This window comes from Dasypus novemcinctus, chromosome 22, assembly GCF_030445035.2.
Source record: "Dasypus novemcinctus isolate mDasNov1 chromosome 22, mDasNov1.1.hap2, whole genome shotgun sequence".
Taxonomy (NCBI): Eukaryota; Metazoa; Chordata; class Mammalia; order Cingulata; family Dasypodidae; genus Dasypus; species Dasypus novemcinctus.
This window is the reverse complement of record NC_080694.1, coordinates 21,498,266-21,642,444: the sequence shown is the minus strand read 5'-3', so window position 1 is coordinate 21,642,444 and position 144,179 is coordinate 21,498,266.

Below are 144,179 nucleotides of genomic sequence, written 5' to 3'. Positions count from 1 at the left end.
TCCTTCTTTGTCTCTCAACATTGTTTTGCATTTAAAGTCTATTTTGTCTAATATTAATATAGCTACTCCTGCAATTTTTTGATTATTGTTTGCTTGTAAGATTATTTTCCAACCATTCACTTTCAACCTCCATGAGTCTCTGGGTCTAAGATGTGTCTCTAGTAGACAGCATATAGATGGGTCATATTTCCTTATCCAATGTCCCAGTCTGAATCTTTTGATAGGTGAGTTAAGTTCGTTGACATTCAGTGTTATCACTTTCAAGGAATTATTTGTGTTAGCCATATTTTGATTGGAGTTGTGTTTGTCATATTTTGTGTGCTTTTTTTCCCTTGTCTTTTTGTCTTTTTTGTTGCTCTTACACTCTCCTCGAACTCTGCCTGTCCTGTTTTTTCCTTTCTTCCTGCAGAATTCTCTTTAGAATTTCTTAAAGGGGAGGTTTCTTGTTGTTCTAGATATGTGCATGTACACATCTTAGTATATACACATATATTTCCTTACACTCTCTGCAGAGAGGCCCTCAAGGCTGCAGTAACAATGAGCAGAGATAATGCCCAGACTTTAGGTTTTAAAACCATTCTCCAATAAATGCCTTCTTAGAGAAATTGCTCTTTCTAGGAAAGAAATATGCAAGAAGGATCTGGAATATTTTGTAGTACCAAAAAGTAAATAGATGTAAAATAAACCCGTCAATGATAGGGTTATAGTAAAGAGCAATAGGATGCACTGCAAAGAGCTACCATGGCTAAAAAGTAGAACAAATTGAAAATCAACAACAAAAGTAGTATCGTATCACACCCCAAAGTTTGAAATAAATGTCAGGAGTCAATCCTGTCAGAATTGAGCCAACTTCCCTCGAGAGTCTGTAGGACTTGGGTGGTCTTTGCCATGTTTACTACCTTTTGTCTCCCAGCTCTGAAACCTTCAACTAAGGCCCTATGGAAAGTTTCTAAACAGTTGGGCCTGCTCATGTCATTGGGATCCCATTGGGGGTCCTTGTCTGGGAACTGAGTGTGGGCATATTGATCCCTGTCCAGGCTTCCACCAGATGGGTGCTCTTTAAGCCAGGTGAAAGCTCCTTTTGTGACTCACATTCTCTCCTTGAAGTTGAGTAAGGTCATAAGGAGCTGCTTACAGTCAGTCAGCCCAGGTGGGTTTGCAGGTTTGAATGATAGACTGGAAGAGGTCCATCATGACCTGAGGCTTCTCCAGGTATGTGGGGTGTGACTTTTCCAGATAAAGAGATCAGTAGTAGTGAAGTGTCCTCCTTGTATATGGTCATCAGCATCATAATAAATTGGAGCCCAGGCTTCAGAGAGAGGTAGCAGCAGGGTGGCCCTTCTCCCTGCTCCACCTGTCCCTGGGGCTCCTCGTGGTCTGAGTTGCTATCTTTCAGGGACTCCTCCTGAGTGATGGCCAGCACTATGCTGCCAGTGGTCAAGATTGGTGGAGACAGGCATTGCAGAGGTGCAGAGGCTGCACTGTTTGGAGAAAGCGGCTGTGGGAGTGGCTGCGGGAGTGGCTGGGCCATGTTGCTTGGAGAAATTGCCAGCAGAACCTGCTGTGGGAGCGGCTGCTGCAGCAGCTGCGCTGTGTTGCTTGGAGAAAGCAGCCGCGAAACCGGCTGTGGAAACAGCTGCAGGAGCAGCTGGCTCCTGTTTCTTGGAGAAAGTGGCCATGGAACTGAACCGGCTGTGGAAAGGACTGTGGGAGTGGCTGTAGGAACAGCTGGGCTGTGTTGCTTGGAGAAAGCAGCTGCAGAATCGGCTGTGGGAATGGCTGTGGAAGCGGCTGCAGGAACGGCTGCGAGGTAGCGCTGCTCAGGGAGGACGGTGGGTGTGGGGGCAGTGAGGTCACGCTGTTCAGGAAGGATGGCAGTGGAGACAGCTGTCAGGGTAGCGAGGTCATACTGCTCAGGGAGGACGGCAGTGGAGATGGCAGTCGGGGCAGCGAGGATGCATTGCTTGGGAAAATTGGCTCATCCCCACTCCTCCGCACTGGCACTGTAGGAACAATCTCATAAGTTGGTGGCCCCTCTAGAATGGGTGGGTTGTCACTAGATTTGGGGCTTACTTTCTCTGGACCCTTTGCAAGGCACCTGTTTGGCCCGGTTCCTGAGACAGCACCTGTGGGCTTTTGTATCAGGCAAATCCTGGCTTCCTTACTCACCCTTAACTAGGGCAGACTTTGACTTGCAGTGTCCTGCCAGGCATCAATGTAGGGGAACTGGCCAGGGCACTCTGGTTTTCTCGTTAACATCTCATGGACTTTACAAATGATCCGGGGTCAAAGGTGCCCTCCTGGGGCCAGCCCATGACAAAAGCCAGCCATTGTAGTTCACAAAGCATTCTAACATTTCCTGGTTAGAACTTTATGCCACATCTTCGTGGAAAACTCAGGGAAAGTTTTTCTGCATATAACTTAATGGGGTCCTACTTTCTGTGCTTCCCATGTTTCCTCTGTGTGTTGACACTGCACAATACTCACTCAGCCTTTTGTTTCAACCATCCCCAGCTGTGTCCATTGTGGGAACACAAGGCGCCTCTTAGCCTAAGCAAGTCAGTATAAGCTCGGGACTCGGAAGAGGGTTTTTTTTCAGGGAGGTGCCCCAGACTGCCCTTGACCAGAGCGGTTACCACAGAACTGTGGATATTTTCATGTGCTTTTTGGCCATTTGTATTTCTTCCTTAGAGATATATACAAAGAATACTCAAAACTCAACCATATATATTCTCCTGTTTCTATCATTGATGGAGAATTAAAAATGAAACATAACACATGAATCTATTTTCCTGGTTAATCATAAGCATGTCTAACCTAGTACAGCTCATGATTAAATGTCTCATTGTGTGTTTGCAGCAGGCTATGTTCTGAATGTCACAGTTACTTTCAATGGGGAGAAAAATGAAGGAAGGAAGCTTCTTCTCTGGTCATTAGATAAAACCTCAACCATAAGAATACAAACATTCTAATTTTAGAAATAGCTAAGTGATCCTAATAGTACCTTTTAAAAAAATACATAGGTAGGAAAAAATATATGAAAAAAAGTTCTACATACTAGCCATGAGGGAAATGCAAATTAGAACCTCATAGGACAACACTACCACTAGTTTGAAAAAAATGAGAATAATATCAAATAGTGGCATGAATGCAGAACAGGAACTCATATGTTTTACTCATATGAATACCAAACAAAACAAAACTGCCACTTTGGAATATAATATCAGTTTCTTCTAAAGTAAATCATACACTTAACAAATATTCCTTTAGTCCCACTTGTAAATATTTACTCAAGAGAATGGAAAATATTTCCACATACAATCTTGTACACAAATCTTTTAGCAGCTGTTTTCTTGGTCACAAGAACTCAAAAAAATAACAATAAAAATGATCATGAACAGGGTGAAAAATAGAGGAATGAGGAGAAAGGGCAGCCTGGTAAGTGTAACTCGGGGTGTGAGTGGCCCCTCTCATCCCAGAAAAAAAAGAGACAGAGGTAATTGACTCCTAACACTAAAGACTCTGAGGCCCTCTTCTATTTACATACAAAAGGAGAGAGACAGTTCTCTGCAGAGCTGGCTGATAGACAAGGCAGATTCCCACCAACAATTCATAAGGCCACGTTTTTACATAAAAAGATGGAGATGATGCTATGGACAGAACTTTTCTTTGAGCCTTGTGATAGAAGATACCCTGAGTATATCTCCAGCCTTGGGGAGGCCCCTTTGACACAGTCATGGAACATTTTTTGTGAGGAAATCCCTCTGCCCATGTTACCAGGCAGCCTGGATCAACCAAGGCTCCTACTGCCAGCAAGCCTTGGGCCAGGTGAGCTATCAGCAGGAGGGAGGGTCACACATCAGTCACAGATCAAACCCAGGCACCCACTCTACATGGGCCCACACACCCCTTTGGGGGGGGTCCCTGGCTCCTCCTCCTGTATAAAAAGCCCAGTAACCTGCCCCTTGAGGAACTGTGAATATTGAAACAATTCTTATCCAAGAGCAGTGACTAGTAGTCACTTCTATTGGTATTACTTCCTGTAGTATTGTTATTGATGTCTTAACACCTTGCCTGGAATAAACAGAATCCCTGACAATTGCATACATAAGATCACAGATAGTTCCCATTTGCCCTTCCCCAAGATCTGGGGATCAGCGGTCTCTGTGTTTTCAGGTCAAGGGTGGCATCAGCTCCATATAGTGGCCACTGGCTGGCCATCCTATGGTCTTCCCCTACCAACCTCCTTCCACAGGCCTCCCCAGGATTTTCACAGCCAAAACCAGATCCCAAAGCAGAGATATATGAAGGGCAATCCCAGGATAAAGGTCTCATCCCCAAATGGGTCACCACTATGGGGACTTTGCCTAAAACACTTGTTGAATTTCAGCTTAAGAATTAACTTACCTTTAGAGACCAGTCCTCACACTGTTATTCCACAGGAAGCTTCTGAGCTTAGATGGAAGGATGTCACCTGTCACAGGAATTTAGTGCAGGTTGCCAAATGTGGCATTAATGAAGTTCTTTTAGTTATCTGAGAATAATTTCCTATAGATGGCTTCAGGCTTGGTTGATCGTTTAAGATGCAACTCTAAGGAAGCAGCTGTGGCTCAAGCAATTGAGCTCCCATTTACCATATGTAGGACTCAGGTTCAATTCCTGGAACCTCCTGTTAAAAAATAAAGGCATCCCAGACCTGTGCAGTGAGGTGCAGCCCCTGAACCCACATGCAAAATGAAGCACCAAAAAGAGGATGGTGCAACCATATAGAAAAAAAAGATACAATCCCTTACCTTTGCTCCCAAAACCCATAGCAGATTTCAATCACTTCTTTCAAATGCAGACATTCTGAAAGCTAGAAGCATCAGTGTAAATGGAGTATGGGATACAGCCACAGGCTTCTTTCAACTACTCCCCCCCCCACCCAGGTCACAGGTTGAAAATTAGAGGGCCTCTGGGAAACCCCCAGTCTGGGGCAAATCCCATTCCTCACTTTTCCTAGCCCTCTTAGAGAATCACTGGCATGGAGGCAGACATTTAGCTTCTACCCAGATGAACTTTCTAGATCTCTGTGGACATTTCCTAAGAGGACACACCAGAGAGTTGATGGGCATAAGAGAGGGAGGGCTCTGAGAGGGTGGGGACTCCATGGAGGGAGCCAAGCACCTGGGGGGAGGAGGGTGATGTGAAGTGGTGCCCCAGTGTAACATCACATATGTGTGATCAAGATGTCCCCGGTGCTACAATCGGAGCCTGGGTGTGACAGCTGGAGCTGGGATAAAATATGGAGAGAAGAGTCTGGGTGAAGGGAGGATGCTCTCTGGCACCTGTTCCTCCTTCTTGACTCCCCATGACATGTTTCCCACTTGGGACATACTCCTGTCCAAATCTGGGGCCAGGATCCAGGTATCTGCTCCCCTTCCACAGCTTCCCTCTCTACCCTTGGGGCAGCTAAAGAAAAAGCAGTGGAACACCAGGTGAAGCCCCTTTTTGGGTCGGAAAGGAAATTCCACAATTCACATGCTCAGGGAACACAGGAAGCACATTAACAGGATGTGCAACTGTGGGGAATTTAAAAGGAGGATTTTGTCGTTGACCCAGAAGACATACCCACCAGATGGCAGTGACAATCTATTCATAGGACATGGTGTTGACTGTTTTGTAGGATGGACCCCTACAGAAAAGCTTCCAAAGGCCACAGGTGGGAAGGAGTCCGCTGAAGGGGAAGCAGGGCAAGGAGTGCCAAGGCAGCATGGGACCATATAAACATCCCTGCTTACCTACAAATTGAGAGCCTATGTTGAGCTAGTTTCCTGGGGTATGCAAAGCCAGTTAATGCTAAATGGCTAAAAAATGTTTATTGGGCTAATTTTAAGACAATTGCAAGTGTAATTATTTGAGTTTAGCTGTGCCTCAAAGATCTCAAAATAAATTTATTTCTTCACAGTTATTTTCTCAAGAGGATTTTCTGCAAAAGTGACAGCTAGGCAAGCCAGTCATGAGAGTTTTAAAGCTACTATATCTGAAATGACTCATCAGCATTCCCAACACTGCTAAGCCCCTCCCACAAATGATTTGTCCCTGACCCTGTGCTGAGGGCTTTCAATGTGGAGGGATTCCTAGGGAACCTTCCTCCTAGGGATGCATCCCCAAGGGCTGCTGCACAGGATGACAATCATCATAAAGTTAAACACACCATTTGGAAGGTCTTTCATTTCTTGGTAGTGTAAGGGTAAGGCCACATTGGGAAAATAGGAATAGAACTACATTAGGAAATGGGAATTGCATGTGCCTTCAGATAAATAAATAACTTAGGCTGTCTCCAAGGAGAGTGTCAGTAAATAACTTAGGGCTGTCCCCAAGAAAAGGGCCAAAAAATAACATGGGACTGATCACAAGAAAGGGCTTTTAAAAAAGAAAAAAATAGATACACTATCTTCAGCTAACCACAGTGTTCTGCTTCTGTGCCTGCTTGCTTGCTAGTAACTCTCCCCCCCCATCCTCAAAGGCTATAAAAACACCTCTTCCCTTAACTCAGGGCTGCTGTCTCCTCCGCATAGGATGAGACAGTCACTGCACAGCTAATGAAGCTCTCAATTGGAACTTTATTCAAAGTCTGAGTCTGGTTAATATCACTAATCCATAACAGTAGATAGATGTTTGTTTATTAAGAGACAATTCTAGGCCAAGTAATGCCATTTATAATGGCTTCCTGATCCTTTTTTTAATGTCAACTGACTTTCTTAAAGTAAACTCCCATGGGGACTCCTAAATCAAGGCAAAGTCCCACCTGGGTCTCTTATGACCACTTTCTGTCCTGGTCTACAACCACAACCCTGTTTCCTACTTCACGCAGTTGCCTAAATAAGACTGACTATAGGCCCTGGGGCCAGTAAGTCCAAACTAACTGTGGCTATATTTACCTACAGACACATTCACACCAATATTAATTTTTACCTATTTATATTTGTCTATGCATATTAACTTAAAAGTACACAATATACCCTCTCTATCACTCTGTTTACAGATGCTTTAACACAATTGTACATGATTTTTTTTTGCATGGAAACATGACAATTTAAGACAACTCCTTTCCCCCTCCTTGTCCTTTTTATATAGTCCCTAACCCTCCCATTCCTCCATAAGCTCAGGACAAATGCTGTTTTTGGTCAGCAGAACCCTGCTCATTCTCTGTCTTTCCCCACCAGCCATCCCCTGAGTGGTCACCTTCTCTGAGTCCTGTTCCTCCTGGGCCCGAGACCCACAGATACACAGCCCCCCTTTCACAGCTCTGATCCTGTGGGCAGAAGATGCAGATTAATGCCACGTGGTGGTCCAGGGTCATGGCGGGCCTAGGCATCCCTGTTAGTCCTGATGATGATTTCAAAGTAGAAATCTTAACTACTTACAGATGCTTTTAGTTCTTGGAATGTATTTTATTTAAAGGATTTCTATGAACAGGAGAGCCAGTTAGGAGAGTTTGGTATATAAATGAAATAACAAACTGGTGTTATATTATTTATGGAAAAATAAAACAATAGAGGAATTTCTGTGACTGGATCTGCCAGGTAAGGGGCTTTGAATTTTTGTGATGTGGTGGGTTTTTTTGAGGTCCCAGGGCCAGAGATTGAACCTGGGACATTTTAAGTGAGAAATCATCACTTATCCCCTGAGGTTTTTTTTTCATTTGTTTCCTTGGTGTTTCTTTTTTGTTGTGTTTTTCAGAAGGCACCAGGAACCAAACCCAGGATCTCCCATGTCAGAGACAGGCACTCAATACATGAGCCACAGTCACTCTCCTGAATTGTTTTTACTTAACAATAACTCCCTGATTCTTTTAATTGTTCATAGAAATTGGGAGAATAATAAAAGAACAATAAATCCCTTATTCTTTATTTATGCCCAATCATTTTAGGATTTCAGTTAGGGGTCAAGAGTCAAAACAGCTTTGAAATAATTTTTAAACAAAAAAATATCTGTGATTAAAATATTAGTTTCCTTTTCATAATAACCATTCCCAAAGATGATCATGAATTTAATTCTAGACATAGTTTGCTTATGCTGGCTTACTCAAGGATAAATAAGGTAAAAGATAGTGAATCAACAAAAGCTCCCTCAGGCTCTATTCCAATTCTACAACTGACATATGAGTCCTAGGCCCTCATTTAGGGATGGGGACCCTGAGGCCTTGTGAAGGAAAGGGACAGACCAAGACCCATAAACGTGAAGAGGCAAGGGAGAACCAGGGTCAGCACTGTGCTCTTTTTCACATTCAGGACCCCTACTCCGGCTGACCTTTGGTGTTTTGTCTGTGGGGAATGGGGTGGGTTCCCTCTCTCTGAAGCTATGTGTGATAGTCTGAAGATGTTGCCTGCAGACCAAGGTGGGGTGCAGAGAGGAATGGGGTGACCCTGAATTTCTGAGGTCCAGACCTCAACATGTGTTCTTTACCCTTAAACATGGCTACTGCTTACTGTGGTCTCATCAGCCCTGGCCCCACTGCTCAATGTCTGGTGGCCTTGGTCAGACCCAAGGGAGGAGAAGCAGATTTCCTGTTTGCTATGCAACCAGAAAATGACTCAAATTCAGAGGGCAAGTGCTGGGGGTCTTGAATGAGAAGATCCAATTCTCTTCTGGGCTGAGGGTTCTGGCTCCAGACAAAAATGAGGGAATCCCAGTAGAAAGCTGTGCCCTACAGAGTTAGTTGGTATGTGGGGGGAAAGGGTAGATATCATTCCCAGGTTTCTGCTTTTAAAATAGTTGAATAAACTGAGAAAATTGATTCACTTGTGAAAAGTACTTGAAATCATTATGTAAACTGTGATATGATAAAATTCTTTAAGCAACTGCAATTCATTCACCAACAAGATAACAAATCCTATCAAATAGCAGTGACATGTCCTTCACCCTGTCTAACTGCTGGGTTTGGCATTCCTGCACAAAGGTCCTTTCACACAGACCCATCCCTTCCTTCACCAGCACTCTTCCCAACTTCTCTTCCTTCCTATACTAACTTCTTTTCTTCTGAAATTAACAAAGACTTTGTATAAAAAATTCAATCAAGAAAAAAAAATGGAGAGAGGCAAGATGGTGACAGATTAAGTACACCTACATCACATCTCTGCTAAGTAAAACAACTGAGTTCAGCAAAATCCTTCCTGACTGAGCTGTTTTGGGAACCCAAAAAGCAGGAGGCTTAAGGGCATCCATCTGCAGAGAGCATAACAAAAAGCGTGATTGTGCAAGGTCAAACCATGAGTTTCTGATGCTTCAGGCAGGAGCTATTGGACAGCTGAGCCCCTCCCTCAGGACAGGAGCCACAGCATTCCCTGACCCTTGCCAGTCAGTCATCTAAAAGAGACAAATTCTGAGAGTGGGAGGGTTCTGGTGAAAGGTGGAGAGGGATCCCCTGAGTGTGGGTTCTATGGTCTGGACCCCCCTTTTTTTAGCTTTCAGAAGCATACCAGCTGGCCTCTGGAGAAACCAGGAAGATGGGAGAGGTAAATCTGCTGAGGCCGTCTGATTTACCTAGCCTCCCTGGGATAGGGAAAATTGGTCTGGGAGAAGGTGGAGCCAGGCAATTAACTAGTCCTGTGCAACTCCTCTAAGGGAGGGGGACAGTAGGAAGTGCTTAATAAGCTTCCAAGAGCGTATTTAGGGTTCCCAGCAAGGTGTGGGTGCTCTCTTTCAAAGAGACTGAGAGTCATTTCGATGCTGCCAGCTTGTTTCTTGATTGGTGTGATTCCACTTTCTTGATTTTCTCATTTCTGTGTGTACTTATTTTGGCAATCAATGCTGTCTCATTTCCCTCCTGCATCTTTCTAACTTCCACCTTCTGTTGTTGTCCTTACATTCCAATTACCTTTGTTTAGTCCCCAATTTTCCTGACTTTTTAATTCTAACCGTTCTGTTTTCTATCCTTTATTACCTTTCTATTTTTATCCTTTCTTTTCTGTTTCCCTCTCTCTTCATCACACTGACCTGTTAATTCACACTATATTCTTTTTGATATTCAGTTTCCCATTTCCTTGTAGGTGCACCACTTTTTTATTCCTGTATTTCTACACAGTTACATTAGTTTAATATTCAATCTCTTAGGTCTTATATGATTCTTCTGCTAACATTTACTATCAATATTACTATTAAATCTTTTTTTTAACTTCTTTTGCTTCCCCTGGATGTAAACTTTTTCATTCAAGGGAACTTAGACAACAACAAGGAAATAGAATAAGAAGAACAAAGTGTAAAATAGAAAACTTAATACACCCACAAAAACAGCAACTAAATAAAACCTGAGACTACATGGAGGACATAACCAACTGAAGAAACCCATCAAGATAAAATGATGAGCAGAGAGCCACAAAAAATTACAAAACATACCAATAATCAGGAAGACATGGCTCACACCAATGAAAAAAACTTAAAACCAGAAAGAGAAGCAGAACTTTGAACAACTAAACAAAGATGTCCAAAATAATATCATGGCTCATTATAATGAAGTGAAAGAAGAGATTAAGGATATTAAGAAAACACTTGCAGAGCCTACTAAAGAAATTGTAAACATATGGAAAAAGATAACAGAATTGTTGGTAATGAATGGCACAATCCAAGAAATAAAAAATAAATAAAAAAAAAAAGACTCTAAGCAAATAACACCAGAATTGAATAGGCAGAGGAAAGAATCATTGAGGTGGAAAACATTAAATCTGAAATCAAAGAAAGAGTAGAATTATTAGATAAGAATTTAGAAGAAATCCAATAGAGACTTAGGGATCTGAATGACAACACAAAATGCACAAATATCCCAGAAGGAGAAGATAAGGGAAAGGGGACAGAAGGTTTTTTGGAGGAAATAATGGCTGAAAAATTCCCAAACTTACTGAGGGAGATGGATGGTACATGCCCAGGAATCACAGCACAACCCAAACAGTATAAATCCCAAAGACCTAATACAAAACATATCTGCGAAATTATCTGATGCTCAAGACAAAGAGAAAATATTGAAAGCAGCAAGAGAAAAGAGAACCATCGAACACAAGGAAGGCTCAATAAGATTAAGTGCTGATTTCTCATCTGAAACCATGGATGCCAGAAGACAGTAGTATGACATAGTCAAGATACTAAAAGAAAAAATTTTCCAGCCAAGAATACTCTATTGAGTAGAACTGGCATTCAAAATTGATGGAGAGCTCAAAATATTCACAGATAAACAGAAACTAACAGAGTATGCTAATAATGAATGTGCTCTTCAAGAAATACGAAGGGAAATTCTGTAGCTTGAAAGAAAAAAACTGAAGTCGGAGTTGGAGGACAGTTTAAGACAAACATAAAAGACAAAAAAGAAATAAAAACAACATATGACACACACAACTTCAAAGAAAATATGGCTAATGTATGTAATTTCTTGTGAGTAATAACACTGAATGTTAATGGATTAAACTCACCTGTCAAGAGACACAGATTGGCAGAATGGATAAGGAAATGTGACCCATCTATATGCTGTCTATATGAAATTCACCATAGACACAGTGATTCAAGAAGGTTGAAAGTGAATAGCTGAAAAATATTATTACAAGCAACTAATAACCAAAAAAGGCAAAAGTAACTATACTAATATCAGACAAAACAGACTTTAAAAACAAAACTATTGTGAGAGACAAAAATGGGCACTACATATTAGTAAAAGTGGTAATCTATCAAGAAAGAACAATCATAAATATTTATGCACCTAATCAGAGTGCCTCAAAATACATGAGGCAAACACTGGATAAACTAAATGGAGGAATAGATGACACCACAATCATTGTGGGAGACTTTAATATACCATTATCATCACTAGACAGAACATCTTGACAGAGAATCAATAAAGAAACAAAGATTTGAATAATTTATTAGAGGATCTAAACCTAATAGACATATGCAGAACACTACAACAAAATACAGCATAAATACATTCTTCTCAAGTGCATATGGATCATTCTCCCAGATAGACCACAGGCTAGGCCACAGAGAAAGTCTCAATGAATTCAGAAAGATTGGAATCATACAAAATAATTTCTCTGACAACAGTGGGATGAAACTGAAAGTCTGCAAGGGCTGGAGAACCAGATTAGGCACAAGAATATGGAAGTCAAGCAACACACTCTTAGACAAACAGTGGGCCCAGGAGGAAATCTCAAAAGAAATCAGCAACTACTTTGAAATAAGTGAAAATGATAACACAACATATTAAAACTTATGGGATGCAGCAAAAGCTGTACTGAGAGGGAAATTCTTAGCCATAAATTCATATATCATAAGAGAAAAAATAACTAAAATCAAAGAAATACTGCACATTTAGAGGAATTGTTGAAAGAATAAATAACCCCAAAGGAAGAAAAAAGAAAGAAATAACAAAGATCAGAGCAGAACTAAATGAAAAAGAAAATAAGAAAGCACTAAAAAAATAAACAAAACAAAGAGTTAGTTCTTTGAAAAAAACAATAAAATTGCCAAACCCTTAGCTTTTTCCTGTGTTTTTTATTAACACAGAAAAAAGACCAAAGATGTGAATAGACAAAATAAGAAATGAGAAAGGGGATATTACCACTGAACCTACAGAAATAAAAAGAATCATAGGAGAATATTTTGAAAAACTATATACCAACAAGAACACATAAGCAGTTGACAAAGGAAGAAACTGATGATCTCAACAAACCAATCACAAGTAAAGAGAAAAAACCTGTCATTAAATCCACCCAAATATGGAGAGCCCTGGGTCAGACAGCCTCGCAGGTGACTTCCACCAAACATCTGGAAGGAACTACCTCCAATTCTGCTTAAACTCTTACAAAAAATTGAAATAAAAGAAACATTGTGTAACTCATTCTAGGATGGCAACATTACCATAATACCAAAGGCAAACAAAGACACCACAAGAAAGGAAATTAACAGACCAAACTCTCAAATGAACCTATATACTAAAATCCTTAACAAAATACTTGCTAATTGTATTCAGCAACACATCAAATGAATTATCCACCATGACAAAGTGGATTTCATCCCTAGTATGCAATGAAATCTAAACATAAGAAAATTAATCAGAGTAATACACCATATAATCAGGTCAAATAAAAATCACATGATCATGTCTATAGATGTAGAAAAAAGCATTTGACAAAATACCCACCCTTTCCCAATAAAAATACTGCAAAAGATAAGAATAGAAGGAAACTTTCTGAACAGGATAAAGGATATATATGAAAAACACACATCTAACATCATATACATGCTGAAATTGTAAAAACTTTCCCTCTAAGATTAGGAACAAGACAAGAATACCAATTATCACCTCTCCCATTTAAAATTATGTTAGAAGTACCTTGTCGGGCATGAGGCAAGAAACAGATATAAAATGTATCCAAATTGGAAAGGAAGAGGTAAAATTTCACTCTTTGCAGATGACATGATTCTCTACATAGAAAGCCATGAGAAATCTAAAACAAAGCTTCTAGAACTTATAAATGTGTTCAGTAAAGTCACAGGGTATAATATCAAATGTGTAAAAATCAGTAGGATTTCTCCACACCAATATTAAACAATCTGAGGAGGAAATCAAGAAAAAAATACCATTTGCAATACCAATTAAAAAATCAAATACCTAGGAATAAATTTAAACATGTAAAGTTCTTATATTAGAGAAAACTACACAACATTGTTAAAGGAAATCAAAGAACACTTAAATAAATGGAAGAATACTCCCTGTTCATGAATAGGAAGAATAAACATCATTAAGATGACTATCCTATCCAAACTCATCTACACAGTTAATGCAAACCCAATAAAAATCAACACAGCACTTTTTAATGAACTGGAATGTCTAACTATGAAATTTATTTAGAGGGGAAAGTGGCCCCAAACAGTCAAAGACATTTGAAAACGAAAAATTAAATGTGAGGAACAATATTACCTGATGTTAAATCATACAATAAAGCTACAGTGGTCAAAACAACATCGTATTGGCAGAAGGATAGACACACTGACCAATGAAACTGAATTGAGAGTTCAGACACACATCCTCATATATACAGTCATCTGATATTCAAGAAAGTACAAAGCCCACTAAACTGGGAAGAATGGCCTCTTAAACAAATGGTCCTTGGAGAACTGGATATCCATATGCAAAGGAACGAGAGGATTACCAACTCATGCCTTATACAAAAATCAACTCAAATAAATGAGAGATCTAAATATAAGAGCCAAGACCATAAAGACCTTGGAAGACAATGTAGGGAAGCATCTACAGGAACTTGTAATAGGAAATTGCTACATGAACTTCACACCCAAAACACAAAAGCAAAAGAAAAAATAGATAAATGGGACCTCCTCAAAATTAAAGCATTTTGCACCTCAAAGGAGATTATCAAGAAAGTAAAAAGACAGCTTACCCAATGGAAGAAAATATTTAGTAACCATATATCTGATAGGATCCTAATATCCAACATGTATAAAAAATCCTATTTCTCAAAAATAAAAAGACAAAAAACCCATTCAAAATGTGGGCAAGAGATTTGAGCAGATGTTTCTCCAAAGAAGAAATACAAATGGATAAAAGACACATGAAAAGATGCTCAACATCACTACCTATTAGGGAAATACATAGCAAAGGTACAATGAGATACCATCTTACCAATTAGACTTGAGGCTATTAAAGAAATAGAGAAGTGCAAGTGTTGGGGAGGATGCAGATGAATGGGAACCCTTATCCACCATTGGTGGAAATGTAGAAGAATCCAGCCTTTCTGAATGACAGTTTGGCAGTTCCTCAAAAACTAGCTATAGATTTGCCATATGACCAGCAATTTTACTGCTGGGTATATCCCCAGAAGAACTGAAAACCAGGGCATAAACTGATACATGCACACCAATGTTCATAGCAGCATTATTCACTTTTGCCAAAAGTTGGAATCAACCCAAATGCCCATCAAAAGACGAATGGATAAACAAAATGTAGTATATACATACAACAGAATACTACTCATCTGTAAGAAAGAATACAGTACTAACACATGGGATAACATGGATGAACCTTGAGGACCTTACGTTGAGTAAGTAATCCAAACATTGAAGGACAAATACTACATATCTTCTCTGACATGAATTAAGCAAATCAAACTGTTTCAGAGAGCTAGAGACTGGACGATATGCTTATAGGAAATGTGTGTGTGTGTGTGAGCTGATGTCTACATGAGAGAAATCTATGATAAAATGTGGGTAAGTTTTTGTGGAGTGAAGGGATAAGATGAGGGCAGAGGTATACTATTGGGTGGGGTTTTGAAGGCTTGGGGGTTAGGATGGGGAGGGTGGGTCAGCTGGCCCATGTAGTTGAGGACAAGGGTTGGGGGAAGGGGAGAACATGGGAGATTGTCAGGTATGTGATTAAAACTACATGTTGAGAAAACTCTTTAGAAAATATATTAAGGAAAGGATACTTGTTTAAGGTGTTTGATGGGGAACATTTGGCACAGGATGTACCTGGGACAGACTTCTAGGGAGTGTGTGAGGGTTCATCTTGTCATATTGTGTTTTATTAGTGGGTGGAGATACTTACAATGAGTGCGAAGGTATTGTACGCCCATCCTGGGGAGGCCTGATGTTCTCAAACAGAGGAGAAGGTGTCTCTCAAGAGCATGGGTGGTTCCCAAAGGGGGAGGATAGATTAGAGTGTCAAGCCCTCAGCATTGTTGTAAGTATCTATGAATCTTGTTGTCCAAGCAGTGAAGCTTGGTTGTCGCTGTGGGCCCTGAGGGGAGTGGGAGAGAGGAATAGAATAGATGGAAGTGGGGTTTACTGGAGGGCAATGGAAGTGTTCCACAAGATCTTACAAAAATGGATGTAAGCCCTGTTAAATTTCACCAAAAATATATAAAAGTGAATAGTCAAAAATATAAAACATAATGTAAACTATACAGTAACCAAAAAGTATACAGTCTAAAATATAAGCCATAATGTTAGCCATAACGGAATCATGGTTAATAGTTATATTTTAAAATCTGTACATCAGCTGTAGCGAATGCAACATGCACATGTAAAAAGATCATTGCTGAGGAAGGGGGAAAAGGTTTTGATATTGGGTATATGGGGGTCCCCTAATTGTATATGTGATTTTATTGTGATCTAAAACTTTAGAAGTTAAAATTAAAATTTTTTAAAATGATGTCGATACTGCAGAAGGAATGGAAGAGATTGCCTTGCCACTGTACTTGCAGGGCAACACCTATTACAATGATGAAACACAGAACATCAGGAACAAAGTTTTATGATATTTTTCATTTTTTAATACCCCAATTTATTTCTTTATTTTAGTTTTTCTAAATTATTATAAATTCCATGTCTAATCTATAAGCATGTCAATACTGTTTCATTATCCTTCTAATTGGATTTGGCAATATATTAGACTTAATTTTTGAAGAAGTTTTGGATTACAGAGAGGATCCACTATGACAGGGGAAGAGTACTGGTGAGGGGTGTCATTGAAAGGGAATATATGGGTGGGAGGGAGTTCTCCAGGGTATGCATATAGGATATATAGATATGTTCAGATGTTCATTGGATATTGTCATAGTGAATAGAGTTACACATGACAACTGAGGGAGTGCCTGAGTTCCCATCCTGGGGAGCTCTGTTGCATCCCCCAGTGGAAGAGCATAATCCCCCAGGTGCAAGGGAAAAGACCCATGAAGAAGAATGGCCCAATGAGGCCCAATGATGGGCCCTTTGTACTGATGACTATGCTTATGAGCTTCTGTGCTTGATATTTAAACTAGGCCATGAGCTGCAGGGTGCCTAAGAGTTACCTCCTCAGAGCCTCCATGTTGCTCAAATGTGGCCACTCTCTAAGCCAAACTCAGCATGTAAATGCACTGCCTTCTCCCCAGCGTGGGACATGACACCCGGGGATGAGCCTACCTAGTGCTGATGGATTGCTACCAATCACCTGCTGGTAATGCAACTAGAAAAAGACCTTAAATCAAAGGGGGAAGTGGTAAAGACAAATTAATTTATATGGCTAAGAGATTTCAAAATGAGTTGGAAGGTCATCAGAGGGGTCGCACTAATGCACATCTCAGTAGGATCTGAAAGACAGCCGAAGTAGATACAACCCCAGATACTGGTGCTCCTGAGGGCTACAGAGACACACAGGTCCTATTGTCATGACAAATGACTGTGGAATTCATTGCCTTGCAGTGGGCCTTACTTTGGAATTTGTGCTCCTAACTGTGATGGAGTTGGACTCAGATGTGACCTCTCTACACATGCCTCTTCTGTCATTTTTACTGAACCTGTGACTGATGCTGCAGTTTGTGTATGCTCAGAAGACTGGAATCTCTGGATGGTCCATGTGTCATCTGGGCCCTGAACCTCGACAGAGTTGGAACACCTACTCTGTGTTTCCTTGGACTTACCCAGATCAGCTGATGGGGAAGTATAATGGTCAACCACCACACCAGGCAACCAAGAATGTCTACAACTGCAGGCAGGAGAATTGCATCCATCAGTCATGTGGAATCTAAGTCCCCACTTGTTTCTAGAGGTGGAGTGTACATCTCCATCCCAAGTTACACAGGATGGAGGAATATATTACAGATTTTATTGGGCTTGCTGGTATTCTACTATAGAACTACTGTGACTCTAGCAATGGAAGAAAATTATGTCACTGATGTGGAGATTGTGGGCATGGAAGCTACTGAGGGCAGGGGGAGGGAGTAAGAGGTGTGATATGGGGCTTTTTGGGGACATGGAGTTATCCTGAATGATATTGCAGGGACATAACCCACTAGGTGGACTGGGGTAGTGTAATCCACACCATAAACTATAATTCATGCTGTGTAGCAGTGTTCCAAAATGTATTCAGCAAATACAATGAATGCACCTCACTAATTAAAGAAGTTGTTGATGAAGGAAAAGTGGGGGATGTGGGGGTGGGCCATATGGGAACCTCCCATATTTTAAAATGTAACATTTTGTGTAATCTATGTATCTTTAAAATATTTATATATATATAAAATATATATTAGAGGAACCAGCAAGATGGCGGCAGGGTAAGGAGCTCCTAGAATCAGCTCCTGCTACGGGGCAGTTAGTAAACACAAAGAGCTCTCTGGAGCTAGCTGAAGCACCTGTTTGGGTGCTCCAGGGAGCCAGAAGAGCATCCTGCAATGTCCTTGAAGGAGTAGACGATTCATCTGAAGATGAATCTTCAGAGAAGACTCATAAGTAGAGTACTCCATGCCACGGAGGTCGGTGCTTATCATCCACTGAAGGCACAAGCCACCTTGGGAGCTGTTCCATGGCTGGAACTGAAAGCTCCACTTCCCCAAAATGGGGGAGGAAGAGTCAGTTGGGCACGAATTTCAGCTGCTGATGAGTAAATTCAGTATGCTATGATATAATCCTGAGAACAGCTAAAGTTTGAGACTGTCCAAGTCAGAAAGAGGTGGGGAGCCACCAACTTAACTCTGCACCTGGCATGAGGGGAAGCAGGGTAGACTGAGGATCCCAGTGCTGGTGGGGACCGGCTTCTTCCCACCCAGATCATATTACAGCTCAAGCCTAGGCCCCAGTGCCTTATTCAGCAGGGAGGAAGCTGCAGAGACCTGCATCAGCCTCTCTGGGAAATTACCAGCCAAGCCATGGAGGCTGGTGACTATCCTACTCTGGCTGCAGGAGCCACCCCAGAGGCTATTCTGTGGCTGGAATTGGAAGCTCCATTTCCCAGAAATGGGGAAGGAGGAGACAGTTGGCTGCCAATTTGGGCTGCTGATTGGTAGACTCAGCTGGCTAAGATATAACCCTGGGAACAGCTGGGGTGTGAACCAGCCCAAGTCAAAAAGAGGCCAGTAGCCATCATTCTGACTTCACCTCCAGCCTGAGGGGAAGACAGGCTGACTGAAATTCTCAGTGTTGGCAGGAACCAGTTTCTTTCATGCAGATCAGCCTGCAGCCCACCTAGGCTTTCCGCCCTGCCTCTGGCAGGGAGAAGCCTGAGGAGCCCTGCACCAGCCTATACAGGTAACTGCAGGTAACTTTGGCTGTAAAAGACTGAAAAATCAGAAGTCTACCAGGGCAACTGTAGTCATCTTGGACCTGCACTGCATAGATTGCTGCCCACACCTGCAGCTCCATCCCTGTCCCAGGCAGGGGAGAAAAAGTTATGAAGCTTCATCAGTCTCTCTGGGCAACTACAGTCTAGGCCTGCACTTGGGTTATTCTACATAGCTGTGACTCTGTCCCTACCCCTGGCAAAGGAGAAAGTTGGAAGAAGCTTCACTGGCCTCTGGCACAATGAGGGCAGCTTGAGCCTCCATAGCTTACAGCACCAACTACATGCTTGGCTCCTACTGCTCAACCAGCAAGGGAGAATTGATAGGAAGCCCTAAACTAAAGAGAAAAACTGCACCCAGAATAAATTCTCTAGTAAGCCAGATGCCAAGACACCAACAAAAATAGTACAATCCACACCAAGAAATAGGAAGCTATGACCCAGTTAAAGGAACAAGATAAGCCTACAGATGACATAAAGGAGTTGAGACAACTAATTATAGATGTTCAAAGAGATCTTCTTAATAAATTCAATGAGATGGCCAAAGAGATTAAGGATATTAAGAAGACACTGGAGGTGTTTTTGGGACTTGGAGTTGTCCTGGGTGATGATGCAGGGACAGTTACTGGACATTGTATGTCTTCCCATGGCCCACTGGATTGAACGTGTGAGAGTGTGGGCTATAATGTGGACCATTGACCATGAGGTGCAGTGGTGCTCAGAGATGTGTTCAACAAATGCAATGAATGTCTCATGATGATGGAGGAGGTTGTTGCTATGGGGGAGGGGGAGGGAGGGAGTGGGGGTATATGGGGACCTCATATTTTTTAATGTAATATTAAAATATAAAAATAAAGACAAAAAATAAAAAATAAAAAAAGAAGACACTGGATGAGCACGAAGAAGAATTTGAAAACATACATAGAAAAATAGCAGATCTTACGGGAATGAAAGGTGCAATCAATGAAATTTTAAAAACATTGGAATCATATAAGAGCAGATTTGAGGAGGCAGAAGAAAGGATTGGTGAACTTGAAGAAATGGCCTCTGAAAGTGAACATATAAAAGAACAGATGAAGAAAAGAATGGAAAAAAAATTGAACAAGGTCTTGGGGAAAGAAATGACAGCAAAAGCATGCAAACATAAAAGTCATGGGTGTCTCAGAAGGAAAAATGAAGGGTAAAGGGGCAGAAGAAATATTTGAAGAAAAAATGGTAGATAATTTCCCAACCTTATTGAAGGACAGATCCCTGTCCAAGAAGCACAATGTACTTCCATCCAAAATATATCCAAATAGACCAACTCCGAGACACATATTCATCAAAATGTCAAGGGCCTAAGACAGAGAATTCTGAGAGCAACAAGAGAAAAGAAATACATAACATATAAGGGATATCCAATAAGAGTATATGCTGATTTCTCACCAGAAATCATGGAGGGAAGAAGACAGTGGTCTGATATATTTAAGATACTACAAGAGAAAAACTTCCTGCCAAGAATCTTATATCCAGCAAGTCTGTCATTCAAAAATGAGGGTGAGATTAGAATATTCACAGATGAACAGAAACTGAGAGAATTTCTAAGCAAGAGACCAGATTTTTCGGAAATACTAAAGGGTGTGCTAGAGCCTGAAAAGAAAAGACAGGAGAGAGGGGCCTGGAAGAAAGTATAGAAATGAAGATTATATCAATAAAAGTAACTAATAGTGTCAAAAGAGTGGTGAAAATACAATATAACAGATAAAACTCAATAGTCAGGAATAAACCTAACCAATGTTGCAAAGCACTTGTATTCAGAAAACTGCAACTCAGTGTTAAAACAATTCAAAAATGGCCTAAATAACTGGGAGAACATTCCATGCTCATGGATTGGAAGACTAAATATCATCAAGATGTCAATTCTACTCAAGTTGATATATAGACTTAATGCAATCCTAATAAAAATTCCACCAGCATTAAAGAAAAAATTGGAAACACAATCATTGAATTTATTTGGGATGGTAAGGAGTCCTGAATAGCCAGAAACATCATAAAAAGGAAAAGCAAGCCCTCATCTCCAGACTTTAAATCATAATACCTACATATAGTGGTAAAAATAGCATGGTTCTAGCCTAAAGACAGATACAATAGACCAATGGAATCAAATTTATGGTTCAGAAACAGACTCACATATATGTTCAAGTGATTTTTTACTAGCCTGTCAAAGTCACACAGCTTGGACAGAACAATCCACTCAACAAATGGCACTGAAAATATTGGACATCCATAGCTGACAATAGGAAAGAGGACTCCTATCTCACACCTTATCCAAAAATTAACTCAAAATATATCACAAACTGAAAATAAAAGCAAGCACCATAAAACTTATAGAAGACATTTTAGGAAAATATCTTCAATACCTGGTGGTGGGTGGTGGATTCTTAGAAGAGATAAGAGAAGGACTGAGTGGACTACTGATGTTTAATGTATGTAGAATTTTTAATTAGCTTTACTGTAAAGGTATGGAAATATATAGAGTGGATGGTAACACACAGTGAGTAACAGCTAGTTTATAAATGGAGATGTGGCTGAAAATGGTAGTCTAGTTCTGAAAATGCCAATTGACAGAATGCTAGGAAATAATCTAGGAACTGAGTAGCATAGTAAACTAAGAGGTGGGTGAGAATTGTGATTGATGATACAGATGCAAGAGTGTCCTTTGTTAGGTAAAACAAATGTAGATCACTACTGCTGGGTGTTGGGAATATGGAGAAGGATGGGAAAAACACAGCTGGAGTGACCTATGGACTGTGGTTAGTAGTAATAATATAATATTCTTGCATCTGTGTGAAAGATGTACTGTGTTGGTACTGAAGCAGTACAGAAAAAGTGAGCCAAATGTACACTATGGACATGGTAACAATCAGTTGATATTATTTCATCTGTAGCAAATGACACACACCACATTGTGGTGTGTTGATGGAGGGTGTTGTTTGGGAATTCTGCACATATGCATGTTTTTTTATAAGGTTACAACTTCTGTCATAGAAAATATTTAAAAATTAACGAGGTGGGTTGGGGGAAAACACAACAAATGTAACATAAGGACTATGATTAATAGTAAGATTTTGACAATATTCTTTCATAATTTGTAACAAATGTCTCATGACAGTGCAAGGTGTTGGTGGAGGGTTGATGTATGTGACCCCTGTATGATGTTATGCAGGTTTGCTTTGTAAGTTCACAACTTATACTATACCCTTAATTGTTTATGTATGCTCATATAAGAATGATGTAAAGATAATAATTGGATTGGTTAGGGGAAAATTGTTTAGTAGTAATATTTTGACAATACTTTTTATTAATTAAAAAGTTTTAAAAATAATATAAGTTATTGGTGGTAGGGTGAGATATTATATATGGTTGTTTGATGTTATATATGTTTTGTAAGTTTACAACTATTATACACTTACTGTTTATGTATGTTTATGTATGAGTGATATAGTTCAATGAATTTAAAAATACATTAGAGGCAATAAATGCCGATTTTCAATGTTCAATGACAGAATTAGTGATTTCAAAAACAGAACACCTGAACTGGAAAAGACAGGAGAGTAAAAGAGAAGACAGTGGAAAAAGTGAAACAAGTGTTCAAGAAATCAAAACAGAATGCAAAGTACACAAATTTACACTATTGGTTTCCCAGAAGAAGAGAATGGAAAAGGGGTAGAAAGAATATTTGAGGGAATAGCAAATGGAAACTTCCCAACCCTTATGAAAGATATAAATATCAAAATCCAAGAAGGACAATGCCCCAGAAGTAGAGTAAATCCAAATAGACCTACTCTGAGACACCTGCTATTCAGAATGACAAACATAAGAGATAAAAAGAATTCTGAAAGCAGCAAAAGAAAAGCATCACATGCAATAGAACCTCAGTAAGATTAAGTGCTGACCTCACATCTGAAACCATGAAGAAGAGAAGAAAGTGGTATGAAGTACTTAATGTACTTAAAAAGAAAAATCCATCAGCCAAGAATTTTGTATCTGGTAAAACTGAACTTCAAAAATGAGGGTGAGTCCAAAGTTTTCACAGGAAAAAAAAATGAACAGTAATAGAATGTTACCAAAAGACTTACAAGAGATACAAAAGGGACTACTGCATCCTGAAAGGGAAAAAAAGAGAGAGACTTGGAGAAGAGTGTTGAAATGAAGATTATTACAAAGGGTGAAATAAATGGTTAAAAGACAGAAAATAGTATGATATTGTTGTAGAATTTGAGAGAGGTTCAATTATTTGTGTATAGAGAGGCCAGGACTCAGGAATGATTTTGAGAAGGAAAAATGGTTTATTGATGGTGGTCGGACTCAGAAGCTTTCTGTTTCAATCCTGAGCCCTGAACAAGATTTTTGAATCCCTTTTATATGGAGGAAACATTAAATGGTCCCTTTCTTTCAGTTCTCAATAGGCTTGAATTAGCATATATATCTTCCACATCTTAGGTTAGGTTTTAGCATGGACTTCATACATTCTAGATAAGCTTTTAGCATATTTGGTTTACATTTCCCCTTAATACTTAAAGTTTATAGACCTTGCATTGTTAAACTGTTTCCTGGGACTGGAGATGTTGCCATTGTCACCAAGGGCAGGACTGCAGCCTCTTACCATTTCACACCCACAAGTCAGACAGTTTAAATTATCTCTGAAGAGACAAAGAGCCTCCCACCCATAGCCCATGTCATAGAGACCTTCCTGAGGTAGCATAGCCGTCCCCTTTGCTAGCCCATGGAAATGTCCACAGCTAGTGATTGCTAAATCCTCTCAAATATGGTCCCTCCCCTCTACCCCCATGAGATTATCTCAATTTGGGGTTTATGGCAAAAAGAACACAAAGGGAAGATTTTTCTTTCCTGAGGCTTTATCAGCAGTCTTTCTAACCAATAGGCTTTAAAAGCAATCAGCATTATGATCAGAGTCTACCTGATGAAACTCTATGCATACAAGGGCCTGGCTGAGTGGGGGTCCCCCAACCCACCTACCAGCAGCCACAGCATCACCTGGGAATTTGTTAGAAAGGCAAGTTCTCAGACCCAGATCCAGACCTGCTGAATCAGAAACTCCAGGGATAGGGCAGGCTGTTTTAGTTAACAGTTGTCCAGGAGACTCTGATTCAAGGTCAATCTTGAGACCCTGTGGCTGAGAGTCCAGGCACTAGACCAGCCCCTGTATTTTACAAAAACAAAACTGAATTGCAGAGAGGATAAGGGACATCTCCAAATTTTCACAGTTGTCCAATGGCTGAGGCAAGAATGGAATGGAAAATTGCCTCTTCCCTGAATTCCAAGACAGAGTAAAACCTATGCAAAGCTTCAGGCAACTGAACAACTCTATGAACTAAAAATGCAAATCAGAAGCCTTGGAGTTCACTTCTGTCAAGCCAATGAACAGTGACATCCATAGGTGAGTAAAAATGCCCATACTCAAAGTTCTTCTAAACGCTTAAGCTTTGTAGGAAGTATTCTTTCATTAAAAGCACTTTAGGGGAAGCAGAATTGGCTCAAGCAGTTGGGCACCACTTGGGAAGTCCTGGCTTCAGTTCCCAGTGTCTCTTAAAGAAAACTAACAAGACAGAGAGCTGATGCAAAGTGTTGGTGCAGCAAGTTGACACAACAAAATGACACAATGAGACAACACAATGAGGAAACACTACAAAAGATGCTACAAGCAGGGTGCAGATGTATCTCAAGTGGCTGAACACCTCCCACCCATATGAGAGATCCTGGGTTCTGTTCCAGATGCCTCCTAAAAAAAACAAAAACAAAAAAAACACTAGACATAGAGAGCAGGCAGTGAGTACAAACAATGAGAGGGTGAGAAATATAGAGATAAATTAAATAAATAAATGAATAAATAAATAAATAATAAAATCTTTAGAAAGCACAAAAACACTTTAAGTCCACACCCTTTAAAATTCCAGTATTTCAAAGCATCTGTTTAGAAATGACTAGGCTTTGTCTTGAATCCTCTCTATTATTCTTTTTCCAAACTCAATGTGCAATTCTTAAAGCCAGCAACCACTCCACTTCCCCTTGCTCTAGATATGTCTAACAATAGAAAATTCATTTTTGACTAATGGTGGATATCTGATTAAGTAAAACAAATTATTTTAATCTAAGAATATGTTTCTGCTTGATATGGCACTAATGGGCATACTTAACACATTTAAGTTGAAAATGTCTCATCTACAGAAATACATTTAATTTCCCTAGCTGTCTAACAAACATGAGAGCTTTTGAAATCTTGCCCATTTCAAACCCTGCTTATTAAAAGTAAGCACTAAAAGGTTAAAGGTCTAATTTAAACTAAATGAAAATAACTTAAGTTTGAAATTAATTTATTGCTGTCACTTTCAGATGAAGGCATCTCCCAGAGATGCATTGTTTTTCTTGGTAATCTAGACTGAAGAAAGAGTTATTTATAAAAATGTCTATAACCCAAACTTTATAGATTTTCTTTTATGGCATTACTAATATGATATCATGAACCCAAAGGCATTCTGAATAAAATATTGTTAATTGTTTGAAAAAAATAAAAGGCAAATATTGTGAAAAAAGCTGGCTTCAAATTAATAAAGACATATTTAGAATTCACTCAACCTTGAAATTACCAGTAATTCAATGTCATGTGTCCTTTGAGAATGACCTGGTCTTCAAAACAATAAAACCAATAATTGAGGAATCAGGGTTGAAATCAACTGAATCACCTACCTTTCAACTACTAAACTGGAGAATTTAATCACAAAAGATGAGGGATTATCTTTTCCAAGGGATCACTTCATTAAAAATATAGATAGTATCTTAACACTCAAACAATTTTTCATATTCTATCCAAAGTAAACATTTCCAAATGAGGTTAAAAGTGACTGCCTTAAAAAACACCCAAAGTTGGTGATCATCACCACGATTGTTGAGCAGGGTGGTGTACCACAGGGCCACCTGTTTCATGACCAACTCCGGGAGCACACCAAGCCCCTCACAGACTTAGTGATGGGGGCTGACTCATATTCCCCAAGACACATTCAAATCCTGGTCCCTGGTGCTGTGGGTGGGAGCTCTTTGGAAGAATCTCTAAGATCCATTTAAGATAAAACCAAATTGAGCCAGGAAGGCCTTCATCCTACCGGACTGGAGACCTCACAAGGAGAGGATCCAGGCAGATGGACCCCAGTGCAGAAGTGGAGACCACAGGATTCAGATGGCCATGAGATGAGCAGAGGTTGAGCCACCAGTAGGATGCCCCCCTGCACGACCGTGTGGCTGCTAATCCCTTGATTTGATGTCTAGCCTCCAAACCCTGAGACACTGAATTCCTGCTGCCTATGGTATGTGTCACAGTCAACCAGCCAGACTCAGACAGACGCGGTTAGCATCCCCCACTGTAAAGATGGGGGAATGTAGGCTCAAAGAGATGACATGACTTACACTAGACCTCAGAGCTAGAAAAAGGAGGAGCCAGAATTTTACCCAACCCTGGTGAATGCCAAGCCCCATGCTTTCTTCATGACCTCAGCTGCTTCTCACTTACAGGGTGACAACAGAAAATGCTGGACACCAGGGCCATCCATCCTCCTAGGGATTTTGTCCTCGAGTGAACAAAATTCCATTATTTGCAGTTCAGATCATTGGGGAGAAAGTGCATTGCAGTATATCTAGAGTTCAATTGTGCTAAAATGTAACTTTCCTGATATTTCCTCTTGAAGAAAGTAAAATGCAAGCATTGTTTTAGGTACACTAGAGATAATATCAGGTAGTAGTGGCTTCTGTGACTATTAGGAAAATAACTGCACACCCCTCCCCAAATACAAATGCAGAGAATCCATGAACAAAAATCCCAGTCACTTAAGGTGGGGGGATATTTTTAATGTTGTGAAGGTGCCTGCAGTCAATGAGTCACCAGCATCACTTAATCTGAAATAGTCTCATGTAAAAGTCCACCTGCTGGATGTGCCTATATCCTAAAGGTGTCTCCCAGGCTCTTGACCAAGGGCCCTTACGGAAGCTGCTTGTCTTTCATTGTCCCCACCATAAGGCCAGATGGGGGCATCTCTGCAGTTTCTAGATGTCAGCAGAACCAGGATATAAGGCCCTAGGTTCCCCACCCCCTGTAAAAGGAGACCCTGGGCCTTTGGAGCCTGGGGTGAGCCTCAGACTGGAGAATAGTGCCCAAAGCCAGGAGAATTGATGCTGGGGATGTCGTTCTTCCTGTAGAAGTCAGCCCTCACGTGGTTGGCACAGCAATGGAGGTAGTTCAGGGGCTTGATGGGCTGGTGGATGTGCTTCCCATAGGTGGAAGACATCAGCCCCTCAATGGGCCATTCATGCTCCTGTAGGGGATCATTGAGATGCTCCCATTAGCAGGGGTCTGCTGCTGTAGCTGCCTGAATCATGCAAAGGGGCAGAAAGTAGGAGCTTGGGTTCATAGAAGTCAAAATGAGATGTCATTGGTTAAACAAGCATGAGAGCATAATTCTAACAACTTCACTTTCTAGTGTCACTTAAAAATACATCACACTTCTGGAATGAATGAATTAGTGCTGTATGTTCATGATTTTTTTCATTACATGTACCAAAATTCATGCATAACTGATTGGGATGTTTTCATTTCAGGTGAAGAATCATATCTGGACAGACTGAGTCTAGCACAACTGACACAACTTTACTTATTCTCAGTCATAGAATATCCGTTCAATAAGGTAAAAACAAAAGGTGTATGGCATTATTTCAAGGAGGGCAAACAGGTTTCTTGTGCCCCTTCTGAAAATTAAGTCTTTTCTCTTTTGACCTGTCTCCGTAACTTTATTAAAAGGGAAAACTTTCATTTACTTGGAGCTAGGTGCAACAGCTGGCCTTTTCTTTGATAAATTGACCCCATTTCTGTCTTGTCATATAGGACCAATTCCTGCTGTGTTAGATTTCTAGATGGTTTCAAGTGTTGAAGGCATACAAATCTTAATATTCCTTGATTCATTTCAAGGGTTTTAAAGGGCTTAGCACGCACAATAGCCATTTGATTAAAAAGTCTGCATCTCTGAACTCTACAAATCCTAATTATTTCTGAGTGTATTTTTTAACCAAGCCAGAAATTTCACTCTTCTCTGGTAGACTTTATTTTAGGTGGTATCTGTGCTATAAAGGTTCACTCTCATAAACTTCACAGCACATCTTTTTTGTGTGATTGGAAATAGTCCCAACAGACTTCATCACCTTCTGCTTTGTCCTTCAAACTTGACTCAGGATCATATTCTGGTAAAAGGTAAAGAAGTGGAAAGTCGTTACTCTTTTCTTTTAAAACATTTTTAACAATGCCAAGGCATATAAACACTAAAATTAGTTAACCCCAAACACCTCCCTTCCCTGAAATAACAAATTTGTAACTGTGCTTTCTATGCCCAACATACACAAATATATAAACCAATTTTCTTTTCTCTTTATGTCCAGTATATCATATAATTTACCATTATGTCCAGTATACATAGAACTTCCTCAAGGCCAATGTGTGTGGAACAAATACGTTCTTCCTCAAAGCGGTGCAGTATTTTATGGGACTTACTCACCAGTTTCCCAGCTTATGATCTTTCAGGTTCTTTCAAACTTTGGTCTCTATCAGCAGTGCTGTAGTAAACACCCTTGTGTGTCATTCTACTGCAGCCCATGTTCCTTTAAGCTGCAGACTAGAATGTTAAGAGTGGGACCACTGGTGTAATGTCAGTAGTGACTCTGAATGGTAGATGTCACACCTCCCCAGCAGTGAGTGAAGGTGGCTGTGTTTTTTTAGTCCTGTTAGCTTTTGCCACTCAGTTCAGTGGAAAAGGGTGTCTTGTCATGTATTTAAATTGCATTTGAGTGAGCAGTAATGAAGTTGAGCATTTTGTCAAATGTTTATTGGCCATTTGTATTTCCTAGATATTGCCTTCCTGCTCCCTTATTCATCTTTCTATTGCTTTGTGTTTTTAAGTTTTGTGTGACCAAATCTACCTGTCTTTTAATGGTTCCTGACTTTTCCATCATGCATAAGATTATTTCACCAAATATGTGTTAGTGCAAATATTTACTAATTTTTCCCCATTGGATCTTTAATCCACCTGTGATTTATTATATAGGTATACCTCAGACATTTGGCTGGTCGAGTTTCAGGCCACCATAATAAAGTGAGTTACATGCATGTTTTGGTTTCCCAGTGCACGTGTACTATAGCCTTTTAAATATGCAAAAGCATTATTTTTATTTTTAAATGTATATACCTCAATTAAAATGTGACACAGATGAAGAAAGCACACATTGTTGGAAAACTGGAACTGATAGACTTGCTTGACCCAGGATTGCCACAAACCCTCAGTTTATTTAAAAAAACAAACAAACACAATATCTGCAAAGTGCAATAAAGCAAAACTCAGTAAAAGGAGATATGCTCATAGTCTGATGTTTGGTAGGAGTTTAACTCTTCTTTACTAGACAGATAACTAATTTTCCAGCACTAGTTGTTCCATTGCAATCCTTTATTTATTGAATTGAGATGTCAGTTTTATCATTTCTTCTTGGATTAAAAATTTTAACTGAGTGTCCTCCTTAAAGCAATTCTGAGAGTTTCAGAGATGTTTCTTGAATTTGACAGCATTGTCATGATGTTTATTGTTCTTTTTTCAGTGACTACTTTTAAAACACATTTTAAGAATATGTTGAGCTATTAGACTTTAACTATAACAAGAATATTTTTCATTGCTGTGTTAAGAAAGATATCAGTCCTAAGTCCTAGAAAAATATCATTCATTAAAGGAATTTTGTATCAAACTTTTATACATAGGTAACTCACAACCTTCACTTTATTCTCTGGTTTTGTATCTTATTTTTCTCTCATGTTTGAATATATGATTTTTAGGATCCCAAACTCCTTCCTAAATATCAAATGAAATCATTTTTTACTCCATACCATTCCCTGGAGACCTCTGTGGATTTTCACTTTCATAAATCTCTGGTAATTGAATTGATCGCCCTTTTAGGAGCAAGATCCTACTTTGCTTCCAAAATGTTAATAACCTATTCGTATACAGTTGGTAAGTAACAGGGGATTTATTTACAGAACCTTAGTGGTTGTTATCTCTTTGGGAGACAGGTGGAGCTTAGTAGCCACAGAATGCAAAATGGAATCTTCCCTGCCCCACATGAGGCTCTAGAGTGTAGATGGTAGAATAGAGTATATAGACTGTATTTGAATCCAGCTTGCCACAGAGTAGCAGAATGTCTTTGCACAGTGTACTTACCCTTTTTAACCTTTTTCTGTTTGCTTACTCATCTGTAAAATGTGATTAAGAAGAATATTGACCTCAAACACTTATGGTAAGAAGGAATAAATGAGGGAATAACACAGTAAGTGCTCATGTCTGTTTAGCTGCTCTTATAGTCTAGGCCTGCACTGTCCAGTATAGTAGCCACTAGTGCAGATGGCTACTTAAATTTACATTAAACATAAGCAAAGTTTATAATTCATTTCCCCAATCATATATCACATTTCAAGTGCTCCAAAGCCTCCCATAGCTGGTGGCTACCACATTATCACAGATATAAGCACACAAATCCGCCCAGAAATAGCTGCTGAACTATGCTAACTTTGAGTCGAAGTCCTTCCTTTCATCAATTAAAAATCATCTGAAAGATAACCATCTCTGATAGGCTTCAAATGGTCACATGTTCCACCTCTCCTGCTCTCATGGCCCTTTCTACAGAAGGAATGGCATATACCAGAGGGCTTGGAAGGGAACTCCAGCCACTCCCCTTGGTCACATGTTGCAGTTGTGGGGTGCCACGGTCATGGGCTGCATTAGCTGTCAGGAGACATGGAAGAGAGGGATGTGTTGAGCTGCTTAGTTGTCTAATTTTGCTGAAATTAGAGGATTTTCTTCACTGTCTGAATTGAAAGTGTGCCACCATTTGTAAGGAGAAGGAGAAAGTGTGTGGTTCCTACTGCTCCCCTGTTAATTTGAGGACCTACTCCTTGCTTTAGCCCAGGAAGCCTCCTTAATTTCAGGCTGACAGGCTTGTTCTTGAAGCTGCGTGAGTGAACATCCTCATTTGGTTGTGGTCATTACTTTGCAGCCTTCTGTCCTATTGGTAAATACAGTTTGGAAGAAATCAAAACAGAACAAAGAAGTAAAGGAAGATAGTGTTTGTGAGGGTATCACATGAAGAATTTTTTCCTTCTCTCACTAGATATTGAAATTAAATTAGATAAAGAAGGATTTGTATTACCTTTTACAGTTGATGAAGATGTACACAAAAGATAAAGAAATTGTTCTAGTTTTTATATTAAAAGGCCTGCTGAGGTGAATAGGAAAGGATCATTTTCTTAAAAAGGTGAGAAAAATAGATGATTCCAGAAATTAAAACTACATTTCAGGATATGTTTTCTGGAAATTCCTTGTAATATTTTATAAACAGCATCATTAATTAAGCCAAGTACTTTTTCAGTAGACTAAAGAGTAACACATTCATGATTGATGTGAGAGTATTGGCCATTAGGAAAAGCCACACTTTGAGTAAATTTTGGCCGAAAAAATAATGTTTTGGATTGTTATAAAAACTAAGTTTATTTCTCTTTGATTTTTTCCTCAGAGTAACACTGTGCATTAATGGCCCCAAAAGAGTTTGTTTTAACAGCAAAAATTTACTAGGAATAGAGGCTATTAAACAACGGCAACTCCATTTACTTGGTTATCAAGTTGTCCAGGTATGGGTCCATTCCTGCCACCCCCCAAAGTAATCCCTCATTCATACTTGCTTTTTCCAGGGTCCTAAGTAGTCTGCTAGGACAGTGGGCTGAGAATCTTATATCTCTAATTGAAGTACCCACTTTGTTAATTAGGCTTTTCAGTGTACTTGATATTTTTTATAAATCTTTGGCTTATGTTTTGAAATACAGAATTTTCTTTTTTTTTTAAAGATTTATCTATTTTATTCATTTCACTCCCCTCCCAACCCCCACCCCGGTTGTCTGTTCTCTGTGTCTATTTGCTGCATCTTCTTTGTCCACTTCTGTTGTTGTCAGCGTCACGGGAATCTGTGTCTCTTTTGGTTGTCTCATCTTGTTGTGTCAGCTCTCCGTGTGTGCAGCACCATTCCTGGACAGGCTGCACTTTCTTTTATGCTGGGTTGCTCTCCTTATGGGGCACACTCCTTGTGCGTGGGGCTCCCCTATGCAGGGAACACCCCTGCATGGCACAGCACTCCTTTCGCGCATCAGCACTGTGCATGGGCTAGCTCCACACAGGTCAAGGAGGCCCCGGGGTTTGAACCATGGACTTCCCATGTGGTAGACAGATGCACTAACCACTGCGCCAAGTCCGCTTCCCTTGAAATATACAATTTTCTGATGTTCAGTTTTCCAAAAGCAGAATATGCCTATATTCTTCATAAGATATGCTCAACTCTGCTTTTAGAGTTATTAGATTATTGGAATATCTGTTTTAATTTCCCCCTGATGTAAGTGTAAGAATGGACAGGATGACTCATTAAAACCATTTTCTTCATCATTACCTAATGTCTAAGACCTTATTGTTTCCTTTGCAAGTTACTTAATAAGGCATTATGATGATGAGTGACTAGAATGTAGATGAATTTCCCAAGTTCTCTAAGGTATTGGTGCTAGTGTGATACCTGATTTCCTCTCTGGCTTACTCTTGTCCAGTTCATCTTGCACACCCCAGACTAATCTTCTGAAAACCCTCAGCATGCCAGCCTGTGATCAGAAACCTTGTTTCTTTCCTACTCACGGGATACAGTAGAACCTCCTCTGCTCTGACTTTTGGGATCCCCTGAGGCTGCACCTTGTTACCTGTCTACAAGCTGGCGGTCTCTTCTCTCCCACCTAACCCACTCCATTCTCTCTTGCCTTGCTCCTTTACCAGGTGTCCCTTCTCCCTCCAGACAGCATCTCCCCATGACTAAATTCTGTCCATTCAGCAACACCCCACTCAGGTCTCTTCTTTCCCCACAACCTAAAACTCTGACCTCCTCTGAGGGCTGGAATGTTGATTTTCTTCACACACTCTGCTTTGGCTTGTTGCATACCTCTAGTATTGATTGTGTCTTCGAGGAGAGGAATCATGTTTGATCCTTTAAATATCCCTCTTATTTAAGCAACTAATATTTATTGAGCTCTTATTATGTACTAAGCATTGTTCTGGGCTCTGGGAGTACACAAGTAAGATAGCTGTGACTTTGCCCTCGAGGAGCTTCCATTCTTATGTGTGTGCAAGCATTTGTGGGCAAGTTGTTAGAGACAAACAAGTTCAACATGGTAATTTCAATTGTGAAGGATTATACTAGCCAGTTCCTTTTTTCTTTATTCTTCCCATAACAGATACATTTTCATGAGGCTGAGATGCTAAAATCAAGGCTTGAATTTGTCAAATCTTTATCAAGAAAATTGTTTTCTCAAAACCCCGGGGTTCAGTGCTGACAAGAAGGAATAGTGACTTCAGAACTCAGATCATGAAAGAAGTTGTGTTTTTATGGGTCTCAGCATAAAAAGAGCCTTATTTGTGAATTAGCCATTTTGCAGAATTATGGACTATTTGGTGATCTGAAAAGGATCTGTCTAGATCTTACAGAGACATGGAAGGAGCCTTTATTTTCCCTATACCGTGAATACTAAGTGTCAGTGATTGATTGAAAATTAAAGTTCAATTTAATATTAGTATCATAGATACTTGATTTTATATGTCAAACAGAATCGATCAAGTAGAATAAATGAATACAATGAATGACTATTTTTAAATCTGCCATCTTGTAACAGTTATCTGCTAAATGAAAAGAATATGCTTTTTAGAGACCTTCATTTCTTCCTCCTACAAATATAAGAAATGTTTTTTTTCCCATTTCCTGATGTACTTCGTTAGCAGATATAATGTATGGTGAGAAGGAGCAATGGGAAAACAGATGACAGCACTTTGGATTACTATAACATTTATAATTGTAGAATTATACAGAAATAATCCTTTAATAAAATATAGGGAAGTGGATGTGTCTTAAGCAGCTGGACTCATACCCACACTGTGGTAGATCCCAGCTTCAGTTCCCAGTGCCTCGTAAAGATGATGAGCCAAATAGCAAGCTGACAGGACTAGCTGACTTGGTGAGCTGATGCAACAAGATGACACAGTTAGCTGATACAACAAGATGATGCAGTAAGAGACACAGTGAAGAAACACAATGAGACATATCAAATGGAGCAGAGGTGGTTTGCGTAATTAGGTGCCTCCCTCCCACATTGGAGGCCCCAGGTTCGGTTCCCAGTGCCTCCTAAAAAGAAGATGAGCAGAGAGCAAGTGCAAACAACCGGGGAGAGGGGTAAATTAAAATAAAATCTTTAAGTATATATATATATTCAGGAGTATTCTCTTTTTAAATATACAATGAAGTAAAGTAAATTTAGGTAGGGTTGTAAGGGGGCAGGTTTGATTGGGGGAAAATCTAAAATGTAAATCATGAGTGAATTACATTGTATTTAGTGAAGTACAGATGCTTCACTCTCCAATTACGGTCAGGTTAAAGCTTGAGGGGAGAGCGAGACAAGGCAGGCAGATGTGAAAAGGGCTGCAGAGTTTGGAGACTGGGTTTCTACCTCTGGCTAGTTCTCGGGCCTTGGACAGGGAAAGGAGCTTCCATTTACTTTTCACCCACTCTGTGCTGAGCTCTATGCTAAGCACTTGAACACAGGCTTGTATGATTCCCAGGGGCCTTGGACTTGGGTAGTGTTTCCTCTCCAAAGCTCAGAGATGGTCAATGCCTGCCTTGGATACAGAACCACGGTTGAAGATGAGACTTGAACCTGGTCTGAGCAGCGATGCAGCAGAGGACTGAGAATCTGTATTCAGCAGTCAGGCACGTGGGGTTGATTTCAACCTCTTTTGCAAATTGTATGGCCTTGGGCCTCATTTCCAAATGGCTAATCAGAAAATAAGGATGAAATGAGTTAATACACATAAAAACATTTAGCAAAAGGCCCACCACAAAGTAATCACAGGACATATTAGCTAGTAATGTCTGCATTTCTACCAGTATTAGGGTTCTCTGAAGAAACAGCCAACAGGATATGGGCCCATACGTAAATAGGGAGGAATTTGTTAGTAGAATTGGCTCAGTGACCCTGGGGATAGGCAAGTTCAGATTTCCTAGGGCAGGCCATGCATTGGAGACAGCACAGGGGATGACTTCCTTGGGAGAAGCTGGAGAAGGAGAGAAAGGATTTGCCACTGCTGAGGGCCTTGGTGTTGCTTTAAGACCTCCAGCTGCTGGGGTGATGGGACTCCCCTCCTTGCTGAAGGCAGTCGCCCATGTTTGTGGATGTAATCAACCATAGCTGCAACTGCCTAATGGTCTAAAGCCACCTACAGAATGCCCTCACACTGGCAGGCCAGGGCTTGCATCATCCAATGACTCGGCACCAACTGGACGGTGATTAACCATCGCATGACCCCATCATGCTGTAACATTTTAGATCTCTTTATCTTTACTTTTTAAGGCTTTTTAATCTTTAGCATTGGTTATTGAAACTCTATGAGTTCTAGAGCTCCAAGTTCACTTTTAAATTTTATGCTTCTTTGCAGAGAAGGAATGAGACAAATAGAAGCAAATGAAAGATTGACCAGGAGAGAGCTGCAATCGATTCGGATGTGTTCATATACCCAAGTGAATTCCCGCTCACCTGGGGGCCAGGCCAAAAGGATTCTCACATCTCTGGGAAACCTGTGAAGTGGTCTCACTTACAGTTCTTAGAGCATTTCATGGCTTTGGGCCTGAGCACCATTCTGGATCATACTATGCCTCAGAAACCCTTCCACAGTCCCTCTTTGCTACCCAGACCAAGCCCAGTGTCACTTCTGCCTTCTGTGAGCTCTCTTGTCCCTCCCTGTCACACCCTATACCCCCCATCCCCCTCACCTCACTCCAACCCCCATAACAACAATCTCTTCCATCATCATGAGACATTCAATGCATTTGGTGAATACAACTCTGAGTACCGCTGCACCTCATGGTCAATCGTCCACACCATAGCCCACACTCTCCCACAGTCCACCCAGTGCACCATGGGACGACATACAATATCCAGTAACTGTCCCTGCAGCAACACCCAGGACAACTCCAAATCCCGAAAATGCCCCCACATTTACATTTCTTCCTCCCACTCCCACCCCCAGCAGCCAACATGGCCACTTTCTCCACACCAATGCCACATTTTCTTCAATTACTAATCACAATAGTTCATGAATAGAAATATCAGTAAGTCCACTCCAATCCATACTCTATTCCTCCATCCTGTGGACCTTAGAATGGTTGTGCCCATGTGTAAGGTGGTGTAGGAGGAGCACAGACTGGCTTGCTGGGTCATACTTCTAGGGGTGCCATAATTCTAGGGTACCCTACTGCTAGGTGTGCTGTACTTCTAGGGGTGCCATATTTCTAGGGTGCTCTACTTCTAGGGGTGCCACTTTAAGTGTGTGGTTATTGCTTTTGTTAATTAGCATCAAGGACATGGTACTGAAAAATCTCTGAAACCTCTGCCTGAATCAAGGACATACAGGCAAGAAGCCTCCTGAGAGGGGTGCTCGTTGGTCCGGGCCTGAGACCGCCCCCTCCCCTGCCTGCCTGTCCACCTGCACTCCCTGCTGCCTACCCCTTCTGAAAGCTGCACCATCCTTGTCCTCCCTTTCTGCCGCCTGCACATCAATGGGCTCGGCCTCAGGGCCACCACAGATGCTCTTCCCTCTCCCTGGAATGACCCACTGTTCCCCAGATTTCACAAGTCTTGCACCTCATTATCATTTATGTTTCAAGCCAGTCTTCCTAGAGCTGCCCTGGTTAAAGTATTCCCAAGGCCTGTTTAGTTCTCCTTTTCCTTTTTACTGATACACACACATCCCAGGCTTTAGAGTTAAGTGAAATTTCGACAGAAGGAACACACCTCTTGAACCAGCATTTGACTCAAGAAACAGCAGAGCGCTGCGGAACAGCTCAGTTTTGCCAGATACCACTTGAATGGATTCGATTTCTGCCGCTGCACACCCGCACCTGCCAGTACCGTGAGCAGTGCCCGCTCGTGGTGACCGAGGCGCTGAAAACCAACTCGTTGCACGTTGACATGATGCTGCTGCGGACACACTGAGTTAATATACGATGGCAGTGAATTCTACCTGAGTCTTCCACTACTGTTCCGTGGCTCCTGGAGGGTTTCAGACGCCGTGCTGCCATGGCCTGCTCTTCTTCGGGACAGCCCGCTTGGAATCCTCCGGGAGAGCAAGGGCAAGGGCAAGGGCAAGCAGACGGAGGCCCCCAGTCCAGCAGACACGACTCCTCGTGTTCCAAGCGGGCGCTCCAGGGACCCGCAAGGAGACAGGAGGGCACGGTCCCATCCCCAGCCCAGCTGAGCCCTCCGCCCTGCGCCCCTGGCCCTGCGCCGCAGCCCTGCGCCCCCCGCCCAGCTTTGTGACACGAGGCCCCGGTTCCCCGGCAACTGCCAAACACGGGCGCCGGGCAGCCAGGGAGGCTGACTCGGGCGGGGCCCCCGGCCGGGTGGGACAGACATGGCCTGGGCGGAGAAGCTGGACGAGGGCGGCCTGGCGGACAAGGAGGAGATCACCGCCGCCACGCTGCGGGGCACGCCAGGGCCGCCGCCCATCTCCGCGCATTCCGCCTTCAGCTATGTCCCACAGCAGCGCCTGGACCCCAAGGAGCGCAGCTACTTCTCTCGCCAGGCCCGGGTGAGGAGGGAGGGGCGACACCGCGTGGGGGGGTGAGGCGGGGCTGGCGGCAGGGTTCCCCTGCCAGGGAGGGGCGGGGCTGTGCCACCCGGAGCGGGGACTGGACCCCCAGCGGCACAGCGTGGAAGGGTCTGGGGACCAGGCAGGGCGTGGGGGCGGGGCCGGGCAGGTTGGGGGATGCTTCTGTGGGGGTGGGAGCAGGACATCATAGAGGGAAAGGGCTACCTGGAAGGTCAAGTGGGGGGTGGGCAAGAAGGGGGTGCTCACCAGGGAGGAAGACTCGATGGGGCGCCCGGGGGTGGATGGGGCAGGGGCTGCTCGGCGGGGTCAGTGAGATGGGCACCTGGACCCGAAAGAGCAGAGCTTTTAGTACTGCGAGACACAGAGGCACCCCTCCCCCGGGCTGGAGGGGCCTTGCGGCAATCCGGGGGTGCGCGGACAGTCTTGAAAGGGAGCCCCGAGGCTATCCAGTGTGCAGGGTGGGCCCCCTGAGCAGTATGTGCAGTGGTTCCCGGGGCTGTGAATAAGCAGCCAGGCTGATGGACGGTCCTGGGCCACTGGAACCCTCGGGCCGCCTTCCCACCCACCAAGAACCAGGAATAGGTCTGCACCGTCTGGCCCGGCCCCTCTGGGAAGATGTGCGTGGTGGGAAGACCTCGGTGGTCTAAGCAGCCGAAGCCCCCAAGAGAGGGCGGAAGGAAGGAAGAGAAGGGTGTTCAGAGTTGTCCAGGTCACCCATTCCTTTCTTTTCAACATTGTTTCTGTCCGTCCCCAGGGCGTTCCTCAGGGCATCTGCTTAGATAAAAGCCTTGATTGGGGACCCCCAGCCTTGCGGACAGCTGGGCACCTGGGCTATCCCTCAGGCCTCCTGGAGGGATGGGACTGCCAGAAGAGGGACACCTCACTTTTCTCAGGCTGCTGTCACAAATGCCATGAACTGGGTGGCTAAAAACACCAGAAACGGCTCTCTCAGCACGGCAGGCTGAAGCCGCAAGTGCGTGGGCCCGTGCTGGTGTGTCAGTCATGGCCGCTGGGGCGCCTGTCCCTTGGCCAGCAAGCCTTGGGTTTTCAGTGCCTCCTCAGTCACCCTATGGCCTGCTCTGTCTCTTTTCCCATGGTGCTCCCACCCCCCACTTTTGTCTGTGTCCACACCCCCCTTCTAAAGACACCAGCCATCCTGGACTAAGGGTCCACCCACTGTAGTCAGCCTCATTCAATTTAAATGATTCTGCTTGCAATAACGCTTTTGCAAAAAGTTCATGTTCCCAGGTACCCAGGATTAGGACTTCAAGGTATCTTTTTGGGGTACACAGCTCAACCCATAACGTGGAACACAGATTCCATTGGAAAGGAAGTTAATGGTGTATAAAATAATCCCGCAAAATGCCTCCTTCCTCTTCTCCTAGCTACCCACAATCAGTGGTGCCCAGGTGAGTCCCCAGTTCAGGTCAACTCTTGCTGGAGTATATATGGGAGGCCCCTTGAGTCTCATGAGATTCACTTCAAACACAGAAGCGTGGTTTCCAGTTGAATCAACCATGGCCCTCAGCCTGCCCCTGGGATGTCTCTTGAATCTGAGGTACCCCTCTGCCTGGCTTCTAGCGTGTGGAAGGACTGGATGGAGGAAGGGGAATTCTGGGGCCATCTGACAAGGTACCTGTCTCTGCTGGCCATTAAAACAGGAGGGGGGTGGAACGGAAGGGTTCCCGACCTTCTGTAAACACACACCTCATGTTTTCTTCCTGTGAGCAATAGCTTTTGAACAACTGTAAATAGTTTCACTACTAAGTGGGGTTTACATTTTGAGTCTACGGTACCTATGATACTGCCAGTGAGTTGATGGCCATCATGAGATAATAGTCAGAAAGCCAAGACTCTTGGTGTATGAAGTTGTTCAAATCTCCTTTAGCTAGAGAATATAAAATTCATCTGGATTTTCAGCATAACAAAGAGAGTTCACGTTACACCGTTTTGTTTGTACCTTTGAGGAGTCCCTTTCCATAAGGTGGACTGTAGACTGCTCCTCGATGGGATGTCACTGATGGAAGGTACCGCTGAGGACTGCACAGTGGGGCTTGTGGATTCTGAAGCTTAAATGTGGTAGAAATGCAGAGCAGAGCCCCTGCCCCCTGCGGGCCAGGCCCAAGAGGGAGAAGGGCAGAGTGAGCCTGAAGACTCAGTGTCTCCTTCCAGAATTTGGCGGTCTGATAAATGGCCCCGCCTTCCAGGGCTAACTGAACAAGGGCCAGAGAGGGGCCCCGAGGTAAGAAGTGACCAGGGCTCTATCTCTTGGTGGGACATCAGGAATGAGCCATAAGCACACTTTTCTATATGACAGGGTCAGCAAACTAAGGCCTGCAGGCCAAATCTGGCCGCCTGCCTGTTTTGATAAAGTTTTATTAGAACACACCCACACCCATTCATTTCTCTAACGTTCCTGTGCAGGATGTTGGGGTTGAGTGATAACAACAGAGCCCACAGGGCCGAAGAGTTCCCCCCTGGCCCTCCAGAAAGAAAGTAGCTGACTGCTGCTTGAATGCCTTATTGACTCCTGGAAAATGGGAAATGTCTTTATTTATTTATTTATTTTGTCTTTATTTTTTTTGTCTTTATTTTTTTAATATTACATTCAAAAAATATGAGGTCCCCATATACCCCCTATTCCCCTCACCCCTCTCCTCCCCCCATAGCAACAATCTCCTCCATCATCATGAGACATTCATTGCATTTGGTGAATACATCTCTGAGCACCGCTGCACCTCATGGTCAATGGTCCCGATTATAGCCCACACTCTCCCACAGTCCACCCAGTGGGCCATGGGAGGACATACAATGTCTCGTAACTGTCTTTAGAATGCATGCATTCAAATGGGATTTTATGTGTTTAAAGCATTTCAGGGCAGTTTTGGTTAGCTGAGGTTACAGGCAAATTCAAGTCCTGGGGCTTTGTGCATGCCAAAAGGAAATTATGCAACTGAAATAAATATTAATTAAAATCTAAAGAAAAGAGCCTTAAAAGCAATAAGAACAGCAAAAGGCATTTCAAAGTCTATTTGAACCAATGTTCACACCATGGTATTGGGATTATGGGCACTGGTATCTGATCAGCTCCAGGGCTCCAGGAGCAGTTTCTCTGACCTTGGGATCATTGGTCATAAAGAGGGCAAATTCTGTACTACAGCTGATCAAACTCTGTACTAAAGCTGATCAAATTCTTCCTAAATCAATTTCCTTGGAGCACAGTTAACAGTAGTCAGTGTGTTGGTTAGCAGCCCAGGCTGAGGAGTCCTGGGTGGAAGTATCAGCTCTGTGGTGACTAGCTGTGGAGCCTTCACAAGTCACAGCCTCTCTGTCTCACTTTGCCATTCTAGGACAGATCAAACAGAACTGACCTCATGGACCACTTAAGAGAATGAATGTGCTTAGTGCGCATACAGTGGCTCACAGTAAGCCCTGGGTCAGTGGAGCTCAAATTACTGGTTTGTTTTTATTTTTTTATTTTTTAATTATCTTTTTTCAATGTTAATAGATCACACAAAATGTTACATTAGAAAACATAAGAGGTTCCCATATACCCCACTCCCTACTCCCACCCCTATCAATTTTTTAGTTGTATTTTTTGAAGATACATAGATCACAAAAAATGTTACATTCAAAAAATATAAGATGTTCCCATATACCCCCATCCCCCTCACTCCACTCCTCCCACATCATCAACCTCTTTCATTAGTGTGGCACATTCATTCTATTTGGTGAATACATTTTGGAGCACTGCTGCACCCCATAGACTAATTGGCTTTGGCTAGTGATGGTCAGTGCCCTTTTGCTAAGGACTGGGTCCACTGGGCCAAGCCTTTCCTTCCTGATCTGACCACTGTCAGAGAGGCACATGATAGAACCGTCAACCTGGGGGCTTAAATAAGCAGCTCTGGGGCATTGTCAGACTAGCCCTGACAAACTGAGACAGTGGCTAAAAGTAAAGATAGACTTCCCATGCCAAGGGGTGTGTGTGTGTGTGTGTGTGTGTGTGTGTGTGTATGTGGCAGGGAGGCTCTGCCCAGTCCAGTCTCAGGAAACCAGGTGGAGGGAGGGCCACCACTCAGGCTGTTGTCCTTTCAGTGTGAAGTCTCTGGAGCTCCTGGCCATGGGTGCTTACATGCTTCTACCTGAAGAGTTGCACATGGCTCCTTGGTCACATGCAAGCACCTAGCAGAGGAGCAGGGACGGTTACTCCTGTGGGTGACCAGGAGTGGAGGAGAATTGGCTATTGGTGCCATCTACCACTCAGCTGATCCTGAACAACGTTCTGGGGTTGTGTCTCTGGCTCCATTTCCCACTGTTGGAAAGCCCTTGCTTCTCCTACCAAGTACCCTTTCTCAGCCAGCAGCTCTACCTGCAATAGCAAGGTCTCCTCCACTGTCACATCTGTTTCCTACCCCCAGCACCAACAACCTCAGCAACCCTCCTTCTGTGTCACCCTGCACTTTGTTCACACCTCAGCTATTTTCTGAGGGAAAAGTGATGGTAGACAGCAAGGGCCAAACCAGTATCAGGAAACACTGAATTTCAATAATACTCAAAACACAAAGGGCCAAATGGACATCAAGAGAGAAAAGTAAGTGGCGTTCTTTTTGCTTTGTGTTTTAAAAGCAACATCCTGTGTGAAACAAGAAATCCCTTGAGAAATGGTAATAATGAAATACCAATAAACCCAGAAGCTCCGTTTTGTGGTAGCATGCAAATCTGAGTCAGTTTTATTAATGACATTCTGCTTCAATCCATAAAGTAGTGAAAGATAAAAAGAGGAAAGAAGAAAAATTGGTGAAACAAAACAAGGAAAAGCAGATTTTTCAGTTTGATTAGTTTTTGGAAATGGATACTCATGTTACTAACTGAGGCTGGCTGGTGATGAATATTTTTTTCTTTATTTTTCTGTGATAGAAAATTTCAATTTGTTCTGCAAAAGTTCTGAATATGCGAAATCCCCATGAGGAAGAGCTGTCTAAGATTGTGATAACATCCACCAGCATTGCTTAGGAAAGTTATTCTGAGCTATGATAGGCTCCTGGTAACTAATCCAGGGCTTGGGGGACAGGCATTGCTGCTTACTCATCATTCTTACTTTAAAGAGAGTTTTAGAACTCATTAGGAAAAGAAATGGGCATTTTTCAATAATGTTGCATATCATACTCTATTATGCTGGTTTTCTCCAGCTTAGGGAACAAAATAAAGTGCCATTAGCTCTTACATTCAGTGCAGGGTGATTGCATGTTCTGTTCTTGAGTCCATCCTTCCCCTTTAGGATCTTTCTCTCAGAATAAGAACCCTAGGGGTTAACTCAGCTCAGAAGGGTCAGAGGAAGCACAAGCCCAGCCTTTTCCATGAGGATCTTCTGTTTCCTTGTTCCCCTGCTGTTAGCACTGCCCCCTGCTGGCTGACCTGCTGCCCTGTCCCCTTTGGCACCAGGCTTTCAGGTGTGAGAGAGGAGGGTGCCTCCCACCTCTCCACCAGGTGTCTGGAGGCCTGGTCTATGTGTTGGACCCTGTGGCTCTTCTCCAGCCACACATGTGTTCCTCTGGTAGGCTGGCCAGGAAGGACTTAAGCCACAGAATGACCAGGAGCCCAGCTTCATTTAAGTCCTTAATTTACTAGGCATATGGTGGTGATGTGAGTGATGGGGACCATGTTATCTTTTTTTCTTTCCAGCTGGCCTCAAGTGGGCTGGGCAGTAACTCTGAACCTCAGAGGGGAGGGTCTGGATTCCAGAACTTTCCCTGACAGGAGACCAAGTTCCTCCTTTGGAGAATTGACCTTGTATCATCCCAGAAGAGTGGGTGGGATGCTTGGGTTTCCTTGGGTTCCTGAAGGGCCTTCTGATCTGGGGGTTTACCTACAAAGTTTCCTTCAAGAGGACATAACACTGCCAGCAAGAGGTGACTCTCGGCCAATCAACATCCTATGTTATGTATGTTAAAGATAATGTGATCTCTCCATGGTGCATTATGTTTCTTAAAATGTTGGATTTTATTTGATTTAATTCAAATATCTTTAGTTTTTATATAGTGTAGCCATTTGATACTGTTTATGAATTCCAAACATAGATATTGGATTATGTTTGTAAACTGGTCTGTTCCTCTGGGCATAATAGATTGTATTAACTTCAGAGGTTTCACTTTTACTGTATTAAATTATGATCAAGGGTTGAAATGGCCCATGTCAGTAGGACATTGAGTCTTCACCCCCTTGGTGGGCAGGGACTGACTAAGAAAAAGACATGGCAAAGGAAGTAGTTGGAGTTTTGATGCTGGATCCCAGGGAAATAAACACACAGGAGAAGAACACAGAGGAACAGAGATGGCTCTATAGACATGGTAGAGGCCTGGAAAGAGAGAGAACCTGATGGTCTACAGCTGACCTTGTGGAGACACCAGAGCAGCCAAGCCAATAAAGAAACAAGCCCCAGACAGAGAGACAAGCCTTATGCCAGCCTACAGCTGAGACGTGAAGAAGCTGGGACCATGGAGTCTGAAGAAGAAGGCTGAATCTTACAGAGACCAGCAGCCATCTTGCTCCAACATGTGGTAACAGACTTTGGTGAGGAAAGTAACTTACACTTTATGGTCTTGCGACTGTAAGCTTCTACCCAAAATAAACCCCCTTTGTCAATGCCAACAGATTTCTTGTACTTTGCATCAGTACCCCTTTTGTTGACTAATGCATATAGTCAAAGTGTTTGATATTTTCTTTTTGATTTCTCCCCATTGCTTTGATGATTAAAAGGCCCTTAGAGCTGTTTTTTCACTTACCTTTTAAAATCCATCCAGAATTTTCTTTTGTCTGCAATGAAGTGGGAAAATACAAGTTTATTTTTAACCCAAAGAGCTATCCAGTTTTCACAGTACCAAACACTGAAAACTTTATCACTGGCCATGGTTTGGGCTTCTTGTTAACCTAGGAGTGTAGGAGCCATACTGGAGGTGATGCTTTCCACAGAAGTGAAGGCCACAGTGGACCAGGGCACCCTGTGACCATGCCAGAAGTGGACAAGCTTGAAGGCAGCAGTGGAAGGAAGCTCGGGTGTGGTGGGCTGGTTCCGGCTAGCCGTCGTGTGGGAGCAGGAGCCCAGAGCCCATGCTGGGAGGTTTTCTGTCCTCCCTGTCCTGTAAAGTGACTTGGAGCACAGGCACACCAGGATTTCCAGCAGCCATGGGACAAGTTCCTTTAGTATGGCACCCCTGGAATTCTCAAGAACTTTAAGAAAATACTAAGGATTGCCTTGTTGGCCTTAGCATGTGGCTGTGGACAACAACCAGGCTGACTTATCTTCACACCTCCCCCAGAATGACCAGGTGTCTTGCACAGGATGGAAGGTGTGTGAAGGGTCTGTAGAGACTCAGTTGAAGCTGCTTTCACCCAGTCTGAGTTCCTGGAGTCAGTGAGCTTGGGGATTACTGGGTTTTCCAACATACTCTGCATATGTGCTGCATTCTCTTAACTGTACTTTCTACCTTGTGCCTTGTAGTTGGTAGAAATGCTTCCTTTTGTTACCCACCCAGAGGAAAAAAGTAAGGCAAAAACAAACTTAGGCAACCTGGCATTAGGTTTGAGACCTGATCCTGCCCAAATCCAGCAAGACCACGTGTCTGAGTTCACTGTTGGGAGGATATAAGCAGCCAAAGTGATATACATGGCTAACCAGGGGAGGATACAAGAACAGCTAGCAAGTGCATTTCTTCATCTTTTTTAGATAATGAGGCAGACGTACTTTCCCTTTAAGGACAAGCTGGGATGAACAAATGGAGATATTAAAAGATGATAGCTGATGGGTGGGGAAAGATGGCACCTGAGTGAATGCAGTTCATAATTGTTCCTGCAAAAGGCCAGCTGAGTACAGTTGGAATCTTGCTGCAGTGGGCTGTTTCGGGGACTTGCAAGGCAGGAAGTGTTTGGACATTGATTTGGAGAGACTGGAACAGAAGTCGTGCTTGCTAAGGGTAGAATTGTGGGTTTCTAACACTGAGGTCAGAAGTTGTGGAGAGGTGGGACTCTTCCCCCTAGGGCATTCCCTGGACTGTTAGTAGTGTGGCGACATTCCCAAGCCCTGTGTTCCCCAGAAGAATGCTCCCCAGGTCCATGACCCCTAAGCCACCACAGCCCACATTACACAGACCCACAGACCCCAAGCCGACAATATCCCAGACTTCCCACTCCCAAATCCAGCGCTCTCCCAAATCCAGTGCTCCCGGCGGTAAGGGAATATACTAGCCGTTGAGTTTTGGAGTGACTCTGTGAGTTGGAGGGTTTTCGTGGGAGGTGCAGAGGGGCCAAATGAGATGGGGGTTCAATTTTCAGGTCTTGCCACCCCCCCCTTTTTTTTTTTTTTGAGCTGAGGAGCATTCCAGCTGGCTTGGGGAAAACTGGGTAAGAAAGGAAAGGCAAATCTGCCAAGAAAGCCCAATTTACATAAAAATGCTGGGATCGGAAACTTGGTCTGGGAGAAAGTGGAGTCAGAAAATCAACTAGGCAGCAGACTTGGCCCAGTTGTTATAGTGTCTGCCTACCACATAGGAGGTCTGCAGTTCAAACCCCTGGGCCTCGTTGACCTGTGTGGAGCTGGCCCATGCGCAGTGCTGATGCATGCAAAGAGTACCCTGCTAAGCAGGAGGGTCCCCCATGCAGGGGAGCCCTATGTGCAAGGAGTGAACCCTGTAAGGAGAGCCACCCAGCACAAAAGAAAGTGCAGTCTGCCCAGGATTGATGCCGCACACACGGAGAGCTGACACAACAAGGTGATGCAACAAAAAGAAACACAGATTCCCATGCCACTGACAACAACAGAAGCGAACAAAGAAGACACAGCAAATAGACACAGAAAATTGGGGGGGTGGGAAGGGGAGAGAAATAAATAAATAAATAAATCTTTTAAAAAAATTCAACTAGCCCTCCTGTAGTACAACTAAGGGAGATGGACTGTAAGATGTGTTTTGAAAACTTCTATTAGCATATTTGGTGTTCCTGGTGATGTGTGGGCACGCTCTCTTTGGAAATTAAGACATTGTTTTCTCTGGTGATTTGGTTCACCAAGGACCCACTTGATTCTCCTACTGGACACCTCACACAGCTTTCCTGCTGCCCTGGGAGAGAGAGAAGGGAAAAAGGGAGAAAGGGGGAAGGTCAGACTCCTAAGCATTTTATTTAAATGCAAAGAGGACTCCTTGCTCGAAACGTTGGTCTTTTTTATTGGTTTATTTTTTTGTTTTTCCTTCCTCTTTATAACCCCACAGCCCTTTCCTCCTCCCCCTCCTACTTCTCCTCCTCCTCCTCCTCCTCTTTTTCTTCATCCCTCTTTTCTTGCTTGAATTTCCACCCCCACTGTTCCCCCTTTTTTCCCTTTCTCTTCTTTTTTATATTTTTTATATTAGGTGTGGCAGGGAGTGATTCACATTTGCTGTGTTTCCTCATCCTCTATTTCCTCTTTTCTGTATGTACTGATTTTGGCTACCAATACTTACCCCTTTCCTCTACATCTTTCTATCCTCCATCATTTAGTGTTTCTCTTACATTCCACTGCTCTTAATTTAGCCCCCAATTTTTTATTTCTAATACCTTTGTACTGTTTTCTGTCTTTTATTCACTCTCTATATTATTGTCCTTTCCTTTCTCTTCCCACTTTCCTGACCACACTGGTCTTTTAATTAATACTATATTCCTCACCATATTCAGGTTACTGTCTCATTATAGATACTCCATTTTTCTTACTGTTATAACTCTACACAGCTTACATGAGTCTAATACCCATTCTTCTAGATCTCACATGGTTCTTCTGCTAATATTTACTAACAATACTACTATTATACTTTTTTCTTTTCTTACTCTTTTTGCTTTCACTTACCCTAATATTTTCCTTCAAGTGAACTTAGCCAACAGGACAGAAATAGAATAAGAAGAACAAAATGGCAAAGAGAAGACTTAACACACATGAAAAGCAGCAACTAATTAAACCCTGACCCTAGACAAAGAAGCTAATCAACCCACCAAGATAAAATGATGACCAGGCAGCAACAAAAAACTACAAGCCAAACCAATAATCAGGAAAACATGACCCAATCCAATGAACAAACTAAAAAGTAGGAAGAAGAGCAGAACATCAAACAAGTAATTAAAGCTCTCAAAACATTTAATAGGGGCCAATTTAATGAGGTGAAGGAAGAGATAAGACTATGAAGAAAACACTTGGAGAGCATACAGAATAAATTGCAATCATGCAAAAAAAGACAATGGGTATGATGGGGAGTAACAGCACAATCCAAGAAATCAAAAATACACTCTCAGCAAATAACAGCAGATTTGAAAAGGGAGAGGAAAGAACTAGTGATGTACTGTCTTCTATTATGGAAGATAGTACATCCTAAATCAAACAGACAGTAGAATTGATAAATAAAAAGAGAGAAAAAATTCAACAGGGACTTTGGGACCTGAATGACAAAGCAAAATGTGAAAACATATGCATTATAGGCATCCCAGAATAAGAAGAGAAGGGAAAGGGAACAGAAGGGGTGTTGGAGGAAATAATGGGTGAAAACCTCCCAAACCTATTGAGGGAGATGAATGTCCACATCCAGGAAGCACAATGCACGCTAAATAGCATAAATCCCAACAGGCCTACCCAAAGACATATACTTGTCAAATTATCCAATGCTCAAGACAAAGAGAAAATACTAAAGCAGCAGGAGAAAAGAGAAACATCACATGCAAAGGAGGCTTCATAAAACTAAGTGCTGATTTCTCATCTCAAACCAAGGAGGCAAGAAGGCAGTGGTATGATATAGTCAAAGTACTAAAAGAAATAATTTCCAAAAAAGAATACTCTGTCCACCTAAACTGACATTCAATATTATAGAGAGTTCAAATATTCACAGACAAACAGAAATTAATAGATTATACCAACAAGAATCCTGCCCTTCAAGAAATACTAAAGGAAGTTCTATAGGAGGAAACATAAAAAACAGGAGAGACAGAGTTGGAGGAGAGTGTAAGAACAATAAAAAGACAAAAAAAAGTAAAAAACCAAACAAAATATAACAAACACAAATCCAAAGAAAATATGGCTAATATAATAATTCCTTGAAAGTGATAACACAGAATGTCAATGGATTAAACTCACCTGTCAAGGGACTCAGACTGGAAGATTGGATAAGAAAGTATGATCCATCTATATGTTGTCTACATGAAAAACATCTTAGACCTAGGGATTCAAGGAGGTTGAAAGTGAATAGCTGTAAACATCTTACAGGCAAATAATAACCAAAAATGGGCAGGAGTAACTATGTTAATATCAGACAAAATAGACTTTAAATGCAAAATAAATGTGAGAGACAAATATGGACACTACATATTAGTGAAAGGGATAATCATTCAAAAAGGAAAGAACAGGTATAAACATTTATGCTCCTGGGAAGCAGACTTGACTCAGTGATTAGGGCATCTGTCTACCACATGGGGGGTCTGCGGTTCAAACCCTGGACCTACTTGGGGCCTCCTTGACCCATGTGGAGCTGTCCCATACAGAGTGATGATGCGCACACGGATTGTTGTGCCATGCAGGGGTGTCCCCGTGTAGGGGAGCCCCAAGCGTAAGGAGTGCACCCTGTAAGGAGAGCTGCTCAGTGTGAAAGAAAGTGCAGCCTACTCAGGAATGGCACTGCACACACAGAGAGCTGACACAGCAAGATGATGCAACAAAAAGAAACACAGATTCCAATGCCACTGACAACAGAAGTGGACAAAGAAGATGCAGCAAAAAGAGAGAGAACAGACAACTAGTGTGGGGGGGAGGGGAGAGAAATAAATAAATACATCATTAACAACAAAAACAAAAACAAACAAAAAACATTACACTCCTAACAAGGGTGCCTACAAATATGTAAGACAAACAATGGAGAATCTAAGGGAAGGAATTGATGCCTCTACAGTTATAGTGGGGGACTTTAATACACCACTATCACCTTTGGACAGAACATCTCAAAAGAAAATCAATAAAGAAGAAAAGACTTTGAACAATATATTAGAGGAACTGGACCTAATAGACATATAGAGAACATTACACCCAAATAAAGCAGGATAAACATTCTTCTCAAGTGCACATGGAACATTCTCCAAGATAGACAACAGGATAGGTTGCTGGGAAAGTCTCAGTGAATTCAGAAAGTTTGAAATCATACAAAATAATTTCTCTGACTACAGTGGAATGAAGCTGGAAATCTGCAAAGGTCAGAGACCCGGATTTGGCAACAAGATATGAAATTTAAATAAAACACTCTTAGAAAAACAGTGGGTCAAGGAGGAACTCTCAAAAGAAATCAATAACTACCTTGAAACAAATGAAAATGATAATGCACATATCAAAACTTATGGGATGCAGCAAAAGTAGTACTGAGAGGGCAATTTATAGCCATAAATTCACACGTGATAAAAGAAGAGTTAAAATTGAAAAACTAACTTCACAGTTGGAGGATTTAGTAAAAAAAAACAATGACAAACAAAACGCAAAGGAAAAGGAAAGAAATAACAAATATCAGAGCAGAACTAAATGAAAAAATAAGAAAGCACTTGAAAAAATAAACAAAACCAAGAGCCAGTTCTTTGACAAGATCTATAAAATTGACAAACCCTTAGCTAGACTAACAAGAAAAAAAAAAGATGCAAATACAGAAAATAAGAAATGAGAAAGGGGATATCACCACTGACCCCACAGAAAAAAGACTATCATAAGAGGATACTTTGAAAAACTATATTCCAACAAAAATGAAAATTCAGAGAAAATGGACAAATTCCTGGAAACACATAAGCAACCTATATTAATGAAAGAGGAAACTGACAATCTCAACAAATCAACCACAAGTAAAGATATAGAATCAGTTATTAAAAGCCTCCCAACTAATAAGAGTTCTGGGCCAGATGGCTTCAAAGGTGAATTCTACCAAACTTTCCATAAAGAACTAATGCCAATCTTGCTGAAACTCTTCCAAAAAATTGAAACAGAAGAACATTGCTTAACTTATACTATGATGCCAATATTGCCCTAATATCAAAGCTGAACAAAGATGCCACAGGAAAGGAAAATTACAGACCAATCTCTCTAATGAACATAGATGTGGAAATCCTCAACAAAATACTTACTAATCATATTCAGCAGCACATTAAACGAATTATACACCATGACCAGGAAGAATTCATTCCTCATATGCAAGGAAGGTTCAACATAAGAAAATACACTAATATAAACACCACATAAACAGATTGAAGGAAAAAAATCACATGATCATATCTGCAGGTGCAGAAAAAGCATTTGACAAAATACAGCACTATTTCCTAATAAAAACTCTGCAAAAGATTGGAGTAGATGGAAACTTTCTGAACATGATAAAAGATATATATGGAAAACCCCCAGTTAAGATCATTTACAATTTTGAAATCTGAAAATCTTTCCCTCTAGGATCAGGAACAAGACAACGATGCCCATTATTACCCCTTCTATTTAATATTGTGTTAGAAGTACTTGCCTGAGCATTGAGGCAAGAACCAGACATAAAAGGCATTCAAATTGGAAAAGAAAAAGTCAAAATTCCACTATTTGAAGATGATATGACCCTATACATAGAAAACCCTGAGAAATCTACAACAAAGCTTCTAGAATTTATAAATGAGTTCAGTAATGTCACAGGTTATGAGATCAATGCGCAAAAATCAGTAGCATGTCTGTACAACACTAATGAAAAACTTGAGGAGGAAATCAAGAAAAAATACCATTTACAGTAGTAAATTAAAAAATCAAATACCTAGAAATAAATTTAACTAAAGATGTACAAAATTTATACACAGAAAACTACACAACACTGTTCAAGGAAATCAAAGAAGACTTAAATAAATGGAAGAATACTCCCTGTTCATGGATAAGAAGGCTAAATATTATTAAGATGCCTATCCAACCAAAACTGATCTACACATTCAATGTAATCGCAATGAAAATCAACACAACATTCTTTAATGAACTAGAAAAACTCGCTAAGAAATTTATTTGGAAAGGAAAGAGGCCCCGAATAGCCAAAGACATATTGAAAAAGAAAAAACAAAATTGGAGGAATTACACTACCTGACTTCAAAACATAGTACAGTAGTGAAAACAGCATGGTACTGGCACAAGGAGAGACACACTGACCAATGGAACCAATTTGAAAATTCTGATATAGCTCCTCATAGATACAGTCATATGATATTCACAAGACCACCAAACCCACTGAAAGAGGATTACCAACTCACATCTTATAAAAAAATCAACTCAAGATGGATCAAAGACCTGAATATAAGAGCCAAGACCATAAGACCATAAGGACCTTAGAATGCAATGTAGGGAAACACCTACAGGACCTTGTAATAGGAAAGGGCTTCATGTACTTCACACAAGAAGCACAAGTAGAAGAACAAATAGATACATGAGACTTCTTCAAAATTAAAGCCTTTTGCACCTCAAAGGACTTTGTCAAGAAAATGAAAAGAGAGCCTACCCCATGGGTAAAAATATTTGGTAACCATATATCTGATAGGAGACCAATATCCTTCAAATATAAAGAACTCCTGGGAAACGGACTTTGGCCCAGTGGTTAGGGCGTCCGTCTACCACATGGGAGGTCCGCGGTTCAAACCCCGGGCCTCCTTGACCCGTGTGGAGCTGGCCATGCGCAGTGCTGATGCGCGCAAGGAGTGCCGTGCCACGCAAGGGTGTCCCCCGCGTGGGGGAGCCCCACGTGCAAGGAGTGCGCCTGTGAGGAAAGCCGCCCAGCGTGAAAAGAAAGAGCAGCCTGCCCAGGAATGGCGCCGCCCACACTTCCCGTGCCGCTGACAACAACAGAAGCGGACAAAGAAAGAAACAAGATGCAGCAAATAGACACCAAGAACAGACAACCAGGGGAGGGGGGAAATTAAATAAATAAATAAATCTTTAAAAAAAAAAAAAAAAAAAAAAGAACTCCTATATCTCAAAAATAAAAAGACAACCCACCCATTTTAAAAAGTGGCAAGACTTAAATAGAAACTTCTCCAAATAAGAAATGCAAATGACTAAAAAGCACATGAAAAATGCTCAAAATCACTAGATATTAGGGAAATGCAAATCAAAACCACAATGAGATACCATCTTACTCCCACGAGACTGGCAGCTATCAAAAACACAGAAGACTACAAGTACTGGAGAGGATGTGGAGGAATGGGAACACTCACTCATGCTGGTGGAAATGCAGAAGGATACAGCCATTCTGGAGAACAGTTTGGTGGTTTGTCAAAAAAAAACTAGCTATGGATTTGCCATATGGCCCAGCGATTCCACTGGTGGGTATTTACCCATTAGAACTGAAAACAAGGATACAAACTGATATATGCACACCAATGTTCATAGCAGCATTATTTACTATTGCCAAAAGTTGGAATCAATGCAAATGCCCATCAATAGATGAATGGATAAATAAAATGTGGCATATACATACAATGGACTACTACTCAGCTATAAGATGGAATAAAGTACAAACACATGTGATAACATGGATGAATCTTGAGAACCTTACGTTGAGTGAAGCAACCCAGGCATTGAAGCACGAATATTACATGATAAGTTGTCTCAGAGAGCTACAGACTGGTTGATAGGCTTAAAGAAAGTTTGGAAGAGAGCTAACACCTACATGGGTGAAATCTATGATAAGCTGTATGTAAGTATTTGTAGAGGGAAGGGATAAAATGGGGGCATAGGGATGCCTTGGGTGGAGATTTGATGGCTTGAGGGGGCCTAGGGATGGGAGGAAGGGTCAGATGGCCCTAGAAATTGGGGGGAGGGTGGGGAAATATTTGGACATAGTAGATTGTCAGGTATGTGGTTGAAACTGTAATGTTGAGAAAACTTTTTAGAAAATATAGTAAGGAAGTTTACCTGTTTAAGATGCTTAAGCAGGGACATCTTACACAGGTCAGGCTTCCAGGGAGTGTGGGAATGCTCATTTTGTCATAGTGGGTTATATCACTCGGTGGAGAGCCATACAATTAGTGTGAAGTTATACCCACATCCTGAGGACTGATGTTCTCAAACAGGGAAATGTGTCTCTCAAGAATACTGGTGGCTCTAAATGGGTTAGGACAGTCGAGTATGTCAAGCCATCAACACTGTTGCAAGTATCTCTGAAAATGGTCCTTCAAGTAATGAAGACTGATTGTCACAGTGGGTGCTCTGGGGAGGGGGAGAGGGGTATTGAATAGATGGAATCAGGGTAAATGTAGGGTAATGGAAGTGTTCCACAAGATCATGCAATGATGGATATAGGACATGTTAAATTACACCAAAATTGTATAAAAGTCTATAGGTTAAAATGTAAACTATAATGTAAAACATAAGATAACTAAAAATTTAGAAAAGTGTATAGTCTAAAATATAGATCATAATGTAAGCCAACATGGAACCTTGGTTGAAATTTATGTTTCAATATCTGTACATCAAGTGCAGCAAACACAATATGAACATGTAAAAATATCATTGCTAGGGAAGGGACAAAATGTTTGATATTGGATATGTGGGAATACCCTATATTATATATGTGAATTACTGTGATCTAAACATTTTGTGAAGACAAAACAAATAATTAGAAAAAAAGAAAGGATGTAGACACTGACGAAGAAATGAAATTGCCTTGCCACTGTACATACGGGGCAACACCTATTGCATTAATGAAAGACAAAACATCAAATATGAAGCATTTTCATTTTTTGATACCCCAATTTATTTTTACTTTATTTAGTTTTACTAAATTACTATGTATTCTATATCTAACCTTTAAATCCATCACTATCTTCCACTTTATTATTTGTGGAACTTGACAATATATTAGGCTTCATTTTTTGAGAAGTTTTTTTTTTGTGTGTGTTGAACAAAATTTTAATATTCTAAATTTAATCAACATCCAGCAGGTTATTTTGACTATATATTGTACATTGGAAGGAAGAATCAATTATTTTCAAAATCACATTTAGATTTCAAAGAGTAAGTATTAAAATAGTCTCAGTGTGAACAGAGAGGTTCAACTCTGGCAGGGGAGGAACACTGTGTGGGATGTTATTGATGGGAGCCACATGGCTGGGAGGGAGTTCTCCAGGCATGTATATAGGGTACATAAAAATGTTTGGATATTTTCATAGTGGTTACAATTAAAAACTTCAAATAAGGGAATGTTGAGTTCCTAAACTAGGGAGCTCTATCACATTCCCCAATGGAACAGCATCAATCCCCAAATGCAATGACAAAGACTAATAAGGATGGTCCAACAATGAGCCCTTTATACTGATGACTATGCTTATGACCCTGTGTGCCTAAAATATGAACTAGGCCTAGAGGTGCAGTTTGCCTAAGAGTTACCTCCTGAGATCCTCCATGTTGGTCAAATGTGGCCACTCTCTAAGCCAAACTCAGCATGAAAATGCATTACTTTCCCCCAGCATGGGACATGACTCCCAGGGATGAGCTTCTCTGGTGCTGAGGGATTATTACCAAGCACCAGCTGATGATGTAACTAGAAGAAGACTTTGAATAAAAGGGTCAACTCAGACCAGCAGAATATCTCAACCTTCACGTAATAACGTAATAACAGTTGTTAAATACTGTTTTTTGATTGAATAAAAGGGGGAAATGAAAAGGAGAAATGAGTTTATATGGCTATGAGTTTCCAAAAAAGAGTCAGGGGTCATCAGAAGGGTCGTGCTTATGCATGCCTCAGCAGGGTCCCAGAGACAGCCAAAGTAGATAGAAGGCCAGGTACTAGTTCTCCTGAAGGCTGCAGAGACCCACGGGTTCTGTGGTCATGGCAGCTGGCTCTGGAGTTCAGCGCCATATCAGTGGGCCCTACTTTGGAGTTTGTATTCCTGAGTATGATGGAATTTTACTCAGATGTGACCTTTCTGCACATCCCTCATTCATTTTTAATTTTAGTCATTCAACAACCATTTAGTCATCAAACACATCATGGAAGTTACTAAATAATATTTTGTGAATAAAGAGATAAGTAAAATATTCTTCCACATCTTATAGAGATTATGTGCAAGCAAAAATAGTAGTGACTACATGAAATACCCTGAGATGGCACTGACATCCTGGTGAAGTGGATCTAAAAGTTTATGCTCATTCTGTGGAGACAAGTGAAGGCTTCACAAGGGAGATGACTGCACTGACACTGAAAGTAGAGATTGGGGTAACTTCAAGAGGAGAAAGGTGTAGAAGCACACCAAGAAGAAACAAGAGGGAAACAATCCAATCAAGATAACCATATGGTGTGGTGAGGTTTTAAAATTAGTTCTTGCTATCTGATGTACAATGAAGGGGTAGGATGTGAAAAGGGGATAAGCAGCCTGACCAGTTTGGCAGTAGCCATAGTATAGAGAGCCTGGTGTTTTGTGCAGAACATGGATATTTATGTTTTAAATTATTGAGAGTCAGGGCAGGTTTATAGAAGGTGACGGTCGTGAAATTACTTGCCATGATGAAAGCTTACTCTCAGTCAACATGACGATCGCTGTTGCCAAAACCCTACAGAGAGGATGAGGGGTGGAAATAGCACAATTGTAGTGGGAAGTGAATCTGTGTGGGCTTGGACTACAAAGAAAAATATTCATTTTTATCCTAAGCACAGTGTCAGGCATTTTGTATTCATTATTTCATTTAATTCAATTATTCCATGAACTTGTTTTTCACTATTCTGATTTAATGGAAGAATAATGTGAGGCAGCAATGCTATATTCTTATCCAAGATATGTAAATGTAATTGTCATGGATTGAACCTTTGAGTTCAAAGTTTCTGGAATTTTGCACTTCACTAATAACTTATTTATTAATAACATTAATATTTTAAAACTGTGTTAGATTTACAGAAAAGTTGCAAGGATAGTAGAGAGGATTTTCAAGAACTTCTCACATACTTTTCCAACATCTTAACACCTCCAAGCCAGAATAGCAAATTATATTTATTTTCAAAAATTCTTAAGCCATTCAGGCAGTGACAACGTCTCAGATTTTCTCCTCATGTTTTATGAGTTGTATACTTTTCAGGAGTGTAGGTCGGGTATTTTGTAAAGTGCCCCTCACTCTAATTTGCCTGATATTCTTCTCATGTTTAGACAGGGTTAATGGGATTTTGGAGGAAGATCCCAGGATAATGTGTTATTTTCATTGCATCATATCTTGGGTGCATCCTATCAACATGACTTATCACTCTTGATGTTGACCTTGATCAACAGTGTTTGGAGCTTCCCCAGCTTCCCCAATACTCATCAATTCTCTGCATTTCCATATATGGCTTTTGGAATGAAATTAATACGTGAAGCCCACATTCAGGAGTGTGATGTTTGTGCCACTGCCTTGAGAGAAAAATATCTCCATATATTATGAAATTCATCTTCACAATAAATATGTATCTTTTAAAAATCAATTATTTATATTAGGATTGCCTCATGACATTTATTTCTTACTTTGGGTTGTGATACAGTACTACTTTATTTTGTTTTACAGTTTATTCCAGTTTTGACCTTTGGAACCCTTTTGGCTATGTCCTGTGTCTATTTGAAATTATCCCCAACATTACCAGTTTTATTTTAACACATACTAACTTTTTGGTACTAAGAGATACTCCAGATTCTTTTTGTATATTTCTTGACCTAGTCCTGCAGGCAGCTATTTCTCCAAGAAAATTCTTCTTGCAAAAATGCTTTTAATATCTAAAGTGTGGGCACTATATGTGCCTTGCTACTGGGCCATCTCCATGGATATTACAAGAACACACATTTGTGTACACAATCCTATGTATATATACATATCTGCAATTATCTCTACATGCAACCCTGTGTAACTATATTTACCTCCACACAAATTCACACTGATGTGTCTGTCCCTAACTCATTAACAGAACAATCTAACATCCTCCCCTTGCTTATCTGAATCCTTCCACACCATGTTGGGAAGCATATTTCCCATATTCCATTCATTTACTTCATTGCTTAATTCCAGTGTACATGTATAAAAGTAAAATTTGTTAACCCATACCCTGATGGGACACAATAGCAAATAGAGTAGCATACCTGTGTACAGTGCCCATTGATTTCATATTACAGGTACTGTTCATATCCAATATTACTAATCCAGCATCTTTTCCTCCCATACCCCTCAGATAGGGCATTTGATGCATTTACAATACAGTTAGATTATTTTTGAACTTGGATGTTGTCAAGTTCAATGGGTTTTGAAAAATACATAATGTCATATGCCTGCAATCCCAGTATAACAGAGAATAATTTCACTGTTCTGAAAATTTCTGAGCTTCACCTACTCAATGTACCTCCCTCTGCCTAAGGCCTGGGCAAACAGTGATCATTCTAATATCTCTGCTGTTTTGTCTTATCCTACTTAGACTGGTTTCTTTTTTAAAAAATATTTTTTAAAATTATTTTATAGGTACTTAGATTACATAAATGTTACATAAAATGTGTAGTAATTTCTATATGCCCTGCTCCTCGTAGTTCCCACATTCTCCCATATAAACAACATCATTCATTAGGGACATACATTCATTGCAATTGATAAACACATTTCAGGATATTGCTACTGAGCATTGATTATAGTTTACATTGTAGTTGACACTCTCTCCCACATAATTTTGTAGGTTATGGGAAGACATATAATGGCCTTTATCTGTCATTGCAAAGCCATTCAGAACAACTCCAAGTCCCCAAAATGCCCCCATGTTACAACTGTTTTTCCCTCTCCTTGCCCTCAGATCCTCCAGCGGTCACTGCCTCCACACCAATGTTATAATTTCTTCCATTGCTAGAATTACAATAAGTAACAATAAGTATAGACAATAAGGCTATAGAAGAATACCAGTAAGTCCACTCTAGTCCATAGTTCTTTCCCATTCTTAAGGATTCTGGGATGGTGATGCCCAATCCACCTCTAATTGAGAGGGGAATTTGATCCCATATATGGATGGGATGCTCTTGCTGGCAGTTATAGGCTTTCTTATTTCCTTGGTATAGTGGTTGCCCATCCTCACCTCTTTGTTAATTGCCCTGGGTGGGTCCAATGAACTGGAGAGTAGGTGTTGCAACTCCACTGAGGCTCAGGGCACAGCTGGCACATGGGCAGTCCAAAGACTTAAGTTTCTTGGGTGTACATCTACTAACACCTTCACCAAGTATAAGTTCAAATAGAAGGGACAGATGACCTATGTGTAGGGAAGTCATAACTGAGTCCCAACTCTGTCACAATGGGGAGCACAAACCCCAAGGTAGGCCCACTGGGAAGGCACCAAATTCCTGACCTATCTACCATGACCATAGGACCTAGGTGTCTCCAGAGCTCTCAGGAGACTCACTATTTGGGGTAGTATCTATTTTGGCAGTCTATGAGATCCTGCTGAGATGTGCATAAGTGCTACCTCTGAAATGACCTCCCAATTCACTTTGAAGTCTCTCAGCCTTATGAACTCGTTTGTCTTTGCATTCCCCCCCTTTTCTTTTACATCTTTTTCCAGTTACCCTGCTATGTGATTGGTGAAGGCTCATCCCTAGGAGTCATGTCCTACTCTGGGGGGAAGACAACGCATTTGTATGCTGAATTTGTCTTAGAAAGAGGCTACATTTGAGCAACAAGGAGGATCTCAGAAGGTAACTTTTAGGCACCCTAAACACAAGGCTAAGTTTCAATTTCAAGAGCAAAGGATCATAAGCACAGTCATCAATATCAAGGGTCCATCAATGGGCCATTTTTCTTCACTAGTCATTGCCCCTGTACTTGGGGGATTGCTGCTGTTCCATTAGAGAATGTAGCAGAGCTCTCCAGGATTAGAATTCAATATTCTCTCAGTTACTGTGTGTCTCTCCATCCACTGTGGCAATGCCACATGAATATTTGAAAACATTTATATACCTTATGTGTATTTCCAGGTGAAATTCCTCCCATGTATCCCTCATTACTGACACTCCACACTAATGATTCTCCCCTTCACCAATTGTAACTCTTCTGTGATCCAAAGCTTCTTCAAAAATGAAGCCAATAAAATAGCCAAATACAATTATTAGGAAAATCAAATAATAATGATAGGTTAAATATTAAAAATAAAATACAAAAAAATTTAAAATAAAATTTAAAATTTGGGATATTACAAAATAATGAAAACTATTATTTTTTTAAAAACTTTTTTCTTTCATCAGTTTAATATATATTGTACTGTGTGTATACTGACATTTCCTTCCATTTACTCCATTTTGTTTATTCCCTTAAACAAAACTATAAAATTTTGTTTTAAAAGAAGTTTTAGTTCACAGAAAAGTCACAAACAGCATGTAGGGGACTCCCATACACCCAACATCCTCCCCCATTTTCCCCTTCCCATGTTAATACCGTTTTATATGTGGATGGTACATTTGTTTCAACTGTTATACAAGCAGTAAATCATAGCTACTAACCACGGTCAATGGTTTATATTGTGGTTTACATTTTACAGCACATACATTTATAAATTTTGATGACATTTAACATGACCAGTGTCCATCATTGTAAGATCATGTAGAACACTTCCATTGCCCAATAAATACCCCTCTTTCATGTACTCTATGTGCTCCCTCTGCCTCCCCTTGGGGCCAATATTGATCATCTGGCTTCACTACTTGGATAAGATTCATAGTTACTTGCAACACTGAAGTCTTGACAATCTGGTTTGTCCTCCCCTCCTAGGAATCACCTATGCCCTCAAATGACTCCTGTCCCATTGTTTGAGAAGATATAGGTTCTCCCAAGGATGGGAGTTCAACAGCTTCCCACTCATTATGTGGGTTTCCACACACCGACCCAAAACATTATGACAAAATGATCTCTCACACTCTCCCTGGAAGCCTGCACCAGGTGCACCCTGTCCTGAATGCTCCCCATCCAACACCATAAGGCAGTAACCCTCCCTTGTCATATTGCCATAGGAGTGTTCTCAACTTTTTATGTTCAGCCACATACCTGACAATTCCCAGTGTTCACATGGTCCATTGCCCAACCCTCCCCCAATTCCATGAGCCATCCAACCTACCCTCACTACCCCACCCCTGTCAAACCAGCAATGCCTAACCCAATAGTATCACCAATGTTTTGTCATAGTCCTTCACTACCCAATGACACACTTTCACCTTATCATAGATTTGGTCCATATGGGCATTGGCTCACAAACTTCTCCCTTTGTATTTCCTCTAAATATCTCTTACAGACAATAGCTCTCTGAGTCTGCTTGATTTGCTTAATTTATATCAAAAGTCATGTAATATTTGTCCTTCAATGTCTGACTTGCTTCACTCAACATAAGGACCTCAAGGTTCATCCATGTTATTCCATGAGCTAGTTCCGTATTCTTTCTTTTTACTTATTAAATTGTATGTTTCTTAAAGATACATAGATCACAAAATAAAGTTGTATTTAAAAAAGTAAAAGGTTCTTCCATTTCCCACACACCACCCTCCCACTCCTCCCACATCAAAAACCTTGTTTATCATTGTAGCATATTATTTGCATTTGGTGACTACATTTTGGAGCGCTGCCAGACCGCATGGATTATAGTTTACATTGTAGTTTACACTCTCCCCAGTACATTCAGTGGGTTATGGCAGGATATATAATGTCCAGCATCTGTCCCTGCAATATCATTTAGGACAACCTCAAGTAGCAAAAATGTCCCACATCTCAACTCTTCCTTCTCCCTTCCCTCAGCAACTACCATAGCCACTTTCCCCAGATCTTTGAGCTGCTTCCCTTACTATTCAAAATGATTCTACAGTAGAATACCATTAAGCTCACACTATTCCATAATTTATTCCTCCATCCTGTAGACCCTGGGTTGGTGATGTCCATTCCACCTCTATACTGAGAGGGGACTTATTCCAACATGGTTGGTGGATGTGATTCTCTTACTTAAAGTTGTAGGCAATCTCAGTTCCCTGGTGTGGTGGTTAGCCATTTTCACTTTCCTGTTAGCTGGCCGGTGTTCAACAAACCAGAGAATAGGAGGTTCAACAAACCAGAGAATAGGAGGTTCAAATCTGCTGCGGCTTAGAGCCCAGCTGCCACATGGCCAGTCCATAGCTTCAAGTCTTCTTAGGATACAGCAACCCCAGTGAAAAACTACAAATTCAGTAAAAGTGACAAAAGAGGCATGTGTAGAAAGGTCACATCTGAGTCCAACTCCATCACACTCAGGAGCACAATTTCCATAGTAAGGCCCACTCCAGAGGCATCTGCCATGACCGTAGAATCTGTGTGTCTCCATACCTCTCAGGAGCACCAATACCTGGAGTTGTATCTACTTTGTCTTTCTCTTTTCCCCATTTTTTTTTTTGTGTTTTTTTTTTTAATTTTTTTATTTTTTATTGACTTTGTAATAATATTACATTAAAAATATATATGTGAGGTCCCATTCAACCCCATCCCCCCACCCCCCCTCTCCCCCCCCCCCAACAACACTCGTTCCCATCATCATGACACATCCACTGGACTTGGTAAGTATATCTCTGGGCACCTCTGCACCTCATATACATTGGTTCACATCATGGCCCATACTCTCCTCTATTCCATCATGTAGGCCCTGTGAGGATTTACAATGTCCGGTGATTACCTCTGAAGCACCATCCAGGGCAGCTCCATGTCCCGAAGACGCCTCCACCTCCCATTTTTAAAAGGGTTGTTTGTCTTTTGTTTTTAGATATGTTTTCTTTATATATGCTGTATGTTAGGCTCCTATCAGATATATAATTACCAAATATTTTCTTCCATCACACCTTTGAGGTGTAAAAGTTTTAATTCTGAGGAGTTCCCATTTATCTATTTTTTTCTTTCACTGCTTGGGATTTGGATGTGAAGTTCAAGCCAAACTCAGAATGTAAATGCATTACCTTCCCCCCATCATGGGACACAGCTCCCAGGGATGAACCTCCCTGGTGCTGAGGAATTACTACCAAGCACCAGCTGGTGATGTAACTAGAAAAAGACTTTGAATAAAAGGGTCAACTCAGAAGAGCAGACTACCTCAGCCTACATGTAATATTAGGCATTAAAAACTGCTTTATGATCTTGAATAAAAGGGGGAAATGAAAAGAACAAATGAGTTTATATGGCTATGAGTCTCTAAAAGAGAGTCAGGAGGTCATCAGAGAGGTTGTGCTTACACACACCTCAGCAAGGTCCCAGAGACAGCCAAAGTAGATACAACCTCAGGTACTGGTTCTCCTGAGGGCTATAGAGACCCACAGGTTCTATGGTCATGGCAGATGGCTCTGGAGTTCAGTGCCATGTCAGTGGGCCCTACTCTGGTGTTTGTGTTCCTGAGTGTGATGGAGTTGGATTCACATATGACCTTTCTACACATGCCTCTTCTGTCACTTTTACTGGACCTGTGGTTAGTGCTGGGGTTGGTGTATATTCAGGAGACCTGAATCTCTGGACTCTCCAAGTGATAGTCAGGCCCTAAGCCTCAGCAGATTTGCAACTTATACTGTCTGGTTTATTGGACTTACCCTGGCCACCTAACAGAGAGGTGAAGAAGGTCAACCACCACACCACAGAGCCAAGAGTGCCTACACCTGCAAGCAGGAAAATTGCATCCTTCATCCATGTGGGACCTAAGCTCCTGCAATATAGAGGTGGAGTGGACATAAACATCCTAGGGTCACAGGCTGGAGGATTAGAGTATGGATTAGAGTAAACTTACTGATATATTCAACTATGGAACTATTGTGATTAGTAATGGAAGAATTTGTAGCATTGATGTGGAGAAAGTGGCCACAGTACCTGCTGAGGTTAGGGAGAGGGAAGAAGAGATATGATGTGGGGGCATTTTCAGGACTTGGAGTTGTCCTCGGTGGTACTGCAAGGAAAGACACTGTGCAATGTATGTAATGCCATGGCTCACTAGGTGGACTGGGGGAGAGTGTAAACTACAATGTAAACCACTATCCATGTGGTGAAGCAGTGCTCCAAATTATATTCACCAAATGCAATGAATATCCCACAATGATGAAAGAAGTTGTTGATGTGGGAGGAGTGGGGTGAGGGGGGTGGGGGGTATATGGAAGCCTCATATTTTTTTAATGTAACATTAAAAACAATAAAGAGATGAAAAAATATTCCCTATTACAAGGTCCTGTAAATGCTCCACTAGATTATCTTTCAAGGTCTTTAGGCTGTTTGCTCTTACATTTAGATCTTTGATCAATCCTGAGTTGATTTTTGTATATGGTGTGAGATGGTGTTTCTCTCACATTCTTTTGGATATGGATTCCAGTTTTCCAAGCACAATTTGTTGGAGATGCCATTCTCTCCCAGTTGAATGTGTTTGGTGGCCTTTTTGAATATCTGATTCTATATCAGAACTCTCAATTTGGCTCAATTTGTTGGTATGTTTATCCTTGTGTCAATACCATGAAGTTTTGACCACTGTAGCTTTATAGAATGTTTTAAAGTCAAAAAGTGTGATTCCTCCAATTTCATTTTGCTTTTACAATATATCTTTTGCTATTTGGGGACACTTGCCCTTCCATTTAAATTTCATATTTAGTTTTTCCAATTCAATAAAAAGGATGTGTTGATTTCTATTGAGATTGTTTTAAATGTGTAGATCATTTTCAGTAGGATGGACATCTTAATGAAGTTTGGTCTTCCCACCCATGAAAATGGAATATTCTTCATATTTTAAAAAGTCTTCTTTGATTTACTTTAACAGGGCTGTGTAGTTTTCTGTGTAGAAATCCTTTACATTTTCAAAAAGTTTATTCCTAGGTATTGGATTCTTTTATTTGATCTTGTACATTGGATTTTTGTCATGATTTCCTTCACAGATTGCTCATTACTAGTGTACAGAAATGCTACTGACTTTAGTGCATTAATATTATAACCTGTGACATTACTGAAATAATTTATAAGTTCTACAAGTTTTGGTGTAGATTTCTCAGGGCCTTTCATACATTGGATCATGATATCTGCAAATAGTGAAATTTTGACTTCTTCCTTTCAATTTGGATGCATTTTATATCTTTTTCTTGCCTAAGTGCTTGAGTAAGTACTTCTAACACAATGTTAAATAGAAGCAGTGGCAGTGGCGATTGTTGTCTTGTTCTTGATCTTAGTGGGAAAGGTTTTAGGATTTCACCATTGTACATGTTGTTAGCTGTGGCTTTTTCATATATACTCTTGTTCAAAAATTTTCCTCCTATTACTATCTCTTTTGCAGGATTTTTATCAGGAAAAGCGTGATGTATTTTGGTGAATGCTTTTCTGCATCTGTAGATATGATCATGTGATTTTTTATTCAATCTGTTTATGTGGTGTATTACATTGATTGATTTTCTTTTGTTGGATAATCCTTATATACCCGGGATGAAACTCACTTGGTTATGGTATATAATTCATTTGATGTGTTTTTGAATATGATTAGCAGGTATTTTTTTGAGGATTTTAGCATCTAAGGACATTGCAGAAATTAGTCTGTAATTTTCCTTTCTTGTGGTGTCTTTGTTTGGCTTTGTTTTTAGGGTAATGTTGGCATCATAGAATGAGCTAGGCAATGGTCCTTCTACTTCTGTTTTTTTTTTGGAAGAGTTTAAGCAGGATTGGTGTTAGTTCTCTGTGGAATGTTTGGTAGAATTCACCTGTGAATCTGTCTGATCCTGCACTCTTCTTATTTGGGAGGTTCTGATTCCATATTTACTTGTGATTGGTCTGTTGAGTTCATCAAATTCTTTTGTCAATGTAAGCTGCTTGTGTGTTTCTAAGAAATATTTCATTTCCTTTAAATTATCCTTCTTGTTTGCATATAATTTCTCAAAGTATCCTCTTCTGGTACTCTATTTCTATGGGGTTAATGGTGATATCCCCTTCTTCATTTATTATTTTGTGTATTTACATCTGATCTCCTTTTTTCTTTGTTGGTATAGCTAAGAGTTTTTCAATTTTAATGATCTTCTCAAAGAGCCAGGTTTTAGTTTTCTTAATTTTTTTCTAGTGATTTCTTATTTTCTATTTCATTTAATTCTACTCTAATCTTTATTTAGTTCTTTCTACTTCATTTGGGGTTAGTTTGTTTTTCTTTATCTAATTCCTACAGGTGTGTAGTTAGGTCTTTGATTTTTGCTCTTCTTTTTTTTTTTTTTTCATTTATATATTTATGTCTACAAATTTCCCTCTCAATACAGCTTTGGCTGAATCCAATAAGTTTTGATATGTATTGTTGTCCTTTTCATTCATTTCAAGGTATTTCCTGGTTTCTTTTGTAATTTCCTCCTTGACCCAGTGTTTGTTGTAGAGTGTGTTGTTTAATTTCCATATATTTGTGTCTGACCTAGTTTTCTGGCCGCTGCTAATTTCTAGCTTCATACCATTATAATCAGAGAAATTACTTTGTATAATTTCAATCTTTTTTAATTCTTTGAGTGTTATTCTGTGGCTTAGTATGTGGTGTATATTGGGTAATGGTCCATGTGCACTTGAGAAGAAAGTATATCCCACTGTATTTGGATGTATTGTTCTGTATATGTCAATTAGGTCGAGATCCTCTAGTGTATTATTCAGAGTCTTTGTTTCTTTATTGATTCTCTGTTGAGATGTTCTGTCTAGTCATAATAATTTTGTATTAAATCCCCCCACTATACTTGTATAAGCATCTATTTCTCCACTTAATTTTCCCAGTGTTTGCCTCATGTATTTTGAGCCTCGTGCTTAGGTGCATAAAAGTTTATTTTCGTTCTTTCTTCTTGAAAGTTTATCCCTTTTACTAATATGTGGAACCCATCTTTGGCTCTTAAAATCGTTTTGTGAGACGAGAACCTCTGCACTTGTGTCCTGGACAGTTCTCTCATGTATGTCTGATGGGAAGAAAAGAGGCAGAAGAAGCTATAGGAAAAAGAAAGCGGCTCTGTGGTGGAAAGTCAGAGGCAAAACTACCACTACTAGGGGTCACTGTTGGATAAGAATTGTTCCTCCCTCACACTTGCTGGAGGGCAGGGGGCTGAATTCAAAGGCAGGGGGAGAGGGACGGGGCAAGATGGTGGTTGAGTGAGTGCACCTGAGTGTCTCTCCTGCATAGAAGCAACTGGGCAGCATTGGAAATTCTTCGGGACCAGGCAGTTTCAGGATTTTGCAGGGCAGGAGGTGTCTGGACATTGATTTGGTGGGAAGACAATAGAGAAAATTCATGTATAAGATAAAATTGAGTTTCTCTTACACAGTGGTGGGGGCTGTGTGTGGGACATTCCCTGCTGGGGTGGGTGGAGCTGCAGGAGGCCTTCACAGACTGATTTGGGGAGACAGATGGGAGTTTTGTGTGAGATGGGGAAATTTTTTATTTCTGACATGAATAATAGTGCTTCCGGGTAGAGCCCCACCCCCAAGGCTGGCTGCCAATCTGCCAATCACTCACAAAAAAAAGACATCACCAGGAGGTTGGTTCAGGGGCCTGCAGGGTGGGAGATGTCTGGAAGCCAATTAGGGGAATCTTTTGCGAGGCATGGGAATTTCGGGTTAGGACACTGATATCTGCGCTTCCAGCTGGAGCCACGCCGGCTGGGCCTGGCTGTTGATCTGCAGCGTCATTAAATTGGCTGCAGTGTAGAGGGACCCAGAGTTGGCTGTTTCGGGTGATTGCAGGGCGGGAGCTGTCCTGAAGTCGAATTAGTGATACAGCCACAGAGGAGACACTAGTGAGAGGGTGAATTGTGGGGTTCTGAAGCATAGGTCAGAGTTTGTGGATGTGATCTTCTGCATAGGTCTTGCACTGAGCTGTGGGGATCCCTGAAGGCTGTGTTGCACTGCGGTGCTCCTAGGCTCCCTGTTAAGCAGATTTGAGGTTGCCAGGTCTGTGTCCCCTAAACCCTGGTGACCTACACCCCAAGAATCACACCTCTTGAGTCTGCAATATCACAGACTTTCCATCCCTGAATCCACCACGCCCTGAGGTCCATCTGATGTCATTGAATGTCCTAGCCCTCAACATTTGCGTTTTTTTTGTTTTTTTTTGTTTTGTTTTATTTTTTTTATTTTTTATTGTAGTGATTGCTAACATTGCATTATCTCCTAATCTTTTCTCCCATTGTATCCCCCAAGGTCGTTTTTTTTTCTTCTTTCTCTCTTGTCACTCATTTTCTTCTTATTTTATCTTACTTATACAATAGGTGCTGGAGGGAACACCTCACATTTGCTAGGTTTCCTCATCCTCCACTGCCTCATTTCTGTGTGAATTGATTTTGGCTACCTACACTATCCCATTTCCCCCACATCTTGATATCCTCCATCATCTATTGTTTCTCCTATATTCCACCTCCCTTTCTTTGATCCCCAAATTGTCTGTCAATTACTAATACCTTTGTTTTGTTTTCTGTCTTTTATCCACTCTTGAAACTATTGCCTTTCTTTTCTCTTTCCCTCTCTCACGAAAACACTAGCTTTTTAATTCATACCATATTCCTCCCATATTCAGTCAACTACCTCATTATAGGTACTCTACCTACTGCTATAACTCTACACAACATACATGAACCTAATATCCATTCTCCCAGAACTCATATTGTTGCTCTGTTAACATTTCTTACCAATACTACTTTATGCATTTTCCTTTCTTACACAATTGCCTTTCCCTGGCCCTAATACTTTCCTCCAAAGTGAACTCATCCAGCAACAAGAAATTAGAATGAGAAGAACAAAGTGACAAAGAGAAGATATAACACTTACACAAAAACAACAGCTAACTAATCCCCAAGACTAGACAAAGAAGCTAAGAAACTGATTAACCCATCAAGATAAAATGATGACCAGACAGCAAAAAAAAACTACAAAACAAACCAGTAATCAGGAAAACATGGCTGAATCCAATCAACAAACTAAAAATCAGGAAGGGGAGCAGAACTTTGCACAAGTAATTAAAGATCTCAGAACATATATCACAGACAAATTTAATGAAGTAAAGGAAGAGGTTAACAATATGAAGTCAACATTTGGAGGGGAAATTGCAGACATATGCAAAAAGATAACAGATATGATGGGAATGAACACCACGGTTCAAGAAATCAAAAATACACCTGCAGCAAATAGCAGCAGATTAGAAGAGGCAGAGCAGAGAATTAGTGATGTGGAAGACAGTACACCGGAAATCAAAGAGATAGAAAAATTGATTGATAAAAAGATAGAAAATATCCAGATAGGACTTAGAGACATGAATGACAATGCAAAATGCACAAACATACGTATTATAGGCATCCCAGAAGGAGAAGAGAAGAGAAAGGAGTCAGAAGCAGTGTTGCAGGAAATAATGGCCGAAAACTTCCCAAATCTACTGAAAGAGACAGATGTACATATCCAAGAAGCACAGTGAACCCCAAACATCATAAACCCCAACAGGCCCACCCCAAGACACATACTTGTCAAATTATCCAATGCTCAAGACAAAGAGAAAATTCTAAAAGCAGCAAGAGAAAAGAAAACCGTCAAATACAAGGGATGCTCCATAAAATTAAGTGCTGATTTCTCATCTGAAACCATGGAGGCAAGAAGGCAGTGGTATGATATAGTCAAAGTACTAAAGGAAAAAAATTTCTGACCAAGAATACTCTATCCAGATAAACCAGCATTCAAAAATGATGGAGAGTTCAAAATAATCACAGATAAACAGAAATTGAAAGAGTATGCCAACAAGAAACTTCCCCCTCAAGAAATTCTAAAGGGAGTTCTGCAGGAAGAAAGGACAAAACAGGACAGGCAGAGTTGGAGAAGAGTGTAAGAGCAACAAAAAAGACAAAAAGAGAAGAAAAAAAAACAAACAAAATATGACAAATAGAAGTCCAATCAAAATATGGCTAACATAAATAATATCTTGAAAGTAATAACACTGAATGTCAATGGATTAAAATCACCTATGAGAAGATTCAGACTGGAACATTGGATAAGAAAATATGACCCATCTATATGTTATCTACAAGAGACCCATCTTAGAGCCAGAGATTCATGGAGGCTGAAAATGAATGGTTGGAAAACAATCTTACAAGCAAACAATAACCAAAAAAAGGCAGGAGTAGCTATATTAATATCAGACAAAGTAGACTTTAAATGCAAAACAATTGTGAGAGACAAAGAAGGATACTACATATTAGTGAAAGGGACAATCTGTCAAGAAGAATGAACAATCATAACTACTTATGCTCCTAACAAGAGCTCCTCTAAATACGTGAGGCAAATGCTGGAAAAACTAAGTGAAAGAATAGACACATCTACAATTATAGTGGGGGATTTTAATACACCACTATCAACTCTGGACAGAACATCTCAAAAGAGAATCACCAAAGAAATGAAATATTTGAACAGTATATTAGAGGGGCTTGTCTAATAGACATATACAGATCATTACACCCAAACACAGCAGGATATACATTTTTCTCAAGTGCACATGGATCATTCTCCAAGATAGACCTATGCTAGGCCACAAAGAAAGGCTTAATGAATTCAGAAAGATCGAAATCATACAAAATAATATCTCTGACCACAGTGGAGTGAAGCTGGAAATCTGCAAGCGCCAGAGGCCCAGATTTCACAACAAAATAATGAAATTAAACAGAACACTCTTAGAAAAACAGTGGGTCAAAGAAGAAATCTCAAAAGAAATCAATGACTACCTTGAAACAAATGATAATGATAACACAACATACCAAAATTTATGAGATGCAGCAAAAGCAATACTGATAGTGAAATTTATAGCCATAAATTCATACATCAAAAAAGAAGAAAGAGCAAAAATTGAAGAACTAACTGCATATTTGGAGGAATTAGAAAACAAATAACAAAGTAATCCCACAGGAAGAAGAAGGAAGGAAATAAGAAAGATAAGAGCAGAACTAAGTGAAATAGAAAATAAGAAAGCACTTGAAAAGATAAACAAGACCAAGAGCTGTTTTTTTGAGAACATGAATAAAATTGACAAACCTTTAGTGAGACTAACAAAGAAAAAAGAGAGAAGATTCAAATACACAAAATAAGAAATGAGAAAGGAGATATCACCACTGACCCAACAGAAATAAAGACTATCATAAAAGAATACTTTGAAAAGCTATATTCCAACAAAAATGACAATTCAGAGGAAGTGGACAAATTCCTAGAAACACATAAGCAGCCTATATTGATGAAAGAAGAAATTGATGATCTCAACAAACCAATCACAAGTAAAGAGATAGAATCAGTCATTAAAAACCTCGCAGCTAAGAAGAGCCCAGGGCCAAACGGCTTCACAGGTGAATTCTACAAAACATTCCAGAAAAAATTAACACCAATCCTGGTGAAGCTCTTCCAAAAAAATCGAAACAGAAGGAACATTACCTAACTCCCTCTTTCTTGCCAACATTAACCTAGGACGAAAGCCAAACAAAGACACCACAAGAAAGGAAAATTACAGACCAATTTCTCTAATGAACTTAGATGCAAAAATACTTAAAAAAATACTTGCTAATCATATTCAACAACACATTAAATGAATTATACACCACGACCAAGTGGGATTCATTCCAGGTATGCAAGCATGGTTCAACATAAGAAAATCAATCAATGTAATACACCATATAAACAGACTGAAGGAAAAAAATCACATGATTATATCTATAGATACAGAAAAAGTGTTTGACAAAATACAGCACCCTTTCTTGATAAAAACACTCCAAAAGATTGGAATACAAGGAAATTTTTTGACCATGATAAAGAGTATATATGAAAACTTACAGTCAACATTGTTTACAATGGAGAAATCCTAAAATCCTTCCCTCTAAAGTCAGGAACAAGAAAAGGATGCCCACTGTCTCCCCTTCTATTAAACATTGTCTTAGAAGTACTTGATCGAGCACTGAGGCAAGAATTCAAAGGAATTCAAATTAGATATAAAAGGAATTCAAATTAGAAAGGAAGAAGTCAAAATTTCATTATTTGCAGATGACATGATCCTACACATAGAAAACCCTGAGAGGTCTACAACAAAGCTTCTAGAACTCATAAATGAGTTTAGTAATGTCACAGGTTATAAGACCAATGCGCAAATTCAGTAGCATTTCTGTACACCAATAATGAGCAAGATCAGGAGGAAATCAAGAAACAAATACCATTCACAATAGTAAATTTAAAAATCAAGTATTTAGGAATAAATTTAACTAAAGAGGTAAAAAACTTATACACCGAGAACTACAGAAGACTGTTCAAGGAAATCAAAGAAGACCTAAATAAATGGAAGAATATTCCCTGCTCATGGATAGGAAGACTAAATATTATTAAGATGTCTATCCTACCAAAGCTGATCTACACATTCATTGCAATCCCAATGAAAATCAACACAGCCTTCTTTAAGGAACTAGAAAAACTAACTATGAAATTTATTTGGAAAGGAAAGCGGCCCCGAATAGCCAAAGACATATTGAAAAAGAAAAACAAAATTGGAGTAATCACACTACCTGACTTCAAAACATACTACAAAGCTACAGAAGTGAGAACAGCATGGTATGGGCATAAGGAGAGACACACAGACCAATGGAATTGAATTGAAAGTTCTGATATAGAACCTCATATATATAGCCATATAATATTCGATAAAGACACCAAACCCTCTCAACTGGGAGAGAATGGCCTATTCAACAAATGGTGCCTGGAGAACTGGATATCCATATGTAGAAGAATGAAAGAGGATTACCATCTCACACCTTATACAAAGATCAACTCAAGATGGATCAAAGACCTAAATATAAGAGCCAAAAACATAAAGACCTTGGAAAGCAGTGTCGGGAAACATCTACAAGACCTTGTAATAGGAAATGGGTTCATGAACATCACACCAAAAGCACAAGTAGCAAAACAACAAATAGTTAAATGGGACTTCCTCAAAATTAAAGCCTTCTACACCTCAAAGGAGTTTGTCAAGGAAGTAAAAAGGGAACCCACACAATGGGAGAAAATATTTGGCAACCATATATCTGATAAGAAATGAATAACTTGCATATATAAAGAACTATATCTTGAAAATAAAAAGATAAACAACCCATTTAAAATATGGGAGAAAGGTTTAAACAGACACTTCTCCAAAGAAGAAATACAAATGGCTAAAAAGGACACGAAAAAATGCTCCAAATCTTTAGCTATCAGGGAAATGCAAGTCAAAACTACAATGAGGTACCATCTTACTCCCTTAAGATTGGCAGCTATGAAAATAACAGATGAGTACAAATGCTGGAGAGGATGTGAAGAAATGGGAACACTCATCCGCTGCTGGTGGGAATGCAGAAGGATCCAACCATTCTGGAGGACAGTTTGGTGGTTTCTCAAAAATTAACCATAGATTTGCCATTTGACCCAGCGATACCACTGCGGCTATATACCCAGCAGAACTGAAAACAAGGACACAAACCGATATATGCCCACGAATGTTCATAGCAGCATTGTTCACTATTGCCAAAAGTTGGAATCAACCCAAATGTCCATTAACAGATGAGGGGATCAATAAAATGTGGTATATATATACAATGGAATACCACTCAGCTTTAAGAACAAATGCACTACAAACACACGTGATAACATGGATGAATCTTGAGAACCTTATATTGAGTGAAGCAACCCAGGCATTGAAGGACAAATACTATATGACCTCAATGATATGAAATAAGCAAGCTGTCTCAGAGAGCTAGAGACTGGAAGATAGGCTTACAGGAAATTGGGGGGTAGAGGAAGGATGTAAGCTGACGTCTGCAGGGATGGAATCTATGATGATCTGGCGGTAAGTATGAGCACAAAGAAGAGATAAAATGGGGGCAAGGGGTTGCCTTTGGGTGGGGCTTTGCGGGTTTGAGGGGGCCTGGGGATGGGCGGAAGGGTAATATTGTGAAAAAAATTGGGGGAGGGAGGGGCAACATATGAACATATGAGAGTGTCAGGTGTTGGTTGAGATTAAAATGCAGAGAAAACCGTATCAAAATATAATTAGGAGGGTTACCTGTTTAGGATTCTCGGAGGGAACGGTGTGATGCGGGACAGACTCCTGGGGAATGTCTGAATGCTCATTTTGCCAGGGTGGGTTGTACCATTGGGTAGAGACCCAACTAGTGAGAGTGGGGTTGGGCTCACATCCTGGGGAGGACTAATGCCATCAAACAGAGGGAACTGTATCAATCGAGAGAAAGCATGGCTCCCAGGGCATTAGGGCAGTTGAGCAAGTCAGGCCCTGAACACTGTTGCAAGTATATCTGGGCGTGGCTCCTTGGGAAATGGAGATTGGCTGACGCTGTGGGCCCCAAGGGGAGGGGAAAATGGATGTTGAATGGATGGAACCATGTAAATGTGGGGGCAAGAGAGGAGTTTCACGAGAGTACACAAGGATGAATATAAAACATGTAATATTACACCAAAAACATATAGGGGACGACAGACTAATAATGTAAACCATAATGTAAAACATAGGATAACTGAGAAGTGCCTGGAACATCGATTGGGTGGAAAGGTAACGGAGAGGATTGGTCTAGTAGATATAGTTTAGGTTCTATTGCCGGTGGGTGAGACCCGCGCGTGCGCTCCTCCCTGCTGGAGGTGGGGGGAGTCGCGGTTCACCCCAGCGGCACTGCTTTTACACGGCTCTGAGCTGTTGAGGAGTTCACGAGCTCTGGACGAGCTGTGCACAGGTTGATGCGACCGGTCGCCTTTGCAGTGCGATTTGGGAAGATAGACGGTGCTTGGTTGTGAAGCGAGAGAAACATAAACAATAGTGCTTCCCGCCTGAAGCCCTGCCCCCAAAAGCCCGGCAGCCGGTCTCCGACCCAAATAGGCTGTAGGCAATAAAGAGACGTAATCGAAAGTTATATTAGGCTGTGGCAAGGGAGGGGGGATACCTCTGGAAGCAGATTAGGGAATATCTTGCGAAGCTTGGGAAATCCGATTTTCGAATTTGTTTTCCGCGTCACAGGCCGGGCTTCAGATCTGTACTAGCAAAGTGGCTGCGGTGTAGAGGCGCCTCTAGTGGCAGAGGTTTGGAATCACAGGACGGGAGCTGTCTAAAAGCTGAAGTGAAATATACTATTGAGCCCAGCTAAGTAAATGAATTGCAGGGTTCAGTCATAATATAAAGTTTGCGGATCTGACTTCCCCCTTAAGGCTGGCACACAGTTGAGGGAATCCCTGAGGGCTGTGTTACACTGCGGGGCTCCCAGGCTTCCTGTAGACCAGATTGGAGGGTGCCAAGTCTGAATTCCCTAAAATCTGGTGGCCCACACCACAGAGACTCACATCTCTTGAGACCTCAATATCTCAGACTTTCCATCCCTGAATCCATCACGCGCTGAGGTCCATCTGAGGTCCTTAAATGCCCTAGCCTTCAACGTTGGTGTTCTTTCCTTATCGTTTCATTTTGTTTTGTTTTTATTTTCATTTTGACTTATTCTTTACCTTTTTCAATTTCCTGATTACTAACACCGCATTATCCCCTAGTCTTCTCTCACAGCGTATCCCCAAAGTCTTTCTTTTACTCAGTTATTTAAGGCTTTTTTTCGTGGTAGGTGCTGTGAAGTGGGTGTTTTAATTCTGGGGTCGTGCAAATCTGTTTTTTTTTCTTTCCCCTATCTGTTCCCCACCCCTTGCCCATCCCCTTCTACTTTCTTCCTCTCGTCCCTTCCCCCCACTTTCTTTTTTTTTCTTTCTTTCTTTCTTTTTTTCTGTTGTCTCTCTCCCTCTTGTCCCTCAGATTCTACTTAGTTTATTTAAACTCAATTATAAAATAGGTGCGGCAGGAAACACCTCACATTTGCTGGGGTTTTCTCATCCTCCACTGCCTCATTCTGTGTGAACTGATTTAGCCTACCTACACTATCCTCTTTCCCCTACATCTTGATATCCGCCACCATCTACTGGCTCTCCCATATTCCACCTCCCACCTCCCTTTCTTCGATCCACGAAGGGTCTAAGTCTTAATTTCTAATACCTATGTTTTGTTTTCTGTCTGTTATCCACGCTTGAAACTATTACCACTTTTTTTTCTCTTTCCCTCTCTCACGAAATCAATAGCTTTTTAGCTCATACCATAATCCTCCTATATTCAATCACCTACCTCATAATAGGTACTCTACCTACTGCTATAACTCTACACAATTTACATAAATCTAACCTCCATCCTCCCAGATCTCATATTCTTGCTTTGTTAACATATATCACCAATATTACTTTACACTTTTCCCTTGCTTACACAATTGCCTTCCCCCAACACTAATACTTTCCTTTAAAGTGAACTTAACCAACAACAAGAAACTAGAATAAGAAGAAAAAAGTGACAAAGAGAAGATATAACACCTATGCAAAAATAACAGCTAATTAACCTCCAAGAGCAGACAAAGAAGCTAAGGAACTGATTAAATCCGTCAAGATAAAGAGATGACCAGAAAGCAACAAAAATCTACAAACCAAACCAGTAATCAGGAAAACATGGCTGAATCCAATCAACAAACCAATAATCACGAAGGGGGGCAAAACTTGGCACAAGCAATGAAAGATCTCAGAACATTTATCACCGACAAATTTGACGAAGTAATGAAAGAGGTTAACAACATGAAGACATCACTTGGAGGGGAAATTGCAGACAAACGAAAAAACATAACAGATATGATGGGAATGAACACCACAGTTCAAGAAATCAAAAATACACTTGCAGCAAATATCAGCAGACTAGAAGAGACAGAGCAGAGAATTAGTGATGTGGAAGACAGTACTTCAGAAATCAAACAGATAGTAGAAGGGGTCAATAAGAAGATAGAAAAAATCCAATTAGGATTTAGGGACCTAAATGACAATGCAAAACGCTCAAACATACGTATTATAGGCATTCCAGAAGGTGAAGAGAAGGGAAAGGGGTCAGAAGGAATGCTGCAGGAAATAATGGCTGAAAACTTCCCAAATCTACTGAAAGAGACAGATGTACATATCCAAGAAGCACAGCACACTCCACAAGTCATAAACCCCAACAGGCCCACCCCAAGACATATACTTGTCAAATTATCCAATGCTCAAGACAAAGAGAAAATCCGAAAAGCAGCAAGAGAAAAGAAAACCATCACATACAAGGGAAGTTCAATTAGATTAAGTGCTGATTTCTCTTCTGAAACCATGGAGGCAAGAAGGCAGTGGTATGATATAGTCAAGGTACTAAAGGAAAGAAATTTCCAACCAAGAATACTCTATCCAGCTAAATTAGCATTCAAACATGATGGAGAGTTCAAAATATTCGCAGACAAACAGAAACTGAAAGAGTATACCAACAAGAAACCTCCCCTTCAAGAAATTCTAAAGGGAGTTCTACAGGAAGAAAGGAAAAAACAGGAAAGGCAGAGTTGGAGGAGAGTATAAGACCAACAACAATAACAAAAAAGACAAAAAAAAAATACAAACAAAATATGACAAACACAAATCCAATCAAAATATGGCTAGCACAAATAATTCCTTGACAGTAATAACACTGAATGTCAACGGATTAAACTCACCTATCAAAAGATTCAGACTGGGACATTGGATAAGGAAATATGACCCATCCATATGCTGTCTACAAGAGACACATCTTAGACCCAGAGACGCATGGAGATTGAAAGTGAATGGCTGGAAAACAATCATACAAGCTAACAATAACCAAAAAAAGGCAGGAGTAGCTATATTAATATCAGACAAAATAGACTTTAAATGTGAAACAATTGTGAGAGACAAAGAAGGATACTACATTTTAGTGAAAGGGAAAATCTGTCAAGAAGATCGAACAATCATAAATATCTATGCCCCTAACAAGGGTGCCTCTAAATACGTCAGGCAAACGCTGGAAAAACTAAGTGAAAGAATAGATACATCTACAATTATAGTGGGGGTTTTAATACACCACTATCAAATCTGGACAGAACATCTCAAAAGAGAATCACCAAAGAAACAAAACATCTGAATAGTATATTAGAGGAGCTGGATCTAATAGATATATATAGATCGCTACACCCAAACACAGCAGGATATACATTTTTCTCAAGCGCACATGGATCATTCTCCAAGATAGATCATATGCTAGGCCACAAAGAAAGGCTGAACGAATTCAGAAAGATTGCAATCATACAAACATTATCTCTGACCACAGTGGAGTCAAGCTGGAGATTTGCAAGGGACAGAAGCCCAGATTTCACACCACGATTTGGAAATTAAACAGCACACTCTTAGAAAAACAGTGGGTCAAAGAGGAAATCTCAAAAGAAATCAATGACTACCTTGAAACAAATGATAATGATAACACAACATACCAAAATTTATGGGATGCAGCAAAAGCAGTAATGAGAGGGAAGTTTATAGCCATAAATTCATATATCAAAAAAGAAGAAAGAGCAAAAATTGAAGAACTAACTGCACATTTGAAGGAATTAGAAAAAAAACAACAAAGTGACCCAACAGGAAGAAGAAGGAAGGAAATAACAAAGATAAGAGCAGAACTAAATGAAATAGAAAATAAGAAAGCACTTGAACAGATAAACAAGACCAAGAGCTGGTTTTTTGAGAAGATTAACAAAATTGACAAACCTTTAGCAACACTAACAAAGAAAAAAAGAGAGAAGATGAAAATACACAAAATAAGAAATGAGAAAGGCGAGATCACCACTGACCCCACAGAAATAATGACTATCATAAGAGGATGTTTTGAAAAACTATATTCCAACAAAAATGACAATCTAGAGGAAATGGACAAATTCCTAGAAACACATAAGCAGCCCATATTGACAAAAGAAGAAATTGATGATCTTAACAAACCAATCACAAGCAGAGAGATAGAATCAGTTATTAAAAATCTCCCAACTAAGAAGAGCCCAGGGCCAGATGGCTTCACAGGTGAATTCTACAAAACATTCCGGAAAGAACTGACACCAATCCTGCTGAAACTATTCCAAAAAATCGAAACAGAAAGAACATTACCCAACTCCTTCTTTGTTTTTTTTTTTTTTTTTATTTTTAATTTTTTTATTTTTTATTGACTTTGTAATAATATTACATTAAAAATATATATGTGAGGTCCCATTCAACCCCACCCCCCCACCCCCCCTCTCCCCCCCCCCCCAACAACACTCGTTCCCATCATCATGACACATCCATTGGATTTGGTAAGTACATCTTTGGGCACCTCTGCACCTCATATACATTGGTTCACATCATGGCCCATACTCTCCTCTATTCCATCATGTAGGCCCTGTGAGGATTTACAATGTCCGGTGATTACCTCTGAAGCACCATCCAGGGCAGCTCCATGTCCCGAAGATGCCTCCACCTCTCATCTCTTCCTGCCTTTCCCCATACCCTTTGTCCATTATGTCCACTTTTCCCAATCCAATGCCACCTCTTCTATGTGGACACTGGATTGGTTGTGTCCATTGCACCTTTATGTCAAGAGGAGGCTCAGATTCCACCTGGATGCTGGATGCAATCCTCCCATTTTCAGTTGTAATCACTCTAGGCTCCATGGTGTGGTGGTTGTCCTTCTTCACCTCCATCTTAGCTGAGTGTGGTAAGTCCAATAAATCAGATTGTAGGTGCTGGAGTCTGTTGAGGCTCAGGATCTGGCTATCACATTGTCAGTCCAGAGATTCAAATCCCCTAAATATATCTTAAACCCCAACATTAACTGCACCTCCAGCACATTAGCATGAAAGTCTTATGAAGGGAGATCCCATCTGAGTCCAGATTCATCACACATAAACACCATTTCCAAAGAGGGGCCATCTGCCCTGGTAGTTAACCCCATCAGCCATGACCATAACTCCCATGGGTCTCTTTAGCCCTCAAAGGAACCAATATCTGGGGGTTGTATCTGCTTTATCTGTCTCTCTGACTCTGCTCAGTTGTGCATGAGGGCAAACCTTCTGCCAGCCTCCAGACTCTTTTTTAGAAACTCGTAGCCATATAAACTCATTTCTCCTTTCCATTTCCCCCTTACTTTAGGTCAAACAGCATTTTAAAGCCATGGTATTTTATGTAGACATGGATATTCTGCTGATCCGCATTGAACCTTCCGTATAAGGTCATTTTCCAGTTGCATCATCAGTTGGTAGTTGATAGTGGTCCCTCGTTGCCAGGGAGGCTCATCCCCGGGTGTCATGTCCCACGCTGGGGGGAAGGCATTGCATTTACATGCTGAGTTTGGCTTCGAGACTGGCCACATTTGAGTAACATGAAGGCTGACAGAAGGAAATTCCCAGGCACAAAGTTGCTCTAGGCCTTGTTATTATTTTGGGTTTATCAGCTCACAAGCATAGTCATTAGTATCAGGGGCTCACTGTTGAACCCTCACTCCCTCCCGGTCCCCACCACTGTACCTGGGAGACTGTCGCTGCTCCCCTAGGGACCACGACAGAGCACCACTGGCTGGGAACCCAGTACCCCCCCTACTGTGGTTTTTAATTGTTGCCACTATGAGTATATCCAAACATTACCATGCACCCTGGACATATGTTCTGTACAGCTCCCTGTCAGTCATATATCATCTGTCATTGGTATCCTATACCAGTATCCCTCCATTGCCATTGTTGAAACACTCTGTGATCCAGAACTCCCCGGAATTTGAAGCCCAATATAATGTCATGGTCCCTTACTAGGGAATGGCATATAGCGATGAGTTTAAAGGATAGATAAAGAACTTGGATAAAGTTAGATAAAGAACTTAGATAAAGAATGTTGACTTGAAAAAATTCCACGTCCTATTTTTTTTCCCCCCCCCCCCCTAATTATTCAGCTTTTCTTCACAGGAGTCCTAGACCACAGCAATGTATATATATAATATACAGCACTCCCACATATCCACCAGAAAACCTTTTCCCTTCCACAGTGATACTCTTACGCCCTATTCATATCATATTTACTTAAAGTGATGTACAGATTCTGAGACATTAGCTTTCTAACAAGGTGACATCTGTATTTACATTATGGTGCATACTTTAGGATACACAGTTCTTTACATTTTTAGTTATCCTATGTTTTACATTATGGTTTACATTATCAGTCCGTCATCTCCTATATGTTATGGTGTAATATTACATGTTTTATATCCATCCTTGTGTACTCTCAAGAAACTCCTCTCTTACCCCCCATTTACTTTGGTTCCACACATTTAACGTCCATTTTCCCTTCCACCTTAGTGCCCTCAGTGATAGCCAACCTCCGTTTCCTGAGGAGCCACTTCCAGAGATAGATGGAATAGTGTTCAGGGCCTAACTTGCTCAACTGCCCCAATGCCCTGGGAGCCACCCTTTCTCTCGAGGGATACAGTTCCCTCTATTGGATGGCATTAGTCCTCCCCAGGATGTGGGTCCACCCCCACTCTCACTACTTGGGTTTCTACCCCATGGTGTCACCCACTCTGGCAGAATGAGCATTTAGACATTCCCCAGGAGCCCGTCCTGCATCAGACCCTCCCCTCCGAGCATTCTAAACAGGTAACCCTCTTTATTATATTTTGATATGATTTTCTCGGCATTTTACTCTCCACCAACACCTGACCCTCTCCTGGTTCGTATGCTACCCCTCCCTCCCCCCACTTTTGGGCAACGTTACCCACCCGTCCCTCCCCAGCCACCCTCAAACCCGCAAAGCCCCAAGCAAAGGCAACCCCTTGCCCCCCTTTTATCTCTTCTTTGTGTTCATACTTACCACCATCTCATCTTAAATTCCACCCCTGCAGACATCGGCTCATATCCTTCCTCCACCCTCCGATTTCCTGCAAGCCTATCGTTCAGTCTCTTGCTATCTAGGGCAGCTTGTTTATTTCATATCATTGAGGTCATGTAGTATTTGTCCTTCAATGTCTGGGTTGCTTCACTCAACATAAGGTTCTCAAGATTCATCCATGTTATCACATGTGTTTGTAGTGTGTTTGTTCTTACAGCCGAGTAGTATTCCATTGTGTGTATATACCACATTTTATTGATCCACTCGTCTGTTGATGGGCATTTGGGTTGATTCCAACTTTTGGCAATAGTGAACAATGCTGCTATGAACATTGGTGTACATATATTGGTTTGTGTTCTTGTTTTCAGTTCTGCTGGGTATATTCCCAGCAGTGGTATTGCTGGGTCATATGGCAAATCTATGGCTAGTTTTTTGAGAAACCGCCATACTGTTCTCCAGAATGGTTGGATCCTTCTGCATTCCCACCAGCAGTGGATGAGTGTTCCCCTTCCTTCACATCCTCTCCAGCACTTGTATTCTTCTGTTTTTTTCATAGCTGCCAATCTTATGGGTGTAAGATGGTATCTCATTGTGGTTTTGATTTGCATTTCCCTGATAGCTAGAGATTTGGAACATTTTTTCATGTGCTTTCTTGCCATTTGTATTTCTTCTTCGGAGAAGTGTCTGTTTAAGTCTTTTTCCCATTTTTTAAATGGATTGTTTATCTTTTTATTTTCAAGATGTAGGAGTTCTTTATATATGCAAGTTATAAGTTTCTTATCAGATATCTGATTGCCAAATATTTTCTCCCACTGTGTGGGCTCCCTTTTTACTTTCTTGACAAACTCCTTTGAGGTGCAGAAGGCTTTAATTTTGAGGAAGTCCCATTTATCTATTAGTTCTTTTGCTGCTCGTGCTTTTGGTGAGATATTCATAAATCCATTACCTATTACAAGGTCCTGTAGATGTTTCCCTACACTGCTTTCTAAGGTTTTTATGGTCTTGGCTTTTATATTTAGGTCTTTGATCCATCTTGAGTTGATCTTTGTATAAGGTGTGAGATGGTAATCCTCTTTCATTCTTCTACATATGGCTATCCAGTTCTCCAGACACCATTTGTTGAATAGGCCACTCTCTCCCAGTTGAGAGGGTTTGGTGGCTTTATCGAATATTATGTGGTTGTATATGTGAGGTTCTATATCAGAGCTTTCAATTCGATTCCATTGGTCTATATGTCTCTCCTTATGCCAATACCATGCTGTTTTCACCACCGTAGCTTTATAGTATGTTTTGAAGTCAGGTAGTGTGATTCCTCCAATTTCGTTTTTCTTTTTCAGTATGTCTTTGGCTATTCGGGGTCTCTTTCCTTTCCAAATAAATTTCATAGTTAGTTTTTCTAGTTCCTTAAAGAAGGCTGCATTGATTTTTATTGGGATTGCATTGAATGTGTAGATCAATTTTGGTAGGATAGACATCTTAATAATGTTCAGTCTTCCTATCCATGAACAAGGAATAATCTTCCATTTATTTAGGTCTTCTTTGATTTCCTTGAACAATCTTGTATAGTTCTCAGTGTATAAGTTCTTTACCTCTTTAGTTAAATTTATTCCTAAGTATTTGATTTTTTTATTTACTATTGTGAATGGTATTTGTTTCTTGATTTCCTCCTGATCTTGCTCATTATTGGTGTACAGAAATGCTACTGATTTTTGCGCATTGATCTTATAACCTGCGACTTTACTAAACTCATTTATGAGTTCTAGAATCTTCGTTGTAGATCTCTCAGGGTTTTCTATGTATAGGATCATGTCATCTGCAAATAATGAAATTTTGACTTCTTCCTTTCCAATTTGAATGCCTTTTATTTCTGGTTCTTGTCTCAGTGCTCGAGCAAGTACTTCTAAGACAATGTTAAATAGGAGCGGTGACAGTGGGCATCCTTGTCTTGTTCCTGAGTTTAGAGGGAAGGAGTCTAGGATTTCTCCATTGTAAACAATATTGGCTTTAGGTTTTTCATATATACTCTTTATCATGTTCAAAAAATTTCCTTGTATTCCAATCATTTGGAGTGTTTTTATCAAGAAAGGGTGCTGTATTTTGTCAAATGCTTTTTCTGCATCAATAGATATAATCATGTGATTTTTTTCCTTCAATCTGTTTATATGGTGTATTACGTTGATTGATTTTCTTATGTTGAACCATCCTTGCATACCTGGGATGAATCCCACTTGGTCGTGGTGTATAATTCATTTAATGTGTTGTTGAATACGATTAGCAAGTATTTTGTTAAGTATTTTTGCGTCTAGGTTCATTAGAGAAATTGGTCTGTAATTTTCCTTTCTTGTGATGTCTTTGTTTGGCTTTGGTACTAGGGTAATGTTGGCATCATAGAAGGAGTTGGGTAATGTTCTTTCTGTTTCGATGGTTTGGAATAGTTTCAGCAGGATTGGTGTCAGTTCTTTCCGGAATGTTTTATAGAATTCACCTGTGAAGCCATCTGGCCCTGGGCTCTTCTTAGTTGGGAGATTTTTAATAACTGATTCTATCTCTCTGCTTGTGATTGGTTTGTTAAGATCATCAATTTCTTCTTTTGTCAATATGGGCTGTTTATGTGTTTCTAGGAATTTGTCCATTTCCTCTAGATTGTCATTTTTGTTGGAATATAGTTTTTCAAAATATCCTCTTATGATAGTCTTTATTTCTGTGGGGTCAGTGGTGATATCGCCTTTCTCATTTCTTATTTTGTGTATTTGCATCTTCTCTCTTTTTTTCTTTGTTAGTGTTGCTAAAGGTTTGTCAATTTTGTTAATCTTCTCAAAAAACCAGCTCTTGGTCTTGTTTATCTGTTCAAGTGCTTTCTTATTTTCTATTTCATTTAGTTCTGCTCTTATCTTTGTTATTTCCTTCCTTCTTCTTCCTGTTGGGTTACTTTGTTGTTGTTTTTCTAATTCCTTCAAATGTGCAGTTAGTTCTTCAATTTTTGCTCTTTCTTCTTTTTTGATATATGAATTTATGGCTATAAACTTCCCTCTCAGTACTGCTTTTGCTGCATCCCATAAATTTTGGTATGTTGTGTTATCATTATCATTTGTTTCAAGGTAGTCATTGATTTCTTTTGAGATTTCCTCTTTGACCCACTGTTTTTCTAAGAGTGTGTTGTTTAATTTCCAAATCGTGGTGTGAAATCTGGGCTTCTTTCCCTTGCAAATCTCCAGCTTGACTCCACTGTGGTCAGAGATAATGTTTTGTATGATTTCAATCTTTCTGAATTCGTTCAGTCTTTCTTTGTGGCCTAGCATATGATCTATCTTGGAGAATGATCCATGTGCGCTTGAGAAAAATGTATATCCTGCTGTGTTTGGGTGTAGCGATCTATATATGTCTATTAGATCGAGCTCCTCTAATATACTATTCAGATGTTTTGTGTCTTTGGTGATTCTCTTTTGAGATGTTCTGTCCAGAATTGATAGTGGTGTATTAAAATCCCCTACTATAATTGTAGATGTATCTATTCTTTCACTTAGTTTTTCCAGCGTTTGCCTGACGTATTTAGAGGCACCCTTGTTAGGGGCATAGATATTTATGATTGTTCGATCTTCTTGACAGATTTTCCCTTTGACTAAAATGTAGTATCCTTCTTTGTCTCTCACAATTGTTTCACATTTAAAGTCTATTTTGTCTGATATTAATATAGCTACTCCTGCCTTTTTTTGGTTATTGTTAGCTTGTATGATTGTTTTCCAGCCTTTCACTTTCAATCTCCATGCGTCTCTGGGTCTAAGATGTGTCTCTTGTAGACAGCATATGGATGGGTCATATTTCCTTATCCAGTGTCCCAGTCTGAATCTTTTGATAGGTGAGTTTAATCCATTGACATTCAGTGTTATTACTATCAAGGAATTATTTGTGTTAGCCATATTTTGATTGGATTTGTGTTTGTCATATTTTGTTTGTATATTTTTTTTTTGTCTTTTTTGTTGTTGTTGTTGGTCTTATACTCTCCTCCAACTTTGCCTTTCCTGTTTTTTCCTTTCTTCCTGCAGAACTCCCTTTAGAATTTCTTGAAGGGGAGGTTTCTTGTTGGTATACTCTTTCAGTTTCTGTTTGTCTGCGAATATTTTGAACTCTCCATCATGTTTGAATGCTAGTTTAGCTGGATAGAGTATTCTTGGTTGGAAATTTTTTTCCTTTAGTACCTTGACTATATCATACCACTGTCTTCTTGCCTCCATGGTTTCAGAAGAGAAATCAGCACTTAATCTAATTGAGCTTCCCTTGTATGTGATGGTTTTCTTTTCTCTTGCTGCTTTTAGGATCTTCTCTTTGTCTTGAGCATTGGATAATTTGACAAGTATATGTCTTGGGGTGGGCCTGTTGGGGTTTATGACTTGTGGAGTGCGCTGTGCTTCTTGGATATGTACATCTGTCTCTTTCAGTAGATTTGGGAAGTTTTCAGTCATTATTTCCTGCAACACTCTTTCTGACCCCTTTCCCTTCTCTTCACCTTCTGGAATGCCTATAATACGTATGTTTGAGCGTTTTGCATTGTCATTCAGGTCCCTAAATCCTAATTGGATTTTTTCTATCTTCTTATTGACCCCTTCTACTATCTGTTTGATTTCTGATGTACTGTCTTCCACATCACTAATTCTCTGCTCTGTCTCTTCTAGTCTGCTAATATTTGCTGCAAGTGTATTTTTGATTTCTTGAACTGTGGTGTTCATTCCCATCATATCTGTTATGTTTTTGCGTATGTCTGCAATTTCCCCTCCAAGTGATGTCTTCATGTTGTTAACCTCTTTCATTACTGCATCAAATTTGTCGGCGATAAATGTTCTGAGATCTTTCATTGCTTGTGCCAAGTTTTGCTCCCCTTCGTGATTATTGGTTTGTTGATTGGATTCAGCCATGTTTTCCTGATTATTGGTTTGGTTCGTAGATTTTTGTTGCTTTCTGGTCATCTCTTTATTTTGACGAATTTAATCAGTTCCTTAGTTTCTTTGTCTGCTCTTGGAGGTTAATTAGTTGTTATTTTTGCACAGGTGTTATATCTTCTCTTTGTCACTTTTTTCTTCTTATTCTAGTTACTTGTTGTTGGTTAAGTTCACTTTAGAGGAAAGTATTAGTGTTGGGGAAAGGCAATTGTGTAAGCAAGGGAAAAGTGTAAAGTTGTATTGGTGATGTATGTTAATAAAGCAGGAATATGAGATCTGGAAGGATGGAGGTTAGATTCATGTAGATTGTATAGAGTTATAGCTGTAGGTAGAGTACCTTTTATGAAGTTGATGACTGAATTTGGGAGGAATATGGTATGAACTACACAGCTATTGTTTTCATGAGAGAGGGAAAAAGAAAAGAAAGGTAATAGTTTCAAGAGTGGATAATAGACAGAAAACAGAACAAAGGTATTAGAAATTAAGAGTTAGACACTTTGTGGATCAAAGAACGGGAGGTGGGGGGTGGAATATAGGAGAGACAGTAGATGATAGTGGATATCAAGATGCAGGGGAAGGGGGATAGTGTAGGTAGCCTAAATCAGTTCACACAGAAATGAGGCAGTGGAGGATGGGAAAACCCAGCAAATGTGAGGTGTTCCCTGTAGCACCTATTGTATACTTGAATTAAAGTAAAAATAAGTGGAAGATGAGGGACAAGAGGGAAAGAGAAAACCGAAAAAAAAACAAACAAAAAAAAAAAACAAACTAATTATAATAGAGAAAAAAGAAAGGCAAGAAGAAAGGAAGAAAGAAAAAGAGGATGGGCAAACGGTGGGGAACGGATAGGGAGAAGAGAGATACAGGTACACACGTGTCACAATTGCAACACTATCTAAAACAACAACTTCCCCCCGCTTTGCCCTAAAACCCCCCCGTCTGTCTGCCCAAATGGGTCTGCAAGCACCTCCCTTCCCACAAACCCCCAATAGGCCGCCCAGGGCCCACGAACTCCCCAGTACTGCAGATGCTCAAAAAAAAAAAAAAAAAAAAAATTTAAGTAAAATTAAAACAAACAAACAAACAAACAAACAAACAAAAAAAAACAAAAAAAAACAGAAACCCCTCCGCAGGCCCGGCTCCGCCCACCGCGGAGGCTTGGACCGGCTCTGCCCGGCTCCTCACGCCGCCTTGGCCTGGCCTGGCTCCGCCCAGCTCCGCTCGCTACAGCGGCCCAGCCGGCTCCGGCATCCACCTCCCGCCACCGCGGCCTGGACCGGCCCTGCCAGGCTCCGTACCCGCCGCGGCCTGACCCGGGCCCGCCCGGCTCCAAACGCTACCGCGGCCCGCAGCCGGGGCCTGAACCGGCCCCGCCCGGCTCCAAGCGCTACCGCGGCCCGCAGTCGGGGCCTGCACCGGCCCCGCCCGGCTCCAAGCGCTTCCGCGGCCCGCAGCCGGGGCCTGCACCGGCCCCGCCCGGCTCCAAGCGCTACCGCGGCCCGCAGCCTGGGCCTGCACTGGCCCCGCCCGGCTCCAAGCGCTACCGCGGCCCGCAGCTGGGGCCTGCACCGGCCCCAACTCCTTCTTTGATGCCAACATTACCCTAGTACCAAAGCCAAAGAAAGACATCACAAGAAAGGAAAATTACAGACCAATTTCTCTAATGAATCTAGACGCAAAAATACTTAACAAAATACTTGCTAATCGTATTCAACAACACATTAAACGTATTATACACCACGACCAAGTGGGATTCATCCCAGGTATGCAAGGATGGTTTAACATAAGAAAATCAATCAACGTAATACACCATATAAACAGATTGAAGGAAAAAAATCACATGATTATATCTATTGATGCAGAAAAAGCATTTGACAAAATACAGCACCCTTTCTTGATAAAAACACTCCAAAAGATTGGAATACAAGGAAATTTTTTGAACATGATAAAGAGTATATATGAAAAACCTAAAGCCAATATTGTTTACAATGGAGAAATCCTAGACTCCTTCCCTCTAAACTCAGGAACAAGACAAGGATGCCCACTGTCTCCGCTCCTATTTAACATTGTCTTAGAAGTACTTGCTCGAGCACTGAGGCAAGAACCAGAAATAAAAGGCATTCAAATTGGAAAGGAAGAAGTCAAAATTTCATTATTTGCAGATGACATGATCCTATACATAGAAAACCCTGAGAGATCTACGACGAAGATTCTAGAACTCATAAATGAGTTTAGTAAAGTCGCAGGTTATAAGATCAATGCGCAAAAATCAGTAGCATTTCTGTACACTAATAATGAGCAAGATCAGGAGGAAATCAAGAAACAAATACCATTCACAATAGTAAATAAAAACATCAAATACTTAGGAATAAATCTAACTAAAGAGGTAAAGAACTTATACACCGAGAACTATACAAGGTTGTTCAAGGAAATCAAAGAAGACCTAAATAAATGGAAGACTATTCCTTGTTCATGGATAGGAAGACTGAATATTATTAAGATGTCTATCCTACCAAAACTGATCTACACATTCAATGCAATCCCAATAAAAATCAATGCAGCCTTCTTTAAGGAACTAGAAAAACTAACTATGAAATTTATTTGGAAAGGGAAGAGACCCCGAATAGCCAAAGACATACTGAAAAAGAAAAACGAAATTGGAGGAATCACACTACCTGACTTCAAAACATACTACAAAGCTACAGTGGTGAAAACAGCATGGTATTGGCATAAGGAGAGACACATAGACCAATGGAATCGAATTGAAAGCTCTGATATAGAACCTCACATATACAGCTCATAATATTCGATAAAGCCTCCAATCCCTCTCAACTGGGAGAGAGTGGCCTATTCAACAAATGGTGTCTGGAGAACTGGATAGCCATATGTAGAAGAATGAAAGAGGATTACCATCTTACACCTTATACAAAGATCAACTCAAGATGGATCAAAGACCTAAATATAAGAGCCAAGACCATAAAAACCTTAGAAAGCAGTGTAGGGAAACATCTACAGGACCTTGTAATAGGAAATGGATTTATGAATATCTCACCAAAAGCACGAGCAGCAAAAGAACTAATAGATAAATGGGACTACCTCAAAATTAAAGCCTTCTGCACCTCAAAGGAGTTTGTCAAGAAAGTAAAAAGGGAGCCCACACAGTGGGAGAAAATATTTGGCAATCATATATCTGATAAGAAACTTATAACGTGCATATATAAAGAACTTCTATATCTTGAAAATAAAAAGATAAACAGCCCATTTAAAAAATGGGAAAAAGACTTAAACAGACACTTCTCCGAAGAAGAAATACAAATTGCAAAAAAGCACATGAAAAAATGTTCCAAATCTCTAGCTATCAGGGAAATGCAAATCAAAACTACAATGAGATACCATCTTACACCCATAAGATTGGCAGCTATGAAAAAAACAGAAGAATACAAGTGCTGGAGAGGATGTGAAGGAAGGGGAACACTCATCCACTGCTCGTGGGAATGCAGAAGGATCCAACCGTTCTGGAGGACAGTATGGCGTTTTCTCAAAAAACTAGCCATAGATTTGCCATATGACCCAGCAATACCACTGCTGGGTATATACCCAGCAGAACTGAAAACAAGGACACAAACAGATATATGTACACCAATGTTCATAGCAGCATTGTTCACTATTGCCAAAAGTTGGAATCAACCCAAATGCCCATCAACAGATGAGTGGATCAATAAAATGTGGTATATACACACAATGGAATACTACTCGGCTGTAAGAACAAACACACTACAAACACATGTGATAACATGGATGAATCTTGAGAATCTCATGTTGAGTGAAGCAACCCAGACATTGAAGGACAAATACTACATGACCTCAATGATATGAAATAAACAAGCTGCCTTAGATAGCAAGAGACTGAACGATAGGCTTACAGGAAATCGGAGGGTGGAGGAAGGATATGAGCCGATGTCTGCAGGGGTGGAATTTAAGACGAGATGGTGGTAAGTATGAACACAAAGAAGAGATAAAAGGGGGGCAAGGGTTTGCCTTTGGTTGGGGCTTTGCGGGTTTGAGGGTGGCTGGGGAGGGACGGATGGGTAACATTGCCCAAAAGTGGGGGGAGGAAGGGGTAGCATACGAACACAGGAGAGGGTTAGGTGTTGGTGGAGAGTAAAATGCCGAGAAAATCATATCAAAATATAATAAAGAGGGTTACCTGTTTAGAATGCTCGGAGGGGAGGGTCTGATGCAGGACGGGCTCCTGGGGAATGTCTAAATGCTCATTCTGCCAGAGTGGGTGTCACCATGGGGTAGAAACCCAAGTAGTGAGAGCGGGGGTGGACCCACATCCTGGGGAGGACTAATGCCACCAAGTAGAGGGAACTGTATCCCTCGAGAGAAAGGGTGGCTCCCAGGGCATTGGGGCAGTTGAGCAAGTTAGGACCTGAACACTATTCCATCTATCTCTGGAAGTGGCTCCTCAGGAAACGGAGGTTGGCTGTCACTGTGGGCACCAAGGTGGAAGGGAAAATGGACGTTAAATGTGTGGAACCAAGGTAAATGGGGGGTAAGAGAGGAGTTTCTTGAGAGTACACAAGGATGGATATAAAACATGTAATATTACACCATAACATATAGGAAATGACAGACTGATAATGTAAACCATAATGTAAAACATAGGATAACTAAGAATGTAAAGAACTGTGTATCCTAAAGTATGCACCATAATGTAAGCACAGATATCACCTTGTTAGAAACCTAATGTCTCAGACTCTGTACATAACGTTAAGTAAATATGATGTGAATAGGGTGTAAGAGTATTGCTGTGGAAGGAAAAAGGTTTTGTGGGGGATGTATGGGAGTGCTGTATATTATATATATGCATTGCTGTGGTCTAGGACTCCTGTGAAGAGAAGCTGAATAATTAGGGGGGAAAAAAAAAAAGATAGGATGTAGAATTTTTTCAAGTCAACATTCTTTATCTAAGTTCTTTATCTAACTTATCTAACCTTTAAATCCATCGCTATATGCCATTCCCTAGTAAGGGACCATGACATTATATTGGGCTTCAAATTTCGGGGAGTTCTGGATCACAGAGTGTTTCAACAATGGCAATGGAGGGATACTGGTATGGGATACCAATGACAGGTGATATATGGCTGACAGGGAGCTGTACAGAACATATGTCCAGGGTGCATGGTATTGTTTGGATATACTCATAGTGGCAACAATTAAAAACCACAGCAGGGGGGGTACTGGGTTCTTGGTCAATGGTGCTCTGTCGTGGTCCCTAGGGGAGCAGCGACAGTCTCCCAGGTACAGCGGCGGGGACCGGGAGGGAGTGAGGGTTCAACAGTGAGCCCCTGATGCTAATGACTATGCTTGTGAGCTGATAAGCCTAAAATAAGAACAAGGCCTAGAGCAACATTGTGCCTGGGAATTTCCTCCTGTCAGCCTTCATGTTACTCAAATGTGGCCAGTCTCGAAGCCAAACTCAGCATGTAAATGCAATGCCTTCCCCCCAGCGTGGGACATGACACCCGGGGATGAGCCTCCCTGGCACGGAGGGACCACTATCAACTACCAACTGATGATGCAACTGGAAAATGACCTTATACGGAAGGTTCAATGTGGATCAGCAGAATATCCCTGTCTACATAAAATAACATGACTTTAAAATGCTGTTCGACCTAAAGTAAGGGGGAAATGGAAAAGAGAAATGAGTTTATATGGCTACGAGTTTCTAAAAAAGAGTCTGGAGGCTGGCAGAAGGATTGCCCTCATGCACAACTGAGCAGAGTCAGAGAGACAGATAAAGCAGATACAACCCCCAGATATCGGTTCCTTCGAGGACTAAAGAGACCCATGGGAGTTATGGTCATGGCTGATGGGGTTAACTACCAGGTCAGATGGCCCCTTTTTGGAACTGGTGTTTATGTGTGATGAACCTGGACTCAGATGGGATCTTCCTTCATAAGACTTTCATGCTAATGTGATGGAGGTGCAGTTAATGTTGGGTTTTAAGATATATTTAGGGGATTTGAATCTCTGGACTGACAATGTGATAGCCAGGTCCTGAGCCTCAACAGACTCCAGCACCTACAATATGATTTATTGGACTTACCACACTCAGCTAAGATGGAGTTGAAGAAGGACAACCACCACACCATGGAGCCTAGAGTGATTACAACTGAAAGTGGGAGGATTGCATCCAACATCCATGTAGAATCTGAGCCACCTCTTGACATAGAGGTGCAATGGACACAACCAATCCAATGTCCACATAGAAGAGGTGGCATTGGATTGGGAAAAGTGGACATGGTGGCTGATGGGTATGGGGAAAGGCAGGAAGAGATGAGAGGTGGAGGCTTTGGGACATGGAGCTGCCCTGGATGGTGCTTCAGAGGCAATCACCGGACATTGTAAATTCTCACAGGGCCCACTGGATGGAATGGAGGAGAGTATGGGCCATGATGTGGACCATTGACTATGAGGTGCAGAGGTGCCCAAAGATGTACTTACCAAATCCAATGGATGTGTCATGATGATGGGAACGAATGTTGCTGGGAGGGGGGGGAGAGGTGGGGTGGGGGGGGTTGAATGGGACCTCACATATATATTTTTAATGTAATATTATTACAAAATCAATAAAAAAAAATAAAAAAAAACATAGGATAACTAAAAAATTTAGAAAACTGTATAGCCTAAAGTATGGACCACAATGTAAGCACAGATGTCACCTTGTTTGAAAGCTATTGTCTCAGATTCTGTACATCAGTTTCAGTAAATATGATATGAATAAGTTGAAAGATTATCACTGTGAAAGGGAAAAGGTTTTATGGTGGATGTGTGGGAGTACTATACATTGTATATATGAATTACTGTGATCTGGGCCTCCTCTGAAGAGAAGCTGTATAATTAGGAAAAAAGAAATGAAAAAGATAGGATGTAGAATTTTTCCAAATCAATATGCATTCTATATCTAACCTTTAAACTCATCGCTATATTCCATTTTACTAGTAAGGGAACCTGACATTATATTGGACTTTACTCTTCAGGAAGTTTTGGATCACAGAGTGGTTCAACAATGGCAGTGGAGGAATACTGGTATGGGATGTTATTGACAGGTGATATATGATTGACAGCGAGTTATACAAGGCATACATCCAGAAGGTATGGAAATGTTTGGATATACACATAGTGGAAAAAATTAAATACAACCGGTGGGAGGACTACATCCAGCATCCATGTGGAATCTGAGCCTCCTCTTGACATAGAGGTGCAATGGACACAACCAATCCAATGTCCACATAGAAGAGGTGGCATGGAATTGGGAAAAGTGGACATGGTGGACGATGGGTATGGGGAAGGGCAGGAGGAGACGAGAGGTGGAGGCGTCTTTGGGACATGGAGCTGCCCTGGATGGTGCCTCAGAGGTAATCACCGGACATTGTAAATCCTCATAGGGCCCACTGGATGGAATGGAGGAGAGTGGGGGCCATGATGTGGACCATAGTCTATAAGGTGCAGAGGTGCCCAAAGATGTACTTACCAAATCCAATGGATGTGTCATGATGATGGAAACGAGTGTTGTTGGGGGGGGAGAGGGGGGGTGGGGGGGGTGGGGATGAATGGGACCTCACATATATATTTTTAATGTAACATTATTACAAAGTCAATAAAAAAAATTAATTAAAAAAAATAAATAAATAAAAGAAAAATATCTTCATCCAAGCAAAAAAAAAAAAAATACAACCGGTGGGGGGGGGTACTGAGTTACTGGCCAGTGGGGCTCTGCCATTGTCTGGAGGGGAGCAGCGGTAGTACCCCAGGTGCAATGGTAAGGATCAGGAAGGAATGAGGGTCCAACAGTGTGCCCCTGATACTAATGACTATGCTTGTGAGCCTATACACCTGAAATAAGAACAAGGCCCAGAGCAGCACTGTGCCTAGGAGTTCCCTCCTGACAGCCTCAGTGTTACTCAAATGTGGCCAGTCTCGAAGCCAAACTCAGCATGTAAATGCAATGCTTTCCCACCAGGGTGGGACATGACATCCGGGGATGAGCCTTCCTGGCACCGAGGGGTCACTTCCAAGTACCAGCTGATGATGTAACTAGAAAATGACCTTGAATTAAAGGTTCAATGCGGACCAGCAGAATATCCCTATCTACATATAATAACAGCAGTTAAAAATGCTGTTTGACCTAAATTAAGGCAGAAATGGAAAAGACAAATGAGTTTATATGGCTATGAGTCTCTAAAAAAGAGTCTGGAGGTTGTCAGAAGGATTGCCCATATGCACACCTGAGCAGAGTCTTAGAGACAGATAAAGTAAATACACCCCCAGGTATTGGTCCTTTTGAGGGTTAAAGAGACCCACAGTTTCTATGGTCATGGCAGATGAGGTTCACTGCCATGTCAGTTGGCCCTTCTTTGGAACTGGTGCTTCTGCGTGATGAAGCTGGACTCAGATGGGATCTCTTTTCACAAGCCTTTCATGCTACTTTGCTGGAATTGTAGTTGGTGCTGGGGCTTAAGATATATCTTGGGGATTTGAATTTCTGGACTGACAATATGATAGGCAGGCCCTGCCCTCAACAGACTACAGCTCCTACACTCTGATTTATTGGACTTACTCCACTCAGCTAACATGGAGTTGAAGAATGTCAACCACCACAACATGGAACCTAGAGTGCCTACAACTGAAAGCAGGAGGATTGCATCCAATATCCATGTGGAATCTAAACCCCCTCTTGACATAGATGTGGAATGGACACAACCAAGCCAAGGTCCAAAGGAAGGAGGAATACAGTAAGGATCAGAGTGGACTTAATGATATTCTATTCATGAGCTATTGTGGTTAATAATTGAGAAAATGTGGCATTGATGAGGAAAAAGTGGCCATCGTGGCTGCTGGGTGCAGGGAAGGGGAGGAAGAGAAGAGATGTGGAGGCATTCTCAGGACTTGGAGTTGTCCTGGGTGGTGCCCCAGGGACAATTGCCGGATGTTGTTTGTCCTCCCATGGCCCACCCGATGGAAGGTGGGAAAGTGTGGGCTATGGTGTGGAATACGGGACATGGGGTACAGCGATGCCTGGAGATGTACTCGCCAGATGCAATGGATGTGACATGATGATGGGGGAGAGTGTTACTGTGGGGGGAGTGGTGGGGTGGGGCTGGTGGGGGTGAATGGGAACCTCATATTTTTTAATGTAATATCTTTTTAAAAAAATGAATAAATTGAGTAGAATTTGAAAAAAAAAAGCAACTGCTTTAAAATCATCAAAAGTTGATGGTCTTCAGTACGATTGATGAGCAGGGTGGTGTACCAGAGGACCACCTGTTTTATGACCAACTCTGGGAGTTCACCAAGCCCCTCACAGACTTAGTGATGGGGGCTGACTCATATCCCCCAAGACACATTCAAATCCTGGTCCCTAGTGCTGTGGGTGGGAGCTATTTGGAAGAATCTCAAAGATCCTTTTAAGATGAAACCAAATTGAGCCAGGAGGGCCTTCATCCTACAGGACTGGAGACCACACAAGGAGGGGATCTAGACAGATGTACCCCTGTGCAGAAGTGGAGACCACAGGATTCAGATGGCCATGTGATGAGCAGAGGCTGAGCCAACATCAGGATGCCCCCCTGCAGGACTGTGTGGTTGCTAATCCCTTGATCTGATGTCTAGCCTCCAAACCCTGAGACACTGAATTCCTGCTGCCCGTGGTATGTGTCAAAGTTTACCAGTCAGACTCAGACACAGACGAGGTTAGCATTTCCCACTGTAAAGATGGGGGAATGTAGGCTCAGAGAGATGACATGACTTACACTAGACCTCAGAGATAGAAAATGGAGGAGCCAGAATTCTACCCAACGCTGGTGAATGCCAAGCCCCATGCTTTCCTCATGACCTCAGCTGCTTCTCACTTACAGAGTGACAACAGAAAATGCTGGCCACCAGGGCCATCCATCCTTCCTAGGTATTTTTGTCCTCGAGTGAACAAAATTCCATTATTTGCAGTTCAGACCACTGGGGAGAAATTGCACTGCAGTATATCTAGAGTTCAGTTGTGCTAAAATGTAACTTTCCTGATATTTCCTCTTGAAGAAAGTAAATTGCAAGCATTGTTTTAGGTACACTAGAGATAATATCAGGCAGTAGTGGCTTCTGTGGCTATTAGGAAAATATCTGCACACCCCTCTCAGAATACAAATGCAGAAAGCCCATGAACACAAATCGCAGTCACTTAAGGTGGGGGGGATATTTTTAACGTTGTGAAGGTGCCCGCAGTGAATGAACCACCAGTATCACTTAATCTGAAATAGCCTCATGTAAAAATCCACCTGCTGGATGTGCCTACATTCTAAAGGTGTCTGCCAGGTTCTTGACCAGGGCCCCTTAGGGAAGCTGCTTGTCGTTCATTGTCCCCACCATAAGGCCAAATGGGGGAATCTCTGCAATTTTGAGATGTCATCACAATGAGGATTTAAGGCCCCAGGTGTCCCTCCTCCCCTGTGAAAGGAGATCCTGGGCCTTTGGGGCCTGAGGTGACCCTCAGGCTGGAGAAAAGTAACTAAAGCCGGGAGCCTTGATGCTGGGGATGTCGTTCTTCCTTAGAAGTCAGCCCTCACGTGGTTGGCGCTGCCATGGTGGTGGTTCAGTGGCTTGATGGGCTGGTGGATGTGCTTCCAATAGGTGGAAGCCATCAGCACCTCAATGGGCCATTCATGCTCCTGTGGGGGATCATCAAGATGCTCCCATTAGCAGGGGTCTGCTGCTGTAACTGCCTGAATCCCACCAAGGGGCAGAAGTTAGGAGCTTGGGATTGTAGAAGTCAAAATGAGATGTCACTGGTTAAGCAAGCATGAGGGCATAATTCTAACAAGTTCATTTTCTAGTGTCACTTAAAAATCCATCACAATTCTGGAATGAATGAATTAGTGCTGGATGTTCATGATTTTTTTCATTACATGTCGGAAAATTGAAACGTAACTGATTGGGATGCTTTTCATTTTAGGTGAAGAATCATGTCTGGACAGACTGAGTCTAGCACAACTGACACAACTGTACTTATCCTCAGTCCTAGAATATCCCTTCTATAAGGTAAAAACAAAAAGTGTATGGCATTATTTCACTGAGGGCGAACAGTTTTCTTGTGCCCCTTCTGAAAACTAAGTCGCTTCTCTTTTGACCTTTCTCCATAACTTTATTAAAAGGGAAAACTTTCATTTACTTGGAGCTATGTGCAATAGCTGGCCTTTTCTTTGGTAAATTGACCCCATTTCTGTCTTGTCCTATAAGACCAGTTCCTGCTGTATGAGATTTCTAGATGGTTTCAAGTGTTGAAGGTGTATGAGTCTTAGTATTCCTTGATTCACTTCAAGGGTTTTAAAGGGTTTAGCACACACAATTGCCATTTGATTAAAAAGTCTGAATCTCTGAACTCTACAAATCCTAATTATTTCTGAGTGCATTTTTAAACCAAGTCAGATATTTCACTCTTCTCTGGGAGACTTTAGTTTAGGTGGTATCTGAGCTATAAAGATTCACTCTCATAAATTTCACGGCACACCTTTTTTGTGTGATTGGAAATAGTCTCAACAGACTTCAACACCTTTTGCTTTGTCCTTCAAACTTGACTCAGGATCATATTCTGGTAAAAGCTAAATACATGAAAAGTCATTACTCTTTTCTTTTAAAAAATTTTTAACAATGCCAAGGCCTATAAAGATAAACACTAAAATTAGTTAACCCCAACCACCTCAATTCCCTGAAATAACAAATTTGTAACTGTGCTTTCTATGCCAAACGTACACAAATATGGAAACCAATTTTCTTTTCTCTTTGTTATGTCCAGTGTATCATAAAATTTGCCGTTATGTCCAGTATACGTAGACCTTCCTCAAGACCAATGTGTGTGGATCAAATATGTTCTTTTTCGAAGGGGTGTATTTTATGGGACTTACTCACCAGTTCCCCAGCTTATAATCTTTCAGGTTCTTTCCATCTTTGGTCTCTATCCACAATGCTGTAGTAAACATCCTTGCATGTCATTCTACTGGGGCCCATGTTCCTTCAAGCGGCAGACTAGAATGTTAAGAGTGGGACTACTAGTGTAATGTCAGTAGATAGTGATTCTGAATGGTAGATGTCACACCTCCCCAGCAGAGAGTGAAGGTGGCTGTGTCACCCCCACCTCCACTGTACAGTTTTTTTGTCCTGTTAGCTTTTGCCACTCAATTCAGTGGAAAGGGGTGTCTTGTCATGTATTTAAATTGCATTTGAGTGAGCAATAATGAAGTTGAGCATTTTGTCAAATGTTTATTGGCCATTTCTATTTTCTAGGAATTGCCTTCCTGCTCCCTAACTCATCTTTCTATTGGGTTGTGTTTTTAAGATTTGTGTGACCAAATCTACATGTCATTTAATGGTTCCTGACTTTCCCATCATGCATAAGAGTATTTCACTAAATATGTGTTAGTGCAAATATTTTACCAATTTTTCCTCATTGGATCTTTAATTCACCTGGGATTTATTATATAGGTATACCTCAGAGATTTGGCAGGTTCAGTTCCAGACCACCATAGTAAAGTGAGTTACATGCATGTTTTGGTTTCCCAGTGCACATATACTGTAGTCTTTTAAGTATGCTATAACATTATTTTTTATTTTTAAATACATATACTTCAATTAAAATGTGACACAGATGAAGCGAGCACATGTTGTTGGAAAACGGGCAAAATAAAATGTGACACTGATGAAGCAAGCACACGTTGTTGGAAAACTGGCACTGATAGACTTGCTTGACACAGGATTGCCACAAACCCTCAGTTTATTTAAAAAAACAAACAAACACAATATCTGCAAAGTGCAATAAAGCTAAAGTCAGTAAAAGGAGATATGCCCATAGTCTGATGTTTGGTAGGAGTTTACCTGTTCTTTTCTAGACAGATAACCAATTTTCCATCACTATTTGTTCCATTGCAATCCTTTATTTATTGAATTGAGATGTCAGTTTTATCATTTCTTCTTGGATTAAAAAATTTAACTGAGTGTCCTTCAGGTCCTTAAAGCAATTCTGAGATTTTCAGAGACGTTTCTTGATCTTGACAGCATTGTCATTATGTTTATTGTTCTTTTTCCAGTGACTACTTTTAAAACACATTTTAAAGATATTTTGAGCTATTAGACTTAAACTATAACAAGGATATTTTTCATTGCTGTGTTAAGAAAGGTATCAGTCCTAAGTCCTGGAAAAGCATCATTTATTAAAGGAATTTTGTATCAAACTTTTATACATAGGTAACTCACTACCTTCACTTTATTCTCTGGTTTTCTATCTTGTTTATCTCTCTCATGTTTGTATATATAATTTTTAGGGTCCCAAACTTCTTCCTAAATATCAAGTGAAATCATTTCTTATTCCATACCATTCCCTGGAGATCCCTGTGGTTTTCCACTTTCATAAATCTTTAGTGTTTGGATTGGTTGACCTTTTAGGAGCAAGATCCTACTTTGCTTCCAAAATGTAACACCCTATTGGTATACAAAAGGTAAGTACCAGGGGGTTTGTTTACAGAACCTTAGTGGTTGTTATCTCTTTGGGAGACAGGTGGAGCTTAGTAGCCACAGAATGCAAAATGGAATCTTCCCTGCCCCACATGAGGCTCTAGAGTGTAGATGGTAGAATATAGTATATAGATTGTATTTGAATCCAGCTTGCCACAGATCAGCAGAATGTCTTTGCACAGTGTATTTACCCTTCTTAACCTTTTTCTCTTTACTTCCTCATCTGTAAAATGTGAGTAAGAAGAATATTGACCTCAAACATATATGGCAAGAGGGTATAAATGAGGGAATAACACAAGAAGTGCTCATGTCTGTTTAGCTGTTCTTATAGTTTAAGCCTGTGCTGTTCAGTGTAGTAGCCACTAGTGCAGATGGCTACTTAAATTTAAATTAAACATAAGTAAAATTTAAAATTCATTTCCCTAGTCATATATCACATTTCAAGTGCTCCAAGGCCTCCCATTGCTGGTGGCTACCACATTAGCACAGATGTAAGCACATGAATCATCCCAGAAATAGCTACTGGACTATGGTGACTTCAAGTCCAAATCCTTCCTTTCATCAATTAAAAAGTCATCTCAAAGAGGACCATCTCTGATAGGCTTCATGTCACATGTTCCACCTCTGCTGCTCTCATGGTCCTTTCTACAGAAGGAATGGCATACACCAGAGGGCTGGGAAGGGAACTCCAGCCACTCCCCTTGGCCACATGTTGCAGTCATAGGGTGCCACGGTCATGGGCTGCATTAGCTGTCAGGAGGCATGGAAGAGATGGATGTGTTGAGCTGCTTAGGTGTCTAACTTTGCTGAACTTAGAAGATTTTCTTCACTGTCTGAATTGAGAGTGTGCCACCATTTGTAAGAAGAAGGAGAGAGTGGGTGGTTCCTACTGCTCCTGGCTAATTTGAGAACCTACTCCTTGCTTTAGTGCAGGAAGCCTCCCTAATTTCAGGTTATAGGCTTGTTCTTGAAGCTGAGTGAGTGAACATCCTCATTTGGTTGTGGTCATTTCTTTGCAGCCTTCTGTCCTATTGATAAATAGTTTGGAAGAAATCAAAATAGAACAAAGTAGTAAAGGAAGATAGTGTTTGTGAGGGTATCACATGAAGACTTTTTTCCTTCTCTCACCAGATATTGAAATTAAATTAGATAAAGAAGGATTTGTATTACCTTTTACAGTTGATGAAGATGTACACAAAAGGTAAAGAAACTATTGTGATTTTTACGTTACAAGGCCTGTTGAAGTGAATAGGCAAGGATTATTTTCTTAAAAGGGTGAGAAAAATAGATGATTTCAGAAATTAAAACTACTTCTCAGGATATTTCTTTTTGAAATTCCTTATAATATTTTATAAATAGCATCATTAATAAGGCCGAGTACATTTTCAGTAGACTAAAGAGTAACAGTTTTGTGATTGATGTGAAAGTATTGGCCATTAGGAAAAGCCAAATCTTGAGTAAACACTGGCCAAAAAATATTAAGAAAGTTTTGGATTGTTATAAAAAATAAGTTTATTTTTCGATTTTTTTTCAGATTAGCACTACGCATTAATGGCCCCAAAAGATTTTAACAGCAAAAATTTACTAGGAAAAGAGGCTATTAAACAATGCCACTTCCAGTTACTTGATTATCAAGTTGTCCTTGTATGGTTCCATTTCCCCCACCCCCAAAGTAATCCCTAATTCAGACTTGCCTTTTCCAGGGTCCTAAGTAGTCTGCTAAGAATCTCATATCTCTAATTTAAGTACCCACTTTGTTAATTAGGCTTTTCTGGGTACTGGATATTTTTTATAAATCTTTGGCTTCTGTTTTGAAATATGGAATTTTCTTACCTTCAGTTTTCCAAAAGCAGAACATGCCTATATTCTTCATAAGCTATGCTCAACTCTGTTTTTAGAGTTATTAAATTATTGGAATATCTGTTTTAATTTCCCCCTGGTATAAGGGAAAGAATGGACAAGATGACTCACTAAAACCAATATCTTCATCACTCCCTAATGCCTAAGACCTTATTGTTTCCTTTGTAAGTTACTTAATAAGGCATTATGATGACGAGTGACTAGAATGTAGATGAGTTTCCCAAGTTCTCTAAGCTTTGGTGCTAGTCTGCTCCCTGGTTTCCTCTCTGGCTTACTCTTGTCCAGTTCATCTTGCACACCCCAGACTAATCTTCTGAAAACCCTCAGCATGCCAGCCTGTTATCAAAAACCTTGTCTCTTTCCTACTCACAGGATACAGTAGAACCTCCACTGCTCTGACTTTTGCGACCCCTGCAGGCTGCACCTTGTTACCTGGCTCCAAGCTGGTGGTCTCTTCCCTCCCACCTAATCCACTCCATTCTCTCTTGACTTGCTCCTTTGCCCAGTGCTCCCTCTCCCTCCAGACAGCATCTCCCTGTGACTAAATTCTGTCCATTCATTAGCACCCAACTCAGGACTCTTCTTTCCCCACAAACTAAAACCCTGAACTCCTCTGAGGGCTGGAATGCTGATTTTCTTCACACACTCTGCTTTGGCTTGTTGCATACTTCTAGTATTGATTGTGTGTTTGAGGACAGGAATCATGTTTGATCCTTCTTTAAATATCCCTCTTATTTAACCAACAAATATTTATTGAGCTCTTATTATGAGCCAGGCATTGTTCTGGCCTCTGGGAGTAAACAAGTAAGAAAACTGTGACTTCGCCCTCAAGGAGCTTCCATTCTTATGTGTGTGCAAGTGCTGGTGGGCAGGTTGTTAGAGACAAACAAGTTCAACATGGTAATTTCAGTTATGAAGGATTATACAGCCAGTTCCTTTTTCCTTTCTTCTTCTCATAACTGATCCATTTTCATGAGGCTGAGATGGTAAAATCAAGGCTTGAATTTGTCAAATATTTATCAAGAAAATTCTTTTCTCAAATCCCTGGGGTTCAGTGCTGACAAGAAGGAATAGTGACTTCAGAACTCAGATCATGAAAGGTGTTGTGTTTTCATGGGAGTCAGTATAAAAAGAGCCTTATTTGTGAATTAGCCATTTTGCAGAATTATGGACTATTTGGTGATCTGAAAAGGATCTGTCCAGATCTTACAGAGACATGGAAGGAGCCTTTATTGTCCCTATACTGTGTATACCAAGTGTCAGTGATTGATTTAAAATTAAAGTTTAATTTAATATTAGTATCATAGATACTTGACTTTATATGTCAAACAGAACTGATCAAGTACAATAAAGGAATACAATGAATGACTATTTTTAAATCTGCCATCTTGTAACAGTTATCTGCTAAATGAAAAGAGTATGCTCTTTAGAGAACTTCATTTCCTCTTTTTACAAATATAAGAAATATTTTTCCCCATGTCCTGATGTACTTTGTTAGCAGATATAATGTATGGTGAGGAGGAGCAATGGGAAAACAGATGACTGCACTTTAGACTACTATAACATTTATAATTATAGAACGATACAGAAAAAAATCCTTTAATAAAATACAGGGAAGTGAATGTGCCTTAAGCAGCTGGACTCCTACCCACAATGTGGTAGGTCCCGGTTTCAGTTCCCAGTGCCTCCTAAAGAGGATGAGCTAAGTAACAAGCTGACAGGGTGAGCTGACTTGGTGAGCTGATGCAACAAGGTGACACAGTGAGCTGATGCAACCAGATGATGCAGTGAGTGATGTAACTAAGAGACACAGTGAAGAAACACAATGAGACATATCAAATGGAGCAGAGGTGGTTTGAGTAATTAGGTGCCTCCCTCCCACATGGGAGGCCCCAGGTTCTGTTCCCAGTGCCTCCTAAAAAGAAGATGAGCAGACAGCAAGTGCAAACAACTGGGGGGGGTCAATTAAAATAAAATCTTTAAGTATATATGTATTCAGGAGCTTTTATTTTAAATGTACAATGAAGTAAAGTAAATTTAGGGAGGGTTGTGAGGGGGCAGGTTTGATTGTGGGGAAAATCTTCTAAAACGTAAATCATGAGTGAATTACATTGCATTTAGTGAAGTACAGATGCTTCACTCTCCAATTACGGTCAGGTTAAAGCTTAAGGGGAGAGTGAGACAAGGCAGGCAGGTGTGGAAAGGGCTGCAGAGTTAGGAGACTGGGTTTCTACCTCCGGCTATTTCTGGGACCTTGAACAGGAGAAGTAGCTGCCATTTACTTTGCACCTGCTCTGTGCAGAGCTCCATGCTAAGCACTTGAACACAGGCCTGTAAGATTTCCAGGGGCCTTGGACTTGGGCAATGTTCCCTCTCCAAAGCTCAGAGATGGTCAATGCCTGCCTTGGATATAGAACCACGGGCGAAGATGAGACTTGAACCTGGTCTGAGCAGCGATGCAGCAGAGGACTGCGAATCTGTGTTCAGGAGTCAGGCACGTGGGATTGATTTCAACCTCTCTTGCAAATTGTATAACGTTGGGCCTCATTTCCAAATGGCTAATCAGAAAATAAGGATGAAATGAGTTAATACACATAAAAACATTTAGCAAAAGGCCCACCACAAAGTAATCACAGGACATATTAGCTAGTAATATCTGCATTTCGACCAGTATTAGGGTTCTCTGAAGAAACAGCCAATTGGATATGGGGCCATATGTAAATAGGAAGGGATTTGTTAGTAGAATTGGCTTAGTGACCCTAGGGATAGGCAAGTTCAGATTTCCTAGGGCAGGCCATGCATTGGAAACAGCACAGGAGATGACTTCCTCGGGAGAAGCTGGAGAAGTAGAGAAAGGAGTTGTGACTGCTGAGAGACTTGGTGTTGCTTTAAGACCTCCAGCTGCTGGGGTGATGGGACTCCCCTCCTTGCTGAAGGCCGTCACCCTTGTTTGTGGATGTAACCAGCCTTAGATGCAACCAACTGCCTAATAAGCTAAAGTCACCAACAGAATGTCCTCACAGTGGCAGGCCAGGGCTTGCATCATCCAATGACTCGGCACCAACTGGATGGTGATTAACCATCACATGTACCTTTTTAGATCTCTTTATCTTTACTTTTTAAGGTTTTTTTTTTATCTTTAGCATAGGTTATTGAAACTCTATGAGTTCTAGAGCTCTAAGTTCCTTTAAAATGTTATGCTTCTTTGCAGAGAAGGAATGAGACATATAGAAGCAAATTAAAGATTGACCGGGAGAGAGATGCAATCAATTCGGATGTGTTCATATGCCCAAGTGAATTGCCACTCACCTGGGGGCCAGGCTGAAAGGACTCTCACATCTTGGAAACATGTGAAGTGGTCTCATTTACAGTTCTTAGCGGTACTTACTTACAGTTCATGCAGTTCATGGCTTTGGGCTTGAGCCCTGTTCTGGATCATTCTATGCCTCAGAAACCCTTCCACAGTCCCTCTTTGCTACCGAGACCAAGCCCAGTGTCACGTCTGCCTTCTGTGAGTTCTCCTGTCCTTCTCTGCCTCATCTTGCAGCCCTCCCCCACCAACCCACAACTCTAGGCAATACTCCTTGTTTCTCAGCTCACCCTTGCTTTGAAAGTAAACCCTGAGTTTAGAGTTTAAAGAGGGGAGACCTGACTACATTGCCATGCACATTGGTAATGTGGTTGTGAATACTGTGAAGAAAATGTGCAGCCTAGAACATTCCTCCACCCTCTCCACTCAGGTCCTCGTCCATCATGGCCTTTTCCTGCATTGCTCTTTCAGTTCCCTCCTCCATGGACCCCTTGCCTCATCTGGCCTCCCCCTGCCCACTTCACACATCTATCATATAAGGGATTCCCACTTGCAGGTGTTGTGCTAAGTGCTCCAGGGTAAAGGAGAAAAGACCCCCTGTGCTTGCCTTAGCAGTTGTGTGGGACAAAGAGATAAGTGAGCCCACATTCCAGTGATGTGCAGCCGGCATTCTGCAAACCTCTGCGGGAGTGCAGGAGACTTCAGGCCAACCCAGGTAGTGAGAGGAGGCCCTTGGGTGGGTTCCTGAGTTGCAGGCTGCCGTGGATGGGGAGCATCTGAGACATGGCGCCGGCTGCAGCACACTGTGCAAAGCATGAAGCAAAGTCAGGCCACATGGCTGGCGCTCCCTCTGCAACTGCTTAAAATGTTTCATCCTGCAAGAATGCATGTGCTTGTTATGAAAAATTTAAGCTACTGAGTACATGACTGCTGCTTTCACTAACCATCCCACTACAAGAGGAGGGATTTGACAAGTTGTTAGATTTCAAAGTCCAGTCCTTACGACCCGAATCCTCATGTATATCTAATTCTAATGTTTCTATAGACACAAGCCAAATGGGCAATAATGCTGGGGCCATCTGAATTTCCTCATATAGCCTGCCCACCAACCCTGTAGTGGTGTTAGACAAAGCAGGTGACATCTAGTAGCAAGTGAAACCAAGATTCAAACCATTTTAGTATTCACTGCGTAGCACTGGTCTCTGATGATGACCCTGAAGAATTTGAGGTGACATTCACATAAATGGTTAGAGATTAGCAAGACATTTCCCAGTGTCCCTGTTGGAAGTGTTGGAGCCATGCATTTGAAGATAATTTTGAACACAGCATCTTCTTGCCATTAGTCTTCAAAATTAAAGCAGAGAAAGGAAAATGATTAAAAAGAGCTGTACTTGTGAGCATCACCTCTTAAGCAATGGAGGTATTCTCCGGTCAGTAGGGGGTAGCAAAGCTTAGATTTATTGGCCACCCATGAAACTCTGGATGGTCCCTGGATCCTGTAATTGCTGGGCAGAGCAGTAGCTGCAGAAGGGTACAGTGACCGTTCCGGCTGAGCAAAAGGGGAGCAGTTTCTCTTGCACTGCTTACCTTCCTCCCAGTGAAGAAGCACTTTGCCTGAGCCAGGCCTGGAGGCAGAAGGATGGTGCTGCTGGGAGAGGTGCCTGTGGAGTGTGTGGTCCTGAAGTTGCTGCCTTCCAAGCCTTCGTAGGATGGTGCATAAGGAACTGGGGGAATGCTTGTCAGATGGAAGGAAAACTAGGGAGGAGCAGAAATCAGTGTAGTTGAGATAGTCCTGGGGAAGAAGAGCAGTCAGTTCCCTCCAAAAATGCTACACCACCACAAGGGCTTGGGCCACAAATCCAGAGGGGATTTTGGCTCATTGGTGAACTGAGCACCTCTGGAGCCTGAGATATCCCCAAAATTTCAAATAAGTGTAGTCTAAATAGTGGAGGATAGTCAATGAAACATGCCATGGATTTGCTTAGGGCAGCACCTGGCAAACAGTGAAGGGAATGCTTAGTCAATGGCAGGTGCTATCGTCGCTTCTCATAGAGGTGCTAGGGTGCTTTCTTTTCCAGTCAGATTTTATTGACACAGCTTTTGGTGAGGGTACGTGTAAGGAGGGGTAGGAGAAGCACAGACTGGGTTGCTGGGTCATATTTCTCGGGGTGCCATAATTCTAGGGTCCCCTACTACTAGTGTGCTGTACTTCTAGGGGTACCATACTTCTAGGGTCCTCTACTTCTAGGGGTGCCACTGTGAATGTGTGGTTACTGTTTTTGTTAATTAGCATCAAGGACATGGTACTGAAAAATCTCTAAAACCTCTGCCTGCAGCAAGGACCTGCGGGCAAGAAGCCCCCTGAGAGGGGTGCTCGTTGGTCCCGGCCTGAGAGCGACCCCTCCCCTGCTTGCCTGTCCACCTGCACTCCCTGCTGCCTACCCTTCTGAAAGCTGCACCATCCTTGTCCTCCCTTTCTGCCGCCTGCACATCAATGGGCTCGGCCTCAGGGCCACCACAGATGCTCTTCCCTCTGCCTGGAATGACCAACTGTTCCCCAGATTTCACAAGTCTGGCTCCTCATTATCATTTATGTTTCAAGCCGGTCTTCCTAGAGCCCCCCTGATTAAAATATTCCCAAGGCCAGTTTTGTTCCCCTTTTCCTTTTTACTGATACACACACACACATTCGAGGCTTTAGAATTAAGTGAATTTTCGACAAAAGGAACGCACCTCTTGAACCAGCATTTGACTCAAGAAACAGCAGAGCGCTGCGGAACAGCTCAGTTTTCCCAGATATTACTTGGCTGGATTCGATTCGTGCCGCTGCACACCCGCACCTGCCAGTACCCTGAGCGGTGATCCCTCATGATGACCGAGGCGCTGAAAATTGATTCGTTGCACGTTGACACGATGCTGCTGCGGACACACTGAGTTAATATACGATGGCAATGAATTCCACCTTTTTCTTCCACTAGTGTTCCGCGGCTCCTGGAGGGTTTCAGATGCAGCGCGCGGGTGGCCTGCACTTCTTCCAGACAGCCCGCTTGGGACCCTCCGCGAGCTCAAGGGCAAGGGCAAGCCGGCGCAGGCCGCCAGTCCAGCAGACGCGGCTCCTCCCGTCCCAAGTGGGCGCTCCAGGGTCCCGCAGGGAGACGGGAGGGCACGGTCCCATCCCCAGCCCGGCTGCGCCCTCGGCCCTGCGCCCCTGGCCCTGCGCCCCAGCCCTGCGCTCCCCGCCCAGCTTAGTGACGCGAGGCCGCGGTTTCCCGGCAACTGCCGAACGCGGGCGCCTGGCAGCCAGGCGGACTCGGGCGGGGCCCCCGGCCGGGTGGGACCGACCTGGCCTGGGCGGAGAAGCTGGATGGGGGCGGCCTGGGGGACGAGGAGATCGCCGCCGCCACGCTGCGGGGCAAGCCCCGGCCGCCGCCCCACCTCGGCGCTGTCCGCCTTCAGCTACTTCCCGCCGCGGCGCCTGGACCCCGAGGAGCACAGCGACTTCTCCCGCCAGACCAGGGAGAGACGGGAGGGGCGGCATCGAGCGGCGGGGGTGAGGCGGTGCTGGGGGCAGGGTTCCCCTGCCAGGGAGCGGCTGGGGCGGGGCTGTGCCACCCGGAGCGGGGACTGGACACCCAGCGGCACCGCGTGGAAGGGGTCTGGGGACCAGACAGGGGGTGGGGACGGGGCCCGGGCAGGGTGGGGGATGCTTCTGTGGGGGTGGGAGCAGGACATCATACTGGGAAAGGTCTACCGGGAAGGTCAAGTGACTGGAGGGGGGCGGGGATTGCTCACCAGGGAGGAAGACTCGATGGGGCGCCCGGGAGTGGAGGGGGCACGGGCTGCTCCGCGGGGTCCTTGGGACAGGCACCTGGACCCTGAAGAGCAGAGCTTCTATTACTGAGAGACACAGATGCACCCCTCCCCCCCAGAGCTGGAGGGGCCCCGCGGCAATCCGGGGGTGCTCGAAGAGTCTAGAAAGGGAGCCCCGAGGCTATCCAGTGTGCAGGATGCGGCCCCCTGAGCAGTATGTGCGGTGGTTCCCGGGGCTTTGAATAAGCAGCCCGGCTGATGGATGGTCCTGGGTCCCGGGAATCCTCGGGCCGCCTTCCCACCCACCAAGAACCAGGAATAGGTCTGCACCTTCTGGCCCGGCCCCTCTGGGAAGATGTGCGTGGTGGGAAGAGCTCTGGGGTCTAAGCACCAGAAGCACCCAAGAGAGGGCGGAAGGAAGGAAGAGAAGGGTGTTCAGAGTTGTCCAGGTCACCCATTCCTTTCTTTTCAACATTGTTTCTGTCCGTCCCCAGGGCGTTCCCCAAGGCATCTGATTAGATAAAAGCCTTGGTTGAGGACCCTCAGCCTGGCGGACAGCTGGGCACCTGGGCTATCCCTCAGCCCTCCTGGAGGGATGGTAGTGCCAGAAGAGGGACATCTCACTTTTCTCAGGCTGCTGTCACAAGTGCCATGAACTAGGTGGCTAAAAACACCAGGAACCGCTCTCTCAGCCCTGCAGGCTGAAGTCTCAAGTGCGTGGGCCGTTCTGGTGGGTCAGTCCTGGCCGCTGGGGCAGCTCTCCCTTTGCCAGCAAGCCTTTGGTTTTCAGTGCCTCCTCAGTCACCCTATGGCCTGCTCTGTCTCTCTTCCCATGGCGCACTCCCCTTCTATCTGTGCCCACACCCCCCTTCTAAAGACACCAGCAATCCTGGACTAAAGGTCCACCCACTGCAGTCGGCCTCATTAAGTTTAAATGATTCTGCTTGCAGTAATGCTTTTTCAAAATGTTCATGTTCCCAGGTACCTGGGATTAGGACTTCAAGTTATCTTTTTGGGGTACACAGCTCAACCCATAATGTGGAACACAGATTCCCTTGGAAAGGAAGTTAATGGTGTGGAAAATAATTCCAAAAAATGCCTCCTTCCTCTTCTCCTAGCCACCCAGTATTAGTGGTGCCCAGGTGAGTCCCCAGTTCTGGTCAACTCTCGCTGGAGTACTAGTGGGAGGCCTCTTGAGTCTCATGAGCTTCACTTCACACATAGAAGTGTAGTTTCCAGTTGAAGCAACTATTGCCCTCAGTCTGCCCCCCGGGATGTCTCTTGAATCCGAGGTACCCCTCTGCCTGGCTTCTAGCATGTGGAAGGACTGGATGGAGGAAGGAAGGAAGGAACGGGACTTCTGGGGCCATCTGACAAGGTACCTGTCTCTGCTGGCCATTGAAACGGAGAGGAGTGGAACGGAAGGGTTCCCGACCTTCTGCCAACACACACTTCATGTATTTTCTTCCTGTGAGCAATAGGTTTTGAACAACTGTAAATAGTTTCACTTATTAAATGGGGTTTACATTTTGAGTCTATGGTACCTATGATACTGCCAGTGAGTTGATGGCCATCATGTGATAATAATGAAAAAGCCAGGACTCTCAGTGTCTGAAGTTGTTCAATGCTTCTTTATTGAGAGAATATAAAATTCATCTGGATTTTCAGAATAACAAAGAGAGTTCATGCTACACCATTTTGTTTGTACCTTTGAGGAGTCCCTTTCCATAGCACCCGAAAATGGATTGTAGATTGCTCCTTGATAGGGTGTCACTGATGGAAAGTACTGTTGAGGACTGCACAGTGGGGCTTGTGGTTTCTGAAGCTCGAATGTGGTGAAGAGCAGAGCAGAACCCCTGCCCCCTGTGGGCCAGGCCCAAGACGAAGAAGGGCAGAGTGAGCCTGAAGACTCAGTATCTCCTTCTTGAATTTGCCGGTCTGATAAGCAGTCCCACCTTCCAGGGCTGACTGAACAAGGGCCGAAGAGGGGCCTGGAGGTAGGAAGTGACTGGGGCTCTGCCCCTTGGAGGAAAATCAAGAATGAGCCATAAGCATGCCTTTCTATATGACACTGTAGGCACACTAAGGCCTGTGGGCCAAATCTGGCCCCCAGCCAGTTTTGATAAAGTTTTATTAGAACATAGCCACACCCATTCATTTCTCTATCCTCCCTGTGTACGATGTCGTGGTTGAGTGATAGTGACAGAGCCCCTGGGACAGGAGAGTTCCCACCTGGCCCTTCACAGAGAAAGCCGCTGACTCCTGCTCTAATGCCTTACTGCCACCTGGAAAATGGGAATTGTCTTTAGAATACATTCATTCAAATGGGATTTTATGTGTTTAAAGCATTTCATGGCCGTTTTGATTAGCTGGGGTTACAGGCAAATTCAAGTCCTGGAGCTTTGTGTATGCCAAAAGGAAATTATGCAACTGAAATAAATATTAATTAAAATCTAAAGAAAAGAGCCTTAAAAGCAACAAGAACAGCAAAAGGCATTTCAAAGTCCATTTGTACCAATGTTCACACCATGGTATTGGGATTATGGGCACTGGTATTTGATCAACTCCAGGGCTCCAGGCGCAGTTTCTCCAACCTTGGGATCATTGATCATAAAGAGGGTGAATTCTGTACTACAGGTTTGCTGAAGGACCAAACTGCCCCAAAATTCATTGCAGGTACTTTCAGCCCCTAACAAAGCTGATCAAATTACTTCCTAAGTCAATTTCCTTGGAGCACAGTTAACAGTAGTCAGTGTGTTGGTTAGCATCCCAGGCTGAGGAGTCCCGGATGGAAGTATCAGAGCTACGGTGACTAGCTATGGAGCCTTCACAAGTCACAGCCTCTCTGTCTCTCTTTGCCATTCTAGGACAGATCAAACAGAACTGACCTCATGGACCACTTATAAGAATGAATGTGCTTAGTGTGCATACAGTGCCTCACAGTAAGCCCTGGGTCGGTGGAGCTCTAATTACTGTTTGGTTTTTAATTTTTAATCTTTTAATTATCTTTTTTTAAAGTTAATAGATCACACAAAAAGTTACATTAAAAAAACATAAGAGGTTCCCTTATACTCCACTCCCCACTCCCATCAATTTTTTAGTTGTATTTTTTAAAGATACGTAGATCACAAAAAATGTTACATTCAAAAAATATAAGAGGTTCCCATATACCCCCACCCGCCTCACTCCACTCCTCCCACATCAACAACCTCTTTCATTAGTGTGGCACATTCATTCTATCTGGTGAATACATTTTGGAGCACTGCTGCACCCCATAGACTAATTGTCTTTGGCTAGTGATGGTCAGTGCCCTTTTGCTAAGGACTGGGTCCACAGGGCCAAGCCTTTCCTTCCTGATCTGATCACTGTCAGAGAGGCACATGATAGAACCTTCAACCTGGGGGCTTAAATAAGCAGTTCTGGGGCATTGTCAGACTAGCCCTGGCAAACTGAGACAGTGGCTAAAAGTAAAGATAGACTTCCCATGCCAAGGGGTGTGTGTGTGTGTGTGTGTGTGTGTATGTGTGGCAGGGAGGCTCTGCTCAGTCCAGTCTCAGGAATGCAGGTGGAGGGAGGGTCACCACTCAGGCTGTTGTCCTTTCAGTGTGAAGTCTTTGGAGCTCCTGGCCATGGGTGCTTACATGCTTCTGCCTGAAGAGTCATGCATGGCTCCTTGATCACATGCAAGCACCTAGCAGAGGAGCAGGGACGGTTATTCCTGTGGGTGGCTGGGAGTGCAGGAGAATTGGCTATTGGTGCCATCTACCACTCAGCTGATCCTGAAGTGCCCTCCAGGGTTGGGTCTCTGGCTCCATTTCCCACTGCTGGAAAGCCCTTGCTTCTCCTACCAAGTGCCCTTTCTCAGCCCGCAGCTCTATCTGCAGTACCAAGGTCTCCTCCACTGTCACGTCCATTTCCTACCCCCAGCACCACCAACATCAGCAACCCTCCTTCTGTGTCACCCTGCACTTTGTTCACACCTCAGCTATTTCCTGAGGGAAAACTGATGGTACACAACAAGGGCCAAACCAGTATCAGGAAACACTGAATTTCAACAATACTCAAAACACAAAGGGCCAAATGGATATCAAGAGAGAAAGGTAAATGGAGTTTGTTTTGTTATGTGTTTTCATTTTTTTAATTCATTTTTTAAAATATTACATTAAAAAAATATGAGGTCTGCCTGTACCCCCCATCCCCCTAACCTCACTACTCCCCCCATAGCAACATTCTCCTCCATCATCATGACACATTCATTGCATTTGGTGAATACATCTCTGAGCATCACTGCACCTCATGGTAAAAGGTCCACATCATAGCCCACACTCTCCCACGTTCCATCCAGTGGGCCATGGGAAGATGTACAATGTCCAGGAATTGTCCCTGCAGCACCATCCAGGACAACTCCAAGTCCCCAAAAACGCCTCCACATCTCATCTCTTACTCCCATTCCCTACACCCAGCAGCCACCATGTCCACTTTTTCCATACCAATGCCACATTTTCTTTGAATACTAACCACAATAGTTCATGAATAGAATATCAGTAAATCCACTCTAATCCATATTCTATCCCTCCATCCTGTGGACCTTAGATTGGTTGTGTCCATTCCACATCTATGTCAACAGGGGGCTCAGATTCCACATGGATGCTGGATGCATTCCTCCTGCTTTCAGTTGTAGGTACTCTAGGCTCCATGGTGTGGTGATTGACCTTCTTCATCTCCATGTTATCTGAGTGGGGTAAGTCCAATAAACCAGAGTGTAGGAGCTGAAGTCTGTTGAGGCTCAGGGCCTGACTATCACGTGGTCAGTCCAGAGATTCAGATGCCCTAGAAATATCTTAAACCCCAGCACCAACTACAATTCTGAAAAAGTAACAGGAAAGGCTTGTGAAAAGAGATCACATCTGAGTCCAGCTCTATCACACAGAAACACAAACTCCAAAGAAGGGCCAACTGACACGGCACTGAACTCCATCTGCCATGACCATAAGACCTGTGGGTCTCTGTAGCCCTCAGAAGATCCAATACCTGCGGTTGTATCTACTTTATCTGTCTCTGAGACTCTGCTCAGGTGTGCATAATGGCAAACCCTCTGATAACCTCCAGACTCTTTTTTAGAGACTCATAGCCATATAAACTCATTTGTCCTTCCCATTTCCCCCTTGATTTAGGCCAAAAAGCATTTTTAACTCCTGTTATTATATGTAGACAGGGATATTCTGCTGGTCCGAGTTGAACCATTTATTCAAGGTCATTGTCTAGTTACGTCATCAGCTGGTACTCGGTAGTGATCCCTCAGCACCAGGGAGGCTCATCCCCAGGAGTCATGTCCCATGCTGGGGGTGGGGGGGTGGGGAAGGCAATGCATTTACATGCTGAGTTTGTCTTCGAGACTTGCCATATTTGAGCAACACAGAGGCTCTCAGGAGGTAACTCTTAGGCACACTACTGCTTTAGGCCTTGCTCTTATTTCAGGTGCACAGACTCACAAGCATAGTCATTAGTATCAGGGGCTCATTGTTGGAACTTCATTCCTTTTTCGTCTTTGCCGTTGCACTTGGGGGATTGTTGCTGTTCCCTTAGGGACTGTGATAGAGCTCCCCTGGTTAGGAATTCAGCACTCCCTCAGTTGTTATTTTTAATTGTTTCCACTAAGAAAATATCCAAACATATATGCCCTGTAGAACTCCCTGTCAACCATATGTCCCCTGTCAATAACATACCACACCAGTATTCCTCTGCTGCCATTGTTGAACTACTCTGTGATCCAAAACTTCCTGAAAAGTGAAGCCCAATATATTGCCAGGTTCCCTTAATAGTAAAATGGAATATAGCGATGAGTTTAAAGGTTAGATATAGAGTACATACTAATTTGGAAAAATTCAACATCCTATCTTTTTCTTTTCTTTTTTCTAATTATTAAGCTTATCTTCACAAGAGTTTTAGATCACAGTAATTCATATATACAATATACAGTACTCCCACATATCCAACAGAAAACCTTTTCCCTTCCACAGCAATAATCTTTTAACATAGTCATACCATATTTACTGAAACTGATGTACAGACATTGAGACAATAGCTTTCAAACAAGGTAACATTTGTGTTTACATTGTGGTTTATACTTTAGGCTATACGATTTTCTAAATTTATAGTTATCTTATGTTTTACATTATGATTTACATTTTAGGCTATCAGCCCCTATGTATTTTTGGTGTAATTTTACATGTCTTATATCCATCCTTGCGTACTCTTATGAAACACTTCTATTGCCCTCACAGTTATGTTGGTTCCATCTATTCAATACCTATTTCCCCCTCCCCTTAGGGCCTACAGTGACAGTCCATCTTCATTTCTTGAAGAGCCATGTTCAGAGATACTTGCAATAGTGTTGAGGGCTTGACATGCTCAACTGCCCTAATGCCCTGGGAGCCACCATTTCTCTTGAGAGATACAGTTCCCTCTATTTGATGGCATCAGTCCTCCCCAGGATGTGGGTATACCTTCACTCTCATTATATGGGTCTCTACCCAGTGATATAAACCTCTCTGGCAAAATGAGAATTCACATATTCCCTAGGAGTCTGTCCTGCATCAGATTATCCCCTTTAAGGAAGTTAAACAGGTAACTTTCCTTATTATATTTTTGAAAAGGTTTTCTCAGCATTATACTCTCAACCAAATACCTGACAATCTTCTATGTTCGTATGTTGCCCCAAACTCCCCCAATTTCTTGGCAATATTACCCATTTGCCTATCCCTAGCCTCCTAAAGCCCACAAAGCCCCACCCCCAAGGTAACCCCTATGCCCCAATTTTATCCCTTCTGGGTACACATATTTACCTCCAGCTTATCACAGATTTCACCCATGTAGATGTCAGCTTACATCCTTCCTCTACACCACGATTTCCTGTAAGCCTATCATCCAGTCTCTAGCTCTCTAAGGCACCTTGTGTTTACTTATTTCATATCATTAATGTCATGTAATATTTGTCCTTCAATGCCTGGGTTTCTTCACACAAATATAAGGTTCTCCAAGATTCATCCATGTTATCACATGTGTTTGTAAGTGTATTTGTTCTTAAAGCCAAGTAGTATTCCATTGTATGTATATACCCACATTTCTTGATCCATTCATCTGTTGATGGGCACTTGGGTTGTTTCCAACTTTTGGCAATAGTGAACAATGCTGCTGTGAACATTGGTGTGCCATCTATCAGTTTGTGTCCTTGTTTTCAGTTCTGCTGCGTATATACCCAGCAGTGGAACTGCTGGGTCATATGGCAATCTATGGTTAGTTTTGAGCAACAGCCAAAATGTCCTCCAGAATGGTTGGATCCTTATGTATTTCCACCAGCAGTGGATGAATGTTCCCATTCCCTCCACATCCTCTCCAGCATTTGTACTCTTCTGTTTTTTTCATAGCTCCCAATTTTATGGGAGTAAGATGGTATCTCATTGTAGTTTTGATTTGTCATTTCCCTGATAGCTAGAGATTTGGAGCATTTTTTTCATGTCCTTTTTAGCCATTTGTATTTCTTCTTTGGAGAGGTGTCTGTTTAAACCTTTCCCCCATTTTTAAATGGGTTGTTTATCTTTTTATTTTCAAGATATAGGATTTCTTTATATATGCAAGTTATAAGTCTCCTATCTGATATATGTTTACCAATATTTTCTCCCATTGTGTAGGCTCCCTTTTTACTTTCTTGACAAACTCCTTTGAGGCCCAGAAGGCTTTAATTTTCAGGAAGTCCCATTTATTTATTTGTTCTTTTGCTGCGTGTGCTTTTGGTTGTGAAGTTCATGAAGCCATTTCCTATTACTTAACTCTTATATTTAGGTCTTTGATCCATCTTGAGTTGATCTTTGTATAAGGGTGTGAGATGGTAATCTCTTTCATTCTGTTTACATATGGATATCCAGTTCTCCAGGCACTATTTGTTGAATAGGCCATTCTCTCCCTGTTGAGAGTGTATGGTGGCTTTATCAAATATTATATGGCTATATATATGAGAATCTATGTCAGAACTCTCAGTTCGGTTCCATTGGTCTGTGTGTCTCTCCTTATGCCAATACCATGCTGTTTTCACTACTGTAGCTTTGTAGTATGTTTTGAAGTCAGGTAGTGTGATTCCTCCAATTATATTTTTTCTTTTTCAATATGTCTTTGGCTATTCCGGGTCTCTTTCCTTTCCAAATAAATTTCACAATTACTTTTTTCTAGTTCCTTAAAGAATGCTGTGTTGATTTTTATTGGGATTGCATTGAATGTGTAGATCAGTTTTGGTAGGATAGACATCTTAATAATATTTAGTCTTCCTATCCAAGAACAGGGAATATTCTTCCATTTATTTAGGTCTTCTTTGATTTCCTTGAACAATCTTGTGTAGTTCTGTGTGTATAAGTTCTTTACCTCTTTAGTTAAGTTTATTCCTAGGTATTTGATTTTTTTATTGACTATTGTAAATGGTATTTGTTTCTTGATTTCCTCCTGAGCTTGCTCATTATTGTTGTACAGAAATGCTACTGATTTTTGCGCATTGATATTATAACCTGCGACTTTACTAAACTCATGAGTTTGAGAAGCATTCTTGGAGACCTCTCAGGGTTTTCTATGTATAGGATCATGTCATCTGCAAATAATGAAATTCTGACTTCCTCGTTTCCAATTTGAATGCCTTTTATATCTGATTCTTGCCTCAGTCCTTGAGCAAGTACTTCTAAGACAATGTTTAATAGAAGACGTGAGAGTGGACATCCTTGTCTTGTTCCTGATCTTAGAGGAAGAATTTTAGGATTTCACCATTGTAAACGATGTTGGCTGTAGGTTTTTCATATATACTCTTTATCATGTTCAAAAAATTTCCTTGTATTCCAATCTTTTGCAGTGTTTTTATCATGAAAGGGTGCTGTATTTTGTCAAATGCTTTTCCTATAAATATAATCACGTCATTTTTTTCATTCAATCTGTTTAGATGGTGTATTACTTTCATTGATTTTCTTATGTTGAACCATCCTTGCATACCTGGAATGAATCCCAATTGATCATGGTGTATAATTCGTTTAATGTGTTGTTGAATATGGTTAGCAAGTATTTGTTAGGTATTTTTGCATCTAAGTTCATTAGAGAAATTGGTCTGTAATTTTCCTTTTGTGGTGTCTTTGTTGGCTTTGGTACTAGGGTATTGTTTATTGTTGGCATCATACAATGAGTTTGAAAATGTTCCTTCTGTTTCAGTTTTTTGGAAGAGTTTTAGCAAGATTGGTGTTAGTTCTTTCTGGAATGTTTTGTAGAATTCACCTGTGAAGCCATCTGGCCCTGGGCTCTTCTTAGTTGGGAGGTTTTTAAATACTGATTCTATCTCTTTACTTGTGATTGGTTTGTTGAGATGAGTAATTTCTTCTTTTGTCAGTATAGGCTGCTTATGTGTTTCTATGAATTTCTCCATTTCCTCTGAATTGTCATTTTTGTTGGAACATACTTTTTCAAAGTATCCTCTTATGATAGACTTTATTTCCATTATACAGATGGGGCTCACTGCCATGTCAGATGGCCCTTCTTTGGAGTTGGTGTTTCTGCATGATGGAACTGGACTCAGAGGGGATCTCTTTTCACAAGACTCACGTGCTAATTTACTGGAATTGTAGTTGGTGCTGGGGTTTGAAATATATTTGGGAGATTTGAATCTCTGGACTGACAATATGATAGCCAGGCCCTGAGCCTCAACAGACTTCAACTCCTACACTCTGATTTATTAGACTTACCCCACTCAGCTAACATGGAGTTGAAGAAGGTCAACCACCACACCATGGAGCCTCGAGTGTCTACAACTGAAAGCAGGAGGAGTGCATCCAGTATCCATGTGGAATCCAAGCCCCCACTTGACATAGATGTGCAATGGACACAACCAATCCAATGTCCACAGAGAAAATGTGACATGGGCGTGAGAAGGGTGGCCATGGTGGCTGCTGGGTGCGGGAAATGGGAGAAAGAGATGAGATGGGGAGGCGTTTTCGGGACATGGAGTTGTCCTGGGTGGTGCTTCATGGACAATTACGGGACATTGTAGATCCCCCCAGGGCCCACTGGATGGAACGTGGGAGAGTGTGGGCTATGATGTGGGCCATTGACTATGGGGCGCAGTGATGCTCAGGGATGGACTTACCAGGTGCAATGGATGTGTCATGATGATGGGAGAGAGTGTTGCTGTGGGGGGAGTGGGGGGTGGGGGCGGTGGGGTTGAATGGGACCTCAAATTTTTTGAATGTAATATTAAAAAAAAAAAGTCTCCCATTATAGTCGTAGAGGCATCTATTCTTTCCCTTAGTTTTTCCAGTGTTCGCCTCACGTATTTGGAGGCGCCCTAGTTAGGAGCATAAATATTTATGATTGTTCATTCTTCTTGAGAGATTGTCCCTTTCACTAATATGTAGTATCCTTCTTTGTCTCTCACAATTGTTTTGCAATTAAAGTCCATTTTGTCTGATAAAAATATAGCTACTGCTGCTTTTTTTGTTTTGTTTTTGTTGTTTGCTTGTAAGATTGTTTTCCAACTATTCACTTTCAGCCTCCCTGAATCCCTGGGTCTAAGATGTGTTTCTTGTAGACAGCATATAGATGGGTCATATTTCCTTATCCAATGTCTCAGTCTGAATCTTTTGATAGGTGAGCTTAATCCATTGACATTCAGTGTTATTACTTTCAAGGAATTATTTAGGTTAGCCATATTTTGATTGGACTTGTGTTTGTCATATTTTGTTTTTTTTTCCTTCTCTTTTTGTCTTTTTTGTTGCTCTTACACTCTCCTCAAACTCTGTCTCTCCTGTGTTTTCCTTTCTTCCTGCAGAGCTCCCTTTAGTATTTCTTGAAGGGGAGGTTTCTTGTTGGCATACTCTTTCAATTTCTGTTTATCTGTGAATATTTTGAACTCTCCATCATTTTTGAATGCTAGTTTAGCTTGGTAGAGTATTCTGGGTTGGAATTTTTTCTTTTAGTACTTTGACTATAGCATACCACTGCCTTCTTGCCTCCATGGTTTCAGATGAGAAATCAGCACTTAATCTTATGGACCCTCCTTGTATGTGATCATTTTCTTTTCTCTTAATGCTTTTAGAATTTTCTCTTTGTCTTGAGCATTGGATAATATGAGAAGTATATGTCCTGGGGTGGGCCTGTTGGGATTTATGATGTTTGGGGTGCATTGTGCTTCCTGGATATGTACATCTGTCTCTCTCAGTAGATTTGGGAAATTTTCAGCCATTATTTCCTGCAACACCCCTTCTGACCCCTCTCCCTTCTCTACTCCTTCTGGGATGTCTATAATACGTATGTTTGTGCATTCTGCATTGTCATTCAGGTCCCTAAGTCCTAGCTGGATTTTTTCTATCTTTTTATCGATGAATTCTAATATATGTTTGATTTCCGATGTACTGCCTTCCATGTTGCTAATTCTCTCCTCTGCCTCTTCTAATCTGCTATTTGCTGCGGGTGTATTTTTGATTTCTTGACCTGTGGTGTTCATTCCCATCATATCTGTTATCTTTTTGTGTATGTCTGCAATTTCCTCTCCAATTGCTTTCTTCATATTTTTAAACTCTTCCTTTACTTCATTAAGTTGGTCTCTAATATATGTTCTGAGATCTTTAATTACTTGTCCAATGTTCTGCCCCTTCCTGGTTTTTAGTTTGTTCATTGGATTCAGCATGTTTTCCTGATTATTCTTTTGGTTTGTAGCTTTTTTTTGCTGTCTGGCCATCGTTTAATCTTCATGAGTTTAATCATCCTTAGTTTCTTTGTCTAGTCTACGGGATTAATTAGTTGATGTTCTTGCATAAGTGTCATATCTTCTCTTTGTAACTTTGTTCTTCTTATTCTAATTTCTTGTTGCTGGATTAGTTCACTTTGAAGGAAAATATTAGGGCCAGGGAAAGGAAATTGTATAAGAAGAGAAAATGTTTAAAGTAGTATTGGTAATAAATGTTAACAGAGCAACAATATGAGATCTGGGAGAATGGATATTAGATTCATGTAAGTTGTGTAGAGTTATAGCAGTAATTAATTATCTGTAATGAGACAGTCAACTGATTATGGGGAGAATATAGTATGAATTAAAAGGCCAGTGTTTTCATGAGAGAGGAAAGAGAAAAGAAAGACAATAGGATCAAGAGTGGATAAAAGACGGAAAACAGAACAAAGGTATTAGAAAATAAAAGTTAGACAATTTGGGGACCAAAGAAATGGAGGTGGAATGTAAGAAAAACAGTAGATGGTGGTGGATAGAAAGATGTGGGGGAAAGAGGTTAGTGTAGGTGACCAAAATCAATTCACACAGAACTGAGTAAATGGAGGATGAGGAAACACAGCAAATGTGAGGCGCTCCCTGCAGCACCTATTGTATAAATAAAATAATATAAAATAGGAAGAAAAAGAGAGAAAAGAAATAAAAGAGAAGGAAAAAAGGTGGTGGGCAAAGAAAAGAGAGGGAAACAAGCAAGAAAAAGAAAAGAAGAAAGAAAAAAAAACCCAATAAACAAAAAAGGACCTTGGGGGATACAATGGGAGAAAAGACCAGGAGATAATGCAATATTAGCAACCAAGACAGTTAAAAAAAAAAAAGGAAAAAAAACCCCACAAACGCCAAGGGCTAGGACAGTCAAGGACCTTGATGGCCCTCAGGGCATGGAGGATTCAGGGATAGGAAGTCTGTGATATTGCAGGCTCAAGAGGTGTGAGTCTCTGGGGTGTAAGCCACCAGGGTTTAGGGGGCACAGACCTGGGAACCACAAATCCAGTTAACAGGGAGCCTGGGAGCACCACAGTGCAACACAGCCTTCAGGGATCCCCACAGCTGGGCACCAGCCCTATGGGGAGGGGTCACGCCCACAAACTCTGACCTCTATGTCAGAAACCCAAAATTCCCCCTCTCACAAGAGTCTCTTCTGTCACTGTCTCACCAAGTCAACTTCAGGACACCTCCTGCCCTGCAAGCCCCTGAAACAGCCTGCTGGGGATGCCACTGTATTATAGACAATTCAGGGACTGCTGCAGATGGGCCGCCAGCCCTACGAGAAGGGGCTCTAGCCAGAAGCTCTGAGCTCCATCTCAGAAATCCAAAATTCCACATCTCGCAAAAAGCTCCGTCTTTGTCTAATTGGCTTCCAGACACCTCCCATCCTGCAAGTCCCTGAAACAGCCTGCTGGGGGCACTGCTGTACTACAAGCAGTTTGGGGATGCGGTAGATGGGCTGTCTGCTCTAGTGGGAGGGGCTCTAGCTGGAAGCTCTGATCTCTGTGTCAGAAACCAAAAATTCCACGTCTCGCAAGATTGCCTCCATCTCTGTCTCACCAAATCGACTTCCAGACGCCTCCCACCCTGCAAGGCCCCAAATAGCCCACTCGGGTCTTGGGAATTCCCTGGTTCAGCAAAGTCTCCAGGACTGCCCACCCCAGGGGGAGGCTTCGTATGAGCAGCTCCAATCTCCATGAAAGAGACCCAAAATTCTACATTATACACGAATCTTCTTTTTCACCATGCCACTAATTTGATATCCAGACACCTCCTGCCCTGCAAATGCCTGAAACAGCCCAGTCCAGCAAAATTCCAACCCTATTCAGCTGCTTCTTTGCAGGAGAGGTTCTAAGGTGCACTCACTCAGATGCCGTCTTGCCTGAGTATAGCCTTGCTTTGTGTTTTAAAAGCAACATCCTTTGTGAAACAAGAACTCCCTTGAGAAATGGTAATAATGAAATACCAATAAACCCAGAAGCTCCGTTTTGTGGTAGCATCTAAATTTGGATCAGTTTTATTAATGACATTCTGCTTCAATCCATAAAGTAGTGAAAGAAAAAAAAAAGAGGAAAGAAGAAAAATTGATGACACAAATCAAGGAAAAGCAGATTTTTCAGTTTGATTAGTTGTTGGAAATGGATAACCATGTTATTAACTGAGGTTGACTGGTGATGAATATTATTTTCTTTATTTTTCTGTGATAAAAAAATTTCATTTTGTTCTGCAAAAGTTCTGAAGACACGAAATCCCCACAAAGAAGAGCTGTCTAACATTCTGATAACAACCACCAGCATTGTTAAGGAAGGTTATTCTGAGCTATGATAGGCTCCTGGTAACTAATCCAGGGTTTGGGAGGCAGGCATTGCTGCTTTCTTATCATTCGTACATTAAAGAGAGTTTTAGAACTAATTAGAAGGAGAAGAAATGGGCATTTTTCTGTCATGTTGCATATCATACTCTATTATGCTGATTTTCTCCAGCTTAGGGAACAAAATAAAGTGCCATTTTCCCTCACATTCAGTGTAGGGTGATTGCATGTTCTGTTCTTGATTCCCTTCTTCCCCTTTAGGATCTTCCCCTCAGAATAAGAAACCTAGGGACTTACTCAGCCTAGAAGGATCAGAGGAAAGCACAAGCCCAGCCTCTTCCATGAGGATCTTCCCTTTCCCTGTTCCCCTGCTGTTAGTGCTGCCCCCAGCTGGCTGACCTACTGCCCTATCCACTTTGGCAGCAGGCTTTCAGGTGTGAGAGAGGAAGGTGCCTCCCACCTCTCCACCAGTTGTCTGGAGGCCTGGTCTATGTGTTCTCCAGCCACATATGTGTTCCACGGGTGGGCTGGCCAGGAGTGACTTAAGCCACAGAATGACCAGGAACCCAGCTCCCTTCTAAGTCCTTAATTTACTGGGCATATGGAAGTGGTGTGAGGGATGGAGAGCATGTTATCTTTCTTTCTTGCCAGCTGGCCTCAAGTGGGCTGGGCAGTAACTCTGAACCTCTGGATTCCAGAACTTTGCCTGATAGGAGACCAAGTTCCTTCTTTGGAGAATTGACCTTCCATCATCCCAGGAGTGTGGGTGGGGTGCTTGGGCTTCCTTGGGTTCCTGAAGGGCCTTCTGGTCTAGGGGCTTACCTACAAAGTTTCCTTCTAGAGGACATAACACTGCTAGCTAGAGGTGACTCTCGGCCAATCAACATCCTACGTTATGTATGTTAAAGATAATGTGATCTCTCCATGGTGCATTACGTTTTTTAAACTGTTGGATTTTATTTGATTTAATTCAAATATCTTTAATTTTTATATAGTGTAGCCATTTGATATTGTTTATGAATTCCAAACATAGATATTGGATTATGTTTGTAAACTGGTCTGTTCCTCTGGGCATGATAGATTGTATTAACTTCATAGGTTTCATTTTTACGTATTAAATTATGATCAGGGGTTTGAATGGCCCATGTCAGTAGGGCATTGAGTCTTCACCCCCTTGGTGGGCAGGGACTCAGCAAGAAAAAGACATGGCAAAGGAAGTAGTTGGAGTTTTGATGCTGGAACTTGGGGAAGTAAACACACAGGAGAAGAACACAGAGAAATAGAGATGGCTCCTTAGACATGGCAGAGGCCTGGGAAGAGAGATAACCTGAGGGTCTACAGCTGACCTTGTGGAGAGACCAGAGAAGCCAAGCCCATAAAGTAACAAGTGCCAGACAGAGACACAAGCCTTATGCCAGTCTACATCTGAGACCAGAAGAAGCTGGGACCATGGAGTGTGAAGAAGAAGCCTGAATCCTCACAGAGACCAGCAGCCATCTTGCTCCAACATGTGGCAACAGACTTTGGTAAGGGAAGTAACTTACACTTTATGATCATGTGACTGTAAGCTTCTACCCAAAATAAACCGTCTTTGTAAATACCAACAGCTTTCTGGTACTTTGCATCAGTACCCCTTTAGTTGACTAATACATATAGTCAAAGTGGTTGATATTTTTTTGTGATTTCTCCCCATTGCTTTGATGATTAGAAGACCCTTAGAGCTGTTTTTCACCTTTTAAAATCCATCCAGAATTTTCTTTTGTCTACAATGAAGTGGGAAGATACAAGTTTATTTTTAACCTAAAGAGCTATCCAACTTTCACAGTACCAAACACTGAAAACTTTATCACTGGCCATTGTTTGGGCTTCTTGTTAACCTAGGAGTGTAGGAGCCATACTGGAGGTGATGCTTTCCACAGAAGTGAAGGCCACAGTGGACCAGGGCACCCTGTGACCATCCCAGAAGTGGACAAGCTTGAAGGCAGCTGTGGGAGGAAGCTCGGGTATGGTGGGCTGGTTCTGGCTAGCTGTGGTGTGGGAGCAGGAGCCCTGATCCCATGCTGGGAGGTTTTCAGTCCTCCCCGTCCTGTAAAGTGACTTGGAGCACAGGCACACCAGGATTTCCAGCAGCCGTGGGACAAGTTCCTTTAGTATGGTATCCCTGGAATTCTCAAGAACTTTAAGACAATACTAAGGATTGCCTTGTTGGCCTTAACAGGTGGCTGTGGACAACAACCAGGCTGACTTATCTTCACACCACTCCCAGAATGACCAGGTGTCTTGCACAGGATGGAAGGTGTGTGAAGGGTCTGTAGAGACTCAATTGAAGCTGCTTTCACCCAATCTGAGTTCCTGGAGTCAGTGAGCATGGGGGTTACTGGGTTTTCCAACATACTCTGCATATGTGCTGCATTCTCTTCACTGTACTTTCTGCCTTGTGCCTTGCAGTTGGTAGAAATGCTTCCTAGCATTACTACCCAGAGGATAAAAGTAATGCAAAAACAAACTTAGGTAACCTGGCATCGAGACCTGATACTTCCCAAATCCAGCAAGAACAAGTGTCTGAGTTCACTGTTGGGAGTATCTAAGCAGCCAGAGTGACATACATGGCTAACCAGGAGAGGATTAAAGAACAGCTAGCATATGCGTTTCTTCATCTTTTATTAGATAATGAGGCAGATGTACTTTCCCTTTAAGGACAAGCTGGGGTGAACAAATGGAGATATTAAAAGATGATAGCTGATGGGTGGGGCAAGATGGCATCTGAGTGAATGTACTTCATAATTGCGCCCTCAGAAGAGCAGCTGAGTAGGGTTGGAATCTTGCTGCAGTGGGCTGTTTTGGGAACTTGCAAGGCAGGAGGTGTTTGGACATTGATTTGGAGAGACAGAAATCATGCTTGCTAAGGTAGAATTGTAGGTTTCTAGCACCGAGGTCGGAAGTTGTGGAGAGGTGGGACTCTTCCCCCTTAGGCATTCCCTGGACTGTCAGTAGTGTGGTGGCATTCCTAGGCCCTGTGTTCCCCAGAAGCATGGTCTCCAGATCCATGTCCCCTAAGCCACCACAGCGGACGTTCCACAGAGCTACATACCCTAAGTCTACAATATCCCAGACTTCCCACTCCCAAATCCAGAGCTCCCTGCAGTAAAAGAATACACTAGCCATTCAGTTTTGGACTGACTCTGTGAGTTGGAGGGTTTGGGTGGGAGGTGCAGAGGGGCAAAATGAGTGCGGGTTCATTTTCAGGTCCTGATCCCCCTTTTTTTTTGAACTTGGAGGAGCATACCAGCTGGCTTGGGGAAAGGTGGGGAAGAAAGGAGAGGCAAATCTGCCGAGAAAGCCCTATTTACCTAAAAATGCTGGGTTAGGAAACTTGGTCTGGAAGAAGGTGGAGTCAGAAAATCAACTGCCCCTCCTGTAGCACACCTAAGGGAGATAGCTGTAAGATGTATTTTGAAAACTTCCATTAGCATATTTGGGGTTCCTGGTGAGGTGGGGGCACTCTGTCTTTGCAATTTAAGACACATTGTTTTCTCTGGTGATTTGGTACACCAAGGACCCACTTGAATCTCCTACTGGACACCTCACACAGTTTCCCTGCTGCCCTGGGAGAGAGGGAAGTGAGAAAGGGAGAAAGGGGGAAGGTCAGACTCCTAAGCATTTTATTTAAATACAGAAAGGATTCCTTGCTTGTAATTTTGGTCTTTTTTATTGGTTTATTTTCTTATTTTTTCCTTCCTCTTTATACCCACACAGCCCTTTCCTCCTCCTCCTCCTCCTCCTCCTCCTCCTCTTCTACTTTTTCTTCATCTTCCTGTTTTTCTTGCTTGCATTTCCACCCCCATTTCCCCCCTTCCCTCCCTTTTTTCCTTCTCTTCTTTTTTTAATATTAGGTGTTCCAGGAAGTGATTCACATTTGCTGTGTTTCCTCATCCTCGATTTCCTCTTTTCTGTGTGTACTGATTTTGGCTACCAATGCTAACCCCTTTCCTCTACATCTTTTTATCCTCCATCATTTAGTGTCTCTCTTACATTCCACTGCTCTTAATTTAGCCCTCAATTTTCATTTCTAATACCTTTGTGTGGTTTTGTCTTTTATTCCCTCTCCATATTATTGTCTTTTCCTTTCTCTTTCCCACTTTCCTGACCACACTGGTGTTTTAATTCATACTATATTCCTCCCCATATTCAGTTTACTGTCTCATTATAGATACTCCATTTTTCTTACTGTTCTAACTCTACACAGCTTACATGAGTCTAATACCCATTGTCCTAGATCTCACATGGTTCTTCTGCTAACATTTACTATCAATACTACTATTCTACTTTTTTCTTTTCTTACTTGTTTTGTTTTCACTTGCCCTAATATTTTACTTCAAGTGAACTTAGCCAACAGCAAGGAAATAGAATAAGAACAAAGTGGCAAAGAGAAGACTTAACACACATGCAAAAACAACTAGTTATCCCTGAGACTAGACAAAGAAGTTAATCAAGCCAGCAAGATAAAATGATGACCATACAGCAACAAGAAACTATAAGCCAAACCAATAATCAGGAAAACATGACCCAATCCAGTGAACAAACTAAAATTAGGAAGAAGAGCAGAACATCAAGCAAGTAATTAAACCTCTCAAAACATTTAATAGGGGGCAATTTAATGAGGTGAAGTAAGAGATAAGAATATGAAGAAAACACTTGGAGAGCATGCAGGAGAAATTGCAATCATGCAAAAAAAAAAAAAAAAGACAACGGATATGATGGGAAGGAACAGCAGAATCCAAGAAATCAAAAATACACTCTCAGCAAATAACAGTACATTTGAAGAGGGAGAGGAACTAGTGATGTGGAAGACAGTACATCTGAAATCAAACAGCTAGTAGAATTGATAGATAAAAAGAGAGAAAAAATTCAACAGGGACTTTGGGACCTGAATGACAATGCAAAACGTGAAAACATATGCATTATAAGCATCCCAGAAAAAGAAGAGAAGGGAAAGGGAACAGAAGGGGTGTTGGAGGAAATAATGGATAAAAACTTCCCACACCTAGTGAGGGAGATGAACATCCACATCCAGGAAGCACAATGCACCCTAAATAGCATAAATCCCAACAGGCCTACCCAAAGACATATACTTGTCAAATTTCCAATGCTCAAGACAAAGAGAAAATTCTAAAAGCAGCAAGAGAAAAAAACCACACATACAAAGGAGGCTTCATAAGATTGAGTGCTGATTTCTAATCTGAAACCATGGAGGCAAGAAGGCAGTCTTACGACATAGTCAAGATACTAAATGAAAAAAAAATTTCCGAAAAAGAATACTCTTTCCAGCTAAACTAACAATCAAATATGATAGAGAGTTCAAATACTCACAGATAAACAGAAATTAATAGAGTATGCCAACAAGAATCCTGCCCTTCAAGAAATGCTAAAGGAAATCCTATAGGAGGAAAGAAAAAAACAGGAGAGACAGAGTTGGAGGAGAGTGTAAGAACAACTAAAAAGACTAAAAAAAGAACAAAATATAACAAACACAAATCCAAAGAAAAAATTGCTAATATAAATAATTCCTTGAAAGTGATAACACTGAATGTCAATGAATTAAACTCACCTGTCCAGAGTCTCAGACTGGAAAATTGGATAAGAAAGTATGATCCATCTATATGTTGTCTACATGAAAAACATCTTAGACCCAGGGATTCAAGGAGGTTGAAAATGAATGGCTGGAAAAGAATCTTACAAGCAAATAATAACCAAAAAAGGGCAGGAGTAACTATGTTAATATCAGACAAAACAGACTTTAAATGCAAAACATTTGTGAGAGACAAATATGGACACTACATATTAGTGAAAGGGATAATCATTCAAAAAGAAAGAACAGTTATAATCATTTATGCTCCTAACAAGGGTACCTCCAAATATCTGAGGCAAACACTGGAGAAACTAAGGGAAGGAATAGATGTCTCTACAATTATAGTGGGGGACTTTAATACACCACTATCAAGCTGAAAATCTGCAAGGGCCAGAGGCCCAGATTTCACACCAAGATATGGAAATTAAACAGCACACTCTTAGAAATACAGTGGGTCAAAGAGGAAATCTCAAAAGAAATTAATAACTGCCTTGAAACTAATGAAAATGATAACACAACATACCAAAACTTATGGGATGCAGCAAAGCAGTACTGAGAGTGAAACTTATAACCATAAATTCATACATCAAAAGAGAAGAAAGAGGAAAAGTTGAGGAACTAACTGCACATTTGGAGGAATTAGGAAAAAAACAACAAAGTAACCCTGCCAGAAGAAGAAAGAAAGAAATAACAAAGATAAGAGCAGAACTAAGTGAAATAGAAAATAAGAAAGCACTTGAAAAGATAAACAAAACCAAGAGATGGGTCTTTGAGAAGATCAATAAAATTGACAAACCCTTAGCTAGACTAACAAAGAAAAAAATAGAGAAGATGCAAATACACAAAATAAGAAATAACAAAGGAGATATCACCACTGGCCCCACAGAAATAAAGACTATCATAAGAGGATACTTTGAAAAACTATATTCCAACAAAAATGACAATCAGAGGACATGGACAAATTTCTAGAAATACATAACCAGCCTATATTGATGAAAGAAGAAATTGATGATCTCAACAAACTAATCACAAGTAAAGAGATAGAATCAGTCATTAAAAACCTCCCAACTAAGAGCCCTGGGCCAAATGGCTTCACAGGTGAATTCTTGCTGAAACTCTTCCAAAAATTTGAAGCAGAAGAACATTGCATAACACATACTATGATGCCAAAATTACCCTAATATGAAAGCCAAACAAAGACACCACAGGAAAGGAAAATTACAGACCAATCTCTCTAATGAACATAGATGTGGAAATCCTCAACAAAATACTTACTAATCATATTCAACAGCACCATAAATCAATTATACTCCATGACCAGGTGGAATTCATTCCTGGTGTGCAAGGATTGTTCACCATAAGAAAATACATTTATGTAAAAATCACATAAACAGATTGAAGGAAAAAAATCACATGATCATATCTATAGATGCAGAAAGAGCATTTGACAAAATACAGCACTATTTCTTAATAAAAACACTGCAAAAACTGGAGTAGAGGGAAACTTTCTGAACATAATAAAAGATATATTTGAAAACCTCCAGTTAACATCATTTACAATTTTGAAATCTGAAAATCTTTCCCTCTAAAATCAGGGACAAGGAAGGAACCCATTATCACCTCTTCTATTTAATATTTGTTAGAAGTACTTGGGTGAGCATTGAAGCAAGAATCAGACATAAAAGGCATTCAAATTGGAAAGGAAGAAGTCACAATTTACTATTTGCAGATGATATGATCCTATACATAGAAAACCCTGAGAAGTCTACAACGAAACTTCTAAAACTTATATATGAGTTCAGTAATGTTGAAGGTTATAAAATCAATGTGCAAAAATCAGTAGCATGTCTGTACACCAATAATGAAAAATGTGAGGAGGCAATCAAGAAAAAAATAACATTTACAATAGTAAATTTAAAAATCAAATACCTAGGATTAAATTTAACTTAAGATGTAAAAAATTTATACACAGAAAACTACACAACACTATTCAACGAAACCAAAGAAAACTTAAACAAGAGGAAGAATACTCCCCGTTCATGGATAGGAAGGCTAAATATTAGTATGATGTCTATCCTACCAAAACTGATCTACACATTCAGTACAATCCCAATAAAAATCAACACAGCATTCTTTAAGGAACTAGAAAAACTAGCTATGAAATGTATTTGGAAATGAAAGAGGCCACGAATATCCAAAGATATATTGAAAAAGAAAAATGAAATTGGAGGAATCACACTACCTGACTTCAAAACATAGTACACTAGTGAAAAGAGCATGGTATTGGCAAAAGGAGAGGTACACTGATCAATGGAACCAATTTGAAAATTCTGATATAGATCCTCATAGATACAGACACATGATATTCTGAAGGCCACCAAACACACTGAAAGGGAATTACCAACTCACACCTTATACAAAAACCAACTCAAGGTGAATCAAAGACCTAAATATAAGAGCCAAGACTATAAGGACCTTAGAAAGCAATGTAGGGAAACATCTACAGGACCTTGTAATAGGAAATGACTTCATGAATTTCACACCCAAAACACGAGCAGCAAAAGAACAAATAGATAAATGAGACTTCTTCAAAATTAGAGCCTTTTGAACCTCAAAAGACTTCGTCAAGAAAATGAAAAGAGAGACTACCCAGTGGGAAAAAATATTTGGTAACCATGTATATGATAGGAGACTAATATCCTTCAAATATAAAGAACTTCTATATCTCAAAAAATAAAAAGACAACCTACACATCTTAAAAAGTGGCAAGACTTAAACAGACACTTCTCCAAATAAAAAATACAAATGGCTAAAAAGCATATGAAAAATACTCAAAATCACTAGATGTTATGGAAACGCAAATCAAAATTACAATGAGATATCGTCTTACTCCCATGAGACTGGCAGCTATCAAAAACACAGAGGACTACAAGTGCTGGAGAGGATGTGGAGGAATGGGAGCACTCAGCCATTGCTGGTGGAAATGCAGAAGGATCCAACCATTCTGGAGGACAGTTTGGCAGTTTCTCAAAAAACAAGCTATAGATTTGCCATATGACCCAGCAATTCCACTGCTGGGTATATACCCAGTAGAACTGAAAACAAGGACACAAACCGATATATGCACACCAATGTTCATAGCAGCATTGTTCACTATTGCCAAAAGTTGGAATCAACCCAAATGCCCACCAACAGATGAATGGATAAATAAATAAATAAAATGTGGTATATCCGTACAATGGAATACTACTCAGCTTTAAGAATGAATACACTACAAACACAAGTGATAACATGGATGAATTTTGAGACCCTTATACTGAGTGAAACAACCCAAGCATTGAAGGACAAATACTACATGATCTCAATGATATGAAATAAGGAAACCAAGCTGCCTCAGAGAGCTAGAGACTGGATGATAGGTTTAAAGAATATTGGGGGGTAGAGGAAAGATGTAAGCTGACACCTACATGGGAGAAATCTATATAAGCTGAAGGTATTTGCACAAAGAAGGGGTAAAATGGGACATAGGGCTAAATTTGGGTAGGGCTTTGTGGACTTGAGGGGGGCTAGCAATGGGAGGATGGGTAATATTGCCCAAGAAATTAGGAGGACGGTGGGGGAACATAGGAACATAGGAGATTCTCAGGTATTTGGTTGAGAATACAATGCTGAGAAAACTTTTTAAAAAATATAAGGAAAGTTACCTATTTAAGATGCTCAAAGGTAATAATCTGATGCAGAACAGGCTTCTAGGGAGTGTGTGAGTGCTCATTTTGCCATAGAGGGTTATATAATTGGATAGAGACCCATATAATGAGAGCCAAGTTATACCCATTTCCTGGGGAGGACTGATGTTCTCAATTAGAGGAAATTGTATCTCTTGAGAGAAATGGTGGCACCCAATGCATTAGGGCAGTTGACCATGTCAAGCCCTCAACACTGTTGCAAGTATCTCTGTACATGGCCCTTCAAGCAGTGAAGATTGGCTGTCACTGTGGGCCCTGATGGGAGGGGGAAAGAAGTATTGAATAGATGGAACCAATATAAATGTGTGGGCAATAGAAGTGTTCCACAAGGTTTTGCAAGGATGGATATAAGACATGTTAAATTACACCAAAAATGTATAGGGGCTGATAGGCTAAAATGTAAATCATAATGTAAAACATAAGATAACTAAAAATTTAGAAAATTGTGTAGTCTAAAATATAAACCACAATGTAAACAGAAATGTTACCTTGTTTGAAAGCTATTGTGTCAATATCTGTACATCAGTTTCAGTAAATATAGTATGAATATGTAAAAAAATTATTGCTGTGGAAGAAAAAGAGTTTAATGTTGGATATGTGAGAGTACTGTATAATTAATATGTGAATTACAGTGCCCTAAAACTTTTGTGAAGGTAAGCTTAATAATTAGGAAATAAAAGAAAAAAAAGGACATAGACAGTGAGGAAAAGACGGAAGAAGTTGCCTTGCCAATGTGCATACAGGGCAACATTTATTGCAGTAATGGAAGACAGAGCATCAAAAACAAAGCTTTGAATTTTTTAATTTTTTGATTCCCCAATTTATTTGTACGTTATTTTTTCTAAATTAATGTGTATTCTATATCTAACCTTTACACTCATCACTATGTTCCTTTTTACTATTAATGGACCTGGCAATATATTTGACTTCATTTTTGAAGAAGTTTTGGATCACAGAGAAGCTCAACAATGGCAGGGTAGGAATACTGGTGTGGGATGTTATGGACAGGTGATGCACGTTTGGGAGGGAGTTTTCTAGGGCATATATCCAGGGTACATAAAAATGTTTGGATATTTTCATAGTGGTTACAATTAAAAACAACTAAGGGAGTGCTGAGTTCCTAGCCAGGGGAGCTCTATCACAATCCTGAAAGGAACAGCAACAATCCCCCAAGTGCAATGGCAAAGACCAAAAAAGAAGGAAGGTCCAACAATGAGCCCTTGAAACTAATAACTATGCTCTTAAGCCTGTGCACCTGAAATAAAAACAAGGCCTAGAGCTGCAGGGTGCCTAAGAGTTACCTCCTGAGAGCCTCCGTGTTGCTACAATGTGGCCAGTCTCAAAGCCAAACTCAGCACGTAAATGTGTTGTCTTCCCCCCAGTGTGGGAAATGACTCCTGGGGATGAGCCTTCCTGGCACCGAGGGATTACTACCAAGTACCAGCTGATGATGTAACTAGAAAATGACCTTGAATAAAAGGGTCAACTCAGACCAGCAGAATATCTCAGTCTACATAGAATACCAGGAGTTAAAATGTTTTTTGACCTGAATAAAAGGGGAAAATGGAAAGGACAAATGAGTTTATATGGCTTTGAGTCTCCAAAATAGCTGAGAGGTTATTAGAGGGGTTGCCCTTACGCACAACTCAGCAGAGTCCCAGAGACAGATAAAGTAGATACAACCCCAGGTATTGGTTCTTCTGAGGGCTACAGAGACCCACAGGTTTTATGGTAATGGCAGATGGAATTCAGTGCTATGTCAGATGGCCCTACTTTGGAGTTTGTGTTTCTGTGTGATGGAGTTGAACTCAGATGTGTTCTTTGTCCACAAGCCTCTCCTGTTGCTTTTACTGGATCTGTAGTTGGTGCTAGGGTTTAGTGTATACCCAGAGGACCTGAATCTCTGGACTGATGATCTGATAGCCAGGCCCTGAGCCCCAACAGACTTGCAACCCCTGTACTCTGGTTTATTGGACTTACCCCACTCAGATAACATGAAGGTCAAGAAGGTCAACCACCACACCAGGAAGCCAAGAGAGCCTACAACTGAAAGCAGGAGAAGTGCATCCAGCATCTATGTGGAATCTAAGCCCCCTCTTGATATATATGTGGAGTGGACACAACCATTCTAAGGTCCACAGGATGGAGGAATAGAGTATGGATTAGAGTGGACTTACTGATATTCTATTCATGAACTATTGTGATTAGTAATCGAAGAAAATATGGCATTGGTGTGGAGAAAGTGGCCATGGTGGCTTCTGGGGGTAGGGAGTGGGAGGAGATGAGATGTGGGGGCGATTTTTGGGCTTGGAGTTGTCCTGGATGGTGCTGCAGGGACAGTTACCAGACATTGTATGTCCTCCCATTGCCCACTGGGTGGAATGTGGGAGTGTGCGCTATGGTGTGGACCACTGACCATGAGGTGCAGTGGTGCTCAGAGATGTATTCATCAAATGCAATGAATGTCTCATGATGATGGAGGAGATTGTTGTTATGGGGGGAGGAGTGTGGTGACGGTGTGGGGGGTATATGGAGACCTCATATAGAGGGGGTATATGAGGACCTCATATAAAGAAATCAAAAATGAAAATTTTTATAAATTTTTTTTAAGGTTTTGCCTTTTATCACTCTAATAGGTGTTGTCTTGTATATATAGTGGCAAGGCAATCTCTTTCATTTCTTCCTCAGTGTCTTGCCTTTTTTATTTTTCATTATATCTTCAAAAAAGTTTAAGGTCACAGTAAAATCATGCACAGAATATAGGTATCTCCCATATACCCAACATCATCCCTCTTCCTCACCAATGATGTTTTTACTTGTGGATGTTACATTTGCTACAACTGATGTACAAATATTGGATAGCTACCAACCATGCTCAGTAGTACACAATATGGTTTACAATTTAGACCATACGCTTTTATAAATTTTTGTTGAAATTTATCATGACCTGTATCCATCATTGAAAGATCATACAGAACACTTCCATTTACCCCCATTTACCCCCTCTTCCATCTATTTTCTCTCTCTCTCCCTCTCCTTGGGGCCCACATTGGCAACCAAGCTTCATTGCTTGAAGGACAAGATTCATAGATACTTGCAACAATGCTGAGGGCTTGACAAAATGGTCTATCCTCTCCCATTAGGAGCAAGCCTTGCTCTTGAGAGATACTCTCCCCTCTATTTGAGAACATCTAAGTGTCCTCTCCATTATCGGTGTACAACAATTCTTGCTCATTGTATTGCTCAACACTCACGAATATAACACACTGGGTCAGATGGTCCATGGAATTGTGGGTATGTTCGGTGTGGAAAGGTGAACACGCAGGATTGATGTGTGCGTGGTTGAAATTATAATGTTGAGAAAACACTTTTTTTTGTCACTATAATCCTGATTCTGCATCTTTATTTTATTTTCACTTTTTTGGTCTTTATTCATTTTTTTAATATTACATTCAAAAAATACGAGGTCCCCATATATCCCCTACTCCCCTCACCCCACTACTCCCCCCATGGCAACATTCTCCTCCATCATCATGACACGTTCATTGCATTTGGTGAATACATGTCTGAGCATCGCTGCACCTCATGGTGAATGGTCCACATCATAGCCCACACTCTCCCATGTTCCATCCAGTGTGCCATGGGAGGACCTACAATGTCCACTAATTGTCCCTGCAGCACCACCCAGGACAACTCCAAGTCCCCAAAAACGCCTCCACAGCTCATCTCTTCATCCCATTACCCACACCCAGCAGCCACCATGGCCAATTTCTCCACACCAATGCCACATTTTCTTCGATTACTAATCACAATAGTTCATGAGTAGAATATCCGTAAGTCCACTCTAATCCATATTCTATTCCTACATCCTGTGGACCTTGGATTGGTTGTGTCCATTCCACATCTATGTCAACAGGGGGCTTAGATTCCACATGGATGCTGGATGCAATTCTCCTGCTTTCAGTTGTAGGCACTCTTGACTCCATGGTGTGGTGGTTGACCTTCTTCAACTCCATGTTCTCTGAGTGGGGTAAGTCCAATAAACCAGTGTAGGAGCTGAAGTCTGTTGAGGCTCAGGGCCTGGCTATCATATGGTCAGTCCAGAGATTCAGATCCCCTGGGTATATATTAATCCCCATCACCAACTACAATTCTGGTAAAGTAACAGGAAAGGCTTGTGAAAAGTGATCACATCTGAGTCCAGCTCCATCACACAGAAACACAAACTCCAAAGAAGGGCCAACTGACATGGCACTGAACTCCATCTGCCATGACCATAAAACCTGTGGGTCTCTGCAGCCCTCAGAAGAACAAATACCTGGGGTTATAGCTACTTTATCTGTCTCTAAGACTCTGCTGAGTTGTGCATAAGGGCAACCCCTCTGATAAACTCCCAGCTCTTTTTTGGACTCATAGCCATATAAACTCATTTGCCCTTTCCATTTGCCCCTTGATTTAGGTCAAAAAGCATTTTTAACTCCTGTTATTATATGTAGACAGAGATATTCTGCTGGTCCGAGTTGAACCTTTTATTCAAGGTCATTTTCTAGTTACATCATCAGCTGGTACTTGGTATTAATCCCTCGGCACCAGGGAGGCTTATCCCTGGGATTCATGTCCCATGCTGGGGGGAAGGCAACAAATTTACATGCTGAGTTTGGCTTCAAGACTGGCCATATTTGCGTAACACGGAGGCTCTCAGGAGGTAACTTTTAGGCACACTGCTGCTCTAGCCCTTGTTCTTATTTCAGGTGCACAGGCTCACAAGCATAGTCATTAGTATCAGGGGCTCATTGTTGGACCTTCATTCTTATTTGTCTTTGTTGTTGCACTTGGGAGATTGTTGCTATTCCTTTAGGGACTGTGATAGAGCTTCCCTGGCTAGGAACTCAGCACTCCCTCAGTTGTTTTTAATTGTTTCCACTATGAAAATATCCAAACATTTTTATGTACCTTGGATATATGCCCTGTAGAACTCCCTGTCAACCATGTGTCCCCTGTCAATAACATCCCACACCAGTATTCCTCCCCTGCCATTGTTGAACCTCTCTGTGATCCAAAACTTCCTGAAAAGTGAAGCCCAATATATTGCCAGGTTCCCTTAATAGTAAAATGGAATATAGCGATGAGTTTAAAGTTAGATATACAGTACATATTAATTTGGAAAAATTCAACATCCTATCTTTTCCTTTTCTTTTTTCTAATTATTAAGCTTATCTTCACAAGAGTTTTAGATCACAGTAATTCATATATACAATATACAGTAATCCCACATATCCAACATAATATCTTTTCCCTTCCACAGCAGTAATCTTTTAACATATTCATACCATATTTACTAAAACTGATGTACAGATATGAGACAATAGCTTTCAAATAAGGTAACATTTGTGTTTACATTGTGCTTTATTTTTTAGACTATACAATTTTCTATATTTTAGTTATCTTATGTTTTACATTATGATTTATATTTAGCCTATCAGCCCCTATATATTTTTTGTGTAATTTTAAATGTCTTATATCCATCCTTGAGAAAACACTGTTGATGATATAATAAGGAAGGGTTATTGTTTTAGGGTATTGGATGGTGGACATCTGGCACAAGGTGCACCAGGGGCAGGCTTCTAAGGATTGTGTGAGTGCTCATTACTTGGCTTTTTAAAACTGTGAACAGTTTGTTAGGAAACACAGTACCTTTGTCTTCTCTTCATTCCCAGAATGTACTTTAGGATTTACCATACAGTATTGCTGAATAAATATTGTTGAATGACTAGGAAACCAGATGGTTGTGTGGGTTGAACAGATATTGCTAATTATGGGGGAGAAAGGAGAAGCAGTGAGACAAGAGGAAATTCACATGTGAGTGTGTGTCTCCATTCATGACAGCCAACTCCAGAGGAGAAAAATTGGGAAATAAGATAGTTTAGTGTATTCAGAAACTTACTCCAGAAGCAACAAGAGGGAAATCAGTATGGGAAACCTTACAAGACTAGAGCCCATACCTTAATAAGGGTGACCTCCTCCTGGGAGGTAGGTGTCCACAGGGATAAGAGATGAACATGGAGCTCCAAAGCTGTCACAAGGGACTAAACTGGTGCAAATTTGCATTGTGTTTTCCTTTCTTATCTCCAGAGAAATATTTATCTCAGGGAGATTGATACAAAAGAATACTTCATTAATGTGGTTCATGGGAACGGAATCCCTAACTGCTCAGATACTCTATGTGCTTCTCCTTCACTGTATCAAAGAAAACACAATTTGTCTTCTACAGACCTTATGACTCATTTCATCTCACTTCACTTCTTGGGAACAGAGTTTCCAACTTCATTCATCTGTCAAGGAAGAACCTGCATTGGTGAACTTAGACCCTGACTTGATAATTTCAGAGCGACTTACAGAATCTTCACAGGTACTGGGGGAATATATTTTTGACTCCATGGACACCTTTTATTGGTAGAAGCTTTAAGGAAATCAGCAGATTATGACCACAGAGAAAACTTAAAACACAAAGTTCTGTCTTATTAAAAAGCCTGAGTGAAAATAGCAGATAAACTAAAATAGAATTTTTTTTCCCAATCTGCTTCCTCTGATCTCTTACTCTTGGGTCTTCCCTCTCTCAGAAGCACTGTTTCCTTGTTTCACTCATTCTTCTTTCTCTATACTTGTAGAAATTATCTGTTTACCTGTGTTTATTCATTTTTTTTCTTTTAGTCATTCAATATATGTGGCTCTGGAATTCTAGTGAAGTGGATCAGAAATTACCGACTCATCCTGGGGAGGTTAGTAAAGGCATCACAAGGGAGATTTTAATTGCAATAAGGCTTGAAGGAGGATTTAGAGTAATTTCAGAAGGAGAAAAGGCTAGAAGTACATGAAGAAGAGATGACATGGACACAAATATGGAGTCAATAATTATATGGTGTGGTGAGGTTTTAAAAATAGTTCTTTTTAAAAAAGAAATCAACTTTATTGATACATATTAAAAAGCATACAATTCCTGTGACATGTAAAATTTGTTGTATTTGCCTTAATGACATAATTGTGCATTTATTACTTCAGTCATTATTAGAGTATGTTCACTGAGATGTAAAGATTTTTCTTGTTTGTTTTTATAAATTCGCTATGAGATTTCTTTAGCAAAAATTATTATGGTCTTCTTTTTTTAAGATACATAGATCACACTAAATTTTACATTTTAAAATATGACATTCCCATATACCCCACTCCCTAAATTCCCCATCCTCCCACATTAACAACCTTTCATCAGTGTGGCACATTCCTTTTATTTAATGAATACATTTTGGATCATTGCTACAAAGCTTGGATTATTGTTTACATGTTAGTTTACACTCTCTTCCAGTCCATTCAGTGTGATATGGTAGGATATATAATATCCTGCATCTGTCCATGAGATATATTTCAGGACAACTCCAAGTCCCCAAAAAAGCCACCATATCACACCCTCTTCTTCCCTCTCCCTGCACTCAACAACTCCAGTGGTCACTGTCTCCATGACAGTGACACAATTTCTTCCATTGCTAGAGTCACAATAAGTCTATAGTAGAATACCACTAAGCCCACTCTAATTCTTATTTTATTCCTCTATCTTGAGGATCTTGGGATGGTGATGACCACTCCACCTCTAAATCAAGAGGGGCCTTAGATCCCACATGTTTGATGGATGGAATTCTGCTTGCAGTTGTGGACTCTCTCTGTTCCCTGGTGTGGTGGCTAACCAACATTTTGTTTGCTTTCAGATTTGGAGTTTAAAAATATAGCTGCTGTAAACGTTCATGTGTGGACTTTTGTGTGGACTCTAATTTTCATATCATATATATATATATATGATATGGTGTGTATATATATATACCTAAAAGCAAAACTGCTGGATTGTATGGTAAGACAATGTTTAGTTTTAAAAGAAACTGTCTTCTGGATGAACCATTTTGTGTTCTCACTAGCACTGAATGAGAGATGTATTGCTCCATATACTCAACAGCAATTGGTATTCTCAGTTTTTAGGTTTTTATCTCTTCTAATAAACATGTGGTCATATATTATTGTGTTCATAGTCTTCCAAGTCCCTAATGACAGATGATGTTTAATTTTTAAAAGAGTTTTAATGAGTTTATTTATTCATTTATTTATTTAAATTTTTAAAATTTTAAAACAGCTTTAGATTACATAAATGTTACATAAAATATAGAGGGGACCCATATGCCCCACCCCTTCACCCTCCCACTCTTTCCCATAGTAACAACAACTTTCATTAGTATAGTACATTTGCTACAATTGATGAGTGCATATAGAAACAATGCTGCTAACCATGAATTATAGTTTATATTATAGTTAAGAGCCTGTCCTGCACAATTTTAGGTAATGATAAAACATATAATGGCCTGTATCCGTCATTGCAATGTCATGCAGAACAATCCCAATGTCCTGAAAATGCCCTGATATTACACCTATTCTGCCTGCTCCCTCCTCTCAGAATCTCTGGTGGCCATGGCCTTTATATCAATGATAAACATTCTTCCATTGCTAGAATAGTAAGTCTATAATATAAAAATAATGTCTACTTTAGTCCATTGTTCATTCCCCAATCTTCAGGATTTTGTGATGGTGATGCCCACTGTTTCTAATTGAGAGGGGCCTTAGATCCCTTGGGATATATGGGTGGAACTAGCTTGCTTAGAGGTGCAGACATTCTTTGCTCCTTGGGATAGGTGTTGTCCATTACCATCTCCTTATTAGTTGTTCTACATAGGTCCAATGAACTGGAGAGTAAGTGTTGAAACTCTGCTTAGATTAAGGGTTCAACTGGCACATGAACAGACCAAAAACATAATGCTCTGGCTCATGTATTTAACAAGGATAGTGCCAACACATGGCTTTATGTAAATAACATTTAGAGAAGAGCCACATGTTGGGAATCTACAAATGAGGCTAACTCTTTTACACTGGGGAGCATAAATTCCAAAGTAAGGTCTACTGACAGGGTGCCAAATTCCTGAGATTCCGTGCACTATTTACAGTGTCTAGATATCTCTAGAACCATCAGGATCCCTACTGTTTGAGGCACTGTTTACTGTAACAGATAGTGAGACTCTGCTGAGATGAGCATAAGCATAACCTCTGGAATGACCACCAAACTCACTTTAAAATCTCTTAATCATAAAATTTCATCTGCACTGAATATTTCCCCTTTTTGGCCAAGGTCTTTTTCAGAGACATTGCTAGTTGGCATTTGGTCATAATACCTAGGTGCCAGTGAAGTTGAATTTCTTTTTATATATTGTATTTTGTATTTGTATTTTGAATTTCTTCCTAAGTTAGGATTTTGTTTATATCTTTTGCAGATTTTTAATTTCAGCTTATGCTTTCTTATTTTGTGGTGTTAATATTAATTTCTACATTTGTATACAAATCTTTTATCAGATGTGTTTTGTAAGTATTTTTCCAAATCTGCATGTTTTCTTACAACCCCTTATCAATGTCTTTCACAGAGTAGATATTTTACATTTGAATAAAAACTGACTTATAAATTTTAATCTCTCATGAATCATGCTTCCATTACTATATCTAAAAACTCTTTTCCAACCTATGGGCCCTTAGATTTTCTTCACATTTTAGTCTAGCACTTTCACAATGCATTTTACTTTAAAATGGTATGATTCATTTTGATTTAATTTTTGTGAAATGAATTCAATCAGTGCCTAAGTTCCTTTTTTATTTGGCATGAGTGCATCCTATTGTTACCATATTCTAACTAAGTTCTTGGCTATGCTGCAGAAGTGAATTTCAAGAACACGCCAGGTGAGTTAGGCCAGTAATTAATTCAGGTAGGAAGGGAAGAGAAATGGGAGAAAATAACAGAGCAGGGCCCCAGCAGGTAGTAAGGAAGGGGCTGAAAAGGGATGAAGAGGGCTAATTTACAAGCTACAATTCCCCATTATAGATTATAAGTCCCGAGGGTAACTTGCATGGCCACATGGCAGAGGAAAAATGATGAAAGTGACACGCAGAAGGCAAGACGGGTCAATAGGCAAAAAGCTAGGCAAGAGCAAGCTCAAACCTCATGGTTTGCTTTTAAACTGCTAGTTATCCACCCCTTTGCTAATGGCAGGGGAGGGGGTTTCAGCTGTTTGCTCTTTGGATTGATTACCCTGCCCATCAATTCCTTAGTGAGGACCCAGTGATAAAGTTCCTAGGGAAGATCCAGGCTTTTCCATATTCTCAGGAAGGAGGCTTTGTTCTGGGTAGCAAATCCCAGGGTGAGATTCCTCCAGCAGCCATCATTAGGGGGTTTTGATGTCCATGTGGACTCTGTCAGGTTCTAGATCCATCTATTCCCTATCTTACTAGCCTGCTTCACTTTTGTTCCAACACCACTTCTTGAAAAGATCATACTTTCTACACTGAATTACCCTTGTCCTCTGTGAAACATCAGTGGAACACATTTGTGTGGGGTCATTTGTCCATTTCACCAAAAAGATTTTTTAAATTATTGTGTTTTTATAATAACTGTTACAACCAAATAACATGGTTCCTACTACTTTGTTCTTCTTTTCTATTTTGTCACAGGGTACAAAAACATGGTCATAATGTTTGTTGCTTAAAATAAAGTCTAAGAGAATTTATCATGGAAATTATTGCCTTGGCAAAGTATATTCTATTATGACCAAGGGTTTCTAGCCATCACAACTATCAAGGAGAAGCAGGAACATATGTTTTCCCTATTTTCAGAAAAGGGTACTAGATCTCTATAAAATCCATAAAAATATTAACGTAATGTAATTACAATACAAACAGTACCATTTATTATATTTTTCTGATTATGGCTTGAGGCTAAATTGCATTGTATTGAATATCTCCTCAGGAAATTCATCATCCACATGGAAACAGAAAACCAAACATATGCTTTAGAATTCATCCTCCTGGGGCTCTCAGAAAATACAGAGGTGCAGTCCCTCCTCTTTGGAATGTTCCTGTCCATGTACCTGGTTACATTCATTGGCAGCCTGCTCATCATCCTGGCCATCATCTTGGACTCCCATCTCCACACACCCATGTACTTCTTCCTCTCCAACCTGTCTTTTACTGATATCTGTTTCACCTCCACCACGAAACCAAAGATGCTGCTGAACATTCAGACAGGCAACAAAATCATAACTTTTGAAAACCGTCTCACCCAGATGTATTTTTTCATGCTTTTTGGACAATTAGATAACTCCTTCTTGACTGCAATGGCCTATGGCCGCTTCGTGGCCATCTGTCACCCCCTGCACTACACAGTCATCATGGACCCCTGGCTCTGTGGCGTCCTACTGCTGGTATCCTGGTTATTGAGTGTTTTGGACTCTCTTTTGCATAACTTAATGGTTTTACAATTGTCTTTTTGTACAGAGATGGAAATACCCCACTTTTTCTGTGAACTTAATCAGGTAGTCAGACATGCTTGTTCTGACACCTTCCTCAATGACCTTGTGATGTATTTTGCAGGTGGACTTCTGGGGGTTATACCACTCACTGGGATC